Source organism: Eretmochelys imbricata, chromosome 24 (assembly GCF_965152235.1).
Source record: "Eretmochelys imbricata isolate rEreImb1 chromosome 24, rEreImb1.hap1, whole genome shotgun sequence".
NCBI classification, from domain to species: Eukaryota; Metazoa; Chordata; order Testudines; family Cheloniidae; genus Eretmochelys; species Eretmochelys imbricata.
The window spans coordinates 9,366,086-9,504,361 of NC_135595.1; the positions used below are offsets into that span (position 1 = coordinate 9,366,086).

The 138,276-nt window shown below is 56.2% G+C and overlaps 5 protein-coding genes across 8 annotated transcripts; 3 read left to right on the forward strand and 2 right to left on the reverse strand.

Annotated features, from left to right (window-relative positions):
• Positions 1 to 7,213: 7,213 nt before the first annotated feature.
• VPS72 (vacuolar protein sorting 72 homolog) lies at positions 7,214 to 12,649 on the forward strand. Its single transcript, XM_077841455.1, has 6 exons — positions 7,214 to 7,432; positions 8,010 to 8,162; positions 9,062 to 9,173; positions 9,445 to 9,624; positions 10,450 to 10,594; positions 11,360 to 12,649. The coding sequence occupies exons 1-6, from the start codon at positions 7,319 to 7,321 to the stop codon at positions 11,748 to 11,750; spliced, it is 1,095 nt and encodes a 364-aa protein (XP_077697581.1). The 5' UTR covers positions 7,214 to 7,318; the 3' UTR covers positions 11,751 to 12,649.
• Positions 12,650 to 12,788: 139 nt separating this feature from the next.
• TMOD4 (tropomodulin 4) lies at positions 12,789 to 31,563 on the forward strand. Of its 2 annotated transcripts, none has more exons than XM_077841457.1 (10): positions 12,789 to 12,948; positions 18,385 to 18,559; positions 18,999 to 19,155; positions 23,085 to 23,207; positions 25,318 to 25,407; positions 25,855 to 25,985; positions 26,997 to 27,104; positions 28,270 to 28,413; positions 30,383 to 30,527; positions 31,256 to 31,563. In XM_077841457.1, the coding sequence occupies exons 2-10, from the start codon at positions 18,437 to 18,439 to the stop codon at positions 31,276 to 31,278; spliced, it is 1,044 nt and encodes a 347-aa protein (XP_077697583.1). In that variant the 5' UTR covers positions 12,789 to 12,948; positions 18,385 to 18,436; the 3' UTR covers positions 31,279 to 31,563. The 2 variants fall into 2 exon arrangements, with proteins under 2 accessions (XP_077697583.1, XP_077697582.1); XM_077841456.1 differs by lacking the exon at positions 12,789 to 12,948 and adding an exon at positions 14,285 to 14,408.
• A 5,980-nt stretch (positions 31,564 to 37,543) lies between these two features.
• SCNM1 (sodium channel modifier 1) lies at positions 37,544 to 43,875 on the reverse strand. 3 transcript variants are annotated; one of them, XM_077841325.1, is made up of 8 exons: positions 43,744 to 43,875; positions 42,642 to 42,712; positions 41,334 to 41,422; positions 40,880 to 40,977; positions 40,698 to 40,798; positions 39,618 to 39,793; positions 38,901 to 39,027; positions 37,544 to 38,432 (listed from the first exon to the last, which is right to left on the reverse strand). In XM_077841325.1, exons 1-8 carry the CDS (start codon positions 43,792 to 43,794, stop codon positions 38,333 to 38,335), a joined length of 813 nt encoding a protein of 270 aa, XP_077697451.1. In that variant the 5' UTR covers positions 43,795 to 43,875; the 3' UTR covers positions 37,544 to 38,332. The 3 variants fall into 3 exon arrangements, with proteins under 3 accessions (XP_077697451.1, XP_077697452.1, XP_077697450.1); XM_077841326.1 differs by having other exon boundaries at positions 37,544 to 38,427; positions 39,618 to 39,805; XM_077841324.1 differs by having other exon boundaries at positions 39,618 to 39,805.
• A 428-nt stretch (positions 43,876 to 44,303) lies between these two features.
• On the forward strand, positions 44,304 to 52,499 carry LYSMD1 (LysM domain containing 1). Its single transcript, XM_077841096.1, has 3 exons — positions 44,304 to 44,868; positions 48,462 to 48,775; positions 50,652 to 52,499. Exons 1-3 carry the CDS (start codon positions 44,689 to 44,691, stop codon positions 50,809 to 50,811), a joined length of 654 nt encoding a protein of 217 aa, XP_077697222.1. The 5' UTR covers positions 44,304 to 44,688; the 3' UTR covers positions 50,812 to 52,499.
• Positions 52,500 to 56,295: 3,796 nt separating this feature from the next.
• TNFAIP8L2 (TNF alpha induced protein 8 like 2) lies at positions 56,296 to 70,278 on the reverse strand. Its single transcript, XM_077841164.1, has 2 exons — positions 70,152 to 70,278; positions 56,296 to 56,861 (listed from the first exon to the last, which is right to left on the reverse strand). Exon 2 carries the CDS (start codon positions 56,854 to 56,856, stop codon positions 56,296 to 56,298), a length of 561 nt encoding a protein of 186 aa, XP_077697290.1. The 5' UTR covers positions 56,857 to 56,861; positions 70,152 to 70,278.
• Between the last annotated feature and the right edge of the window lie 67,998 nt (positions 70,279 to 138,276).

The following is a 138,276-nucleotide window of genomic DNA, read 5'->3' on the forward strand; positions in this document are numbered from 1 at the left end:
ACTGTTGAGAACCTGAACTTGGCAGCAGGGGTACATTGCGAGCAGTGGGCAGGGGTCCTTCTTACTTCTTCAGGGGTCCTTTTTACTGCCCCGCTTTGACCTCTGATCAGAACTGGATTGCATAAAGTCAGAACCCCTTCCCTTGGCCCAGCCATCCCATCCGCATGACGGAGGGGTGGCTGGGCCAAATGTGAGTGGCATTGAGACTCTGTGCCCCAGGTTTCAAAACCACTCACTCATATTTGGCTGTCCCTCCCTTCAACTTCTGCTGTCCTTCTGGCACCATTGCTCTCCTCAGACCTATACCTCGAGTCTCCCATGCAGATATGCACTCATGGATTCAGTGACTGAAATTTCAGATACAAATAACACAGATTAAAAAATCCAGGCAGAAACCATGCAACCACCAGGACTGGTGCTAAACATTTCATTCCATAGGAACGTAGGGAAATGTCTCATTGGATCAGACTTGAAGTCCACCTGTCCAGTAATGCCCAGCATCAGCTACTTCAGAGGAAGATGTAAGAATCCCACAGCAGCAGATGTGGGATAATGTGCCCCTCACAGTAGATCTCATCCTGGTCTCTGTGGGTATGTCTACACTCCAAAAAACAAAACAAAACCAGCAAGTGGGTTTCAAATCCCAAGCAGGAACATCTCCACACAGCTGTTTTGAGCCCTGTAGACCAGGGCTCTGAGACTTGCTGCTGTGGGTTTTTTTTCCCCCAGTGTATATGTACCCTATTAGTCAGAGATCAGTTTAAACACTGAAGCATAAGCCATAATATCCCTTCCAGAATTGTTGTTATCAGTAACTATGCTAATTCTAGATATTCTGGTTATTCATAGAAATATCCAATCCCTCTTTGAATCTTGCTAAGTTCTTGGCCTTAATGATTCCATGTAGCAGTGGGTTCCACAGTCTGTCTACGCACTGTGTGAAGAAGTATCTCCTTTGATCAGGTTTTAACTTGTCACCTTTTCATTTCATTGACTATTCATTCCAGATCACGCTGCTTTTCATTATGTGGTTTCCTCTATTCTCCATTTGTACGTTGTGTATTTAGATAGCAAGCTCTTCAGGGCAAGGACCGAGTCTTCTTACAAGTTTTCATGGCTAGCACACTGTTGGCTTTGAATACGACAGTGGTGAGTGCTCCAGAATACAAGTAAACTCTGATGATCCCAACTCCAATTATCTGAAATGTGGATGATCTCACACCTTGTCTATACTGCCGCTTACCGTGCTGAAACTTTCTTTGCTCAGGGGTGTGAAAAAACACCCCCCTGAGCGATGCAAGTTTCAGTGCTGTAAAGTGGCCGTGTAGACAGTGCTACCGTGCTGATAGCTACTCCCCTCATGGGGGTGGTTTTGTTACAGCACTGGGAGAGCTCTCTCCCAGCTCTGGAGACACGCGCGACTACACAGCCATGTTAAAGCGCTTTAATGTCGGCTGTGTAGACATACTGAAATTTAGAAACGTTTTCCAAGCCAGAATTTTATTTTTTGAAAAGTGTGATTGAAATTGATTTGCTGACATTACAGTTTCCGTTTGGCTAGCCCAGGTTTCCCTGTAAATGATAGATAGTTAATGATCTTAGTTTTCTATAGTTTTGTTCATTCAGAAGAGTCCCAAAGCTCTTTACAAATTACAGAAAGACTGGGCATACAGAAGTCGCTTCTTCCACCATTCATATGCAGCCACCTCTGGCGTGGAACACAGCAGTTGTTTAACAGCACACAGCAACACTGTGCACCAATTTAGAACAGGAAGCAAAGATGTTATGTCTTAAATTGGAATTTGGCCAGGACACTTGGATTATTATCCCTGCTACTGTAGTGGGAGCATCAATGCCCATAGAGTGTGCTGTACCTGTTCTGGAGATAGACAGGCGGTTTACAAACATTACAAACATCAATAACTTCTTGGATTGCATGGGGGACTTTTAAAACTAGATGAGACAAAGCATTAGAAAATGTACCATAGAGAACAAATCTTCCCTGGTCTCAGGGAGACGGACTGGATAATCTAATAGGTCTTTTCCACCTCTTCTTTCGATGATTCAGATTCCCATTGACTTAAGTGGGTTTTGGATTAAGCTCCTAGAGGCAAGGGAGAAGAGACAGTTCCAGAGAGGGCTTTGTTTTTTGCAAACCACATTGTGTTCAAAAAACCTTATCTGGTAACAGTCCAGAATTATGGCTAATCCATCACTGAGCACCCAGCGCGTACCGAAAAGATTACTGCTTAAGCCCTTAATGTATTAGGACACTTTGTAAGTGTTGTTACTGGACTGAGTCGCAATGCTAGAACATAATTTGGACTTGCTGTAAATCAGCGGAGCTCCAGCGTGTTGTTTCATAAGAAGAGGGCCATACGTCCCGGTTGGGGCAAGCTGGTGATTTGAACAGTGTAGAACAAGTCATTACCCTGCTCAGACTGTCCTGCTAATTTCAACAAGCCAGATCCTGAGAAGTGCTGCACCTCCCACGAAACTAACATGAATTCTAGGGGCACAGCAGGATGTGGCCCATTCCTCAGGCGCCCAGATACCATGGTGATGGGCACCAATATAAGACCCTACATGGACAGATATGTATGTATGGAGATAGCTAGATCATTCTTGTGATTTATTTATTTCACATTCATCATCATCTACGTTGGGAATCCCTTGAAGTTGAGGATGATTGTCTTTCATGGATTGTCTATTTCAAAATATCTGTAGGTCCGCTGATGGCTGATAAGGCCTATTCTGGAGCTGCACTCTCTGCCACATAGCAGACATGTTTCCGAGCAGGGCAGGTGACCCTGGGCTATTGGTTAGGGCCATAGCATGCTCTTTCTGTCACTTCTGTTTTTCCGTTACATGTAATCATATCTGATTCTCAAAGTGCTGAATTCCTTGCCTCAAGCAGTTCCTCCATTGTTGTCACTCCTGGGTTATACATTGCCACGAATGCAACCAACCAAACACATGCACGCTCTGGACTCCCCATTGTCTTGAGTGTTGTGTTGTCATTTACATCAGTGCAAAGCAGGTTTAAAATGATACCGTTCCAATGCAGGGTAACCATCAACAAACCTGAGAGAGAGAGAGAGATGAAATTTAAAAAGGGCAGCGAGGAGTAGATTGGATGTGAGATCAGATAGGTAGGATGGAACGAGTGTATCATACAATCTCCAAATGTTATTTCTTGCAACTTACACTAGGAGGAGCTACTGGCTCCAGCAAACTTGAAACTAGCTGAAACCCTGGTAAGTCAGGTTAGATTTAGTCCTGGTCTACACTACATGGTTAGGTCGACGTAAGCTGCCTTGTGTCGACCTAGCTGTGGAAGTGTCTTCACTTAAATTCGTGCTCGCTATGCCGATTTAGTTAAACCACCTCCCTAAGCAACATAGAGTCACGGTCAATGTAATTAGGTCAATGCAGTGTTAGACACTGCGATACTTATGACAGGTTTCAGAATAACAGCCGTGTTAGTCTGTATTCGCAAAAAGAAAAGGAGGACTTGTGGCACCTTAGAGACTAACCAATTTATTTGAGCATAAGCTTTTGTGAGCTACAGCTCACTTCATCGGATGCATACTGTGGAAAATACAGAAGATGTTTTTATACACACAAACCTGAAAAAATGGGTGTTTATCACTACAAAAGGTTTTCTCTCTGGAAATGGCCCACCTTGATTATCATACACATTGTAAGGAGAGTGATCACTTTAGATAAGTTATTACCAGCAGGAGAGTGGGGTGGGGGAAGAGAAAACCTTTTGTAGTGATAAACACCCATTTTTTCATGGTTTGTGTGTATAAAAACATCTTCCGTATTTTCCACAGTATGCATCCGATGAAGTGAGCTGTAGCTTACGAAAGCTTATGCTCAGATAAATTGGTTAGTCTCTAAGGTGCCACAAGTACTCCTTTTCTTTTTGTGATACTTATGTCAACTGTTACTGGCTTTCAGGAGCTGTCTCACAATGCCCCACACTGGCAATACAATTGATACAAGCGCTCCTGGTGACAACGCACACCACCAAAACAAGGAGCCAAGTGTGTGCACACAAGTGCTTCAACAACTGCGGTGGATGTATGCCCTCATTAGGTCATCATAATTGTGTAGTGTAGACATGGCCTCAGATGCCAACGTTTTCTCTACTTAACAGACCTTTAAAATGACCTTTCAGAAAAATGCCATGGAACTTCCTATGGTGTGAAAAACCCTGTAGGTTCCAAATTAAACTAAGCAGCAGTTAGATTCTCAGTACATATTTTAGCAACAAAGCAGATTAGCTGATAATTCATTAATCATGCATTTTCAGCTCAGTATTGTCAGTTTCTTCCAGGTATATTATAAATCTAGATTTATAACAAAGATGAGTTAATCATGTCAGGAGATCAGAAATGAATGCACCATGATAAAGTCATGCCTTGTGGAAAATGTTGAAAAACTTCCTCAGCAGAGACAATTCTGCTGAGATCTGAGATTTGGTTTATTTTTCCTTGTGGACCAAATTCATCTCTTGTGTTAGTGGATGCAACTGCTATTGACTTCAATGGGATTGAGTATATTTACACTCAGGGTGCGTTTGGCCAGTGGGTCTTTGTTCCTTAAATTGGGGTACATCTGCCCATTGGTCTTATTTCCCACTAGCAGTCAGAAATCTGTTTGTGCCATCACAGTTGGGCTGCGGGGGAATTTTAATATCAGAAGGGGAAGATGGGTTTTGACACCACTCAAAATGTACCAAGGGTCATAGTGGATTCCCCATCACTGGCAACTTTTTAATCAAGATTGGATGTTTTTCTAAAAGATCTGCTCTAGGAATTATTTTGGGGAAGTTCTCTGGCTGTGTAATCCAGGAGGTCAGACTAGATGATCACAAAGGTCCCCCCTGGCCTTGAAATATGAAGATGTGAAACCTGGTTTTGTGCCAAACTTCAGACTCAAATCAGCTTCCTTGAAAGTTTCCCACAACTTCTTAGCAAGACTGAACTCACATTAAAACACCACCAACAACAAAAACAGAGGCTGATTCATGGTCTTGCATTCAAACTTAGTGATTTGGGCTGAGGTTTGCTTTATTGGTTAGGTCCCCACAGCTGAGTTACCTCCTGGCAGGATGACCATCCCTCCCATTTTTAAAGGGACAGTCCAGTTTTTGGGGACTTTTTCTTATATCGGCGCCTATTACCCTCTACCCCCGTCCCATTTTTTCACAATTGCTATCTGGTTACCCTACCTCCTGGGAGTGGGGTGCTGAGATAATTAATTAATGTTTGTACAGTGTTTTGAGATTTTTGGATGGAAGGCACCATGGCAGGGCATAGAATTCTTGTGAATGATCCTGTTTAAATGCAAACAGCTTTAGCAACAATAAAACAAGGAAAAGGGAAAATGGGAGATATCAATCAGTGGAGCTGGTTCTAAAGAGCTCCTGTTTTGATTCAGTCTTTATCCCCAAGATACAGTTTCAAAGCAAAAACCAAGAGCACATCAGGGAAATCAAGTGAGCCAGGTATAAACAATCAGTAACACTAGGAGGTATCAGGTCACAACTGCTCTCAGAATAATTAGGCAATTTGCCAGCTTGCTTCAACAGACCGTCTGAGATTATATTTCCTCTTGACCAAGGTCTGAAGCTGAAGGCCAGGTTTGGTCAGTGGAGTTACATCTGCTCATTCCAGCTATGTGATTCTCTCAGGCTTTGCACCACACATCACCATTGACACCTGTGCCAAGCGAGTGTGAAGTGCAATCAAATTGGGACAGTAGTGTTTTACGCTTACGTTGTACAGGTGTAACCAGTGAGGCACAGTATGAGATGGGGAGTTTTTGCTGTGTCTCTTTGTGCTCTGTTGATGATTTGTTGGGTCATGAGTGGTCCCCATTTTGTATCCTTCCACCAGCAGTGTTTCCAACTCTTGCCTTTATCTTTCTTGCTGCTGCACGGATCTCAGTGGTATTTTACGTCAAGCCTTGCAGCTCTTAAAGCCCCAGTTTCTGGAGTTATGTGATTACATAACAGAGAATCTCTTTGCTTTCATTTTTTTAAAAAGGTCCCCACAGCTGTTGCCCCTTTTGACCAAACTTGCTAGTCACTGCTTAGGGCCCTGTGGGTGTTCCAGTGGAGAGTAGAAATTGGAGCTAGGTATTTCTGTGATGCAGTTTTGCTTATTTACAAGGAATATACCAAGTCCTATGCTTCTGAATGCAGAGGGAGTCAAATAGCAAGAAACAGCTTCTGTTGCTCATAGCACCAAGCACGAGCTTTTCAGCCTGCACTTCTGACCCAAAAAACCTCTCCCCAGGTTTCTTCTGGGGTCAGCCACATGCTTTCAGCTGTTCATTCCTCCAGGTTAGCTTCTAGTTCTCTCCTCTGTCTGGTCTCAGTTTCTGTGTGTTCTCTTCCCCCCAATACCCAGGTGAACTCAGTAGGTGCTGCTAGTCTCTAGGTAGACTTCATTAGGGTTTGTTTTAAGTATGGCCCCCACTCTCTCTTAGCTTAAATGGGCAATTTATTCACACTTTTGACTCATCCCATAACAAAGTTTCACCTGCCCCAGCTCATAATAAGAGTAGGTTTCTAGTCCTCGTGGCTGCAGAGAAAAGCTGGAAATCACAATGTCTTAAGTCTCAAAAACCAGATGGCCAATCATTGATTATTTTTTATATTATCATGATTTTATATCAAACTGGTCTTGTGGGTTTTTTTGCGGGGTGGAGCTGACTATGACTGTCGGGTGCTGGGGGCTGGCAATAGTGTCCCAGGGCTCCAGTGGCTGTCATTGTGGCTGCAGGAAGTCACTTGTCTCTGTGGTGAGAACTGCCAGTGGCAGGGGGCTGGTTTCCAGTGGAGTGGATGGGATTTCTCACAGGGGCAAAAGATGTTGTGCCCCCAGGGACCTTGGGTTGGGTGCCTCTCACAAGCTACGTAGGGCTAATCTGGGTCAGCATGTGGAGGGGAGACCCCATATTAGGCTGACTAGATGTCCTGATTTTATAGGAACCATCCTGACTTTTGGGTCTTTTTCTTATATAGGCTCCTATTACCCCCCACCCCCATCCCGATTTTTCACATTTGCTGTCTGGTCACCCTACCCCCTATAGAACCCTGACCTAAGCAGGTGTGCAGATCCCCACAAGCCCCGCCCAGCTTCCATCGATCTCTCAGTGCTCGATCGTTCTCCCCTGGCCTCTCCTCCCACCTCGATCTCTCGGCGCTCCGCTCCGCGCCGGGACGGGCTGATTTCTCTCGGCTTGCGCTCGCTCTCCCCTGGGCCAGGCCGGAGCAGTCGCTCGGCGGCGGCGGAGCGGGATGAGCCTGGCGGGGGGTAGGGCGCCGCGCCGCACGGCGGGAAACCGGCTGGCGGGGCTGCTGAATGCCGAGGAGGATGAGTTCTACCAGACCACCTACGGGGGCTTCACGGAGGTGGGGCGAGCAGGAGGGTGGTCTTGGAGAGGGAGCCGAGGCCCGGGGGAGGGGGCTGTGAGGGGGCCCGGAAGGGCGGGGGGGGGACAGAGGCCCGGGGGAGGGGCACCGGGAGGGGCAGAGGCCCGGGGGAGGGGCACCGGGAGGGCGCGGGGGGAGGGGCAGAGGGCGGGGCACCGGGAGGGCGCGGGGGGAGGGGCAGAGGCCCGGGGGAGGGGCACCGGGAGGGCGCGGGGGGAGGGGCAGAGGCCCGGGGGCGGGGCACCGGGAGGGCGCGGGGGGAGGGGCCGAGGCTCGGGGGAGGGGCACCGGGAGGGCACGGGGGGAGGGGCCGAGGTCCGGGGGAGGGGGCTGTGAGGGGCCCCGGGAGGGCAGCGTGGGGGGAATCGCTCCCTTGGGGAGCAGAGTTGGGGGGTGGGGGAGTGCAGCAAGGCCCTGTGGAGGCTGAGTTGGGGGGCTGTGGGCTACTTGGAGGACAGCTGTGATTTGGGTGGGGGCACGAGGCAGAGCGGGACTCCCAAAGGGGCAGTGGGATCTGGTCAGCCGTGACTGTCGTTTGCCCCCCTCTCCTTGGCAGGAGTCGGGAGATGACGAGTACAAAGGCGACCAGTCGGACAGTGACGACGAAGTGGACTCTGACTTTGACATTGATGAGGGCGACGAGCCGGCCAGTGACCAGGACGATGACGAGCCCAAGAGGAAACGCAGGGTGGTCACCAAGGCTTACAAGGTAAGGATGGAGCAGCTGGTTGTGGTGCTGGGAGACCCAGCCTCTGGTTCTGTATTGGGGTAGTACCTAAGAACACCCACTAGTTGTAGACCAGGACCCCAGTGTGCTGGGTGCTGTATGGACAGTGAAGAAAATGGTGGTCTCTGCCCCAAAGAACTTCCAATTGAAGTACAAGACAGGAGACACTAGGTGGATACAGACAGGGGCGCACAAGGAAACAACAAAACAACCGCAGTCAGCATGACGTGCCGTGGTCTCAACGCACCAGTTGTCTAATTGCTGTTTCTGATATAGCCCTGTTGGGCTGGGGGAGGGACCCACATGAAAGCTGCTGCCAAAACTCTTAGTACAACCAGATTGTAATCTAGTGTAGGGGGTAGCCGGGGAGTTCACAGCAATTCCATGTATAGGCTGTTTCATTTATGATCTTGGCAGCAGCAGAACCCTGAAAGCATTTTCAATTAGTGTGTTTCAGGAGTGGGAGTGCAGGCTCATGGGCAGGACTCCTGGGTTCTATTTCCAGCTCTGGGATGGAGTGTGGCCTCATGTTTATCCAGGAGATGGGCAGTCAGGACTCATGGGTTCTATTGCTGGCTCTTGGAGGGAGTGATGTCTAGCGATTAGAAACTGATCATAATAAACAGACTGCAGCAATGGTCAAAGTAAATCAAAGATTGAAAATGTTCTTTCTGTAATCAAAGGTGTAACTAGTAATACAGGCAAAGCACTTTTCTTTTTAAAGGCGTTTATGTTGGCAGGGGCCCTCTTGCAAAAACAAGCTGCAAAATCCCTTGTGGCTCTTTATTTAAATGGGGTTGAACTCTCCAAAGCAGCATTAAATAGCAAACCCCCAGGAGGTTCTTTTTTTCCTCACATCAGCTCTTATCTGAACCTACTAGGAGCCCATCAAAAGCCTGAGACCCAAGAAGCCCGATACGGCTTCCAGCAGCTCCCAGAAGGCGCGAGAGGAGAAGTCTGCGCCCCTGGAACTCCAGGATGAAGTGGGAGACAGTAAGTGTGGCTGATGCTCATTAGGATCAAATGTGTTGCCTTTAGGTGAGACGAAAAACTGGTTTCTGAAGGTTTTCTCGAAGCTTCTGCATCGATTTGCAGGGCAGAGGTTTGATTCAAAGTTATTCAACTACAACTGCTGGGCTGAGCTATGATCCACAAACAGGGAGGAATCATCGTGGGGCTGCTATGCTGGTTTCTTGGTAGCTACACTGTCTCTGCCCGCCGTACCCAGTGTCCTGACTTTCCCTCCCACTCCTTGGGCTTACAGGCCGCAAGTACATGCGCCAGTCGACTACGGAGCACACACGCCAGACCTTCCTGCGTGTCCAGGAGCGTCAGGTGCAGTCGAAGCGCAAGAAGGGGGGGCAGAACTATGACAGGCCGCTGACGCAGGAGGAGCTGCTGGAGGAGGCCAAGATCACAGAGGAGATTAACCTGCGGTCTCTGGGTGAGTGACATGGGTAGGAGGCCCTGGGAAACACACAGGCTCTTCACTCAGGTTGGCAGCAGGAGCCTGGCGCACCAGTCAGGGCTGTACTGCTCTACTGGAGACAACATGATCTGATGGGTGTTACGATTCCCAACCTTGTCCTCTGCCTAAGTTCTAGTGCCAGCTCCGGAAGGGTGTATTATCTCCCAGCTAGAACAGGGGACCTGGAGCCAGGACTCCGGGGTTCTGTTCCCAGGTCTTGAATGAGAGTGGAGTCTAGTGGTTAGAGCAGTGTGGGGGTGGAATCTGGACTCCTGGATTTTATTTCCAGCTCTACCAAGGGCCATTCATTTCAGCTCTGTGTGCCTTGGTTTCCCCAACTGTAAGCATGGATAATGCTACCCAAGCATTAGTTCTGTGGATGATATATAGACGTGCCTAGGCACCTCTGCTCACCATCATGAATGGTTCAGAATTATAGGCATAACACAGGAGGTCTCTGGCTCATTCAGTTACTAGTCACCCCTTATGGGAGCCTGTGTGCCCCTCCTTGGTTCTCCGAGCACCAGGAAGGAGTTTACAGACCATTGGTGACCTGTGACCTGTACTCTGAGAGCTTCTGGTGTGGCACAAATCTCTCTGTCGAAATGCTGGAGTCACAGTCACAGTTAATGGCTCTTGCAGTGGTTCCATGTGGTACCTCCCAGTGTGAGGTAAAGAGCTCAGAGCTCTGAAGGCAGTAGAGCGGGCTCAGTAGCCGGACAATTGACTGGTGGTCTTCTCTGAGCTGCCCCATCGTTCCAAGCCCTGCTCTGTTCACCCTCGGTTCAATCGCCCTTGCAGAAACCTACGAGCGGCTGGAAGCTGACAAGAGGAAGCATGTGCAGAAGAAGCGGAAGTGCGTGGGGCCGGTGATCCGCTACTACTCGGGGACCATGCCGCTGATCACTGACCTCGGGGTGAAGGAGGAGAACGTGGATGTGGAAGGGTAGGTGTTGGGGATTGTATTTATTCCTCCCATCTCCCTAGCCTGAACTCTGGCCCCTCGGGATGGGCTACCAACTCCCTCCTAGGTCTCACTGTCCCTGCTGACTCCTGCACTCTGGCTGGCAGGTGTCAACCCCACTTCCTAGGGGATTCCCCTGAGCCAGCTCGTGGGAGACGTCAGCCCCATCTTGCAGACCCGAGCCACTCAGTCAGTCCTCTTCGGCGTCCCAGCCTTCAGCTGCTTCTCTGAACTGGATCCTGAGTCCCAACAGCCACCAATTTCTTCTTCGTCAGCAGCACGAGTGTGATCTGGATCCCTCGAGGTGGCAGGTGTTTGGGCCCTGGTTAGTCTCCGGCTGAGGACATGGGGCCAGTTGTGGAATTCCCACCTGGACCTAGCTTGAGTTTCAAACACAGCTCAGGCCCATGCTGATCCCTTGCTCCTCCGGTACTCCAAGGGTATCCCAGGTGGGGCTGGTAGGATTAGAACTCGGGCTTGGACAAAGCAGGGCCATGCCTCCTTTTGCTAGAACCAGCTGCCCCAAGATGGGATTTGTGTGGGGTTTGCACCCTGACTTATGTGGAGGTTGCCTGGAGATCTTTACTGAGCACAAGTGCCTGGTACATGCTTTGTCTCCCCTCCCCCGCACCTCCCAAAAGCCCCGTGCGTCCTTGTGCCCCCTCATCCCCAGAGCCCAGGATGTTCTTATTCCCGCTGTTGCATTTGAAGCTTGAGCTGATTCCTGTGTTTTCTCCCCACCCCCAGGTTGGATCAAGACACGCAGCAAACAGCAGAGGCTCCCCAGGCTTCTGCCTCCCAGGCTGGCAAATGCTCTCGCACCTTCATCACCTTCAGCGACGACGAGACCTTTGAGCGCTTCTTCCCTAAGGCCAAGCAGCCCAAGCTGCCTGTGAAGGAGATCTGCCCCGTCACGCACAAGCCGGCTGTCTACCGGGACCCCATCACCGACATTCCCTACTCCAACATCCGGGCCTTCAAAATCATCCGTGAGGCCTACAAGAAATACATCACTGCCCATGGGCTGCCCAACGCGGCAGCTTCCGCGGCCCTGGGGGCAGGGCCGCCCGCAACGGACCCAAATGTCCGGGCGACCAGGCAGAAAATCATCATCAAACAAACCGTCCCGGCCACATAAAGCCCAGGAGCGGTTGTTCCCTTTCCAGGAGGGAACTTCTTAAAGGGACACAGGCACATTTGGGTGGCTCAGTATTGACCCGCCCCTTCTTCTACGTCCCTGTGTATCTTTCTTTTAAACTCAAACAGGTGGTGGTTCATTGCTCTTTATTTATTATTTTATTTTTTAATAAAAAAAGCAATGCCTGCAGCAGTCCCACCAGAACAAACCAGCGCGCAGAGCCCAACCCTCGCAGGAGACCTTACAACAACCAAACCAGCGCGCAGAGCCCAACCCTCGCAGGAGACCTTACAACAACCAAACCAGCGCGCACAGCCCCGCCCTCGCAGGAGACCCTACAACAACCAAACCAGCGCGCACAGCCCCGCCCTCGCAGGAGACCCTACAACAACCAAACCAGCGCGCACAGCCCCGCCCTCGCAGGAGACCCTACAACAACCAAACCAGCGCGCACAGCCCCGCCCTCGCAGGAGACCCTACAACAAGCAAACCAGCGCGCACAGCCCCGCCCTCGCAGGAGACCCTACAACAACCAAACCAGCCCGCACAGCCCAACCCTCGCAGGAGACCCTACAACAACCAAACCAGCGCGCAGAGCCCCGCCCTCGCAGGAGACCCTACAACAACCAAACCAGCCCGCACAGCCCCGCCCTCGCAGGAGACCCTACAACAAGCAAACCAGCCCGCACAGCCCAACCCTCGCAGGAGACCCTACAACAAGCAAACCAGCGCGCACAGCCCCGCCCTCGCAGGAGACCCTACAACAACCAAACCAGCGCGCACTAGTGGAGCTATGCAGTGGGTGGGATCACTTATGCTGGAAGGAGGCAGGATGGATTTTAAGCTCGGAAATGGTGCCTGTTTAACAATTTAGAAAGATAATAAAGTGACAGGACGGACGCTGTCTGCACTGTGCGGCTCACTGTGGGGAGGGGAGGAGCTGGTGAAAGAGGCTGGATTCTGCGGCAGCCTGACGTCCTGTCTCGCTGATCACCGCAGGGGCAGTGCACGAGTGCCCTGGAGAGCGTCAGGCCCCGGGTGACGTTCAGTTGGTTCTAGCTGAGACTGCAGGCAGGGTAAAGCTCCCGTTGCAGCAGCCAGAGGCATGAGGAGCGGTTTGCGCTGAAACCCTGACTCGTGGCACCGACTGGAGCCTTGGCAGGGCTGTAAAGTGCAGGCGGTTCCGTGACTCAGACAGGTTAGTTGGTGTCTGCCTCCTGCTAGTGCTCCCGTGAGGCTTCGCCAGCCTGCAGGGCTCTGATAAGCGTTGTCAGTAACACCCCTGGGAGGGAGGTCCAGAGCAGCGTTTTATTCCTCGGGATTGTCAGGCATCCTTGCCAGCCCGGCTGCTTCAATGAGGAGAGAAGGGAAATAAAAGAACCCACCGTTCCAGGGGTGATTTCCTCAGTTGCCCTCCCTGCCCATCCGATTCCCTAATTATGCCCGTGGCCAGCTTGATCCCTGCCCCCTCTCTACTCATCTGGTTTTAAATGTCTCAGGCACTGGGGCTTCCGCACCTTGGGGGATGAGGCTGCAGCTCCAGAGAGCTTGTTAACAAGCCATTCCTGAGTTTCAGCTTAAATTTCTCTCTCGCTCCTTGTTATCCCCCAAGCAATTCTTCCTCCTTGCAGCTGGCTAGCATCGTACCCCCATCCCCTGCCAAAGGGTACAGCTTAGTTCTGCCTGTCTAGTGTCTTATCCAGTCCCGTCCCCAAAGTATCTGAATGCTTTGCCTACAGTCATGTATTGATCCTCCCAGGGATTTAACATTATCCTCATATTCCCCAGATGGGGAAACTGAGGCACGAGGTCTCATGCTACCCCAAGGAATCAGAGCTGGGAATTGAATCCAGATCTCAAGTCCCAGTCAAGTGCCTTAACTGCAAGCTCATCCTTCTTTCCTTACCCCACATCTCCATTAAGCTGTCTTCATAAATTAGCCCCCCACCCCCTTTCTCTAATTCAGTTTAATAGATTACAGGCCAGAAGGGACCTTTATTAGTGGTATTACGGTAACAGATGGGCGGCGTAGTCATGGACCAGGCCCCCATCGTGCTGGGTGCTGCATGTTCTTTGTTAGGTGTATTATGGTAGCAGCTGGGACCCCCCCAGTCACGCACCGGCTGTCCACTGTGCTAGGCGGGGTACAGGCACATGGAAGAGATGATCCCTGCCTCACAGAGCTCTCAGTCTGATCCAGGCTGCAGAATTTCTCTTGCATGTCTGATCCTGAGCTAAAGCTAGGATTCCCAGTGCGGTTGCATGGGATCTGGAGTGAGAGGGGTCCTCTCTTCTCAGCTCTGCCAGGATGCCTGTGTGGCTGGCTCTCATTCCTGCTGCTAAGGCCTCCTCTATGCCCTCGCCACCTGCAAAGCAAATCAGGGGCAACCGAGAGCTGCCCCCCTTCATGTGTCAATTCTGGCATTTGACCACTGGGGGTCTGCAGGGCTCTGGGAAAACCGGCTGGGCAGTTGGAGTGATTGATAACCAGCCTGTCTATGTGATCTCGCCCTCCCACCCTCCCCTTTGCCCAGCTGGAGCTAAAATAATAATATGCTGATCTCACACACTTCGCTGGCGGTATCCCTTGCCTCAGCACTGCGCTGCGGCTACTTTCACCCAGCCTGGAAAGGCAGCGTCCTGGACTGCCAGGGGAAGGTAAGCTGGAAGCCTTGCTCCCGGGCGGTAGGTTTCTCCTTGGGGCGCGAGGCTGGTCTAATCACAAAACTAATATTCTAAGCGGCTTGCCAAAGGGGCGCGGGGCTGGCTTGCCCTTTTCGGCCATTGCTCATTGGGCTGTGGATTCTCACCTCAGGCTTGCATTGAAGGGGACAGGCTGCCCATGTGGGATCAGTGCCTGCTTTTCTGTGGGCTGTAGGGCACGTGTTCCTCTTGCAGGTAGGTGAAGGCACCCTTCCCTGGTGCACTGAGAGACCTTCTCTGCCTGGGATATCCACTGTTTGTACTTGACCCTCCGGGTAAACAGCTTTGTCTCCTATTATGGCTCCGTGCACGATCCTCATGCTTTTGGCTACTAGGCCTGCTTTTCCCCCACCAAAAGAATATAAAAAGCATGACAGGGCTACGATGTGGATCCTCCTACGCAGCCCAGAATATTGTATAAATGGTACAGACTCATACGGGTCGGTTTGACTAGCGCTGAAATGTGGCCACCTCTGGGGAGGGCTGCAGCAGCTGATATAATCGTCTAGGCCAGGGCCCGCGTACCCTGGTAGGAATATTAGGTAGGCAACATCGCAATTCCCAGGCTGGGACTCCGGGGCTAACATCCGCTGAAGCACTAGGGGATCTTTAGTGATGGGGGCTTGTGTGTGTTACACCTGCCACACAGCCCTCCCTAGTGCCCCGTGCTGACCCAATACGAGCGCGCCACCTAGCGAATCCTCCAGCACTGCTTCCGGCAGATCTGGGTGGGGGGCGCTCGGAGGTCTCCTATCCAGCTTACCCACCCAGCCTGCCCCTACTCGCCTCTGAAACCTAGTTTGATCCCAGCACCAGGTAGCACAACTGCAGACCGAGTTGCTTGGAATAAAACAAGAGGACCGTCAGGTTTTGCCCTGGGGAAAGGCCAAAGGGCTATTGCCAGATTCCCAGAGCCCTCCAGGACATTGTGCCCTTGCTTTGTAGTCAGAAGCCAGCTTAGCCCCGGTAAGGCTGCAGCTACATGTGAGCACCTGGCCGCTGTGATCTCAGCAGAGCAAGGTCAGGCAGAGTCGGGCCCAGCAGGGAGCACGTGGCCGCAGGGGCTGTTAGAAAGGCTTTTTTGACCGGAGCTGGTGTCTGCCTGCTGCTTTAACATGATAATGGGTAATAATATAAATAATTCCCTCTGTGGCAGGTCCCCCGGGTGGCTGTCTCTGACCTGTGTTAGACAGGAGGTTAGACTAACCGATCAGAGCGACTCCGTCAGGCCTTAGCGGCAGTGGGCTTGATTCTGATCGCACATATGCTGGTAAATCGAGAGTAACTGCACTGAAGACTGGTGTGAGATCAGAATCCCTCCTGGTGGCTCTGTGGCAATGTTATGCCTGTGCCCTGGCCAGCCCTGTCTGCTTATGTAGTTAGCTCATGACTCCCAGAGTGCCCATCACCGTGGGGGCTTGGCCCTGCACCAATGAGCTGACAAGCAACAGACGGCAGGGCGCAGGGCTTGAGCGGGTGAACGGTCTGTAAACGCTCCCCTTAACACTGCCAGAGCTGGGTACAAGGGCCTGAGGACAGAGGTGTCGACTTCCCCAGTTCCCAGAGAGTGCTCGACCCCCACTCTGCCCCGGGCCCTGCCCCCACTCCACACCCCTTCCCCAAATCCCCCACCTCTTCCCGTCCCAGCCCTTCCCCCAACCCCCCCCCCCCACCTCCTGAACACTGCTGAACAGCTGATCACGGTGGGTGGCAGGCACTGGGAGGGAGGGGGAGGAGCTGATTGGCGGGCCGCTGGCAGGTGGGAGGGGGAGGAGCTGATCCATGGGGCTGCCGGTGGGTGCTGAACACCGACTATTTTTTCCCCATGGGTGCTCCAGCCCCAGAGCACTCAGGGAGTCGGCGCCGATGCCTGAGGGTGAATGCGACTCAGGCCCATTCTTGAAGATGCTTCCCAGCTGAGCATCTCAAAGCACCTCTCATTGTACTGATGGAGGAAACCATGGGGCTGTCTACCCTCGGAGTTCATAGATTCATAGATGCCAAGGCCAGAAGGGATCATGGGGATCATCTAGTGAGACCACCTCTGTAACACGGGCCAGAGACCTGCCCCAAAGGAATTCCTAGCGCAGAGCTGTTAGAAAAACATCCAGTCTTGTTTGAAGCATGGTCAGTGACGGAGAATCCACCATGACCCTTGGGAAATTGTTCCAGCGGCTAATTACTCTCCAGGTTAAAACATGCACCTTATTTCCAGTCTGAATGTGTCTAGCTTCAATTTCCAGCCATTGGATCGTGTTTGGCTTTTCTCTGCTCCTGTAAAGAGTCTATTATTCAATACTTGTTCCCCATGTAGGTATTCCCAGAGTGGGATCAAGTCCCACCTTAGTCTTCTCTTGGTTAAGCTAAATGGACTGAGCTCCTGGAGTCTCTTGCTGTAAAGCAGGCTTTCGAATCCTTTAATCCTCCTCGCAGCTCTTCTCTGACCCCTCTCCGACTGGTCAGCCCTGTGGGAGCCCCGAGATAGCCCCGGAAAACCCACCGCACCGTGTAGCACTTTGCTCAGTGACTATTTAAGGCCCGTTTCTCTGCCCTGTTTCAGACCCCGCTCCAGCAGGGATGGGACGGGGCGGCCGTCCCACCTGTTCTACAGCTGCCAGCTGCCACCGCTCTCCGAACAAGCATCAGGGACATGGCACTGGGCGCCAGGCTGACCCGTGTCAAGCCAGGTTGGCAGATTCCTGGAGCAGCTGCCTCAGCAGTTTTGATCAGTTGAAGGGCGGATGGTGCTGGCTGTGTCACTCCTTCATCTGCCCTTTAGCTTTAGCCCCCAGCGCCCCTTCTGTGCCCAGCAACCCCCTTCAATCCCTGGCCTACCCCCCTCATGCCTGGAGCCTCCTCCACCCCCAGCATGACACCCGTCCGTCCCCAGGGCGTCCATTCCCTCCCCAGCTCCATCTTTATCTCAGTGCAGCTGCCCTCCCCCTGCCACCCTTAGCCCAGCCCCACCACCATCCCTGTCCCGCTCTTGGCTGCGTTCCCCTTCCAGCATGGACCTGTGGCCCCCAATGGACACTCTGGTCCCCTCCAGGGGCACCCTCTGCATCCTCCCACCCTGCTCAGCGCGTCTGCGTCAGACTTGCTCCCTTATCGGCCAGTGCCGATGGCTGTGGGGCTGGGACGAGCCCTGGGTGGGGCTGTGGGGTCTCTGATAAGGACATTGAGCTACTGCACTGTTTGGAGACAGGGAGGGGCAGCTCCATGGAGGGTGGGGGGAGGAATAGGGGCTGATTTAACCATTTGTGCCATGGGCCCTTGTGCTGAAGCTTTGGGGACGGCGTGGGGGACGAGGGCAGTTAATGCACCATCCCCTTGGGAGGGGCGGGAGGTTGGCTGGGCCTGGCTGCTGGATTCCTGCCCGCTGCTACTCTGGACCCTACAGTGTCTTCTGACAGCAGGGATGCCAGGAAATTCAATAATATCCACTGGCAGTGAGTTCCACAGGCTAACCTCACTAATATCTAGTGGCAAGGAGTCCCACAGGTTGACTATACAGTGGCCGGGAGTTCCATGGAATAATCTCACTAATACCCAGTGGCAGGCAGTTCTGCGGCCTAACCTGATTAATAGCCAATGACAGAGAGTTGCACTGTCTAGTCTCACTAATATTCAGTGGCAGGGAGTCCCATGGGCTAATCTCTCTAATATCGAGTGGCAGGGAAATACACAGACTAACCTCGCTAATAGCCAGTAGCAGGGAGTTCCATGAGCTAACCTTGCTAATATCCCACATCAGGGAGTCCCACTGGCTAATCTCACTGATATCTTGTAGCAGGGAGTTACAAAGGTCAACATCAGTCCTGTCCCTCTGCAGTGACCCAGAGGTCTTGTGTGGCAGCAGGGAGTCCCATGGGTGAACCTCATGAATGCCCCGCTGTAGGGAGAGCCCACATCTGTTTGTGTCCCCACCCAGGCTAAGTCTCTGCTCGGTTGCTGAGGGGGTTTGCCTCCGACGCTGCTGAACCATGACGTCCTACCGGATGGAGCTGGAGAAGTACCGGGACATTGATGAGGAGAAGCTTCTGAAGGAACTTTCCCCCGAGGAGCTGGACCAGCTGGACCTAGAACTGCAGGATATGGATCCCGAGGTAAGGCCACTCACAGGGCTGGCAGGGGAAGGGGGTGATGCTGCGGCTTGGGGGGAGTTGCTGACCTCCAGGCTTCGAAGCCTCACTCCAATCCCCACCCCACCCCTGACCCTGGCTTTCCCTGGGCCTTTGTGGTGCAGCCATGACGGTCATAATACTCTTTGATACTCAGACCAGTGGGGGTGGGGGAGAGTGCAGTTCAGTTCAGTGGTTAGAGCAGGGGGCTGGGTTCTATTCCCAGCTCTGGTACTAACTCCCTGAGTAAACCACTCCCCTGCTGTGTGCCTCAGTTTCCCCACTGTAACATGGGGCATTGGCGCCAGGCTTCATTCATTGCCATTTGCAAAGGGCTTTGTGCCCCTCCTCAGGGGCAAGGGGGCTGTGATCTCTATGGGGGGGCTTGTCCCGCCAGTGACCCCTTCCCACCTCCCTCTTCCAGAACATGATGCTCCCAGCCGGGCTGCGCCAGCGAGACCAGACCAAGAAGAGCCCGACGGGGCCACTGGACCGGGACGCCCTCATGCATCACCTGGAGAAGCAGGCGCTGGAGGCGAAGGAGCGTGAGGACCTGGTGCCATTCACTGGCGAGAAGAGAGGTACCAGGGCAGTGTGTGTGAGGGGGGGGTGTGCTCGGGGGCTTGGCTCAGCCTGACCTGGCATTGGCACAAATGGCACAGACTCTGGCATTCGCCTGATCACCCCCCTGATTGTGGGAGAGTGGCTCATGGCCCAATCTGCTAGGAGGTCCCTGGCCATGCCATGGGGCCTGTGCCAGAGGATACGTGTCCCCCACCTCCGGGGCAGAGCTAGGCCAAAGGGTACGTGCCCCCCACCCACCAGGGCAGGGTTAGGCTGGTGGGTGGGTATGTGCCCTTGGCAGCTGTGGGGGTTCATTCCCCATGGGGGCGGTGCTAGAGGGTTCCAAGCCCCCATGCAGGGACAGTGCCGGGGGGGCAGGTGTCCCACACCAGAGGAGGGGCAGCACCTGGGGGCACACCCCTGCCTGTGTCTCTGGGTGGCCAAGCAGTGCTGGGTCAGGTGGACCAGGCCAGTGAGAATGGCCCTATGGGGGGCCCCGCCTTGGCCTTTGTGGGGTGGGCAGGGCTGTCCCTGGGTGCTGCTGGCCGAGCGTCTGCCCAGGTGCTGGGCTGCAGGGCTGGGACGGAAGGGATTATACGTAGCTCAGCCCAGGAGCTGAGGCCGCTCCAAAGTATCTTGGTGAGTGGCTCGGCTGCCCTGTCCGCTCCAAGCTGGGGCCCCATCAGCCCAGACACAGCAGCTCCTGGCCCTGGAGCCCACCCCTTGTCCTGGCCACTCCCCATAACCCTGAGCAGCCGGCAGGGGCCAGCTCCTTGGGGCAGGGCGAGGGCAGAGCTGCTGAAGTTTTGGGGAGGCAGCAAGGTCTAGTGGGCATGGCACCAGGTTGGGCCTCAGGATACCTGGGTTCTATTCCCACTGGCCTACGGGGGGATCTTGGGCAAGTCCCTTCCCTTCTTGGTGCCTCAGTTTCTCCGGTCTCCCAAGTCTGTCTGATCTATTGAGACTGAGCTCTTCAGGGCAGGGAGCGCCTCCCACTCTGGGTCTGTGCAGTGCCCAGCGCAGCAGGGCCCCAGTCTCAGCTCTGGATGCCACCCTAAAGGGCCAATTCTCTGATTGGGGACCCCTCCTGTGAGGCTCCTCCCCCTGAGCTGCTGGCCACAGTGCTGTGCACTTCAGGGTCCATTCCCCGGCGTCACCATGGCCCCAGGCCAACAGCCTCCTGTGGCTTCCATTTCGGCTGAAAGGGTGGCTGGGGCCAGAAGTGACTCCCCTGCCCCATCCGTGGGGCCTGGAGTCAACCTGGTGACCCTAACTCACCGGGGAGACTCACCAGGGAGGCCCAGGAGGGAATGGGCCATGGAGGCTGAGCTGCTTTCTGGCCCCAGAGGGGTCCCCAGGCGGGGTCAGCATAGGAGAACGCTGAGCCCAGGCTCTGCCCATCCTGTGAATGCCCGGGGCTGCCAATCAGGGGACGTCTTCTGCCACACTGGACAAATTATAACAAACATCCTCCCGACCCCACGGAGATCGTGGCGCTAAAAGATCCACCCGGGGCCCTGGGAGTGCGGGGCCCTCGAACATCAAGGCGGGGCCCTGGGGCAGAGACAGAGTCCTTGGGAGATGCCGGGTCACCTGCCTGGCTCCTGAGCACCGCTGAGCTCTAAATCTGCCTCTGGCTGCTAGGGCGCTGGACTCACCGGGAGCGCCAGGCTGAGCTGGGGGGTGGCTGAGAAGCAGGGCTCTCCGACGGCAGCCTGCAGGGGCGGGGATCCTCCCGCCTCACTCAGCTGGCCGGACAGGACCTGCTGACAGTGGAACCCCCATTACGCAGGTGGAGACAGCAGGCCTGGTGCTGCTCTGGCCTGGGTGTGGTTGGAAACGGTTCCCCATAAAATCCTCCCTGTGCAGGGGCCTCCCCATCCAGTGGGCAGCTGGCATGAGGGTCCCGTCCCCACCCTGCTCCCACCCCCGCTGCAGGGGGTGGAGCGGGGGTGTGGCTGCGGCACCCTGTGCTGTGGCTATTCTTGGCTCCCCAGGGTCCGTACAGGGTGGGGCGGGTCTGGGGCCGTGGTGCACTGCGCTGTGCCTATTCTTTTCTCCCCAGGGCCCACTGGGACCCCGAGGCTGCCCCAACTTCCCCTGGGTGCCAGGCAGGGCCCTGCACCAACCCAGAATCCAGGGAGAGCAAAGGCGACTTAGCCAGCCCGCACCCCAATCCTGCTCCCAGCGCAGGACCAGAGTGACTGGGATCGGGCCCAGTGCATGGGCTCCACATGTCCTGTCCATAGCCCCTGGCCACCCGATGGCCCATTAACTCCCCACCTCCCCTCCGGAGCATGATCACAAGCAGGCACTGCTAGGCTGCGAGTCCATGGAGCCAGGCCAGCTACACAATGTCTCTTGTGGTGGGCTCTGTGCTGCCCGGGAGGGACGTGCGGCATCAGAATGTCATGCTCCGGGAGATGAGCCCGACGTGATGCGCCGGTGAAATGACACCCAGGCCAGGGTGACGCTGCCCCCGGTGCCCCAGCTGGGCAGGAGGTGCCCAGAGCGGTTGCTGCTGCAGCATCCTGAAAATCGGGTGTCTGACAGCGGCTTTCCCCTGAAGCTAAGAGCCCCGAGGCGCTTCCAGGCTGGTTGGTCACATCCGAAAAGGTCACTCTCCTCTGCTCCATCTCCCCCAGCCTTCCTTCGGCCCCTGCCCAGCGCAGGACCTCCTAGTTTATGCAGTTTCCTGTCCCACCCTGTGACCGTGGCCTGCGGGCACCCTCCAGGCATGCATGAAGCCACGTGACTGACTCCTGCCATGTGTGGCTTGTTCTCTCGCCCAGGGAGGATTGTGCGGGTTGGGGGGGTGTTGGTGTTGGAGGAGGGCCGGGTGGAGAAGCAGACAGAGGAGCAGGGGGAAGGCTGGGACGGTCCAGTCCTGGGGGAGTTCGTGCCCCAGTCTGGGACCAGCCCGCCGAGGAAGGCCTACCTGCTGCACAGTTGGTAGAAAGTTCCCCTGGACCTGGACACATGTCCTCGGATTTAGGGTCTTCTAGAGGTGCTGGGCCACTGAGCTCTTTGTGGGTGAGGCCCGAGGCTATTCCACGGGAAGACAGCATCGAGAGCAGAGTATTGGGCCGTCCCTGATCTAACTGATGTGGGATCTCACGCCACTGCCAGAACCCATCCCAGCCATCCCAGGTTCAATCCCGGGTGCTACATTCTCTCCATCTCTGCACCGATCAGGTCCATCTGTCCCTCAGTGCTCCCCTGTCTGTTGGTCTGCACCTGTTGTCTCTCGACTTACACTGTCAGCTCCTCGGGGCAGGGGCCTGCACCTTGCGGTGTGGGTGTGTGTAGTGGGGCTGGGGCTCTGCAATCCACACCCTGATAACCTCTAGCCCTGGGGGCTGGCACGTGCTCCCCGCCGTGAAGGGGCTGGAGTGAATGAGCCACAGGAATTTTACAGAGCTGAGGCCAGAACTCCCTGCGAGGCTGTCAAAGGGGTCGGCCGCACTCTTACATTCTGTCACTCAGCGCTGCCCCGGCCTTTCAGTTGGAGTCTCCTTTGCTTCCTGTCCTGACCTTGTGTGGCTGCTAAACAGCTACAACACTCTGCCCCAGAGGTGACTGCATTTGTGCAGATCTGGGACGGCAATTCCCTCTGTCGCTGGGGGAAGTAGGGATTCCAGGGCAGAAGGCACTGAGGGAATCGAAGATGTTGTCACCAGTCGATGGCTACCTGGCATCAATAGGCTGCTACTTATAACCTCGTGACGGCCGGGGGAATAGAAGCCACATCTTCCTACTCTAAAAGTCCAGGCTTTCGCCACGTGAGCTGCTTGAGAATCTCCACTGTCTGCTGGCAGTATAGGTCCTATGACACACACCTGATTCCATGCAGCAGAGCACAATGGAGCACATATGCTGCTATGTTACAGTTCTAAGCTTTGCTGCTCTTCAGCCCAGACGCTAACCCCAGTCTGTCTCTCTGCAGGAAAACCCTTTATCCCAAAGAACCCCCAGCGGGAGATCCCCAAGGAGGAGCAGATCACTCTGGAACCTGAGCTGGAGGAAGCCCTGGCCAACGCCACTGAGGCAGAGATGTGCGACATTGCAGGTGAAGAGCCTTGGGCCCTTGGAGGCAGCAAACCCAGTCTGCTTTGGGGCCACAGCAGCATGGAAGGCAGCAGTGCCCTACCTGCGTGCTGGCGGTGAATGCCCGGGGCCCAGGCTCTGGCTTGACGTTGCTGTGGCTGCCATTTCTGGGGTGGGTGTGTTGTGACTGGGGGCTGAGTGAAGGTTGGCCGGGTCCTGGCACTGGCAGGGATTCAGATGGAGCTAGTGAGATGCTGAGCCCCCCAGGTTGGGTCATAGGTTCAATCCCCACTCCCAGAGACCTCTGGAGCATGAAGCACCAGCTCTGCTGCAGGAACTGAAAGGTGAGGCTGTTGGCTAGGGCTGTAGCAGGCTCATCATCTGCCATGTGTGACCACTCTAGGGGGTGGGAGATGCTGAGAGCAGGGACCAGGTCCCGCCTACCCCACAGGGGGCGTGGGCATCATCCTGGGGAGCCGGGGTGGGTACCAGGAACAACCTTGGGCTTTAAAGCTAGGGGGCTCTGGGGACAGCTGCCCTAAAACATCCCTGAGGGGATGCAGGGTGTGGGATAGGTCGGGGGAGGAAATGACAGGCCTGTGGGCACAGGCACCACTGAAATCGACGGGCATTTTGCCACCTATGCCAGGGCTGGATTTGACCTCTCAGAGCTCCTGTAATTAACGAGTGTGTCTTGCAAACTGCAGTGGGGCTAATGGCAGGGGAATGTGTTGAGGTTTGGGGGTCTGCTGTGTGTGAAAACGCCTGGCCAGACGGGGGAGCTGTGGAGTCTTGTGCAGACTGAGCATGCCCGGGGAGCTTGGCGTCTCTGGACGAACCACGCGTGTGAGAGGCTGCCGTGGGCGTGCGGGCAGAGGCGGGTTTGTGCGTGTTGTATGCACGTCCCTGTGTGAAGGCACGTGTGTGAGCGTATACATGCGACCGGGTGTGTGTACGTATATGGGCCCCTGTGTTTACCCACGCCTGTGTTTGGATGCCCCTATGTGAGTCCATGTGCGGACGTATACCTGTGGGTCTGTGTGGTTGTGTGCACCTGTGCGAACACACGCACCTATGTGAATCCACGTAGGCGTGAGCACATGGGCACGCATGGCCTGGCGTGCGCATATACTCACGAGCGTTTGTGCCCTCGCCTTGCTTCAGGGGCTAGTACATTCAGGCTGGCTCGTTGCCTGGCCCAGATACATAGCAGACCTCTTAGCTCCCCGGGTGGGGGTGGGAGGGCGTAGAGGGACAAGGCGGTAAAGCGAGACCTAGGCTCACCCCATCCCTAGTTCAGCAGCACAAAGCTTGACCTGCTTGAGCTCCGGGACCCAGCTTTGGTGCCCTGCCCCCATGCCGCCTCAGGGATGTTACTGCTCCTGCCCATACAAGCCATGATGAGCTCCGATTCCCAGAGCTCAGCAGCGAGCGAGCTGGCCGGGAGCCAGCGGGTGGCTAAAATGAGAAAGGCAGGCTCTAGGGCTATCCGCTTACACCCGCCGGGGAGATGCTAGGCCAATAAAAATACATGGGGCATGTGGTGAGAGATTACATTTAGGGGCTTTTCCTATGGCCTCCCGCAGCCAGCCGCGGTCGGGTTGTGAGCGTGGCCGCAGGGCTGCCCTGTGGCCTGCCACAGTAATAGAGAAGTGCCATCAACCTCCAGGTCATGGGGCACTTTGTGAGCCTTGTATGTATAGGAATTGCTTGCCCACCCACTAACATGCAGCCACCTCTGGGGTGGAACACGGCAGCTATTTATAAAAGGCATTGTCACCCACTATGTGCATACTGCCATCTCTGGGGTGGAAGATTTTAGACAGGGAGCACTCTCTCAGTGGTGAGACACAGCAGCTTCTGGCAGGGAATGTGGAAGCTGCTTGTACAGGGATCCCTTCCTCTGTGCTGAGATGCAGCCAACTCTGGGGTGCAAGGTGGTAGCTGTTTAACAGCAAACAGCAACATCCCGACTGTCACTTAGCGCAGTTTAGTGAAATTGGCCAGGAGGGTGCAGGGTGAGCCCAGGAAAGCAGAGAGCTGCAGCGACCCCCATCCCCTACCTCTGCCGCTTAGGCTCTCGGCCTTTGTTATTCAACCCAGCGGCCTGTTTGCTGTTCCCTCCCCAACAGCCATTCTGGGGATGTACACCCTGATGAGCAACAAGCAGTACTACGAAGCCATTTGCAGCGGCAACATCACCAGCACTGAAGGCATCAATAGTGAGTGAGCTCCACTGGCCCGCGGGGCGGCAGGGCGGGGTTTGCGCTCATCCCACGCGCCAGCTGACTCCGGTGGGGTTGCTCAGTCAGTCGCAGAGCACAAGGCCTGGGTCCCTAGGTCTGGATTGTTCCCCCTGCGGGACTGTGAACCTGCTCTCAGGAAACGCGGGATGTGAAACCAGCAGATCTGGGATGAGCATGAAATGGGGTTTATCAATTCCTCTCTGTTTGGATCGTTATGAGTAACGCAGTGCAGGAGATGTCAGGAAACAGAGGGGGCCAAATTCTCTCAGCATGTACCCTGGCATAAATCAGGAGTAGCCACAGTGGAGCACCTTCAGCGGCTCAGCGGCGTTCCCCTGGCTCCAAGGCCGGGTGGAGCGTGAGAGAATCGGGTCAGTGAATCTCCCCCTGCTGACCTGGTGGTGCATGCGTGTTTCCCACCAGGTGTGGTAAAGCCGGATAGGTACAAACCAGTCCCAGACGAGCCGCCGAACCCCACCAACGTGGAGGAGACCCTGAAAAAAATCCAGAGCAACGACAAGGACCTGGAGGAGGTCAACCTGAACAATATCAAGGTCAGCTTCTCCCAGGGCAGCAAGGGGCATGGGAGAGGGTGGGAGCCCCGAGCCGTGGGGACATCTGACTGGGAAAAGCGCTGGGGTGAAATCCTGGTCCTGCTGGGGTCAAGCATAGTGGGGCTATTGATTCACTGGGGCCAGGACCTCAGCCCCTCGGGGAACAGATATCCACCTCCCTCCATCTATCTACCCCTTGGATCCACCCACCCGATATCCACCTCCCCCATTTATGTACCCCTTCAGTCCACCCGCCCGATATCCACCTCCCTCCATCTATCTACCCCTTGGATCCACCCGCCCGATATCCACCTCTCTCCATCTATCTACCCCTTTGATCCATCCACCTGATATCCACCTCCCTCCATCTATCTACCCCTTCAATCCACCTGCCCGATATCCACCTCTCTCCATCTATCTACCCCTTTGATCCATCCACCTGATATCCATTTACCTCCATCTGTCTAGCCCTTCCTTGCATCCATTCCTCGAGCCATCTCCCTGCATCTGTATACTACTTTGATCCATCCATCTACTCCATCCATATGTACCCCTTTGTGACTGAGGGTGTCTGGGGCCGCCCTCACTGGAAATGCCAAGGTCAGGGCAGGCTGCGAAAGGGAGAGCAGATACTCCCAACATTTTCCTGATACCTGACATGGCATATCTGGCATAACTCTTTACAATTTTACAATATTGATATTCGTAATATCCTCAAGTGACCCCAGATTCCATACAGCATCACACGCGTGGATCCATCCATCTACTTCATCATCTATCTACCTCTTTGATCCACCCATCCATCTATTCCTCCATCCCCTTATCCATCTACCCCATTGATCCATCCCTTTACCTTATCCACCCCACTGTATCCCTCCCTCCCTCCATCCACCCATCTATCTCATCCTCCTCATCCCCCATCCCATCGACCCACTCATCTACCTCATCCCTCTGTCCATCCCTCCATTGTGAGGCGAGACAAACCCGTTTTCTCACTCTCTCCTCCTGCAGGACATTCCCATCCCGAAGCTGAAGGAAATCTGCGAAGCCATGAAAACCAACACTCACGTGAAGAAGCTGAGCCTGGTGGCGACTCGGAGCAACGACCCTGTGGCCAAGGTAAGTCCTCCCACTCCTGACAGACGGAGCCGCTCGGAGCATCTCCGGTTGCCGTTCCCCCCGAAGCTTTGACAAGCCGTATCTGGCCCCAGAATCCCCGGGGAGTCTGACTCTTCCAGAGGTAAACAGCTTCCCCAATGGAAACGAGGGAAGAATTTTCCCTGGCTGGAGACTTAAGCCCCGGCTGGATTCAGCCAAGCCCTTAAGCAGTGCTTAACTTCACGCACTGGTGTAGGTCCCGTTGACCTCAGTGGGTACGTCTGTACTGCAGTCGGGAGGCATGACTGCAGCGTGTGCAGACGTGCCCCAGCCGGTTGATCTAGTGAGCTCGGGTAACATAACGGTGTGTGGCAGGGGCTAGCTGCTCGTGCACATCCCCAGGGGCCTGGGCAGGCAGGTCTTGCCCATGCAGCTTCCCTGCTGTTTTGACTTGCGCTGGCTTTGCTCTAGCGAGATCCCAGCTAGCTCAGATACGTCGCCTCCCCGTCGCAGCGTAGACGCAGTCAGAGGGACTTACGCTTGGGCTTCGGTGCTCTGCTGAATGGGGTCTTCAGTCTCAGCCCCATAGCTCGTCAAGCAAAGAACCACCCGGGACAGATGTGAGTCACGAGGCTTAACGCACTGTCTGGAGGGAGCCCAGCTACTGGGATGATTTCCTGAGGGTCTCGGTGGATTTCAATGCAGACGGGACGTTTCTCTCACAGATCTCTCCAGGCCTTGTTTCAGGGAGGTTCTGTGGGCTGTGTGAGGCTGGTCAGGCCAGATGGTCACAGTGGCGGCTGTGTTGACAGGTCCTGAGTAGACTTTTCAGCTCAGAACTGAACCCCCGTTCCGCAACCTCAGCCTGGGGCTCCAGGACCATGCCGCAAACCTGGCTTGGCTGGAGCTGCGTGTACTGGTGCTGTCCCTTAGCCAGCAAGAGCTGGGAGGGCGAATGTGTCTCATGTCACTCAACAGCATCCCCGATAACTACCAGCCTTGACTTCCATCCAGACCAGGTCTTGAGGGTGGTGTCTAACTTGGAGGCCCTTATGTGGGGGGCCAGCGACATTTTAGCTTTGTGTTCTGTACGGGGGCGCTGCGTGGGGAGGATGTCACCACAGCAAACCCTGCTTGCAGGCTGTGAAAGGTCGATGCGACTGACTCTGGTCTGGGACTCCCACAGGCCGTGGCCGAGATGCTGAAGGAGAACAAGACTCTTCAGAGCCTCAACATTGAATCCAATTTCATCACCAGTGCCGGGATGATGGCCGTCATCAAGGCCGTGCAGCAGAACACCATGCTGGCCGAGCTCAAGGTGGACAACCAGGTATGGCCGTGCCCAGCCGCTAGGGAACACCGGGACGGGGTGCGACACACGGCTTGGTGGGGGCGTGGCACTGGAAGGGCAAGCGAGTCCAAGCGTCATCTGACGGGTGGGCAGGAAGCGAAAGGTGGGGTTAACGGACGTTGGACATCGTCGGTGGCTGGGATACAGACCTGTGCGCTGGGAACCCCTCAGTATCAATCCCACTCAGCTTCTGTGGGCATATGGGGTTTCAAATGCTGGCCCTATTGATGTCAGTGGGAATTTGGCAATTGATTCTAATAGGAGTGTGACAGAGAGAGTGCCTCTCAGTGCCCCCTTGTGGCGTGGGATGGCTCTGCAGCATCCCTGCCTCAGTTTCCCCTCACCCAGGTTTTTACAAGGTCCAGGTGTTTATCAGTTAGTCCTGCCCCCTCAGGCTAGGAGGCTGCTAATTATGACACAGGCAGGGCTGGCCCCATTTCTCCTTAAAGGATCCAGTCATCCTGTAACCAGGAAGCTGGCCATTCTGTGCCTCAGTTTCCCCCAGGTAAAACAGGGATAATGCTACCCGGGTTCGTAAGGGGCATTGTCCACCTTCCCTAGCCAAGGGACAGGTATTGTAATAACACTCCCTTATCTTTCTGGGGGTTAGGAGGGTTCACCTTTGTAGACAGAGGCTAATTATTAATGATCATCTCTGCTGGCTGCACATTGCTAATTGAGAGCCTGATCCGGGGAGGGGCTGAGTTCGCTTTGCACCCAGTGGCAGTAGTTCTCAAACTTTTGTACTTGTGACCCCTTTCACATAGCAAACCTCTGAGTGCGATCCCCCCTGATAAATCAAAATCACTTTTTAATATACTTAACACCATTGTAAATGCTGGAGGCAAAGTGAGGTTTGGGGTGGAGGCTGACAGCTCGCGACACCCTGAGGGGTCCCAACCCCCAGTCTGAGAACCCCGTGGGTCCATGGAGCAGAGGGGCTCAGCGCCTTGCAGCCATGGGCTGTGGGTCTGGTAAGGAGAGGCCCCATGAAGTGAATGGAAAGGCTCTGGTTGACTCCAGTAGGCCCCGGTTACTCAGGACAGCCAGATGATTGGGCCGCTTGTCTGGGTCCAGAGCGAGGGCCCGGTGGAGGGTGCAATTGGGAACAACCAGCCATCTGCCCAGAGCTGTTGGGCCTGGGGTGGGCCCCATGCTGGGCCACAGGCCCTGGAGAACCCCGACTGCTCCTGCTTAGGGGGGTCAGAGCCCGTTAGATTCCAGCAGCCGGCTGTGAAGGCAGGGAGCTTGGCAGGATGGACTGAGGACCTGACCCAGCGTCGTGCCACCATGCGAGTGCTGCCCTGCCCATAGCTGCTCCTGGCTCTGAACCCCACGGGCAGGGGACCCGGCCTGACGACCGCTCGGCCTTCCCTGCACAGAGAGAGAGAGAGAGAGAAACAATGGCTTGACCCTTTTGCTCCAGGCTACCACCCTCGGGCCCCCTCTGCGAGAGATCAGGGAGGCAATCCAGGCCTGGGTCCCGGGCTAGCACAGGTGCCAAGGCTGGGCCATGCCTTGGAGGCCGGGGCGGCCGGCGGGACCCTAAGCACCTGAAATGCAGCCTCCACTTTACTGACAAGGTCTCCCGGAGGCCGGTGTCCATCCACAACAATCCCCGGTTTCCCGGGGGTGAGTAACAGGAGACAAGGCCTCTCGCCCTAGGGGCCGGCTCTGAGCTGGGCTCTGCTTTGTAGTCACCTCCCAGCAGCTGGTGTGCGATGAGTCTGGCGGCTGTCAGGCCAGCTCCCAGCCGCCTGGCAGTCTCTGCAGAGAGACCAAGGGGGGCTGGGCCCTGGAGGGTCTGTGTGTGGCAGGCCAGTTGGGCTGGGCTGGAGGGGAGGCTGGTGGGCAGCCTGGGGGAAGGTGGGAGCAGAGCTCCTCACCCCTGGGGCTAAGCTCAGCCGGGCGCTGGTACCCACCGAGGCTGCCGTTCCTGCCCCCGCAGTCTCAGCGGCTGGGGGACTCGGTGGAGATGGAGATGGCCGCCATGCTGGAGAAGTGCCCCTCCATCATCCGCTTCGGGTACCACTTCACGCAGCAGGGACCAAGGGCCAGAGCCTCCATTGCCATCAGCAAGAACAATGAGCTCCGTAAGTAGCAGGCTGGGGAAGGGTGGGGAGGGGACTGACCGACGGCTCGCCCATTTCCCCGGCCCCACTGCAGCAGCTCTGTGAGCCAGAGCTCCCTTGGCTTTACAATAGGCCCTGGCCCCAGATTTACCCGCATTGATGTGGCTCTGCTGACGACCTGAGGTCTGGTGCGCTCTGCTCTGGGGTGCAGCGCCTGGTTGACGGTACATTGCTGCTCCCCTCTAGCGGCTAGACCAGACAGAGCCGGTCCGAGGATGGCGCTAATCGTGCTGGTTCTTTAGCTTAAGCAGCCAAGACCTGTGCATTTGGATGTGGAGGTTCAGGGTTCAATTCCCTGCCCCCGGTGTCATTCCATGTGCTGCTCATTAGGACAGGAAGTGAAGGCTCCCCCAGCTGGCTGAAACTGCAGCGGGGGTGTGAGAGGTTAGAATGGGAGAGCAGGCCCTGGACTTCACCCAGGACGGGGATTAAGACCCCGGCAGAGGTAACACCCCCACGGACCATCCCACTGGGCCGCCCATTGCTGATGGATGTCAGCCTCTTCACTTCCTGTCCTAAACCGCCCAGCGGCATTTCCTTCTTGCCTATCTCCTGGATGGGCTGGAGCTAGATCTGGGGAGGGGGAGAAGGTTTAGGGAGGTCGGTACTGGTCGATTTATAGAGGGTGGGGTGGGGGCCTCTGGGCTCAGCTCTGCGCCAGCGACCCCCTTGCTGTGTCTGCCCCACAGGTCGCAAGCAGAGGAAGACATAATGCCCGGCACCCGGCCCGTGTCTCTAACGCCTCTCCGTGCCTCGAAGCCATCAGCCCCGGCCGGCTGGTGCCCCGCGGCCAGGGCTCTGCCTCCAGCTCAAAGCAAAGGGGAGCTTTTTGTTCTTTTTGTAGATTTCCTGGAGCCGGCCCTCAGCTGTCGGCCCCCCGCCCCCCCTCCTGCCCCATCTAGTACTTGGAGTCCCCAGCTCAGGTTACTTGTTCTTAGGAAGAGAATTGAAGCGAGTGTTTTGGTTCTCACTGTAAATAAAGAGATCACTATGCGGACAGAGGGCCCAGGCTCCAGCACTGGGGTGGGGAGTGGGGACCAACACTCTGTAGGGCCGGGAGCCTCCTCCTCCTCCCAGGGGCCAGTCCCAGCTGCTTCAGAGAAAGGACAGTTCTTTCCCTTTGCACCCTAGGCTGCAGCAGGGCCAGCCCCTGCCCTGGCCAGCAGAGCTGGGCTCACTGAGCCACAGATCAGTCCATTTGCCCACTTGTCCCCGAGCTCCCCACTCCGGAAAGTGGCACCCTGCTCCTGGATTCACCCCCACCACCTGCACCTCCCTCCTTTGCCCCTGGATCCCCTCCCCGCCTTTAACCATGGAACCCCCCTGTGCCTCCCCATCTTTAATACTGGATCCCTGGCTCTCCCCTCCTTTAACCCGGATTCTTCCCCTGCCTGCATCTCCTTCCTTTGCCCCTCGACCCCCCTGCACCCCTCCCCTCTCTCCCCCACAGCCTCCAACTGTCACATTCCTGACAGTGGTGCCTAGAGGCTGCCCTAGAGCTCGGGACCTCGCCCTAAGTTGCTCACCCTGTAACTAGCCAAGCGGTGGGAGGGGAAACTGAGGTGCAGTGCAGGGAAGTGACTTACCCAAGCTCACCCCCAACTGGAACAGGGCCTAGACCCTGTGGTGCTGGTGGTGGGGCCCTACCCCCTAGAGCGCTGTGCCTCGAGTGTACCGCTAATCTGACTCCCCCTCCCTTTTCCTGCCAGGCTCCCGTGTGCTGCTTGTCCACGGCCCAGTCTGGAAGGTCATTTCAAGGATGCCACTTCCCCCCTGCCCCTTCCTGCCGGCCGGTGCACGCACCTTCTTCATCCTCCCCCCAGGCCCACAGCCCCCTCGCACACCTGCCGCCCAGGGCAGCTCCTGGGGCAATGGAGAGGCTGAGAATCAAGGGGCACCGTGTTGGATGGGGGGGTCCCCCATGGGCACTTAGCCCTGCAGCCTCACTCCTGATCACCCCTGAGCTGGTTGTGCCCCTCAGGTCCAGGTTTCCCAACCAGCCTACCTCCTTACGGCCCCCTCCCTGCTGCCCAACAGGGGCTTCCCCCGCCATGATGGGGGGATGGGCATGGCCCTACACAGCCATTGTCACTCTGACTCCAGACCTGGGAATCCCTGGGAACAGACACCCCTGGGGCAAAGGAGTTCGGATTCAAGCTCCACAGAGGGGCCATCGTGGGGAGGACCGATGTGGCTGGCCTCCCATGCCCGGCCTGGCAGAAGGGAAGGCCCCCAAGCCGGGCGCCGACTGATGGGCTTATATGGTAAGGTGGCGTGCTGGCTCCCTCGCTGTCCCCGCAGCCGTCACACCCACGGGCTGATGGGGGCAGGTGGCATTAGTCAGCAAGCGCGTTCGGGGCCGTGCTAAGCCCTGCCCGGCCTGGGGCTGCCAGCCTCGTAAACAAGCGGCATGGGTCCCACTTGTGCGTCTTACTCAGCATCAAAGGGCTGCGGCCCCAGGCTGCGAGGAGCAGGGATGAGTGATAGGGATGGGTGGGAGGCGAGGGGAGGGAGCTGGGGCTGGGCAGCTGGCAGGGCTCGAGTCACTCGGCTTGGGTCCCTGCACAGGTGACTACAGGCAATTCCCGGCCAGCACCACCAGGGGGCAGCACGGCAGGGGGCTATGGAGCTGGGCTGGCTCCTGATCCCTTTCCGGGTGGTGGCCACACCTGCCTGCTGCAGAGCCCCAATGGGAGGAGGGGGTATAGTTTCAGCACAGGACACCTGGGTTCCATTGTTGGGTCCGAGGAGTCCTGCCCCATGTAAGGGGCAAATCAGGGTGGAGGCTCAAAAGAGCTTTATAAAGGGGAGGCAGCATGGTCCAGCGGTTAGCGTGGAGGTGGGGGAGGAGTCAGGACGCCTGGGTGCTAGTCCCCGCTTTGCCACTGACTCCTTGTGTGACCCTGGGGCAAGGCCCCTCTGTGCCTCAGTTTCCCCCTCTGTAGTATGGGGCCGCTGATTCTGCTCTGCCTCTATAACTTGCTTTGAGATGCGCAGAGGCAGGTACTCTGAGAGCAAAGTGTCCCGTGGGCCGCTGGGGGCCAACCGTGGGAGAGGGCCCCGCCTGTCGAGGGGATCCAGCCCCACCCGGCCCTCTGGAGCAGTGACCCTGATGTAGCTGGCCCCTGGGGCTGGATAAGTGGGGGTAGGTGGAGCAGGGGCCGCTGCGTCACAGCAGAGAGGAGGCGAGACACCATCAGCTTTGGCTTATGCCCATGATCCGGTGGATACTGGAGGCAGAAGTGGGGGGACTTCGCGACTGAACTCCGGCTGTCTCCAACGGCACTGGGCACCCAGCACGGGGGCAGGGACAGGAGCCTGCAGCATCCAGGGCTGGCACAGCTGCAAAATGGCACTGCCCCATGGCGCCACCCTCCCCACTGACCCCACCGCTGCATGGACCCAGGCTGGCGCCTGCCAGGGACTCAGCGGCTAAGCTCTGGCACGATAGGCTCCCGGAGCTGCCACTGGGGGAATGGCCGCAGGCAGGCAGCGCCGCAGCCAAGTGCCCCCTGCCCTGGTGTATTTATACCCCTGGGATCAGCCCGTGAAACGGAGCGAGGGTGATCGGGTTACGGCCCAGCGCGGACGTCACCCTCAAGGAGAGGAAGGAGGCCAAGGGTTTCCCAGCCAGCACTGTCCCCCATACCCAGTAACCGGGGTTGGACCCTATCTCCACCAATGGCACCCCACCACACACCGCCTTCTCCTCTTCCTCAGCTAGATGAAGGCCCCTGCGATCCTTCCCACAATGCTCCCTTCCCCTCCAGGTGGCCTCTTGGCTGCCATCAGTCAAGTGTGTCGCACTACCCCTCCCCCCAAGCCGGAAAGGTTTATAAGCCCTAAAATTTACACGTCTAGCAGCTGGAAACAACCTATTAAAGCAGGCGGCTCAGCTGTCCTGCGGGACGCTGAGCAGGGTGTACGCGGCTGGTGGGGGAGCGTCTCACGTGGCATGAGCCAGATCAGGCCAGCCTCGCGCGGGGAGCGCCCACTTCCATAGCCGGGACGGTGCCCGCCTGCTCCCTCTGGGCGGTGACTCCCCCCGCCCGCAGTCAGCTCGACTGAGCCCAACAGGCCCCACGCTCCTGAGGGAACTCCAGCTCCGGCCGCACCCAGGGCCGGCCCCTCTGCCTGCAGCCTGGGCCCCTTTCACGCCCCGTTGGCACCAGCACCCGGCCCCGTGATCCTCCCCTGCAGCGCTTTGCTGCCAGAGCCCTTCGGCGCGATTCAGCCCGGGAGCACAGCCTCCCCCCGCAGGGACCCAGCGGGCACAGCCACCCAACACCCGCTGCCTATTTATAGGCAGGAGCCTGACCTAGAGGCCAGACTGGCCTGGCTCAGCCCAGGCTCCCAGGGCCTTGTTCACAACCTGAACCCGGGAAACGTGGCAGAGCAGTGCCCACAAAGTGCCTGCAGGGGCAGAGCTGCTCCTGAACTGCCTGCAGGAAGACGAGAGGCACCACCCCCCACTCCCTGCAGCTCTTGCATCATGCCAAGCATCCCCCCTCCCCTCCCAAGGGGCTCAGGGGCCACAGCCCCTTTGGCCTCGCAGCTGAGGTTCACAGCATGAGGTTCTCCTCTGTGCCTATTCCTCCCCCAAAGCCAAGGGCCACAGGGTGTGCGGATTCCCCTCCGTGACCTTGGCCATGGGTTAAGGGGAGCTGATCACTCCCCAGGGCAGCCCCTGCTCTGCCTGTATTCTGGGGGGGTGCATGTGGCCCATTCGTTCTCAGCAGGGCCCTTTGGGGCTCAGATCAGCTGCTCCAAACTTGGGGCCTGCTGATCAGGAGGAGGATCCAGCCAGTCCGCTCACTGCGCTGGAGGCAGAGCACCCGGGGTAGCAGCACAGAAGCCTCACGTGCGGTGGAGCGGACGCTGCCAGGGAGGAAACTTTACCCCAGTATTTAGATTTATCGCTGTCCGACAGTGGTGGCTAGACAGGGGCCCCTCGCACCAGGCACTGCAGCCCCAGCGTGAGAGACAGCCCCTACCTTAAAGAGCTCAAAGTCTGAATAGAGCAGACACACACAAGGAAACTGAGGCACAGGGAGGGCAAGGGACTCGCTCATGGTCATGGAGCATATCAGTAGCAGAGTCAGGAAGGGAGCCCGGCTGTCCTGTGGCCCAGGCCTGCCTCACCAGACCTCACGAGGAGTAGAAGTGGAGGGGGGAGCCGGCAGGCCTCCAGGCTGCCATTGTGTCTCCCAATAACTAAGCTTACGGCGCCCTCTGGGAGGCTCCGAGGGCTGCATGGAAGAACACCAGGGCCAGTAGCTTCACAATCCTTTTTCCAAGCCAGGGCCCTCCGGTGCTGATCCAGAGGCCCCACACCTGATGCCAATCCGCACCCCCTTCCCTCAGCTGCCGTCCTCCTTAGCTCCTCGAAGCAGGACGTGAACCAGCTAGGGGTGCTTGAGGGGCTGGTGAAAAGGCCTCACATGCAGCCTCCATCCTTGTTGAACTGAACAGGAGATGCAACCCGGTCGCTTTCACAAGCGGCTCAGCAGGTGGGTCGAGGCCCTGGGCTCCCACCCTTGCTGAGGTCGCTTTAACGACCTGAGCTGACCCTCCACCTGCAAGTTCTGGGCCCCGAGCAGAAAGGCGGCTGGCCAGTTAGCCCCCCTGTGCTCATGCCTGGCAGAGTTCAAGCTGTATTAACAAACGCTGGAAACTCAGTGCAAGCACAGTAGCTGGGAACGTTCAGGATTCGAACGTTGAAGGCCCACAAGGCTCTGAGGTCTGCCAGCATGCACAGCAGCTAGAAAACTGACCAGGAGCCAGGACATCTGGAGGGGCCAACCCCAAGGCCTTGCTGTGGCCTGAGCAGGGAGGATACTGGGTCAGGGAGGCGGGAAATGGGGATAGGAACGGGCCAGGGTGCAAATCGAGGGCTGACGAAACCTGGAAAGCTCAGCTGGGTCAGTGGGAACCAAGAGTTGCTCGCCTCTCACTCTCCTGGTGCAAATCAGGCATGATGCCTGATCAGTGGAGTTACACCAGTCTGACCAAGGACTAGGAAGGAAGATGATCTGGCCTCTGCGTTTCTATGACTGGGTCTAAGGACCCACAAGGGCTACAGGGAAAAAACAACTGGGAGACTGGGAGCTCTGGGGGGCAGGGACATTGGTCTGGTGTGTGTTTGTGCAGTGCCTAGCACCACGGGGTCCTAGCCCATAGCTGGGGGGGGGGGGGGCTGGAGTGCTACCGTAATACACCTAATATGGGCTCCTGGCTAGGGCTCCTGAGCGCTACTGTAATACACCTACTATATAACGTACAACACCTAATGCCATGGGGTCCTGGTTCATGGCTAGGATGCCTGAGCGCAAGCATAATACACTTAATAGGGGCTCCTGGTTCATGGCTAGGGCTCCTGAGCAGTATCGTAATACACCTAATGCATAACATACAGCACCTAGCACAAGAGGGTCCAGGTCCATGACCAAGGCTTTAAGGTGCTACCATAATACACCTAATATGGGTACCTCGTACATGGCTAGGGCTTGGAGCACTACCGTAGTACATGTAATATATAACTAATAGATAACTCCAACACCTAGTGCCATTGGTTCCTGGTTCATGGCTAGGGTGCCTGAGCATTACCGTAATACACTTAATACATAACATACAGCGCCTAGCACAACAGGGTCCTGCTCCATGACCGAGGCTTTAGGGTGTTACCATAATACATCTAATAAATAACAATAATTTTAGCCCTCTGATCCAGCAAAGCACTTAAGCCTGTGCTCAACTGTAAGCCCTGATTTCAAATGGGACTGCTCCCATAGTTACAATTGAGCACGTGCTCAGGCCCTGGAATGCCTCACAGGGACCACCACCCTTTTCCTTGTTACTGTGTGTGGTCGCTAACATACGTATATTTGAAATGAAGCGTCAAATGTAATGCAAATAGGAAGGTGCCACCTCACCCTGGGCTGCTGCAGAATAGGCCCCAGGAAGTAGGAGAACAGAAGACGTCTGTATTGCTTTTTAATGTACCAAGCCACCCCCGCAGCACAGGGAGAAGCCAATTCGATTTGAGGATCGACTTTTTAAAAACAAACTTAAACCACCGGGGGAAAAAAGGCCAGAGAATTGCCTGTTAGGAGAGAGCATTGTCCCATGAGCTCTGGGGGGCAGAGAGCGTCTCCTTTGTTCTGTATCTGTGCAGTGCCCAGCACAATGGGGTCCTGATCAGCAGCTGGGATGCCTAAGTGCTACCGTAATACACCTAATAAAAGTGATCAGAACATAAGTGGGAGTCAGGACTCCTGAGTTCCATTCCTTGTTGCCAGTCTGTGCCTCAGTTTCCCCACATGAAAGGGGCATGATACTTTCCTCCCTCTGGGAGAAGCTTTAAGATCCTGGGTTGAAAGATGCTAGATGAGCCCGAAGCACTGACTTCCTCCGACACTCTCCACTTTCCCGTGTCCCGCCGAGAGCTGTGTCTCACCCTTGTGCTCATCCCCAGAGACAGAGCAGACCTCGTGCTGGGAACCTTTGGCAGTGGCAACATGACAGCTCCCACTGTGAGTGACCCCAGCAGTGTCTGTGGATACAATGAAGCGGTGATGGAGGTTTCTAGGAATTGTTTGGAAACATCCTTCTTCCCTGGTGATTTATATCCCAAGTCAAAGCCATGAGAAGATGCAGACAGGCCGTTCCTGCCCCCGCTGCCAGCCTCATCCCAAGAGATCGGTCAGCGTTGCTCGGTACCGGGCCCGGTTCCTGGGGGTATCCCACTTGTTGGAGAGGCTGAGAAGTCAGCATGGAGGCAGAGACGGTGGCTCGTCCTCGTCAGAGTCAAACTCCACGTTCTCGTCTTTCACCCACCTGCCTGAAGTGTCCTGGATCCAGCCTGAGCTGAGGGAAGGACAGACAGTCAGAGAGTTACAAACACTAGGACAGGTGGATGCCAACTGAAGAAGACTGAAGGATGGTGTTAAGGAGATGGTTTCTCTGCTGACATGGCACAGGACTCCTAGGTTCTATACCCAGTTCTGTCAGTGCCAGTCTCTCCATCCCACTCCCTGTGCCTCAGTTTCCCTTCACCTGTGAAGCCATCCCTTTGTAAAGCATTTGGAGATGGATGGATGAGGAGCGCTGTGCGGGACTGCATGCATGAGAGCCCAAGAACTAGATGGGCAGAGCCATGGAGGACAGATGGTAGATTATATCCCCGGGCTGGCCCCCAGCAATGGGCTGGAGAGGACTTTGGGGGCTTTTCCCTTTGCTGAGTGTTGAGATGAGCTCCTACCACTCAGCCCCAGGGATCGGACCCCTGCCGATGCACCCTGCTGCTATGCGGGGAACAAGCAGAAGCCAGCTCACCTCCTGAGCAGGAGATAGTGCTCCAGAGCTTGGCGCTTCTCAGGGCTGATGGCTTCAGGCTGGGGAGACAAGGAGGATTTTCCTTTGCTGCTTCTCTTGATCCTCGCAGCAGGTTCCTTCTGCAAATCTAGAATGAGAAGAAAGGGGGACGCGATGAGGCCGTGAGGCCTTGGAAGGTCGGGATGGAACATCGCTGCCCACCGCCCGGCACCTCTGCAGAGAGCTCATCACCTCTGTGGACGCACTTAGTTTCGAGCCAAATCGGCGGCTCATGGGAGGCTGAGATCAGGGAGCTCATGTGACAGGGATAATGGCACTTTGCATTTCTACAGTGATCTGTAGTGCCGCTCACAACCCTGAGTGACAATGACGAATGCACCCCCCAAGGAAAACCAAAGCTTGGGGATTTGCCCCAACGCAACATAGCAAATAAATGGTGGGCAGAGTAAGAGAACCCAGGAGTGTGGAATTCCAGCCCCACCCCACCGCCCACTCTAACCACTAGACCCTACTCCCCTCCCAGAGCTGGAGATAGAACCCAGGAGTCCTGACTCCCAGCCCTGCCCCACACTCTACCAGGCAAACAACAGCAGTGGAATTTCCCGAGGATTGCAGAAACATATGAGCCACTACAGTGAGACAGGTGAATGGTCGATTTAACTGTCCCCAGGCGCCTCAGTGGAAGGGGCAAGACCCCGGAGCCTGTCAGGCTCGTACCTGCTCGAGGGCTGGCGTGTCCAGGAAGCCGCATGGAGTGGGGGGCGTCCGCAGCGGCACATCCCTCTTCACCTCTCGCCACGGAGCTTCCCGGCTCTGCCGGCTGCTTCCCAACAGCACTCCCGAAGGCAGTGGGGGCAGCAGGCTCCCTCCCAGAAGAACTAACGCTTGAGCTGCTGCCATCGGACCTAAAACAGACAGCAGGTCCCCTGTGACTAGTGTTGACCAGCTGCCCATTGTGCACAGCCACAGTGACAACCAAGGATGGTATCTTGCTGTCTAGAGCCCCATCCGTCAGAGGACCCCAAAGTGATTTCTGGACAGGGAGTAACCCGCACAACTCCCCACGTAAGGAAAATAAATATTATCCCGGTGTTACAGAAGGGGAAACTGAGGCACGGAGGGGACATGACCAAGTCAGTGGCACAGCTGGACACAGAACCCAGGAGTCCTGATCCCCAGTTCCCTGTTCTAACCACCAGACCCGCTCCCCTCCCAGATCTGGGAACAGAACCCAGGAGTCCTGACTTCCAATCCCCCTGCTCTAGCCACCAGGCTTCACTCCCTTTCCAGAGCTGGGAAGAGAACCCACGCATCATCTCTTCTAGTCCTCCGCCCTAACCACCTAAGGCTGGGAACAGAACGCAGGTCCCCTGCTCTGACCATTAGACCACACTCTCTTCTCAAAGCTGTGCCTTTACATGATACGCGTTCCACTGCTGAAATATAAAGCAGACATGGAAGAGACTTGCAATCCCCCGCTCTGAAATCATTCCCACTACACCCGGAGCCTGGCCTACCAAGAAAACGACCAGCTTAAGGATTCAGGGCCAGATCCCCAGCTGGTGTAAGTCAGCACCATGCCACGGACATCCATAGAGCTATGCTAACTGACACCCACTGGGCGAATGGCCCTTAGAGAGGAACAGAGCAGAAAAGCCTGCTGTGGGCAGATGTCCAGCAGATGGTGGTGCCACCCAGCAGCAAAGACCTTGCCAAGGTTGTGCCAGGCTCTCGTACCAGCCCCCGATGCCATGGCGAACCCTCAACCCGAGCTGGCAGGGAACGGATAGGTATTACCTGTTCCTTCGGCAGCAGCTGTTATAGGGAGAGGCTTTCAGCAAAGCGTTCTGGGCAATCTTCCTGGTCTGAGCCAGCAAGGGTGCAGGGAACGCAAGATCCTAAGGAAAACACAGACAAGCTCAGGACAGCCAGCCGGGTAAAGGTCGTGGGAGGGGTTCCCATAGGGCACACATGCCAACCTGCGTGCCCGCCTCCTCTGCCCGCAGGAACTCCTGCTGCCGCCGCTTCTGCACCTCATTCTCATTTGACCGCTTCTTTCCGTAGAACGTCTGCAGGCCTGGGACACAGAGAGAGACAGACACAGGTAATCCAGGCGCGAGACTCTCGCCAGGCAGTCTGCCACCCAGCCAGAGTTACACTGCCAAAGGGCTGCCCAAGTGGCTGTCGGTTTGGGGTGGCACGGACTGCCCCCTCCTGCTGTGTCTCAGGGGGATGGATGGATGGCTTTGAGCAATCCAAGCACTATAAAGGTCCAAACCTCGCTGGGACATCTCAATCTGTCTTCTACCTACCAGCACCACTGACTGCTCCTGAGCTTTGGGAGTGAAGCTGGACTGTTCCTTCCTCCTGCACCATCCCCACTACCCAGGGTCTGCAGCTCCCTGAGGAACTGAGCCCTTAGGGCTGACTTACTAGCTACGTGTTTCTTGCCGGCCCTATGGACCGTCAGCATGTCAAGTGTGTCAAAGACTGGACGGTGGAAACACACTGTGCAGGCGTATCTGAGAGAGAGAGGAAAAACAGTCACATCAAGCCGGGAGCATCCCCCGTCACGCACACCTATTAGGACAGATGCCCCCCAGCCCTTATCAGTGTTAAGAGACACAGCGCAGTTGGTAACACTGAGCTGGAAGAGACACTAGTTACATCCACTAGAATAAATTACCATGATTCTCAGATTCACCCAGCGCAGTGGGACCTCAACGAATGTAACTGGCTGAGGCTCTCAAAGCACAGGCAGCCAGGTTAAGTGTTACTATTCCCATCTCACCCACGGGGAAACTGAGTGATTTGCCCAATGAGTCAATGACAGAGCTGGGAAGAGAACCCAGGTATCTCGACTCCCTCTCCAATGCTCTGGATGCTGGACCACACACCCTCTGTTTTGTTATCCCCAGTTTGCAGTTGAGGAAACAGGTCAGGACAACGTAAGTGACAACCAAGGAGAGTCAAGAACTGAACCCAAAATTCCTGGCTCTGTGGCCACTGGACCGTGCTCATTCTCTGACAGACATCCAAAAGTCTGAATGCCGAGCCAACCGGTCTGAGTGTGTAATATTAGCCAGAGGCTCTCTGGGGGACGTATGGCTCTTTTACATCTGAAGAGAAGTGGGAACTGCAAAGCCAAAATGAAAACTAAAATTAAAAAAAACCCAGATCAGCTTCAATATACAGCCCAGACCCCAGCACCCCAGATTTTGGTGGTGTTTGAAATCCAGATCTGGGTCTAACTTTTACAGATTGTCCCTATTTTTATAATGGGCCTGAGCAAAACATTCCTGAATGCTGGGGCCTTGGAAATCCAGATCTGAATTTAATAACAAATAACAACCCCTAGCTAGCTCTTATCTAGTGCTTTTCATGAGTAGAGCTTGATAAAGGAAGAGCAGTCTTGTTATCCCCATTTTACAGATCGGAAAACTGAGGCACAGAGCGATGAAGGGATTTGCCCAAGGACACCTAGCAGGCTGTAGCAGATCAGGGAAGAGAACCCAGGTGTCCTGATTCCAACTCCAGTACTCTGTGCATTCGGCCACACTGCCAATTTTGCAGCTTCAGTCCTCAGAATGAATAAATACACTAATTAATGAATTGAACCAATTCAAAGGATCATGTTTCAATGTGGGCTTTAGGCTGAGGTTGGATTTTATCTGACCCGATCCTTATGGCATACGGTCTTCTCAGAACCATATTGCTTGCTGTTGAATGGGTCTAACGCACCTGCCGTTCCTTAGCAACAGCGCCTCGTCCTCTGGGATGTAGTTTGCCAGCAGATCTGCAACTCTTCTTTTCTGAATAAACGAACAGGCCACGTTACTGAGGAATCAATCTCTCTGGTGTAGGCAGCAGAGCAACTGGCATCAGTGTGGCCATAGATCAATAAGAATAACAATCTCTAGCTCTTATCTAGTGCTTTTCATCCGTGGGTCTCAGAGCGCTTTACAAAGGAGGCTGGTAGCATTATCACCATTTTACAGATGGGGAAACTGAGGCATGGAGCAGGGCAGTGACTTGCCCAAGGTAATCCAGCAGGCCAGTGGCAATGCTGTGAATAGAGCCCAGAGCAGCAGGGATGGGGGGGGGGGGAAGAGGAGCCAGAGGCCGAGAGGTTTTGGGGTGGTTGGAGAGGGCCAAGAGGTGTTAGGGGATCACCCTGGGGATGGGAGAGTGGGGGGGGGAAGCATTGGGGTGACTCGGGGGTTGAGAGGGAAGCTTGGGGACTGCTCTGGGGCTGCAGGGCAGTGGGAGGGCTGGAGGGAGCCAGGGGGCGGGGAGTTGAGGGGCTTGCTCTGGGGATGGGGAGAGCTGGGGAGGGGTCGCGGGAGCTGGGAGGATGGGGGGGGTCACTCTGAGGAGGGATTGAGGGGGAGCCAGGGGGGTTCCTCTTGGAATGGGGGGAGCTCGGGGTAGCGGGGAATTGACGGGAGCTGGGGGATCGCTTTGGGGATGTGGGGAGCCAGGGGGATGTGGGGGGACTGAGGAGTCGGGGGGGTCACTCTGGGGATGGGGGGCTAGGGAGAGTCGGGCGGGATCGCTCTGGGGCTGCGGGGAGCCGGGGGACTCTGGGGGGACTGAGGAGGAGCCGGGGGGGTCACTCTGGGGCTGTGGGGAGCCGGAGGAATGGGGGGCTCTGGGGGGACTGAGGCGGAGCCGGGAGGGATGGGGGGGCTCTGTGGGGACTAAGGCGGAGCCGGGGGGGTCACTCTGGGGCTGCGGGGAGCCGAGGCGGGGTCGCTCTGGGCACCTGACGCGCCCCGGCCCAGGACAGCTCTGCGGAGCCGGGGTGTCCGACCCCACTGCCCAGCCCGACCCGGCCGCTCACCTGCAGCACATTCAGCTGGCCCGAGTCATCCCCCTCCCGCTTGAAGGACATGGCGGCGCTCCGCGACCCCCGGCCGCGGTAACCATGGGAACTGCGGCCACCCAGCACTTCCGGTTTGGTTCACTTCCCGGCCTACCCTTCCCAGCATGCCTCTTGGCGCTCCGCGCGGATAGGCCCCTTGGCCTAAACCTCCCATGAAGCATTGAGAGGGGCCGAGGAGGCGGGGCATGCTGGGAAATGTAGTCCCGGACCCTGGCCCCTCTCCCCTTCGGCGTGGCTTGTGGTTGGGCTGGGGGGAATGTTCCCCATTGTGCCACCTCTTTGGCCCAACACGGTTATGGGGTGGGAGGAGCTGCCAGGGATCCTGGGGGGGCAGGCAACTAACCACGGAGAGACCACATGTCCCAGAGGTCTTTGCGTGGGGTAGGAGGGGGACGGGGCTGGCCCCGCCCCGCTCAGCTGTTGGGGACCCGCTGAGCGACACGGGAGGCTGCGGGCCCTGGCTGCTCTGCAGGGGAGGGGCCGCTGGGGGGTGGCTGGGTCCGGGGGAGCGGCTGGGTTCCGGGGGGGGGGGGTTGCCCCTTCCCCCGAATAAAGAAGGAGCTGGGGAGGGGACAGAGAAGATTGAGGAGACCCCCCCCATCCCTCTCTGGTGTAAGGGGTGGGCAGGAAATTGGGGGACCTCCCTTCCATCCCCTCCCCCACCTGTTCAGCGTGGGTGCGGAAATTGCCCCCCCCCCCGCCTGTGCCCTGGAGTAAAGGCTGAGGGGCGAACAAGCAGGAAAGCAGAGAGCGTTGTGGGGGGGCTCAGAGTGGGGGAGCCCTGGCCTGGCTGTTTACTCTGCTCGAGGGGGGTCCTGCCATGAGCACCCCTCAGGAAAGCCCCTCCAGAGCCTGGGCACCTCTGCTGCCCGCACTGGCGCCCCACTGACTGGAGGGGGAGGGATGGCCTCCCCCTCCAGGCAGGGGTCCCCTGGAGGGGCTCGGCTGCTCTGCGGCAGCAAGACCCGGTCCTACGGCAGCCTTGTCCAGTCCATGTGCTCCCCGGTGAGGGAGAGGAGGGTGGAACATCGCCTGGAGCCGGGGGACACCTTGCAGGGGCTGGCACTCAAGTATGGGGTTACGGTAGGTCAGCGCGGCAGCTTTTTATTGCAATCAGGGGGGTGCAGGTGACCTGGCAGGAGGGCCCCAGTGAGGTCCCACGGTTAGAGTGGGGGACAGAGTGCCAGACTCCTGGCTTCTCTTCCTCGCTCTGGGAGGGGACTGGGGTCTTGTGGATGGAGCAGGGAACTGGAAGCCAGGTCTCCTGGGTTCAGGGTGGATTTAATTTACATCAAATTGACTTAAATCATTATTTAAATCACTAATTAGGAAGACTTGATTTAATAATGGATTTCTGCATAAAAGTGCATTCTTGTTGGTTGTTATAACCTTAATACATAACTTCACAACTCAGAGATAGATGTAGGTTTCATTTTTAGAAGGTATGCACCATACATTTTTAAAGTGATTTATTTTGAAAACTTTTCAGATTAGTTTTACAGCTATATCAGAAAATGAATGTTTGGTTATTTCATTTACCAAAGGTAATTGAAGCAGATATTTATGAAGTCATTGGGAGGTGAACTATCTCCAATTCAAGAGATTATTAATTAATATTTGGAGGATTTTCTTGCCATGCTGTATTAGGAGGAGAACTTCACCAGACAGACATTTAAATTGTTTTATTTAACTAAAACAACAACGTTAAGTATTCTGGATTTTTTTCTTCAACAGCAAACATATAATATTTTACCAAAACAAGCATATGAATTTTTGAATTTAGTTAAACATTCAAGTTTTTTAAAATCAGGTTTGTTTTGGTTAAAAATTGTTTTTAGCTAAAATAAATAAATGAATGTTAACCCCCCCCCGCCAAAAAAAAAATCGACCATGTCAGCCAGGTCAACATGAGAAACTTAAAATATTGGTTTCTGCAGATAACTCAGTTGTCTTCACCTTCATTTTCCTGTTTGTTCATAATCTGGAAAAGAAAAACAGGCTTTCCTGCTTTTTCAGGTACCAAACAATTTCTCAATTTGGAATAAGAAAAGGAGTACTTGTGGCACCTTAGAGACTAACCAATTTATTTGAGCATAAGCTTTCGTGAGCTACAGCTCACTTCATCACTACAGCTCACGAAAGATTATGCTCAAATAAATTGGTTAGTCTCTAAGGTGCCACAAGTACTCCTTTTCTTTTTGCAAATACAGACTAACACGGCTGTTACTCTGAAACCTGTCAATTTGGAATTTGCATCTGATGAAGTGAGTTGTAGCTCACGAAAGCTTATGCTCAAATAAATTTGTTAGTCTCTAAGGTTCCACAAGTGCTCTTTTCAATTTGGAATGAATTAGTCCAAAGGAAGAAAATATTTTTTCTACACCGGCAGAAGAAGCTACTGCTGTTAAAAGTGAGATTATCACTTCAGCAGTCTCTGAATCCAAGTGCTTAAGTGACTTCCACCAGTTCACTGGTTTCAGAGTAACAGCCGTGTTAGTCTGTATTCGCAAAAAGAAAAGGAGTCACTGGTGTGACTTTCTTTAAAACATCATCAGCAAACATATTTCTTGAATGGTTCTTATTCCCAAACTGGGTCTCTTTTATGGGTAGATTGTTTAGGTTAATCTTTCTATCTATACAAAATTGGGTCCCTAATCCATGAACTATTAGAACTCATTACAAAACTTTTCTTGAACATTACTTGAATATATATTCTCATACTATAGAATTAGAATTTATAATCCCTAATCCATGATGAGATATCTGAGCTATAATGTGTCTTAATTAAAACTATCTTTAGATAGGTTTTTTCCTCAAAAGGAATTTTAATACAAAAAAATCATTGATTTTTATCCACCCTGCCTGGGTTCTACTCCCCACTCTGGGCCTCAGTTTTTCTATTACAAAAACCAAGTTATTGCTATTGACCTATCTTTGGTAAAGCGCTAGCTATCTGATTTCAAATTGCCACAGCACTGGTGAATGCTCCTCAAGCTGCCAGCTCTCCATTTCCAGGCCCTCCTGAGGACGCTCTTAAGGGATCCCCTCAAGAAATGTGCGAAACAAGCAATTATATCTGTAGAGTGAATCCTTCCCCTGGGTTTCCTAATGCGTCCTGACTTTCATTCTTCCCCTTGTAGGCCCTGATTCTGCAGCTTGGCTCCAGATTGATTTCCCCCCCCACACACCCCCATTTTGTACAGTGCTTGGTGTGTCTTGGACAAGGAGCTCTGCCGAAGCATTTAGCGTTACCCCTTTTCAGTTTTGTTTGCCGAGTGTCTGGGGTGAAGCAGGGAGGGTCCTGTCATGAGCACCCCTAAGAAAAGGGGCACTGGGAGGAGTCACCTCTCCAGAGTCCAGGCACCTCTGATCCCCCTACAGTGAGGACTCCTGGCTCTTGTTTGAGGCTACTTCAATACACATAATGAACCCTAATAATTGATACTGCTCCAGAGCAGTGCCAGGGGACTGGCTGCGAGATCAGAGACTGAGTCCCCACCCCTAGGACTCTACAATCCAGCACCCTGATTGTGGAACTCTGAGCGGGCACCCCTCTGGAGTCCCTGGGGTGTGGCGGTAAGGGGGGGTGCACGGGGGGCTGAATGTCTGGAGTCTCATGCAGGATCAGGGCTCCGACCCTGCACTCGCTGTCTCCTCTTGATCCCCTGTGCGTGCGCGCGCACACACACGCACACACACGCACACACACGCACACACACACACGCTCTCACATCTTTCTCATTTCCTGTTTTTGCAACTTTCTGTTCCTTTGGCCTCATGTGGCTCTCGGGGAGGGAGGCGGGGGGCAGAGATCAGTTTCTGCTGCAGAAAAAGCTTGCCCCGGTATCACCTCCAGCCTGCCCGGGCCCTGCATGTGTGATCAGGCAGCAGATGGCTGTTGAGTGACTCTGGGAGTGTAGCAGTTTGAATCTTGACAGGCCCTGCAGCCTGACAGCACCAGTTCAGTCTTCCCCATGACACATGCATGCTGCCCCCTGCTGGTGTGCTCCTGCCCTGCAGCTGGAGGGGCTGGGAAAGCGGGGAGCTGTCTCTGGGGCTGCCAGCCAGGGTGGCCAGCTGCGTTTGTGTGACAGATGCTGAGAACCTGCCAGCTCATTTTGCAGGAGCCCAACAAGCCACCAGTCAGGCGGAAGGGAGGGTCTTTCGGTCTCTGGGCTGGAGTCGCGGCACGTGCCGTGGTGGTGGACTCCCAGCCCGTCTCCCTCATCCACCCCTGGCTGAGCGTAGGAGGCAAGTGTGCTAGGGGATCCTCCCTGCCTAACAATGGCACGCCTCTCTTCTAGCCACTGGGACAGCACAGTACTTGCCTGGCTGCATTGAACACCATCCTCCAGGGGCTTGGTCAGTTTCCCTCCCCCTCCTACCGTGGCATTCAAGTTCCAGCAACCCCCTAACCCGTCTCCCTGCCAGCATGAGCCCGGCACCCGCAGCCCAGATCACATCATGCGCATGCCTGCCCTCATTGTTCTGTTTGCTTACTGGTGCCCTCCACCCCATTTCGGTGGTGCCATGATATTAGGTGTCCAGCCTGCAAAGGAGCTTTAGGGAACAAGCCCTGGATCAGAGGCCGTTGTTCTCCTGGTGTATAGAGAAGGGGGTTGGTGACGTGTGTCCCAGGCCTGGAGGGGTCACAGGTGCTTATGGTCTCTTCCCAGATGGAGCAGATTAAGCGGGCAAACCGGCTGTACACCAGTGACTCCATCTTCCTCAAGACGACACTGCACATCCCCATCCTGGTGGAGCCCAAGCAGATGGCGAACGGCTTAAACCTGGAGGAAGAGGCGGAGGAAGAAGCCAGGCGGCCTGCCACAGGGGAGGAGAAGCCGGTGCTAAAAAATGGCCCTGTGACTAGCACAGGTGCCACCCCCTGCCACGACCTCTCGGCCGCGGATTTCTTAAGGAGGCTCGACTTGGAGATCAGCCTGTCCAAGAAGGCTGCAGTGAAGAAGCTGCGGGAGGGGGAGATCGCGTAAGTGCCACCTTGAGGTTACTGTCGCGCCAAGCCACTAATGCAGTGCCCGGGCTGTAGGGGTAGAGGATCAATCCCCAGACCTGCTCGTAGGCCCCTGCCAGCTGCGCTAAAGGAGAATCTCCACTGGCTGCCCTTGGGTTAGCGCTTATATCCTCTGTGGGGCTGCTACAGGGCGAAGTGACCCCACAAGTGCCAGCTGCCTCCTGCAGGGGACGCAGTGATGCCTGAGTACCCCCTGCTCAGGTTTTACATGCCCCTTGGCGGGGAGGGAGAAATTAAAGCCCCAGCGAATCAGGCGCCATGCTTGTCAAAGTAAAAGAGCCCAGCGCCGAAGCCTGTGAGATCCTCCATGTCCTGCCCCATAGTTTGCTCCTCCCCAGCCCCCCAAGAAACCCACCTACCCAGGGGTCCCCAAGCCTGAGGGGCGGTGCCCTGGCAGGGGCTGTAGTGAATGGAGGTCGGAGAGTGAGGGGTCGTTCCTTGCTGATGGGGGGGAGGTGACGTAGCCTCAAGCTTTGCCCGGCCCCCACCCCCCCCGGCGCCATCGGCGACTACGTGCCATGCTCATGGCAGCTAGGATGGGGGAGTAGAGACGTGCACGGTGGGGAGTTCTCTGAAGGTGACAAACAGCAACCCAGGCACACACAGACATGTTTGCTTTGATGCTGTTTGTTCCCAGGGCCCCTCCCTCCCCCAACTTCATCTCCCACTGGCGCTGTGCGGGCAAGAGATAAGAGCCAGGAACTCGTGTCCTGCCGGGCATGTGCCGCTCGCTGCAGGGCGTCGGGGTGGGAAGGAATTCATGGGGGGCACTGGGATGTTTCCTGGGTTACTCCAGGGAAACGGCCGTCGGTCGCTGCTGGAGGAGGGGGAGATGCTGGGTTGGATGAGGCCTGGGTCTGATCCAGGCTGTCAGCACCTACCTCCCTGTGGGTCGTGGGGCAGACCTCCCTGTGCTGCTGGAAACGGGGATTGACAGAAGCTGTTCAGTTATTTTCCTCCCTTCTGTGCAGTGCTGCAGGGGGGTTAAACAGCCAGTGCATTAGCTCAGGGCACAGCCAGAGGAGCCACCGTCTCCCCTCAGTCGGCTGCTGTAGAGGGAATGCCCTTCTCCTGGCCTGGGAGTCTGGCACAGCTGGGCCTCTGAGGACTGTGTTAGGGGAGCTGGCTGGGCTAAGGAGCCGGCCGCTGCTTGCCATTGACTAGCCTCTGTGACCACTAGAGGGCGCCATTGCCTGCGTTGAAGATCTCTGCAGTTCCTATCCCAGGCCTGGCCCCCCAGCTCGGGCAGTGTCCCTCAATCCTGACCTGCAGCCCCCTCCTACCCCAGCCCTGGGCCCCAACCCTCCAGCTTGGGCATTGCCCCTCAATCCTGACCTGCAGCCCCCTCCTACCCCAGCCCTGGGCCCCAACCGTCCAGCTTGGGCATTGCCCCTCAATCCTGACCCACAGCCCCCTCCTACCCCAGCCCTGTGCTCATCCCCCAACCCCAGTTGTGCCAGTGTCCCTCAATCCCAGCCCCAGAAGTCCCATCCCATGGCATCCTCCCCACAGCTCTGCTGATTCACTCCAGCCCTAGGTTACTTTGTAGCTTTGAACAAAGATCCCACAGGGATTATACAGGCCTCCCTACACCCTCCCCATCTGTACTCTGTCATCTCTGGTCCGTTGCACCCCTAGGTACCCCACTCCCCGCGCTGGCCCAATGTGTCTAAAGGGGGCTCTTCCCTGGATCCTTCCCAGCCCCAGCACAGGGTAGTGTGTCAGTTCACCCCCCCCCCAAGGAGGGCATGGCTGGGGGGATCCCTGAGCAGGGCCCGTCTGCGGTGGTCATTCCCCGTCCAAGATGTAACTCCCTTCTCTCTCCCCGCAGAATCGCCAGGGCTGAGCCAGGAGCCAGCAGGACCTGCTCCTATCAGAGCGAGCCCTCGCCTCACGCTCAGCAGCGCTCCCTGCTGGGCCCCGTGCCGCTCACCAAAACCACCCGGGCTGCCACGCTGCGGGACCAGGAGGATGAGATCTTCAAGCTCTGATGGGCAGAGCCTCCTTTTCCTCATGGACTCGCCTCTCCCGTCCTAGCTGGCGTGTCCAGCCACGGGGAGAAGTGGGGGCAGCGCAGGGTTTGTGACGGCCCTGCCAGGGCTACGGCCCTGATCCCGGCAAGAGCCTGCATGAGCCCTCCCGCTGCCCCCGCCTTTGCGCCAATCTGCAGAGGGATGGGCTGGCTGCAGAGGGATCGGTGTATGGGGGATGTTCTCTGGCGGGGGGGGGCATGCATTGAGGTGTGTTATGGGGGTGACTGGCAGAGCACCCCCTTGGGGCGGAGGTGTCTTGGCGGCATGCTCTAATGTCCGGCTTTTTCTGCACTGCTCTGCTCCTTGCTGGCCTTTCCCACTGCCGGGCTCTCAGTCCTGGCTAGAGCAGCCAGAGCTCCCCATCCCAGCATGCCAGCCTCTCCCTGTCCCGTCCTGTCAGGTCACCTGCAACCCCCTTGGGTCTCCTTGGCTCCCCCGCTCAGACTTTAGGGAAAGGCCTCGGGATCAGGTCCTCCGCCCTGCCCCACCCCCCATCATCTACTGATGCCCCTCAAACCCGACCTGCAGCCCTCCCTGCTCTTCCTGTTGTGGGACCTTGGCCTTAAATGAAACAGGCACCTTCACAAGCCTGACGTCCTGTGGGATGGCAGGACTCCCTGGCAGCTGATCCCGTAGGATGCCTGGCAGGCAAGAGTCAGCATCACCGCCAGCGAGCCCACAGGGGGTCGGGCTGATAATGCTCAACTCCCCCATGGGAAGGGCTCAGCATCTGCTGTGTTGAAACCCAGCCCCTTGGGCCTGAGCTGAAATCCGCCCAAGTCTTTCCATTGGGACCTGGCTTGGGGGCCGAGGGGGCGAATTCCATATGCTGCTTGGCTTCCTCACCCCGAAAGCGATGGGTACAACCCCTCCCACCCCCACTCCCCATGGATCTGTCCCCTGAGTCTGCCAGAGGTACTCAATGACCTCTCACTGCTTAGGATTCCTCTTAGCCCAGCTGTGGGGGAGGGAGCTGGCATCTGGCCCTAAGCCCAGCAGTGCCAGTCCAGCTGTGGGGGAGGGAGCCGGGGTCTGTCCCTCCTTGTGTGCCATTAATCCAAGGGCTGACCAATCCTTTCCGCCCATCTGGCCCCACTGGGGCTGTATGGGGCCCCTGAGAGACTAGTGCTGCTGATCACCTGTTAATTTGTCTCTTTGTTACTGGGTGTGAGAGGGAAAACACCCAGACTGACTCTCAGCTCCCAAGCTGGTGTTTCAGGTCGGGGGTAGGGCAGGGACAGCTAGTGGCTTGTAACTGGCGTTTGTGGGCCAGGGGTGAATGGAGGACTCCCAGAACAGCCCCTCTTTGGAAGGCGTTAGCTGCTTGAGCTGAGCCAGTAGCCCCAGACTCTGTGTGGGGCAGGTAAGCTGGACTCCGATTTCCCCGCTCGTCTGTTTAATTCAGCCGTACTGATTTGGAACTCTTCGCTGTCCAGTACGGCCCAGCTCTGGAGAGGGAATCGGAGTTAAAAATAAAACCCTCCCTTGGGTTCCTCTTTAAAGCCGCCTCACAGCTGAGAGGCCCAAATCCTCTTTAAATAACTCTGCCAGGTACTTTTCAGGCTCAAGATTGAGATCGGCTGGCTGCTAAGGGACCTGCAAATAAAAGTGTTCCATCCTGATTGCTCTTTGAACAAAACACGCAACACGGCTCCGTGGTAAATCATTTCTGTTCCTCCCCTTTATTTCCCTGGTGAGGCACAAAGCAGGGTTGGGTCGGCCTTTGTACAGCAGTGGCAGTCAGCGGGGAGTGCTCCAAAAATGGGTCAGATCCTGTTCCCATAGAAGTCGCTAGATGTTTTGCCCTCCGTTGCAGTGTGCGGCCCGTATTGGCGGATATGTCGTTTGTCTTAGGCTCTCGATTGCAATGCGTACGGCCCACATGACACCTGTGTTACAGGGAAAGCTGTGTAGCCCAGGGCAGGGGCCGCGGCAGAGCTGTCTAGGGGCAGCTCAGGGCTGGGAGAGCAGCGGAGTGGTGGGCTCTGTGTTGGGATTAAGGAGCTGCAGCAGAGTCTGAGCAGGGCACAAGGCTGGGATAGTGGGCGCTGGGGTACGGCAGAGCAATGGGGGGCAGAGCTGGTGCAGGGTAAGGGGGGCTCCTGGGTCAGGGTGGGGTGTGTCAGGGGCCTGCTGATGCAGTGAGGGTGGGAGATTGATCTGTCGGGCTTGCAGTGATGGGAAAGCAGGACCAGCGCCTCCCCCTGGCTGAATCCTGAGCGGCTCTGGGCCTGTCCCTGTGGTGGCTGCCTCTGCCCTGCCCGCTGTGCCAGTGTGTCCCATTGCTGCGCCGTTCGCCTTCGCTGCAGTGACCTGCCCGCGATGCCCCAGGCTGGCCTTGCCTGCAGTCAGCCTCTCCCTTGGAACTGTCCAAGTCCTGTGGGCAGTGGTGCCAGCAGAGCTGCTCTCCGTCCCTGGCCTCTGCCCAGTGCACCTGGCTTCCGCTAACCGGTGACGTTGCATCCCTGCGTGCGACAGGGAACTGCGGATTCCTCTGTCTACTTCCTCCTTGCCTAGGTGGAGTGGTGGTTGGATGCCCAGACCGGGTCTGGCCTGAGAGCCCGGGCGATCTCCGTGTCCCTTTGGTGTGTGAGCAAACAGCCTGTTCTGAAGAGCCCCCCCACTTTTGTGCCATGGACACCTGTATGCTGCCAACCTGGCTGTGACCCGTCAAACTCATTTCACACAGGCCGCGGTACAGTAAAACCTTTAATTGTGAAGCTTATAGGGCCCTAGGCTCTTTAATGGCTGCAAGGAGCCGCCTTGAGAAAACCGGCACCTTTAGCAGCTCCCCACACAGCACTGGGTTCAGGGCTGAGGTGGCTGGAAGAGCGCCTCCTACTGACTCACCAGTGCAAGCTGCGGGAGCACCTGGGAGCTCCTCTTCCAAATGCTGACCAGGTTGGGGCAGTTCCTAAGGCTAATCACATTCCTCCTCTGATTAATTACCTGCCTGGCTGTAGAGGGACCAGCACAGATGCTCATCTGCAGGGAAAGTTTTACTTTTGGGGTCTAATATCTTCTGTAGAAGGCAGCTCCTGGAATGTGGAGAAGCCAGCAGCTCCCCCAGCTCTGGATTTACCACGCCCTTGTGGGTCAGGCAGCGGTGGGAATCGAACCTGTGACCCCTCCATCTGCAAATGCACCAGCCAAATTAAAACTGACAGCCAGGGGTTTCTGTAGTGAGGGTTTGGACTGTTTTAATTTCCGGGGGCCAGAAAGCACTGGGCATGTGTCCCCCCAGATCCAGGTTTCTTAAGGGGGGGGCTGTGAGGGCTAAATGGAATGGGCACAAGGCAGTGTAGCACAGGGCAGGGGTGCATTCTAGTCCCTGCAAGGCAGGGACCCAGTTCCACTCTGTTTGTGTCCCCCTTCGTCCCACAGGGACCCGGATCCTATCGCTCATTGATCTCTTTTCTCTTACCCACGCAGTGCGGGAGCCGGTGTTGCCCAGGGGCAGGTTTCAGCAGACTCCCCCGTGCTCTGCCATCCAGGGAGAGCCTCCCCGTGCCTCAGGTTGCAGTCCCCTTTGCCCCGGCTACCCGGAGGAGCAGCCGGAGCTGTGCTCTGGATCGCGGTGGGAGCAGCCACGCTGAGTCAGTCCATCAGCGCTGCTTAAAAGTGGTCGGGCCCTGGGCGCCCCCCCACATGCCCCCTCCCAGCTCTGTGGCCTGTGGAACTTTGAGCAAGCGCAAAAACTTTGCAGAAGGGGGGGCATTTGTTCCCCGCAACCCCCACTAATTGATGCCACCTGGGCACTAATCAGCCTCTTACCCCAACCACGAGGGGGAGACAGAGCCATATGCTGGGTTAGCGCCAGGCCAGCATCTGAGTGCTGGAGAGGGGTTGGGGGGGAACCCCTGGGGTGTGTGGAGATGAGGCCAGGCTAGCAGAGCGGGGAGGCAGGCAACCGCTGGCCTCGTGCCCCCCTTGGCTGAAAGCACCTGTCTCCCAAGGTGGCTCATGCCTCGTGTTCACAAGCCCGCTGAGGGGCTGTTTTCCCAGGGAGCTCCTGCTTTGGTCTCCCCGGCCTCCCCCTTCCTTCGCCGAGTGCTGTTTGACATCGCAGGCCTGGGATGTGCCCAGTCCAGCTGTGTTCTCGGTGAGCTGGCAGCAAACCGGGCAGGGGATGGTGGCTCTGAGGGCTGCATGCCCACCCTTTAACTATGCCCATGCCAGCCAAGGTAGCCTTGTCTGCTGATCTGTTCCCCACACGCCCGCTCCGAGGAAGCTGCTGGTATCTTTGCTTGACCTCGGCAGCCCCTGGGTTCGCGCAGGCCCCAGCTGTGGAGGGAGCCCAGCTGCTACGGGGCCTTCTGGAGTCATGAGTTGTCTGGGAGGAAATCGCCTGACCTTCCAGCCCCTGTAGGCTGCCATGCCTTTGGCCATAAACTGTGAGCCAAGGGATCACGGTGCTGGCGGGGCTGGGACAGGAGGACAGAGTGGCCAGGGAAGGCATGGGGGGGACCCTACCATTTGCCTACGGGACCTTTGACTGACATGGAGTTTGTGACCTGCATGGGGTTCCCCCATTTCTCACCCTGCTCGTGGCCTCACCCATGTCTTTGGCTGCGTCAGCGGCTGGGCTCGGGGAGGGAAAGTCCTAAACTCTGCATTGCTGAAGCTAAGCTTCTAAACTTGAGCTCGATGGTGGGGCAGAGCTCCGCTGAGTGCAGCCCTGGGGACTAGACCTGACTGCTGGGGAACCATGCGGCAAGGACAGGGACTGACGCTGGTGGCTGGTCCCTTCCCCTGGGCGTTGTGTTTCTGTGCAATTGACGTATAAGCTCAGAATCTGCCACCCCCGCCCCTTCTGTTTTGCTGGCTCGGTGGAGCCTCGACGGATCCCTTCAGCCTTGGGCAACCCTGCAGTGGGGAGTGTTTCTGGGCGGACTTGATCTATTGCCTTCGTCGGCCCAGCCCCATAATGCCCTGCAGCGGGAGCTGAACCCAGCCCCACTTCCGCCGGCCTCACAAACAGAAGCATCAAGGGGTAACTGCCCAGGCCGGCCCCGGCTCCCCCAGGCAGCAGATTCCCCACGCAACACAGCGATGCGGGTGCGGCTTCTCCCCCCTTAAAGTGTTAGTAACGACAAGACAAATGTGTACAAAAATAACCACTCCGCAAGAGTCATTGATGGGGAGAAAGAGTCGGGGACTGGGGCGCTGATCCATGAGGGCGTGGAGAGATCTGGGGCGCATGTGGAGAGCACGGATGGTCCTGAGCGCAACCAGGACACGCCTGAGTCTTGATTGTCCTGTTGGATCATCCAGTTTTCCATCCCCTATAAACCTGAACGTCCTTGCTCCTTGGCTAGGATTTCCATAGGTGCCTAAGGGAGTGAGGTTCTTCTAGGCCCCCATTGGATACAAGCCCCCAACTCCCATAATCTTTTGCTGGCTGAGAAGGAGGAGAAAGGCAAGGCCCCCTCCCACCCCCCCTCACAGCTTCCCCTCCTCTATCAGCTTGTTCAAGCCCTGGCAGATCTTCTGCAGGTGGGGCCGGTAGGGCTCCCCGGGGCTGTAGAGGTGGCTGAGCAGATCGTCGTTGGCGAAGTGGTCAAAGACGTGGCGGATGCGGCTGTGGGACTTGGCCGTCAGGTGCTTCTCCACCAGCTGCAGCAGCATATCCCGGCAGTCCTGCAGCAGCTGGGTCAGCACGCCCGGCTCGAAGGTGAACTCCACCTCGTAGAAGCTGACGGCCGTCATGGCGCCCTGGTGCAGCTTGTGTTTGAACTCCTCCGCCAGGCCCAGCTCGCCGGCGCTGAAACGATTGTTGCGGTACAGCACGCTGATCTTGACGGCCACCTTGATGAGGTTCTTGATGACCTTCTGGGCCTCGGCCCGGTTCTGGGTGTACAGCTTGGAGACCCGGTACAGCTCGTCCAGGATCTCGCTGCTTGTGTCATCCAGGAAGACATTCGCCACCGACTTGCTGGCCATGTGGCTCAGGATCTTCTTCTCTGCCTGCAGGGCCAGGTTCCTGGAGCTGAACGTCTCCATTGTGGCTGCAGGGAGAGTAAAGAGATGCTGCTGTTACGGGGTGTGGGGATGACAGAGGGCATTGTGGTGAAGGCTCTGTGCTGAGACTCAGCAGAGCTAGCGTTGAGTCCTAGCTCTGCCCAGGCATCTTCCTGTATTTATATGAGGAGCTACAGAGGGGATGTGGACAAATTGGAGAAAGTCCAGCGGAGGGCAACGAAAATGAACAGGGGGCTGGGGCACATGAGTTATGAGGAGAGGCTAAGGGAACTGGGCTTGTTTAGTCTACAGAAGAGAAGAGTGAGGGGGGATTTGATAGCAGCCTTCAACTACCTGAAGGGGGGTTCCAAAGGGGATGGAGCTCGGCTGTTCTCAGTGGTAGCAGATGACAGAAAGAGGAGTAATGGTCTCAAGTTGCAGTGGGGGAGGTCTAGGTTGGATATTAGGAAACACTATTTCAGGGGAGGGTGGTGAAGCACTGGAATGGGCTCCCTAGGGAGGTGGTGGAATCTCCTTCCTTAGAGGTTTTTAAGGTCAGACTTGACAAAGCCCTGGCTGGGATGATTTAGCTGGGGTTGGTCCTGCTTTCAGCAGGGGGTGGGACTAGATGACCTCCTGAGGTCTCTTCCAACCCTGATCTTCTCTAATTCGATGAGTGTATCGTGCTGTAGTGCTGATCTAGGGGTGTGACACCCTTTCTTTCCACCGACCTGAGCGACTCCTTGAGGGGCCGGCTTCTCTGACCCAACTGCTCTGGAGGTCTCCCCTCCATGGCCTCACCTGGCTTGCTGAGCGTCAGAGTGCTGACTGCATGACGCCAAGGGAGTATCTGCACTAACTTCGTTCACCTTCCTGTGGGTTAGGGGCTAATGACTGGAATGCAGGAGCCCTGAGTTCTATCCTATGCCCTATCCTGATTAGTGGGTAATTCTCTCCTTTCTCTGTGCCTCAGTTTCCCCATCTGTAAGATGGGGCTGCTGCTGCTGCTGTCCTCTTTTAAGGGCTAGGGAATTTTTGTTACCATCATTCCTTCTCCAATGACTCCCCCCCATCACTCAGCAAACATCCGCTCTCTGTGTGTCTCGTGAACCCCTTTACAGACTGTGATTTGGGTCACGGCAGACAGCCCCTCTCCTCTAGTGCCCTCTGCATCCCACCCCCTTGCGGTTAGCAGCCCCGTGTTCTTTTTATGCCATTGCTCCAGGGCCGGACGTGTTGCATTGGGTCAGATGGCAGGGGCTGGAAGGGGGAGGTGATGTGGATCAAACCATCCCAGTGCAGCCCTAGCGGAAGGTACGTCTCACCTGGGGCTCGCGGACGTCTCTGACTCTTAGCAAAGCGCTGATGAGACACAGCCACCCCAACGCAAAACTGTGCACAGATGTTCTGCCTGAGTTCCATTTGCAACAAATTTATTCCTGGTGAAACCAGAGGCCAGCGAGTGTTAATTGCCCTCCGTGCCAATTTATACCTGCTGAGGATCTGGCTGAAAGACAGACCAGGGCACAGCTCTGGCGGACACAGGGCATGGTTCCCAGCCATGCTGCCTCTGCTCAAATCCTGCTGCTGCCTTGTCTTGGAGGGGATGCCCTTGGAGCGTGAGTGTTCAGTGCCTGGCTCGACCGGAGCGGGAGCAGTTCGGTGGGATCGTCGAGGCTCAGCGCTGCTAACCGGAGTTTTGCCCACTTCTCATTTTGGGGTTGATGGCATTTACCCACGTCTCGTCTCAGGACTGAAGAGCTGACTCGCTCCTCCGAGAAGGCCAGCTCGGCTGCATCTCCCCCCACAGCTGACGTGCGTCTCTACCAGCTGGTCGTGCTCAGCAACAGACGAGGCACAGAAATCGTAGCTTGTCAAAGTCTGAAGTGAGCCCGCCAGTGCTCGGCACGCGCGGATCGTCTGGAGACATCTGCTGACCGTCACACCCTATGATTCCTACAACTTGACGTAATTGGCTAGACTAAACCCATTCAAAATCAGGGCATCTCTGTACCCCTTTGTGCCACTGATGCCCCTGTGTGGCCTGGAACACCTAAAAGGTTAGTTTACCCGCTTCTTTTTTTTACTGCTGGGGCAGTGAATGAATGACAGAGGCTTCTGAGGTGAGGATTTGCCAGGAACGGGGCTGAGACCCCCAGCTCGTGACACAGATGCCTTCTTTTGCGCTGTCACATCTCCTTTGCAGCAGTGCCAATCGAGTCACGAGAGTGGCCCTGGATGTATAGGCCTTTGGGGGAGTCAGAGTCCTGGTGTTAAATCTGGATTGCCCACTCTGTGTGATGCAAACCGCTAACCCCACACCGTGCCCCAGATTTGCCTCGGCACTCTGTTATCAAAGCGCTCTACAAAGGAAGGGCAGTGTGGTTATCCCTGTTTTAGAGAGGGGAAAACTGAGGCAGATTGGGAAACTGAGGCAGATTGACTTGCTTGTGGAGCAAGCTGGCATGGTGGAAGGGCACTGGGCTCATAACCCAGAGATGAATGGAGCAAACCATTCTCTGCTAGCCCCCGCCTCCTTCTGAGGTGAAGGACGGTCCAGTGGTTAGGGTACTAGCTTAGCAGACCTAGGTTCAAGTCCCTCCTTTCCCACAAACTTCCAGGGTGACCTTGGGCAAGTCACCTAACAGCTCAGAGCCTCAGTTTCCCCATCAGCCCAATGGGGATAGTTACCCTGCGTCACAGGGGTGTGGTGGGGAAAAATACATTACAGATGGTGAGTGGTTCAGCTAATAAGGTAAGGGGGCTAGCTAAGTCCATAGAAGACAGACAGACAACGCCTTGCCTCAGGAAAGAATCAACTGTTTACATGGATAACAAAGAACGTCTGCAAATGCACCTGTCAAATTAAAACTAACAGCTAGGATTTTCTGTCTTGAAGATTTAGAGTTCTTTAATTCCTGGGGGGGCCTGATTCTGAGAGAACACTGAGCATGCGTCCCCTGCCAAATCCCGGTTCCTTAAGGGGTGACTTGAGCACAAGTGTCGTGATTTTGGGTATTTTTCTTCAAGTCCCAGCTCTTGGAATCCTGTGATTATACAAGAATCCCAGCTTTCATTTAAAAACAAAGTGGGTTTCTAGCCCTTGTGGCTGCAGAGAAAAGCTGGATCCCCACCTCCAATGGCTGAAAACCCTGAGGATGAATAAAAAAGCTTCTTCCCCCACATGTATTCTTTGTTTTTAAAAATCTCATGAGTTTTAAGCCAATCTTGTGATTTGGGGTGGGGTGGGGTGGGGGGCCTGTTTCATGACTTTTCAACTGCTCAGCTGGGCACCCCAAAATCACTAGTCACCCTTCCAAGTCTTGGCCCCTGATATTTGCTTTCTGGTGCTTCCCCTCCCCCCCCCAAAAAAAATAAAATAAAGATTGCAGGCTGAAATGCAGCCACCTCTGGTTCTCAGCACACAGCAACACTAAGCAACTTTAGGGCAGGAAGCACCAAAGATTACATGTAGAATGTGGCTGAAATCACAGGGGGGAGAGTGTCCCCTATTGAGGCCAAAGAGCCTGGAGAAGGACATGCTATGTGGAGGGAGTGTGGTCTAGTGGTTGGAGCAGGTAGCCTCAGTTCTAGTCCCAGCTCTGGGAAGGGAGTGGGGTCTAATGGTTAGAGTGGGGAGGGGGACTGGGAGTCAGGATTCCTGGGTTCTATTCCTGCTCCCTGCAGCACAGCGCCCCCTAGCCCTGCATTGGGGTCACCTGGGGACATCTCAGCCCCACAGCAGTGGCTCTAGTGCTGCTCTGCCTCGATTGTGACACGGCTGAATCAATCGGGCCGAAAGGAGGAAGAGGAGTGTGGATCAGCGTGGAAGAAGAAGGCTCCCGGTTAGTCTGCCTGAGGGGCCCTGCTGGGGAAGGGATGGGGGACAGTGCCCCTGCCAGTTTAATGGGGCCCCGGTGGCTGGTATTGTTTGGATAATTGCAGATTCCTCTTCAAGGGAATTTCCGCTCAGTATGAGGTCCCAGGCTGAGTCTGGCTGTCTCCAGCTGGAGAGGGGTCTGGGCAGCCAGGGTTCCCAGCAGCGCTGCTGGCTTTGTGTGTGCTGGGAAGGGGAGGAAAGACCAGCTGCTGGACCGAGGGGACACATCCTATGATAAGCTGTGAGCAGGGCTGAAGCCAGAAAGGGCTGGAGACAAAAGCCCTGATTGGCAGAGGAAGGGTGGGCTCGGCCTCTGCAGATCTTGGTTCTATTTCTGGGTCAGCCCCACTCTGCCTGGGTGAGCAAATTAGAGCATCTCTCTGTGCCTCAGTGCCCCGGCTGCAAAACGGGGCTCAGCTCCAGGTCTCATTTTGAAAGAGACTAGCTCCCCCTAGTGCCACACTGGGGTCCCCACCAACTAGGAAGGGAGAGCACCCCCTACTGAGCCCCCAGCCTACTCCCTGCAGCATAGCGCCCCCTAGTGCTGCACTGGGGTCATCACTGCCTGCAAAGGGACAACCCCCCCATTAGCACCCCCCATGCTCCCTGCAGCACAGCGCCCCCTAGTGCCGCATTGGGATCAGCACCTACTACCAAAGGACAGCGCCCCCATTGGTCCCCCTGCAGCACAGCATCTCCTAGTGCCGCACTGGGGTCAGCAGTGACCCAGGAGGGAGAGTGCCCCCTACTGAGCCCTCCCACTCCCTGCAGCACAGCGCCCCCTAGTGCCGTGCTGGGGTCATCACTGCCTGCAAAGGGACAGCCCCCCCATTAGCGCCCCCCATGCTCCCTGCAGCACAGCGCCCCCTAGTGCCGTGCTGGGGTCATCACTGCCTGCAAAGGGACAGGCCCCCCATTAGCGCCCCCCATGCTCCCTGCAGCACAGCACCCCCTAGTGCCGCGCTGGGGTCATCACTGCCTGCAAAGGGACAGCCCCCCCATTAGCGCCCCCCATGCTCCCTGCAGCACAGCGCCCCCTAGTGCCTTGCTGGGGTCATCACTGCCTGCAAAGGGACAGCCCCCCCCATTAGCGCCCCCCATGCTCCCTGCAGCACAGCGCCCCCTAGCGCCACACTGGGGTCAGCGACAGCAACTGGACAGCGCCCCCTATTGGGTTCCCCCCCTCTCTGCAGCACAGCGCCCCCTAGCACCGCACTGGGGTCAGCGGTGACCCAGGAGGGAGCACACCCCCTACTGAGCCCCCCCTGCTCTCTGAAGCACAGCTCCCCCTAGTGCTCGGGAGGATAAATGCAGCAATGTCAGTGGTGCTGGGGGCAGGACAGGCACCTCCTTGCTTTAGGACCTGTGAGGAGGAGCGGGTGAAGGGAGCCTGAGGAAAGCAAACGCCCCAGCTCTGCAAACTCCAGCACATGTCGAATCCCACCTGTCCCCTTCTCCCCCCCATGTGGGGGAACCACAGTCGCAGCCCCCTGCCCCATACAACTCACCATGAAGCAGCCCCTCTCCCGTTTGGAGCCCTGATTCTCAGAGCTTCATGGGTCACTGGGCACCTCTCTCCTGTAGGTTCCTTGGGAGTTCGGTGCCTAAATATCTTTGAGAAGCTGGGCCTTGATTCCTGCACTTGGGGCAGGGAGGCCTTTAATCCGCCTTTATGTTCCCCCAGGTCCAGGGCTGCCCAAGGCCCTTGTAAAGCAGGGCAGCCCGGGGGAGCCCTGTCCTAATGCAAGGGGAGGGGGGAGCGACTGCTGGGGTGATGCAGAGTTGGGAGGCTTTGCAAAGGGAGTGGTGCAGCGATGCAGGGGTGGGCAGGGCTAATGCAGGGGGTTGGGGGCAAGGGCGCTGCAGGGCTGGAGCGTCAGCATGGTTGGCACTGCAGGGGGATGGTGCAGTGTTATGGGGGGAGGGGGTGGTGCAGAATCAGGGGGCATTGCAGGGGGATGGTGCAGTGTTATGGGGGGAAGGGGTGGTGCAGAATCAGGGGGCATTGCAGGGGGATGGTGCAGTATCCCAGGGCACTGCAGGGAGATGGTGCAGTGTTGCGGGGGGAGGGAGTGGTGCAGAATCAGAGGACTGGCGTTGCAGGGGGTGGTGCAGGAGGACGGTGCAGTGTTGCAGGGGGAGGGGGTGGTTCAGTATCCCAGGGCATTGCAGGGGGATGGTGCAGTGTTCCGGGGGGAGGGGGTGGTGCAGTATCCCAGGGCATTGCAGGGGGATGGTGCAGTGTTCCGGGGGGAGGGGGTGGTGCAGTATCCCAGGGCATTGCAGGGGGATGGTGCAGTATCCCAGGGCATTGCAGGAGGATGGTGCAGTGTTACGGGGGGAGGGGGTGGTGCAGAATCAGGGGGCGTTGCAGGGGGATGGTGCAGTATCCCAGGGCATTGCAGGGGGATGGTGCAGTGTTGCGGGGGGAGGGGTGGTGCAGTATCCCAGGACACTGCAGGGGGATGGTGCAGTGTTGCGGGTGGAGGGGGTGGTGCAGAATCAGGGGGCATCGCAGGGGGATGGTGCAGTATCCCAGGGCATTGCAGGGGGATGGTGCAGTGTTGCGGGGGGAGGGGTGGTGCAGTATCCCAGGGCACTGCAGGGGGATGGTGCAGTGTTGCGGGGGGAGGGGGTGGTGCAGAATCAGGGGACTGGCGTTGCAGGGGGTGGTGCGGGAGGACGGTGCAGTGTTGCAGGGGATGGGTGATGCAGTATTGGGGTGGGGGGAGGGGGGACGGCACACCAGCGCAGGTGGGGGAGGAGCCAGGGGGCAGGTTCTGCGTGCGTCTCAAGAGGCTGTTTTGGCAGCGCTGCCCACGCAACCCGTGTCTTTAGGGCTCTGGCTCTCCTGGCTTTGGCAAGGAGGGAAATTCCCAGCATGTGGCAGAGCTTGCAGGGAGGGAGCCGAGATTGCCACCCCATTTGTGTCACCAGTGGCTATGCTGGATCGATACCCTCCCTCGTGCATCCGGGCCAGCCGGACAGAGGCTGCCCGCCCTACCTCTCTTACTGCAAAGCTGCCAGGAAGTGCCTCTTACCGCAAGAGAGTTGCAAAAATGAGCTTGAAACAAACACTTTCTCTTCCCCTATGTCTGAGCCTGGTCACCTCGCGAGGAACTGGGCAATCAGACTCTAGATTTCTAAGACAGCAACACGGGAAGGCTCCAACCATCCTCCAGGTTCCATCGTGCTTCGTGCTACACAGACACAGAGCAAGGGACACTCCCTGCCCTGAACGGCTGGCAATTGAAATAGATCAGACTTCCATATTAGCCAAGTGGGGAAACCGAGGCACAGAGCAATCCTGTGACAGGTCCAAGGGCAGAGCGAGGCATTGAACCCTCTCGAGTGCTACCCAGCGCGCTGCTGACACCGAGGCCAGCCTTCTGGTTGGGCTGGGGAGCTTAATTAATGTTGGCAAAGCTCTTTGAGATCCTTGGTTAGAGATCGTTAGAGCAGAAAGTTTCTCTCTCTCTCCGTCTCATGCACACACAGCTTTACTTCCTGTTTTTCTCCTTGCCTCTTAGCATAACAACTGTGTCTCTTCCTGAGCCCGGGTCTGGTGCTTTCCAAAGAGGTCAGATTTGTCCAACCCCTGTTCCACCTTCCCCATTGTCTGTTTGATTAAGACGATGTCATGGGAGTGTAAAGGGGGAGGATGAACATCTTGGCACAGATGAGACCAGGAAATGGGAATTCTGGTAATAGGGGCCTTCCCTGGCTCATGGCCAGGGTGGGAGGGGGCGTGGGCCTTTAAGTTCAAATGGCTTTTTGCTAATTTAGGGTCAGTATTTTTAGTTTTATTATATTATTAGCCCAATAGAAAATGCTCAAAAGATTTCAGAGCAGTCATCAGATTGGGGGTGAGGAGAAGATAGTGATGAGATGCAACTCAGGCTCCGCCCATCAACCCCCAAGCTCCTCCCACAATCCTATGATCAGCAGTGAAATAGTTAATATTATACACCACCATCATCAGGATGCAGTTAGCAAGCCAGTGAGATAATGGAAGTAGCTCAGACACCACTGACCAACCCCAAGCTCCTACCACAGTTGCAAGGCAGCTGGATAATTTGGCTAAAAATGTGACCACCAGTGAAATAATTAACCACATTGACATTTATATGATAACATTAGGATCCAGAGTTAACAAACCTATTGACATAAACAGAGTGGTTCAGACTCCACTCACTGGCCCCAGGGCAACTGGATGCTTCCATTAAAAGGTGCTCAGCAGTGAAATAGTTACCCACTGTGACACTGACCCTCTCATCATCATTATGGTTCAGAGTTAACAAAGGAATTTTCATGAATGGGGGTAGCTCAGGCCAGCTCCACCCACCAGCCGCAAGCTCCTCCTGCAACCCCAAGCTTAGCCCACAGAAAGCAACTGGATTTTTGTTGGCTAAAAAAGCAGTTAACAACCTTAGCATTTGCACCAGCATCATTAGGGTTCAGAGTTAACAGCCTGCCAAGCTAAAGGGCATCGCCCGTGCCCTCGCTCTGTGCTATCAATTCAGGCTGCCGCCCCTGCAGACTCAGGAAGGCAGCACTGCCTAGGGTCACCCTGGGGATGAGATGTGATGAAATGGATGTGCAGCCATTACGCTGCCGGTGCAGAGATCTCCACAGCTGCTTGGCTGTGCTTTGGCAGCAGCAGGATCCTCTGCATGCTGAGTCAACCCTCTGCCCTGGGGCCTGGATAACAGCATTCTGCTGGCTGAATGCCTGCATCTCATTCGGGGAGACTGGCAGCCCTGCTGAGCCGATGAGGTGGAGCGGTGCAGTCAGCCGTCCTGGCAAATCACAGGGGAAGGACAGACACTTGCTGCGTGTCGCTCACCAGTGTAGCTGCCGGCGGCTGATCCGGTGAACATGCTCGTTGGAGACAACTAGCTGCGTGCACCGTGATTCCTGCTGCCTGATTCCCTCTGGTACTGGAGTCCTGCATCCCATCTCCCACTCCGGCCCGGGCAAGGGATGGGGCCTCCCAGCTCTCGGCCAAAGAGCCTGGAGAAGGACATGCTATGTGGAGGGAGTGTGGTCTAGTGGTTGGAGCAGGATGCCTGGGTTCTAGTCCCAGCTCTGGGATGGGAGTGGGGTCTAATGGGGGAGGGGGCTGGGAGTCAGGATTCCTGGGTTCTATTCCTGGCTCTGGGAAGGGAGTTGGGGGTCTCCTGGTTAGTGAAGGGGGCCTTAGGGATCAGGACTCCTGGGTTGCATCCCTGGTTTGAGGAGGGGAATGGCGTCTACTGGGGAGTCAGGACATCTGAGTTCTGTTCCTGGCTCTGCCGCGGAGGCTGTGTGACCGTACACAGGTCACTGCTTTTCTGCTTGCCCTGGTTAAACTCTTGCCCAGCAGTGCAGCTTGCTCCCCTGGGCTGCCCAGTGATGCCTTCAGCAGATGCATCCTCTTTCCCCAGCCTCCAGAACCCCCTTCTGCTCCTGGAAGGATACAGCCATTTGGGAGGAAGCTGGGGTGGCCAGACCAGGGGGCCTGGAGAAGTCGTTTGTTCCGGTGGAGGGGAATGCTAGCCCTGCAAGCTGGCTTGAGCTGAGGTGTGGGAGGGAATGGGGGACAGATGGCGGGCTCTGCGGGGCTGTAAGCGGGTTGTCCCTGCTTGGGGCTTTTAACCTGGACGGTGGCAGTGGTGCCTAGTGATTACAGCAAGGGACTTGGGAGTCAGGATTCCTGGGTTCTCCGTTCCCACATCTGCCACTGAGTTGCAGTGTGATCCCTGCCCTTTCTACCTGCATCCCCGCAGGCTACCTGCACCCGTGCAGGGCTCTGTGGGAGGAAGCTTGCCCGGAAGCTGCCTGGGCTGCACCTGTTCTGTGGCTAGTGGATGCTGTGGTCCAGCTGTACGCTGCCCTGGAGCTGACCCAGATGCCCCTTTGGAGGCGCCCCCTCTCACCACTGCGGGTGGCTCTGTCTCTGAGCTGTCCCTCCACCCTTTAGTGCCAGGTCACAGCTTCAGGACCCACTGTCCATGCCCACCGTCATGAGGCATTACAGTCAAAGCCCCTCCAAGCCTGGCTGCGCTTCACAGTGACCCTTGACAGGCCAGTTTCTCGCTCTGTTGCTAATCAGTTTCACCCTCGCTGGGTTTCCAAGGCTGCCGGGGAATGTAACCTCAGGGAGAGAGGCCCCCAAGCCAGAATCGGAACCATCACGCCGAGCCAGCCGCCAGCCCTGCAGACTCCGCCCGCTCAGCTAAAACGGGAAGCAGCCCCGAGCCTCCGGGGTTGCAGAACCAAGCCAGCAAGGATTTGCAAAAGCAGTTCTTGAGCCAGCTGCCTGGCTTGGCCAGCATCCTCGTGGCTCGCTGAGGCCAGTCTTTGCTGCTTGACATCCCCTCTCCACCCATTACAGGAGCTGGGCTGATTATTTCGTCTGGGCTTTGCCCTCTTTCTGTCCCATCTCTGTCCTAAGACCATGATGTTACTGAGCCCCTGGAGGGCAGTTAATGAGATGAGTCAATCGGGTGGAGAGATTAGCATAAAGCCCAATTAATCAGCTGGGCAGCAGCGCATGGGTCCTGACTGACTTGATAGGCCCCACTAATGGGATAATGTGCCCTCCTTAGACATCATGCAGTATTGGATTTGAGTTGGAATCCCTATGGACTGGGGTGCTAATCTTGCCTAGTGGTTAGAGAAAGGGGAGTGGGTGCCAGGACTCCTGGGTTCTGGAGGAGAGTGTTTCTAGTAGTTAGAGCAGGGGCGATTTGACATCAGGACTCCGGCTTGCCCTGGGACCTTTGCACATCACTGTGCCTCTGGGCCTCAGTTTCCCCATTTGTACAGTGATGATAATCCTGACCCACAGGGCCTTTGCAAAGCTCCTAAGTGCCAGTGCAGACCTGGAAGCCACAACAATCCTCCTGAGCACTTTGCAAACACAAACTCAGCCTGCTGCCAACCCTGGGGAGAAAGCCCAATTATCTCTGCATTACACCCAGGAAGCCTGAGCCATCCAGGTGAAGTGACTTGCTCCCCGCCCCATGGTGAGTCAGTGCCGGAACTGGAATGAGATTCGCAGCCTCCCGCTGCCCCTCTCCCAAACTTCTGTAGGGTCCAAGACTTCCTCCCGGGGCGAAGCCAGGCAGGATCTCAGCCAGCGGGGCTGGAGGTGCCAGCCCGTGGTACAGTCAGTCACCCCCACTGGGGTCTGATAGCTGGGGGCCAAGACTATCCCCTGCATGTGCCATTGCGGGGTAGGGCTGGGAATGGTGGTCCCTGTCTCTGTGCGAACAGCACCATGTTCCTCACTGGGCTCCCACCGAAGCCAGATGGGTCTGCAAGGAAGTGACTCTCCTTAAGTATACAGATGGGGTGTTCCTGGGCCTCCGCCAGCCTGACTTGCTGCCACGCAGGCCTGAACGTGGGCACGGGGCGGTGACCTGCAGCCTCAGCGGCCTGGAGGCAAACGCTCAGCGGAAGGAGAGTTCAGGCAAGGGAACAGCTGGGAAATGTCACTGGCATGCCGACCCCACCGCCAGCAAACCCAGAGCAGGTTTTCTCTCCCCCTGGATTTGTGCTGGAAATGGCCAAACTTGATTATCATACTCATTGTAAGGAGAGTGATCACTTTAGATAAGCTATTACCAGCAGGAGAGTGGGGTGGGGGGAGGTATTTTTTCATGCTTTGTGTGTATAAAAAGATCTTCTACACTTTCCACAGTATGCATCCGATGAAGTGAGCTGTAGCTTACGAAAGCTTATGTTCAAATAAATTGGTTAGTCTCTAAGGTGCCACAAGTACTCCTTTTCTTTTTGCAAATACAAACTAACACGGCTGTTACTCTGAAACTTCTCAGGATGTTTTCATTTAGTTGCCTGCCTATTAATATCCCTGACAAGCATCCAGCACAGCGATCGGACATCAGAAAGCTACTGGGCTTTCCCACGGGGATACCCCACAGAGGCAGAGTGCAAAAGCTCAGTAATAATCAGACCAACCTTTTGCCATCAAAGTACTTCCCCAGGGAGGTCAGAATCGTCACCCCTATTTCACAGATGGGGAAACTGAGGCATGGAGGCACCCTCGCCCGCCCAGCAGGCCCAGGAATAGAACACAGGTCCCAGGCCAGTGCGCTAAGCACTAGGCCTCACCGCCTCCCTGGGATGGGGAACAGGACAGCTGCCATTTTGGCTGCCATGCTGGGAATTGAAGCAGGGATCTCAAAGCTGGGGGCTGTAACTCCACTGACCGGTGGGCTACCAGCATCTTAGCTAGGGCGATGTCCTCTTAACCCCTCCTCCCCCACCCACGGGGAGAGCAATGCATCCAGGCTCCTCTCTCTACTCTGCCAGCAACTGCCCCCCTGCACCCCACCACCGACGGCTCGTGCCTCGGCCGCCGGTCTGGGGTGCCAGGTGGCTTTAATGCCACCACCGACCCAGCTACCTGCGCCATTACTGGGCTCTGCCTCAGCCAAGCGATGCGGCGTCTCGGCAAGCCCGAAGCCCCGCTATGCTTGGGGTTTACTGCCCCCTATGGACCAGCAAATGCCTGAGCCTCCCCAGCCCTGCTAGCCTTTCACGGCTCCCTGTGCCCCTGCTTGGGGGTGTTTGTGTGTCTCCAATGCACCTTGTGATGCAGGGGACGGGGGTGCTGTGGTGCATTTATCCTGGGTCAGTGGGTTTGCTGAGATCTCCCTTCCCTCCTGCCTCAGCTGCTCCTGCCTTAGGCACATTGACCCATTCACAGCTGTCCACCAGGGACACATATCCATCGCCTGGGGATGTAGTGTCCTTCGCACTCAGAGGATCTGGGGTGTCCAGGGCGGGCAGCCTCCATTCTCCCAGTACTTCAGCTCTAGGGCAGCAGGGAGAGCCTTTGGCTCCCTCCGCGCGCCCCCCGGCACAGGCCTGCTTCGCTGAGAGAAAGGCAGAGGAGAGGAGCGAGACGCACGTGTCTGCTCAGAAGTCTCCCGGCCTCCCCCTGCCCCCGCTTCTGGTATCAAACCCAGCTTCCCCTGTGGGCAATGCAGCCTGGTTAAACCCTTCCCAGCTGGGGGCTTCCCACCCAGGAGTCCTGACTTCTTGCCCCCTCCCTGTACCACCCTTAGTAGGGCACAGACCTCCCCCAGCCAGCATCCTCCCCCCTCCCCATCCTTCCCTCCATCTCCGGTGCTCTGAGGTGCATTTGGAGAGGACTCAGGGCAGGAGTATCTGGGCGAGGAAGGAAGCGAACGAGACTCCTGGCCCTGTTGCAGGGCTAACCTGTGCCAGGATCCAGCCCCGTGTCCCAGCCTGATCTCCAACCGCCCCCCATTCCATCCTCGGTGACTCAGAGCCGCTGCCTGTCGCAACTCGTTACGGCAGAAACTGAACTGAAAACGACACCCCCCCATTCCCTGCAAACAGCCCTCGTTCGTTCCCGACGCACTTGGTTCCCGACGGGACGGGATGCCCAATGCGCCCCCTCGCCAGTGCAGAAGACACTCACCGCGTCCCTGGCTGTCGCCCGCCGGCTCCCCCTGCTCATACAGGCTCCCCCGGAGCAGGCTTTGGCATGGAGGAGGGCAAAAACCCCAATCGGCAGCACACTGACGAGATAACCTTAGTGAAACTTCCTTGAGGAACCGTCGCTGGGGCCCGCCCTCGTCAGCTGACGGAGCTGACTTATTTCGGGGCTTGAACTGCTCCCTGCAGACACAAATAACAGCCGGCTGGCAGGCAGAGTGGGTCAGATACGGGGGAGATTTTTGTTTCCTCTTTAAACTTCCTGAGATCTTTATCTTGAGGCGCTTTGGCCTTGGTTTGGCTTTGGTTCAGCCTGATCGCGCTAAGACAAGGGGCCTTCACCCATCTGCCTGATGATCACAACGGGGCTGCAAGTATCAGCCCCTTCCCACCATGGTGGCACTTTTAATCTCCCTTCAGCAGAGGGGGAAACTGAGGCACAGAGAGGAGAAAGTGACTTGCTTTAGGCCATGCGATGAGTCACAGAGCTGGGAACACAACCTGGGTGTCCTGACTCCCAGTCCAGTGCCTTACCCATGGCTGGCCTTAATCTTGTTAGTCTCATTATATAGCTTGGGAAACTGAGGCACACAGAGGGGAAAGTCATCGTGCAAGGCCATATAGCAAGTCAGTGGCAGAGTCCTGAATTCCAGTCCCTCTTCCTAAGGACCAGGCCCTATGCTCCCTCCAAGAACTGCGTCTAGAACGTTGGAGTCTTGACTCCCAGCCCCCCGATCTAACCACTAGACCCCACTCCCCTCCCAGAGCCAGGGATAGAACCCAGGAGTCCTGGCGCCAAGCCCTCCCTGTTCTAATCATGAGACCCCACACCCTTCCCAGAGCTGGGACTAGAACCCAGGAGTCCTGGCGCCTAGCCCCACTGCTCTAACCACAAGACAAGTTCCTTGCCTTTGCTGAGCAGCGCTGGGCTTTGGAGCTAGCCCATCCAAGCTGAGGTAGCATGGCTAACACCAATGGTACCTTGTGCAGGGGTCGGATTCCCAGGGTGGGGTTGGAGTCAGAGAAAACCCCGCTGGATTTGCAGGGGCGGGGCACCGACTGTTCCGAAATCCCAGCATTGAGTCTGTAAACTGGGCACAATGGACCTACTCCGGGAGTGGGAGGTTGTGGCAGGTAAAGATCTCAAGGCATCATGCTGGAGGAGCCGCTGGCCACACGGAGCCTGGCAGAGCCCTGAGCCAGCACACCTGATCCCATGCTGCTTTCTGCCAGGCCGGACCCCTCCTGCCTCTTGCCTCGCCAGGTCACACCATTGCTTCAAGCCCAGCCCCCCCGTCTGCCCTGACCCCCGGATCAGCCAGCCACAGTCCCCGGAATCCTGTTTCCTGTAACTTCTTGTCTGGCCCTTGACAATACATGCTGCTGTGGAGGGCAGCCCCCATCTCCCCTAAGCGCATGGGGCAGATTTCTGCTTGGCCTCAGCTTGCATGCCCTGAATTAGAGGGGCTGCTTCCCAGCTGCTTGCTTCTTGCTGGCCTGGCTATTCCGGACAGGGAAGGGAGCTCAGACACATGCTGCATCCGGCTGCCTGGGATCCATGCGGCCGCGTCCCTCTGCAAACGTGGGCAGCAGGCCATGGCGGCGAGCTCCGGTGCCCGGAAGACTGAGCGCCATCAAGCCAAATGGCCATCCTGTGGAGTAATCCAGGGGGTAACGAGAAGGGGCTGGAGCAGTGACCAGGCAATCGGGCCCTCAGGCACGGGGAGCTGCTCCTGAGTCCTGCCAGCCCCGATTACGACCCGCTGCCCGAGGCCCAGTAATTGACTGTCTGGAAAGGGTTGATCTCCATCACGGGCAGTTTTCAGAGCTCTGCTCTAGCTCCAGCTCCACAGAAGGCAGTTCTCTGTTCTGTGCCAGCCAGGACGATCACCGCGGTCCCGTCTGGCCCTTCCACTCCAGGGCTCCAAGGCCCACCGGAGACAATGGGAGTTTGCCTGTTGATCTCGGGGGGCCCTGCACCAGGCCCTAAACAGAGCGGGGCTGAAATACATTCTGCTGGCTGAACCGCAGAGGCTGGGCGAGTGGGTAGAGCGCTGGGCTGGGGTTCTGGTCAGTTCACTCTGGGAGCTCTTCGGGGCCAGGGTTCTCTTGCCCTTGTGCGTGTGTGCAGCACCTAGCACCCCGGGCCCCTCCCATAATAACTGCAATCTACAAACTCTTTCATCCTCCCCCCCACCCAATTGACTTCCCCATGAAAATAAAAGTGGTGCTGGGGAAACAATTGCTCATCGAGGTAGGCAGGGTGGTTTGAGCACTGGGCTGGGATTGCAGAGACCCTGGCTTCTATTCCTGGCTTTGCCACTGGGTGGCTGAAGCAGGTCACTTTGCCTCTCCGTGCCTCAGTTTCCCCATCTGTAAAACATCTGTAAAACAGCCCTGTTTGAGCCTACCCTGCCTTGAAAAGTGCTTTGGGATCCATGGATGCTAAGGGGATGTGATTATTCCTTTGCAAGGAGCAGGATTCAGAGTGGCAGGGGCCCAGTCCTGTCCCACGCAGGCACCTGGGGAGGCCGGAGGACAAGTGGGGTGGAGGAGTGGGGTGGCACCGTGCTATTTAGAGCCCCAGCCCTTGATCTGCAAGTCAGCAAGAAAAAAACCCCAAAGCAACACTTTCTGCCTAACTTGTACATTTGAAGCCTCTTCCTTTATCTGCCATCTGTCCCCCTACCTCCCCTACTTCCTCTTCGGAGCGCTCATGCCGTGAAAGGCCAGCCCCGCTCTTCCTCTTGCACTTCCTCCCGGGTTAGGTGTGGTTCTGGGGCTGCTCCGCCTGCCAGCTCCCCGGGGCAGCACCTCGACACTGGGGTCTGTGAAGGAGTCTGACTGAGCTAGATGACCCCAGCTCCCATTGAGGTTTGGCAGCTCGGCTCTCCCACCCTTAACCCTCCGGGCCTCAGTTTCTCCCATCTGTAAAATGGGGAAAATAATCATTCTGCCTTTCTCCCACTCTGTGTCTGCCTCGAGTGGGAGCTCTTCTGGCCAGGGGCTGGCTCTTACTCTGAGTCTCAGCAGTGCCCAGAAAATAGTCACTGATCTCGGTCGGGGTCTGTGCAGCGCCCGGCACCACGGGGCCCTGATCTCGTTCAGGGTCTGTGCAGCGCCCGGCACAATGGGGCCCTGATCTCGGTCGGGGTCTGTGCAGCGCCCGGCACCACGGGGCCCTGATCTCGTTCAGGGTCTGTGCAGCGCCCGGCACAATGGGGCCCTGCTCTTGGTCGGGGTCTGTGTAGTGCCCAGCACCACGGGGCCCTGATCTCGGTCGGGGTCTGTGCAGCGCCTGGCACATCGGGGCCCTGATCTCGGTCGGGGTCTGTGCAGCGCCTGGCACCATGGGGCCCTGATCTCTGTTGTGGTCTGGCAGCACCTGGCATCTGGGTCAGGATCTGTGCCGTGGCTGGCACAATGGGGGTCCTCACCTTGGTTGGTGTCTCAAGATGCGACTGTCCTACAGATAATAATAGATACTTTCGATGGGGCCTAATGGGGTGTCTCCAACTTTAGGGAGATCCAGAAGCGCCCAGAGCTGTGCAGGGGCTGAGGGGTTGTCCCATCTGGATGGAGAATGTAGCCGGTTTCAGTTGGGCAGTGAGATCCAGCCATACTCTGTGCACTAACCCCTCCCGCCCCCCCAAGGCTCCTCCTTCCTCAGCATCTTCTCATTCATTAAGAAAAACAGAGCTTGGCCTGAGTAAAGGATGAATGGTTCCCCAGGCAACAGTGCGGTTTCCTGCCAGCTTCCTGTCTCATGTGATGGCGTCTCACAAGGAAGGATCTGCTGAGTGCTTTGGCCCCCGCATCCTGAGCCAGGGGATTTGGCTGCAGCTGGGGCAATCCCAGGGGGATGCCGTGCTGTCTGTCGCCGTCTCCCGCCCGCCCCTCTCAGCCTGGGGGTCACGACCCACCACGGCCATCCAAACAGGGTGGCGAGCGCCCTCCCTTGTGTCCCTACCCTCAACGGTTGTGAGCTAACCCCGAAAATGCCAAACCAGGCCTGCCTGAGTCTGCAGACAGCCTGGCACTGGAGCGCTAAGGCAGAGCTGCTTGCCAGGGGGCAGGGGTTGCCACCTCTCAGCAGGCTTCGGGGAGCCATAACCCGCTGCTGAATAGACGGGGGGTGGGGTGGCGGCGGGGTGGTGGTCAGGAAAAGAGCATTCCAGTGTGGAAAAAATTGAGACCCAAGGCCTTCAAGAAGGGCCATTGGAAGAGGCCTCAGCGGGTCCTGCTTTGGTGGCATGTGGTGCATATCTGCCAACCAGGATGGCATCTACCCATCCCTGTGCTACCCCACTGGCTGAGGGTCAAGGACTAGCTAGAATTGGTGCATCACCAGCTGATTGGGATGAAACCTGAGGCCAGCCTGCTTTCTGCTCTTGCTGCCAGGTTTCCATGCCACCCTCACCCCAAGGCTGAAAATGCCAGCCTGTCTGGACCATGTCGAGCGACACCTTGGCACCAGGACTAGCACAAAGGAGCAGCTAAAAGGCTTAAGCCCCAGGGAAGTTATATCTGTGCAGGTTCAAGGCATTTGTCTGGGCCTTGTCATTAAGGCACAACCCTGGGCTTCAGGACGCCTGGGTTCCAGCCCTGGCTCTGGGAGGGGAGTGTGGTTTAGTGGTTAGAGCAGGTGGGTCAAGACTCAAGGCTCCTAGGTTCTATCCCCAGCTCTGGAAAGGGAGTGGGGTCTAGTGGTTAGATCAGACAGGCCAGCGAATCAGGACTCCTGGGTTCTATCACTAGCTCTCGGAGGAGAGTAGGGGGCTAGTAGTCAGCATTCCTGGGTTTTATTCTCTGCTCCGGCAGCAGAGAGGAGCCTGGTGGGGAGAGGAGGGAGGCTGGGAAGCAGGACTCCTGGGTTCTCCTCCCAGTGCTCAGACGGAGTGGGGCTAATGGTGGAGTCAGGACTCCTGGTCCAATTCTCAGTTCATTCATGGTGTGACCTTAGGGGAGCCATTTCCTGCTGTTTGTTGTGCCTCAGTTTCCCCCTCTGTACAATGTGCTAACCCCCTGCTGCCAGGGGAATTGTGAGGCTGAACTGAACTCTCTGATATGCTTTGTGATCCTGAGTGTGCTAGAGACAGGCAACGGGGCAGTCACCATGACTACCCCGTTCATGTTTGCTGCGGGAATGAATTTCCTGTCAGGGGGAGAGGGGGCATGGGCTGAATCTGCCCCAATCTGGCACCATGCGGCTTCCTCTGCCCCCTGCACTGATCCAACTCATCGTTAATACCAGCCCTCTGGCTGAGGTGCCGGGGCAAGTCGCAGGTGATGGCTGGTGGCCACTGGTTGCCTACAGCCCAAGCCCAGTAGCCAATGGGGTATCACTGGCCAGTTGTTTCAGCACCAAGGACAGGGGCTGCTGAGCACCTTGAGCTACCCACCCCCCTGCCCCACCCAGGTCCCATCCTGGGGTTTTTGGGTCTCCATGTCCCGCTATGGGAGGGGCCGGAAGGACAGGCCCAGGTGCTCCCCAGAGAGCAGGTGGAGCCTGGGCAGAGGCAAGGCCAGCTGCCCCCACCATGCACACACCGCCCCCTGCAGGGCGAGAGGGGATCTGAGCCTCCACCAGGCTTTGACCTCTCTGCCAAGAGGCCGTCTGCAGCCAGGTGTTTGGCACATGGGCCAGTGCTGGGTCGCTCGGGGTCAGTCGTCCAGGCTGCAGGCCGGCCAGGTGTTGGTTATTTTTTCCTCCCTCCGCTGGGATGCTCGTTCCCCTCGGGATGGGCAGAAGTCAGGGGTATGCAGGAAAAAACAATCTGCGTCTTCACTGCACTGAGCCCAGCGGGGCCAGGGAGCCAGACAAAGCCCAGGGAGCTGAAGCCAGACACCGGGGGGCCTCACTTGCGCCCCTGCAGGACGGGACTCGCAGCCCAGCCTGGAGCAGCCTCCCGCTCTGATGGCAAACGGCGAGAGAGAGACGGGAAGGAGGCAAGGCAAAGGAGTGCACATGTTCACACTCGACCTTGCACGTACACACTCAACCCCCATGTGCATATGCAAACACCCTGTGGGGCATCCGCACTCACCCTTCACATGTACCTAGGCACACCCCCCCATATGCATTACCCCCCCACGTGCATATCCACACCCCCATGTGAATACACAATCACCTCCACATGTGTACATATGCACACGCATCCCCACACACCGACACACATGTGCATATGCCCACCTCTGCATACACATGTGAACCTTCACAATCACTCCCAACACACGTATTCTAACCCCCCCCATTTGTACATGCACACCCCCACGAGACCCTTAAACTCAGATGGATTCACCCCAAAGCACAAGCACACATGAACACACCAATAACAAACCCCCAAACACATGTGAACTCACCCATCCCACGTGTACACACGCATACAACCCCCCACGCATGTACCCACTCACCCACACCCATCTCAATGTACACATGACACATGTGAACTCACCCATCCCACGTGTACACACGCATACAACCCCCCACGCATGTACCCACTCACCCACACCCATCTCAATGTACACATGACACATGCGCACGCACACGTGTCTACCCTCACTCACACACCGAAGGGGCCAAAGCTCCAGCGGGTGTAGATCGTCTCAGCTCCACTGACATCAGTGAGCCTGGCCTACACTGTCACATGCGTGCACACGTGAACATACACGCACGCCTGCGCAGTCACACAAACAGACCCAGAGCCGCAGCCCCAAACACACACGCACACACATACCCACACTGTACAGTGTAAGCTCATGAAATTCGCCCCCTCCCTCAATGTGGAGAGGAAATATACAACCGCTTTTTACCCCAAGTTATAACTGGTTTGTGATAAAGCAAAAACAAAATTATGAACTACAAAAGACAGATTTTAAATGATTATAAGGGACAGCAAACCATCAAAGCAGGTTACCTAGCAAATAAACAAAAAAGCAATCTAAGCTCAATGGACTAAAGAGATTGGATATGAGTAGCAAATTCTCACCCTAAATGATGATTTAAACCAGCTGCAGGCTCTTAAAGGGCAAGCTGCACTTGCTTGTAGCTTAAAACCCCAGGTATTCCTTTCACAGGCTAGAAATCCCTCTAACCTGGATCCAGCCCTTCCTGCCAGTTCAGTCCTTGTTCCTTAGGTGTTTCCAAGCATCTCCTTTTCAGTGATATCTTTACATGCCTTATCTTGCACAAAACACACCATAATTATGCCATACTCATATCACAGTAACATTACTATGAAGAATATGGGGCATAGCGTCACAGGATCATCTGAGAGGTGCTTGTTCTTTACAACAGAGCCAGCCTGCTGCATCCGCCAGGTGTCTTCTGCTTGGAAGCTGGGTGAACGGAGAGCTTCTCCAGCCACCCAGAATGGTTGATGGGACTCCAGGTGGGTGAAGAAGGTTGCCATGGAGCAGGTTAGCGGGAGCTTTCTTGTGCTCACACACCAGTGCCATCTCTGGCCAGAGGAGGGATGTTTGTGAGGAGTGGAAGACAAGGCAATGAATCATAGAATATCAGAGTTGGAAGGGACCTCAGGAGGTCATCTAGTCCAACCCCCTGCTCAAAGCAGGACCAGTCCCCGATGTTTGCCCCAGATCCCTAAATGGCCCCCTCAAGGATTGAACTCACAACCCTGGGTTTAGCAGGCCAATGCTCAAACCACTGAGCTATCCCTCCCCCCCAAATGGAACAGAGGCAGGCCATGGAGTCACTCTGTGTCTCAGTTTCCCCATCTGTCCATGGCAGTGTTTTGAGGCTACATACATACAAGAGTGGGAAGCGCTTTGAGATCTACTAGGGAACTGTGCTATCTAGGAGCTATGGATTGTTACATCCGCATCATCATGTGCATAAGCACCCATGCCCCCACTTCCGCACATACTCCCATCCACGCAGACTCGGTTTCACACACTCAGCCAGGGAGGGCCATCGACAGTCTGGGCCGTGGTCGCTGTGGCTACATCTGAAGGCATCTGGGGAAGGGGGAAAGAGTTTTCTAATCTCTGCCGGGCCAGCGCCCTCCACAGCTGAGGGAAGAGCCCTGCCCCTGGCACTGCCAGGGGACCATGCTGTGCAAAGGCAGCCCAAAGGGCGTTCAGGCTATCCTGGGGGGATGCTGTGGGTCAGTGCCCCAGTCAGTGGCCTGAGGAGGCGATTGGCTGGAGAGGTTTAACCGTTTCTTTGCCTTGTTCAGCTCGCTGGCTGCCCACCCCTGCTGGCAGGGAGCAGGCAACTGCCTTTGAGCCTCAAAGCAGGAAGAGAAACTTGTGGTTCCTCTGGAGATGGGCAAGAGGCTAAGAACAGAACTCAGCACTTCTGCATCTCATGTGGAGGGACCTCAGAGCCCTCGGCCCCCCTTCGCCACTGGGCCATGGGGCAGGGCTATGAACTAGTCACAGAGAGGGGTCAGGGATGATTCAGGAGTCTTGACTGCCCGGTCTCTGCTCTGTTTATTATTCACTTCTATGACAGTGGGATCTGGAGGCCCCAACTGAAATCGGGGCCCCATCACGCCAGGGTGCTGCTCAGACACTGCATGAGAGACAGGCCCTGCCCTAGAGAACTGACCGTCTAGACAGACCAGACAGACAAAAATGCCACCATGGCTAAACAGCAGAGGAAATGAGCTGGTTGGAGGCATAAAGGCACCCTTTAAAAATGGAAGTCAGATCCTAGTGAGGAAACTAGAAAGCAGCCAAAACTCTGGCAAGTCAAGTGCGACAGTCCAATAAGGCAGGCCAAGAAAGACTCTGAAGACCTTCTAGCTGAGGACACAAACACTAACATCAATTTTTGTTTAAGTATCTCAGAAGCAGGAAGCTGGCCAACCAAGCAGTGGGGCCACTGGACGATCGAGCTGCCAAAGGAGCACTCAAGGAAGAAAAGGCCAGTGCAGAGAAGCGAAATTAATTCTTTGCATCAGTCTTCACGGCAGAGGATGTGAGGGAGATTCCCTCACCTGAGCCATTCTTCTTAGATGAGAGATCTGTCCCAGATTGAGGTGTCAGTAGAGGAGGTTTTGGAACGAATCGATAAATTGAACAGTAATAAGTCACCAGGACCAGATGGTAACACCCAAGAGTTCTGAAGGAACTCATGTCTGACATTGCAGAATTCCTAACTGTGGTATGTACCCTATCGCTTAAATCAGCCTCTGTGCCAGATGGCTGGAGGATCATTAATGTGATGCCGATTTTTAAAAAGGGCTCCAGAGGTGATCCTGGCAAATACAGGATGGTAAACCTAACTTCAGTACTGGGCAAATTGGTTGAAACTGTAATAAAGAACAGACCGATCAGACACATTGATAAGATAGGTTGGGGAAGAGTCAACACGGCTTTTGTAAAGGGAAATCATGCTCACCAATCTATTAGAATTTTTTGATGGTGTCAGCGAACATGTGGACAATGGTGATCCAGTGGAGATAGTGTACCTGGACTTTCGGAAAGCTTTTGACAAGCTCCCTCACCAAAGGCTCTTAAGCAAAGTAAGCAGCCATGGGATAAGAGGGAAGGTCCTCTCATGGATCAGTAACAGCCTACAGGTTAAAAGATAGGAAACAAAGGGTAGGAATAAATGGTCAGTTTTCAGAATGCAGAGAGGTAAATAGTGGTGTCCTCCAGGGATCTGTACTGGGACCAGTCTTATTCAATATCTTCATAAATTATCTGGAAAAAGGGGTAACCAGTGAGGTGGCAAAATTTACAGATGATATAAAATTACTCAAGATAGTAACGTCCATAGCTGACTGTGAAGACTTACAAAGGGATCTCAGAAAACTGGACAAAAAAATGGCAGATGAAATTCCATATTGATAATTGCAAAGTAATGCACATTGGAAAACAGAATCCCAACTCGACATACAAACTGATGGTGCCTAAGTTAGCTGTTACCACGCAAGAAAGAGATCTTGGATAGTTCCCTGAAAATATCCGCTCAATGTGCAGTGGCAGTCCGAAAAGCGAACTGAATGTTAGGAACCATTAGGAAAGGGATAGATAATAGGACAGATAATATCATAATGCCACTCTATAAATCCAGGCTACGCTCACACCGTGAATGCTGTGTGCTGTTCCAGTCACCCCATTGCAGAAAAGATATATTAGAATTGGAAAAATTGCAGAGAAGGGCAACAAAAATGATTAGGGAGATGGAACAGCTTCTGTATGAAGGGAGATTAAAAAGACAGGGATTGTTCATCTTAGAAAAGAGACGACTATGGGGGGATGTGAGCTAGGTCTATAAAATCATGACCGGTGCGGAGAAAGTGACTAGGGACGTGTTATTTATCCCTTCACATAATACACGAACCAAGGCTCACCCAATGAAATTAACAGGCAGCAGGTTGAAAACAAACATAAGGAAGTATTTCTTCACACAATGCACAGTCAACTTGGAGATCTCCTTGCCAGGGGATGTTGTGAAGGCCAAAAGTATAACCGGGTTCAAAAAAGAATTAGATAAGTTCATGGAGTTGTGATTTAGTTGGGGATTGGTCCTGCTTTGAGCAGGGGGTTGGACTAGATGACCTCCTGAGGTCCCTTCCAACCCTGATATTCTATGATTCTATTGAGTATAGGTCTATTAGCCAAGATGGTCAGGGACGCAACCCGAGGCTCTGAGTGTCCCTAAGCCTCTGACAGAAGCTTGGACAGGACAACAGGGGATGGATCACTCAATAATTGTGCTGTTCTGTTCATTCCCTGGGAAGCATCTGGCATTTGGCCAGCATCAGAGACAGGATCCCAGGCTAGGTGGGCCATAGGGCTGACCCAGTGTTGGCCGTTCTTACATTCTCTCTAACCCTAGCCCATGTGCGAGAGGCGGGCATCACTTCAGCCTGCCATAGGATTGCAGCAGAGGCTGGTGTTACTGCAGGCTGAAGGGAAGCAAAGCCTTCTTAGAGGAGATTGCTCAGCTTTGCCGAGCAGCGAGGGGCCTGGACCAGCCCCCCAGGGGGAAGGTTAGGGAATTGTTCACTGCTTGAGGCTGGACAAAGCTCTAGAAGACACATGGTAGAGAACAATCGAACCCAGGGCTCTGGGTAACTGACGAAGCAGGACATACACACGGGCCAGATCCGCAGTGCCATATGCCCCATGTAGCCCAATCAGTGGGAGAGCTAATGAGGGTCATTTAGCCACTGATCCAATAGGAACCTGTCATTACTTGACGGTCACCTTTACCAGGAACTGCTGAGGCGTTAGAGAGGCTGTCACTTGTTCTTTCCAGCTGTCCAGGTTAGCCAATGTCTGTCTATTCTGGTTATCCGCCAGGGGAAGTGTTTTGCAAGAGGGGACTTCTCCTTTTCAGCTGGGTTACAGGAGCGACTCCGACAGTCCTCCCCATCCCCGACTGCCCATGGAACCCTGGAGTCCTGCCTCCCAGCCCCCTGCTCTAAGCACCAGGTCCTCTTCCCCTCCCAGAATCTGGGACTAGCACCTTGGAGTCCTAGTTTGCAAGACCCTGCTCTAACCATTAGACACCACTCCCCCGCTAGATGCCCATGTTGTCTCCATGCTCCTCCCTGATTCGCTCATTGTTCCTGTTTTACTGGGGCTCTGTGACACCCAGGGCAGTGTCTCTCTGGGCTAGTGTTGCATTGCTCCATCATACCCGCCCTGCAGACGGCTGTGGTTATGCTGCCTTCCAGGCAACACCTGACTCCAATTAACCTGCAAAGAGTCAGGTGAGGCCATTAAGGTAATGTGAACACCTGACTCTAATTATGACCCTTCTGATACTATAAAAGGGCTCACTCCAGTCAGGCTGAGGAGAGCCAGTGGGGGAGGAAGTGCAGCTGAAGGGCTGGTTAATGAAGACACCCTCAAGCCATTACCCGTGCAGAGAGCTGCTGTGGCTCCGTGTGGCCAGCAGGTGTCAGAGTAGCACCAGGTTAGCCCTGGCCCCATGGGCTGCTACGGGAGGCCAAATGCGGATAACCCATCCCTGCCCTGCCCCAAGCTCAGGGCAGCCCTGCGAGACATGCCCACGTCCCTGGGGGTAGCTGGGCTCCTGGCTAAGGGCTCAGATCTCAGCAGCGACCAGGGCTGGCTGTGCAGTCACAGCACGAGAGCCATGCAGCCGTAGGTCGCAAGAGAACCGCTCAGAGCAACGGCCCACCCAGCCCTGCATCCCCCCAAACCCAGCCCTAGTGGGGCAGACCACTGGCCAATCTAGTGCAGTCGCCCACCTCGCTGCAGGCCTGGCCTTGCCCGCATGGAGAGCTGCCACACGCCCGCCGTGGTCAATGAACAGGTGGATGGCCGCACACCCGGCCGCATAAGTGGCAAGATGATCTGGGAGCCAAAGTCCAGGCCACCCTCTTGAACAGCCCCTGGGAAGAAAGGGTTAAGCTGGGTCTGAGCAGGGCTGGTCTAAGCCTAAGTTCCCTCCAAGCTGCATGGCTGCACAGCTGTCTGTTAAGACTCACACAGGGGCTCAGGGCTGCGGTGGGGAGAGAAGCCTCTCTACCGGCCCCAGCACGGACCTGCCCCAGACTTGCCACGGCCGGGGGAGAGGAGCCCCCGCCCTCGGCCCTGCCCCGCCGGAGCTGGGGAAAAGCGCCTCTCCCCTCTGCCCCAAGCTGCTGTGGTGAGAGAGGGCTGGGGGAGTCCTCTCTTCCCACTGCAGCTTCTGGGAAGCCTGCACCCCCAAAACCCTCATACCCTAACCCTCTGCCCCAGCCCTGAGTCCCCCCTGCATCCCGAACCCCTCAACCCTAGCCCCACCCCAGAGCCTGCACCCCCAGCCAGAGCCCTGATCCCCCAAAACCCCAACCCTCTGCCCCAGCCCTGAGCCCCCTCCCGAACCCCTCATCCCTAGCCCCACCCCAGAGCCTGCACCCCCAGCCAGAGCCCTGATCCCCCAAAACCCCAACCCTCTGCCCCAGCCCTGAGCCCCCTCCCGAACCCCTCATCCCTAGCCCCACCCCAGAGCCTGCACCCCCAGCCAGAGCCCTTACCCCCGCACCTAACCCTCCTCCCCAGCCCTGAGCCCCCTCCTGACTCCCTCATCCCTAGCCCCACCCCAGAGCCTGCACCCCCAGCCAGAGCCCTTACCCCCGCACCTAACCCTCCTCCCCAGCCCTGAGCCCCCCTCCCAAACCCCTCATCCCTAGTCCCACCCCAGAGCCTGCATCCCCAGCCAGAGCCCTGATCCCCCAAAACCCCAACCCTCTGCCCCAGCCCTGAGCCCCCTCCCGAACCCCTTGGCCCCACCCCATCCCATGAATTTTGCTATGTCGCCTCCATATTGGGTCACGTTAACAAAATTCATTCCACACACGGACATACAAAATTAGAGGGAACCCTGGCAGAGCCCCGTGCATTTGGGATGGAGAAACTGGCCCGCTGCAGCGCTGCGCTCTGGCCAGCCACATCTGCCCACCCCGGCTACCCCATGGCATTCGCCCAGCTGAAGCCATAACAGTAGCCAGCGGGGAGAGAGGCGTGAGCTTCGAACTCCCCCTGAACATCACAGGCCCCTGGGTTCCCCGTCATTGACGGAGCCCTCCCCGAGCTGCAGGTGACTGTGGGTGCTTGCGGGCTCTGCCGGCCCAACCGGTGGCAGAAGCGGGGGAATCGGAGACAGGCCGCTGAGCCCAAAGCTCCCAAATACGGCACAGCCGGGAGCAGCAGCCTTCGGGCCAGAGCTGAGATGGAGGATCAGACACAGTCACCACGGTTGGGGTGGGGGTGGGGGTGGGGGTGGGGGGGCCCTGCTCTGAGCTGCCTTTGACCCAAACTTTGGCTCTGATCAGGGATGGGCAAAGCCCCGGCTACAGCACCCCCCGGCACGTAGGATGGGAAGCGTCTCCTGGCGGGCGAGGGCTTGGGGGGTGGGGCTGTCGTGGGCTCCCCCCCACTGCGTCAGGGGCTGAGGGCGTGTTGCCATGGGCTGGGGCTGAGTTATGGGGCGACCCCATGTCAGGACACCATGTCCTGATCTCCCACGGGGCTTTGTTTCGGGTCACAGTCCTCTCTCAGGATGGGTCCTCCCCTCCCCCACTCCCCCAGCAATGGGCCGGGGGCGGGGGAGGGTCTCTCGAGAGACCCTGTCCTGTTGCAGAGAGCTGACCCTGGGGTGGATCTGGCCTCGTGGCGGGGGAGTGGACTGAGGTGGTGCCCGCTCTCCCTTGCAGGAGTGGTGGTGGCAGGGGGACTGACCAGCAGGGAGAAGGTGGGGTTCCCCAGAAAGGGGGGCTGGCTGGAGCCGGGCTTCCCACTCGCGGTGGGCAGAGTGGCTGGGTTGGGTGCAGCGTGAGTCTGGGGTGTGTATGTGGGGGAAGAGGATGCCCACTGGGGGTCCGGCAAAGGGCATGGTCCAGGCAGGTAGAGGGTGGTGGCTCTGCATGGCTCCCACCAGTTGGGGAAGATCTTCTGGCTCCTACTGACCCAGGCAGGGGGCTCGGCTCCCGGCAGAGATGGGCCCAGCCGGGGGAGGTGACTCTATCTTCCAGCTGGGACCAGCCTCCCGCAGGGGAATTGGCTCCCAGCTGGGCCAAAGCAGGATTGTGTGTTAGCTGCACCGGTCCCAGCTGTTCAGCCAGGGATAGGGGTGGGCTCCCCATCCCATCCCTCAGCACTCCCAGCAGATCAGCCCCACCAGGACCACGTGCAGGGGGGCAAAGGCTCCAGCAAGGGGCCGGCGACCCTCTCGCTGGCCAGTCTGTTAACCTGCTCACAGGCTGAGGGCTCCAGCTGGAGTTGCCCTCGTCACTTTAATGCAAGGGGAGGGAGGGGATGGGATAAAGCAGGGGATGGAGGGTACTTGGGTCTCAGGAGCCAGTCGAGTGGGCTCGGCCACGCCGCTAACCCCTCTGCTGATTGGCCAGTGAGCAGGGGGGGGGAGCATAACGATCACAGAGGCAACCCTGCCACTGCCTTGGGCACATGCCCCAGCAGGGTTGTCGTCCTCCCCTGGGCAGCGTGGGAAACTGAGGCATGGGGAGGGGAAAGGACGTGTCCCAAAGTCTCATAGAACCTGGGAGCCTAGGCTCCAGGTCTCACCCTGCTCTATCCCCTAGCCCCCGCTCCCCTCCCAGAGCTGAGGATAGAACCCAGGAGTCCTGATGCCCAGCCCTCGCCTCCATTCTAACCATTTGACTCCACTTTCCTCCCAGAGAGGGAAATAGAACCCAGGAGTCCTGAAACCCAGGGCCCCACCCACCTCCGCTCTAACCATTAGACCATCCTATCAGTCCATGCCAAGTGCCCTGTTAATGAGGCAGGGCAGGTAGCTGGGCATGGGCCCATCCATATACCCCAGGCACCAGACTGACCCAACCCCAGGGAATCAGCTGGCTGCTTCTAGTTCCAACCACAGCTCTCCTGGCACCAGTACACAGGTGGCCGCTAGGTGTCCCCCCTCACCTTTCCCTGCCCGATTCACACCCCTTCCCCAGGGGAAGTGATGGGAGCAGGTGGCTGGCTCAGAAGGTGGGTGTGTGCAGTGGGATCATGCCCTCAACTCCCCTTTCCCCAGGCCTGGGGGAAAGGTTAATGGCTGCCCCCTACCCGCTGCCCCGGGCAGGCTAAATCCTGCCCCAGGAGACCTTTTAATGGGGGCTTTGACAGCAGTGAGCACATCTTCTCTCCACCGCGGATCGAAGAGCCAAGACGCACGCAGGGAGACATTAAAGCACTGAACGGGGGCTGGCTGCGGCTGAGAGCGACTCTGCCTGGCTGCTTGGTGTCTCTCCCTGTGTGTGTAACGTTCCCCAGAAGCCAGCAGGCCCCGGATGAGCTGCGCCCCGCAGCAGGCCTGTTGCCTGGAGTGTAGCTCGGGGGATCAGGGGCAGGACCCTGGAGCTCCAGGAGGGAGATCGGGGAGTCAGGGTGCTGGGGTTTTCTGGGGCTCACCTCAGGAAGCTCTCTGGGTGTCTTTTCCCTGAAGGGTGAAATGAGGGGCACAGCCCCCCCTGCTCTGGGGTGGGGAGTGGGCGAGGCAGTGTTTGTACAGTGCTCTGCCGTCCCTGGCAGGAGGGGCAGAGGGCTGGGCTGTTTCCAGAGACAGGGATTCCAGGGTTTCATGGTGCCAAGGTTCCTGCTTCCGGGCAGCGCCCAGGGAGATGCCACCGATTTACCTTGAAAGGGACCTGGAGCCTTCACTGCCACAGCTTCCCCCTCGCTGGCCCCGTGCGGTGACTAGCCGTGGACCCCGCGGCGGCGGGGTCGGGGGGGGGGCCTTGGGACCCTCCCGCCCAGGGCCTGGCGCTGCCATGCTGAAGTTGCAGGTTCTGACGGTTCGAGTGCTGTACGGGGGGCAGGCCGAGCCCGGTGTTGGCTAGGTTACAGTGGGAGGTGGCCTCGAGAGCAGGGGGCACGGGGTGTCGGGGCACCTGGGTTCCGTTCCCAGCTGCGGGAGGGGAGTGGGGTCTAATGGCTGGAGCGGGGTGGGGTGCTGAGTATCAGGACTCCTGGGTTCTGCTGCCAGATGCACCCCTACCCTGAGCAAGCCCCTCAGGCTGTATAACATGCAAGCGCCCCTGTGGGTTGGGGGTGGGGGGCTCATTAACTCTTTGCTAAGTACTTGGAGATGGGTGGGTGGACGGTGCTGGGACTGACCTGCTGGGCATCAGCAGTGTCTTCCTGTGGGGTGAATGGGGGTCGGCTCCCCACAGCGCTGGGTAACTGGGCACAGTGATCAGCTCCCCATGGCGCTGGGTGACCGTCTGGGCACAGCGATCGGCTCCCCGCGACGCTGGGTGACTGTCCGGGCACAGCGATCAGCTCCCCATGGTGCTAGGTTACTGTCTGGGCACAGCGATTGGCTCCTGGCGACGCTGGGTGACCATCCGGGCACAGCAATCGGCTACCCACAATGCTGGGTGACTGTCTGGGCACAGCGATCGGCTTCCCGCAGCGCTGGGTAACTGGGCACAGCGATCAGCTCCTCGCGGCGCTGGGTGACCGTCCAGGCACAGCGATCGGCTCCCCACAATGCTGGGTGACTGTCTGGGCACAGCGATTGGCTCCCCATGGTGCTGGGTGACTGTCTGGGCACAGTGATCGGCTCCTCGCGACCCGGGGTATCTGGGCACAGCGATCGGCTCCCCGCGGCGCTGGGTGACTGTCTGGGCACAGTGATAAGCTCCCCTCGGTGCTGGGTAACAGCTGGGCTCTGTGCCTCTTGCTGCCTCCTACCCCCTGCTCCCAAACTGTCTCTTTAAGTGTCTCCTTCCCTTCCAGCTTTTTTATCCTATTAGGTGACAAACTGCTGCTAATCCCCATAACCCTGTCCTGAGGGCTGAGGTCATGACTGATGGGGCCTCATCATGTCCCACTGCAGGGGGCTCAACATTGGGGCAGCTTCTGGCAAGCTGAAAAGCAGGGCACTTAGCAGGCAGGCTGCCCCCTTGTCTTCTTGTCACCCGCAATTGTGTTAGTAGAAGCCAGTGGGTCTGTCTGGTCACTTACCTCCCTGTCATCCTCCCTGCGGCCAGTCAGAGGAAGGGTGGCCATGTGGTTGGGGTGTTAGTGGGCAATCTGGGTCCCAGTCCTTCCTCTGCCACAGCCACCCTGCGTGACCTTGGGCATGTCTGATAGCTGCTCCGTGCCTCAGTTTCCCTGCCTGCACCACAGGGATAACAGCCCTGCTCCCAGTGAAGCCACATCAGTGATGCTCAGACTGAGGCTTGGGAGCCGCAAGTGGCTCGTTAATTCGGCTCTTTGCAGCACGTGATGTTAAAATGCCGGGTGAGTTAACGATTAACCGGTCTAAGTTATTAACCAATCAGGGCGTGTTTACTATGCTAGCAACCAACTGGAGAACACTTGCTCAGCCATTTTGCTGTGAGAATAATCTCTCTATATAAATAGCAAAGGAAACCAGGAATGCCCACTCCTGTGGCTCTGTGGGGTAATGCCGATCACGAATCTGGCTCCCGAATCACCGAGGACTGAGTATCATGGAGCTAAATCCATTGACGGGCTCAGATGCCCCAGGACTGGGCGCTGCATCCACAGGAGACTCTGCCCTTGATGATGTCCCGCTTACTCTGGTTTCCTCCAGGCAGTTCCTAGCTGTAGTGTTTTCCCCCTATGGGTCCTGCATCCGCCTCTCCTCTCCCCCAGGCTGGGGCAATCAGGAGTAGGGCTCTCTGCCCAAGTCCGTAGGGTGAAACTAGCGAGATGGGAACCTGTGCCGGTGATGGTAGGCGGGAGGGGCTCTGCCCAGTCACCAGGAGTAGCCGCAGCCCCTCTGCTGAGTGGCAAATGTTGTCCCAGGCGTGTAGGACCAGGACCCCAAATGCCCAGCACGCACAATGGGACCCCATTACGGGCCAGATTTCCCAGAGAGCCCGGCGCCCGGCAGTGGGAAACGAAGCGCCAGGTTTTCCAAAGAATCCAACCTCTTTAGACAATCTGCCCCCACCTCCAATCTTCATGAGAAGACCCTCTCCGTTCTCCACCCTGGGCTTGTGGGACAGCCGTCCACTGAATCACGCTTCCCTAGGGGAGAGCGAAGCGGCTAGTTCTCAGGGGGGGTGCTGATGCCAGGTTCCCGGTTGTGGGTGATTTGTGCAGGAACGTAAAATCACAGAGATGTCAGGCTGGAAGGGCCCTTGGGAGGTCACCACGTCCAGCCCCTGGCACTGAGACAGGACCAAATACACCTAGACTGTCCCTGCCAGATCCTATGAATTAGGAACATCCATCAATGCCGGGGCTTAACACTGCGGCTGCGACGGGCCGGCAGCGAAAGGAAGCACCTGCCTTGGCAACAGCTTCTGTAATAGCTGGAAAGAGGCACGAGCAGCCTCTCCCGAGAGCAAACCCAGGGTGGGACCGTGAGTCGATGAAAACACTAGTGCAACGAGTGTGCGAAGCACCAGCCGACCAGCATGGCAGCATTGCACGCTTGCTTTGCACGAGTGTAAGTGACAGCAGGAGGGGGCAGGGAGAAAACAGAATCAGGCCTGGTATTTAGAGACAGTTTAATTTTGTGCGTCAGCCCAGCTTGTGTGTGTTGTGTGTGGGGGGGTGTAACTCAGCGGGGGCAATGCACGCGATGTGGGGGGGGGGTGAAGCCAAGCAGGGGCAATGCATGGTGTGTGTGTGTGTGGGGTGGGGGTGTACAGTATAGCCAAGTGGTGGCAATGCATGTGGGGGTGGGGGTGGGGGTGGGGGGTGTAGCTGAGAGAGGGCAATGCATGGGGTGAGTGTGGGTGTGTGTGGGGGGTGAGTGTAGCTGAGTGGTAGCAATACATGGGTGTGTGTGTGGGAGGGTATAGCTGAGAGGGGGCAAAGCATGGGGTACAGGAGTGTGGGGCTGCATGGGGCCTGGCCACAGGTTTGCTCCTCCCTGTATCCACCTCCCCACCTCATTCCCAAGGACCCGAAACACTCGGGCCCCTGCAAGGGACAGGAGAGGAGGGCGAGCGGTGGGGGCAGCGGAGCAGGGCGGGGGGTGGGGCAGTGGAACAGGGTGGGGGGGGGGGCAGTAGAGCTGGGGGGGGGCATGCAGAGATAAAATCGCACCAGCGATTTAAGGCCCAATTCTCATTCAGCCGAGCCACGGGGGCTGTTTCTGCTCGGGGAGCCAGTGGCTCTGAGGTGCTGCTAAACTGGCTCTTTGCTCGGGCCTGGGCCTGCACGAATCCCCCAGCTCCGTGGTCTGCACAATCCAGATGATCGGGGTGGGTGGGGGATGTGGGGGTTAGACTAGATATCTCCTGACATCCCTTTCAACCCTGAGTTTCTATGATATTCTATGATTCCATGTGGTAATGTACAAGCCCCGCTTTACCCTGGGTGGGGGCCGGCTTCTTGCCCAGCCCACATTAGGTGCAGTAAAATCCCCAGGTCTTGCCCCTTTGATCATCGGGGCTGAGGAATCTGGGGAGCAGGAACCGGTTCAGGAAATGCTGTCCCAGGAGAAACCGATGCAGCGTCGCGCTGGGAAGCGGGGAAACGAGCTCTTTGCAGCCCTCGCTGCGCTGGATTCAAGGTGATTTCCTATCTCTGAGTCCACTGGCTCCAGGCAGCTATGCTGGTGCACACCGGGAGGGCAGCAGGCCTGCGAGGGGCTGTGCATGGGGGAGCCCTCCCTCCCTCCAAGGCTGATTCATTGATACCCTGAGGTGTGAGATTTCCATAACCGGTGGGGCAGGGGGAGAGACGGGGGGATCCCAGGGGACAGCGCTATTTCCAGCTGCTTGCCAGCCCGCGTTCTCATTAGCAACCTGGTGGGCTGTGCCCGGGCCTGCACTGGGGAAGAGCGGTATTTTTAGGCTGAGAAAAATCACATACACACAGTGCGTGGAGGGAAAGTGCTGACTCGGGCAAATGCAAAGGCCAAGGATGCTGGGCTTGGGGAGGCTTTCTGTTTGCAATTGGCAGGGGAGCCGGCTTCTTCTCCGTGGGGCAACAGCCGGGCCTGGTGCCTCTGGAGTCAGCTGCTCTCTGCCAGCCCAGCAGAACCCTGGCCAGGTCCCATGGAACGAAATAACAATAAACCAGTGCACTTCTGCAGCAAATCTTGCCCAAGGTTTGCTCAGTCAACCTACCCCCATAAACTCCCCATGTAGCTATCTATCCGAATACAGCCCCATCTCTCTATCCCCATACTCCCCTTCTATCTATCTCCATACACCCCATCTGTCTATCCCCATACCCGCCCCCCCCCATTTATCAGCTTTGAATCTCACAACACTTTGCAAGTATCAATTACCTCCCATCGCCCTTATAACGGGACATAGAGAGATCACGTCACCTACCAGCAAAATGCGACCACTTCTGGGAAGGACTAAGGTAGTAGTCTGGCCGCCCACAGCAATGCTATCTAGTTTGGGCCCGGAAGCCTGAAACCTTGGGGGAGATTCTAGGAGGCAGAACATAACTGTGGGAAGTGGGAGGTGGACAAGGGCCTGTGTCTGATGCCCCTGTTTGTGTGAAGAGTTCCCAAGCACTCAGGAGGGACCTTGGCTGTTGGCAGCTCGCTGTTCATCTGCAGACAGCGTGGCACTTAGCCATGACCCACCAGGATGTCTGGGTGCCCCAGTCGCCTGGCTCTGATTATAACGGGTACGATCTGCAGACAGAGTGAAGGAGGAGGAAAGAGGCCTGGGGAGTTGAGGTCAGTTCTCCAGGGAGCTCAAATCCTCTCCCTCAATTTCTCTGTAGCTCCCTCCCTCCCTCTCTCTCTCAATCTCCCTGCTCAGCTCCCCAGCTCTCCCCCCTCCCCCCACCTTCTAGGGCTCTTGCATTCAGCCAACCTGTGCGATCACTTGGAGGAAATTACCTTCCTTTTTAATAACTCTGTCTCGGGCTTCGTTGCCAGGATCCTCTGTGGGCGGAAGGGGGGACTTTCAGAGTCAAAGCTGCAGGGCTGGGTGGCTCGGAGTAGCTGCCAGGCGTGGGCTGGAGTGGGGGGCAGCCCCTTCTTAGATTAGCCCCAAGAGGCCTCTTGGCTTCTATGAATACCTCGCGCTCTCATAATCATAAAAGCCCCGGCTGTGGTCTTGGCACTTTTGGATCCCACTGAAACCCCCCAGCTGTTTCCCCTTTGCCCTCTCTGGGGCCAGAAACTGCTCAGAGCGGGGCCCCATTTCCCCTCCAGCTGGGGAATCCTCAGACAGGAGCGTGAGACTGACTCACCCAGAGACCACTGGGAATTGCCTGCCCTGTGCAGGACTTACTGGGATCCTGGGCTCCCAGCAGGCTTGGAGCTCGGGCCAGGTTTCTGCACGACTCAGGGAACCAGTAAGCTGGGTTACAAGCCAACCTGGAGAGCTGCAGGGTCACCTCTGGCTGGCTTTCATGCACCTCTGACAGATCTGTGGCCAGCTGGGGCTACTTGCTTGTCATTAGGCTACTGATCATGGTCTCTTGGGTATTAACAGCAGTGTGGCTAGAACTCACATTGCCCTGCTCCAAATGCTCTAACTCCAACACCTGAGCTAAAGGACAGGTTTCAGAGTAGCAGCCGTGTTAGTCTGTATCCGCAAAAAGAATAGGAGTACTTGTGGCACCTTAGAGACTAACAAATTTATTTGAGCATAAGCTTTCGTGAGCTGGCTCACGAAAGCTTATGCTCAAATAAATTTGTTAGTCTCTAAGGTGCCACAAGTCCTCCTTTTCTTTTTGAGCTAAAGGAGAATCCCTACTAACCAGTAGCACTGTAGGGCCTCTGACACAGACTTAAGCTGTTCTGATCCCATCCTGTAGAGGGCAGTAGTCATTGATAAAAATCCCCCATGTCCTTCCCTGTCAGTTGATGACACAACAGCACAGGTCATCCCAAAGCACTTTCCAGACTGCTTTTATCCCACCACTGAAATGCAGCCACCTCTGGGGCAGCACAGGGCAACTGTTTTAATGAAGGCACTGCACAGCCCTTTTACATAGGACATGAAGGAGAATCCTGTATCCCTCCTGCAAGGGGAGTTTATTGATCATCATCATAACATATTAAGAGCCATGTGCTGTACATTTATTAGCTGTATTATGGTAGCACCTAGGAGCCCCAGCCATGAACTAGGACCTCGATTGTGCCAGGTGCTGTACTTTATTTATTAGGTGTATTACGGTAGCACCTAGGGTCCCCAGTCACAGACCAGGACTCCTGGAACTGAGTGGCTAGAGGCGATTTGCCAAGGGCTCAGCTCCAGTTCAGGCAGGTGATCATTTCAACCCAGAGGCAGTGGCTGGGTGTTGAGCACTCGAAACTCTGGCCAGACTCACCCAGCTCCCACAGGACTCCTGGGTTCTATCCCGGGCTCTGCCACCGAACTTGGGTACGTCCCTTCCCCGCTCTATGCCTCAGTTTCCCTCCTCACCCTTTGCCTGTCTTGTCTGCTCAGTTGGTGAGCTCTCCAGGGCAGGGCCTGGCTCTCGCTCTGTGTCCATACAGCGATGGGGCCCGGATCTTGGCTGGGGCCTCTAGGTGCTACTGTCCTACAAACGATTATGAATTAATCAATTATGCAAATTCTGGAAGGGCTATTAAAATCTTGGGCTTCAGGGCTGAAGCTGAAGCTGATCTCTGCCTGTTCGGGCTCAGGATGAGAGCTCCTGTAGGGGGCAATTTATCTCGTGTCTGCTTCTGGGGGGTTCTTATCCCTTCCTCTGGGATGCAGGACACTGTCAGAGCCGGGATACTGGGCTGGATGGGCCTCCGGGCTGATCCAGAGACACTGCAGTTAACACCCCTGCTCTGGCTAATTAGAGCCTGATCTGCATCCTGACCCAGCACAAGCTCCCCGATGCTAATTTGCAGGGGAAAGGATCTGTAGGATTTTCAGGGGAAAGAATTCTCTTCCCACCCCCTGAGCCATGCAGTCTCCTTGGTGCCCGGAGACCTACCTGCTGTGGGGAAAGCCACTTAGTTTCCCTGACACCTCGGTGTCTTTGCAGAATTGTTTGCAAAATATTATTTGGGTTGCTCCAGCCGGCTGTATGATAATAGACTTTCTAATGGGCCAATTTTTCCTACTCAGTTGATTTCTTGCAACCTCAGCCGTCTCTGGAATGGCCACATTTTTCATGCGTTTGCTCTAGCTGGTGCTTTCTCGCCTGGTGCTTGGTAATATTACATCAGCAGCCGGGCTGCCTTCCCCATGAAATGGATTAGGCAATAAAAATATAAATGGGGCAGAAAAATATTTCAGGGAAAGGGGATTTTAATGGGAGGCCTGGAATGAGACTTGGATTGGAGTTTGGTGCCCGCTCGCCCTCTCCCAGTCAATGAGCCATCTACCCTGTTCCAGGGGTGAACTGAGAATTGAAATATGCAAGTGTCCTTGTGGAATGGATGGATTGCGAAGATGGCAAAGGAGTGTGCAGCTGTGTTGCTGGATATCATGCAGTAGAAGGTACCTGCTGGATGTTCTAGGTGCATCCAGGTAGAACCCACCTGCTGTACTGTTGGGTGTTCTAGGTATGTCTAGGTAGACTCCCCTTGCCGTACTGCTCGATATTCTAGGTACATCCAGGTAGAACCTACCTGCCACGCTGCTGGGTGTTGTATGTCCATGTAAAACTCACCTATCGTCTTGCTGGATGTTCTAGGTACATCCACGTAGAACCCATCTGCCGAGTTGCTGGTTGTTCTAGGTATATCAAGCACATCCTAGAGCTCCATTGACTTCAGTGGACCCCAGCAGCACATGGGGACGGAGTCAAGGACCCAGGTCCAAAAGCATTAGGCTGCACCCTCTTTGGAGAGTGTCTGCTGCTCTCACCTCTACAAAGCGAGGAATCCCTGGGCTGGATAGTCTGGTTGTCACCAAAGGACATGGGAACAGCCAGGCCCTGATATCCCAGGTTTGATCCCACACTCTCACGGTGAGGAAGAAGAAAGAGCATTACCACTGAACCTGCCAGCTCCTGAGAGTCTTAACAAGCACCAGACCCTCTCCAGCCCATTTGCAGCCTGGCAGGAGGAGACCAGAAGCCAGACAAGTACGTGGTGGAGTCCAGTGACCATCTCAGAGGCAGAGCGAGCTGTCTAGCAGGGGGCACGGCAGCTGGGCTCTGACACCTGCCAAGGCTGGAAAACCAGAGGGGCACGAGGGCGCGATGCCGGCGCGTCTCGCCAGCCTGATGGAGAATTGGGGACAGAGGGAGCTGAGGAAAAAGCAAAGGTCCCCGACCTGGGCTGCTAGAGATGAAACTGAACAAAAACAAGTGTGAAACTGCCCAGTCTCCATTCACGGTGGGATCCAAGGAAAGAACCTCCGTGGGTCTGAGAGTGGAGGCTGGATCATCTCCAGCCCCATCATTCCCACAAGGAAGGGCCCTTGTTTTTCCTGCAGACACGTGGGGCTGGATCCTTGGGTGTGCCAGGGTTGGTTTGCGGGGGCGTGGAGGTCAGAGGTCACATTATGGCCCACACTGGTCCTAGGACCAGCCAGGGAGTGAGTTGGGCCCTGGCTCAGATAATGGTAGCCCTGTACGCCCGTCATGTTCCCAGATGGGCCCTTCCGCATTGCTGGGGAATCCCCCTGTGACAGGGGCATCCCGCAGCTGTTTGAGGGACTCAAAGAGAGGCACTGCTAATGGAGAGGCTGATCTGATCATGTCGGGGAAGGATGTGGCCAGGACTCTGTGCACGGGGCGCAGGCAGCAACGGGAAGCACCGAGCGAGGGAACTAGGCCAGGCACAGACCGGGAGGATTTTCATTAATTGATTTAGGTCGTTAATTGCTCCAGGCAGGCGCAGTCAATGGAGCTGTTAAAGCAGGTGAAATTGGGTTGTTTTGCTCCGCAAGCAGCATGTGTGTGTGTGTGTGTGTGTGTGTGAGGCGGGGGGTGGGGTTGGTGGTGGTGTGTGGAGTGTGTAGGTGTGGGGGGGGGGCAGGGAGCGGGAGAGGATGTGTGTGTGAAGGAGAATAAGTGTGTGCAGGTGTGTATATGTGCAGCTGTGGGTGTGTATGTGTTTGGGTGTGTGTGCACACAGGTGTGTATATGTGTGTGCATTCTGGTATGTGTACGTGTGTGTATATCTGTGTGCAGGGTGAGTGTGTGTGTGTATACAGGGGTGTGTTTATATGTGTTTGTGTGCAGGTGTGTGTATGTGCAGGCAGGAGTGTGCATACAAGCGTGCGTGTATATCTGTGTGCGTGCATGTACGGGTGTGTATCTGTGTGCAGGGTGTGTGTGTGTATACAGGGGGTGTGTGTATATGTGTTTGTGTGTTTGCAGGTGTGTGTGCGCATGCAGTGTGTGCATACAAGTGTGCGTGCGTGTACAGGTGTGTATCTGTGTGCAGGGTGTGTGTGTGTATACGGGGGGGGTGTATATCTGTGGGTGTTCATGTGCAGGTGTGTGCCGGCGTATATCTGTGTGCAGGGTGTGGGGGCGTGCATGAAGGGCTGGGTGTGTATGCGTGTGTGCGTGCGGGTGTGTGTGTATTTACATGCAGGTGTGTGCATACGGGTGTGTGTATATCTGTGTGTATGTGTTTGCGTGCGCGCAGGTGTGTGGACGTATAGCTGCGTGCGGGGGGGGTGTGCAGGGCTGCGGGTGTGCGTGCGGGTGTGTGCATACGGGTGTGTGTATATCTGTGTGTATGTGTTTGCGTGCGCGCAGGTGTGTGGACGTATAGCTGCGTGCGGGGGGGCGGTGTGCAGGGCTGCGGGTGTGCGTGCGGGTGTGTGCATACGGGTGTGTGTATATCTGTGTGTATGTGTTTGCGTGCGCGCAGGTGTGTGGACGTATAGCTGCGTGCGGGGGGTGTGTGCAGGGCTGCGGGTGTGCGTGCGGGTGTGTGCATACAGGTGTGTGTATATCTGTGTGTATGTGTTTGCGTGCGCGCAGGTGTGTGGACGTATAGCTGCGTGCGGCGGGGGGTGCAGGGCTGCGGGTGTGCGTGCGGGTGTGTGCATACGGGTGTGTGTATATCTGTGTGTATGTGTTTGCGTGCGCGCAGGTGTGTGGACGTATAGCTGCGTGCGGGGGGTGTGTGTGCAGGGCTGCGGGTGTGCGTGCGGGTGTGTGCATACGGGTGTGTGTATATCTGTGTGTATGTGTTTGCGTGCGCGCAGGTGTGTGGACGTATAGCTGCGTGCGGGGGGGGGTGTGTGCAGGGCTGCGGGTGTGCATACGGGTGTGTGCATACGGGTGTGTGTATATCTGTGTGTATGTGTTTGCGTGCGCGCAGGTGTGTGGACGTATAGCTGCGTGCGGGGGGGGTGTGTGCAGGGCTGCGGGTGTGCGTGCGGGTGTGTGCATACGGGTGTGTGTATATCTGTGTGTATGTGTTTGCGTGCGCGCAGGTGTGTGGACGTATAGCTGCGTGCGGGGGGGGTGTGCAGGGCTGCGGGTGTGCGTGCGGGTGTGTGCATACGGGTGTGTGTATATCTGTGTGTATGTGTTTGCGTGCGCGCAGGTGTGTGGACGTATAGCTGCGTGCGGGGGGGGGTGCAGGGCTGCGGGTGTGCGTGCGGGTGTGTGCATACGGGTGTGTGTATATCTGTGTGTATGTGTTTGCGTGCGCGCAGGTGTGTGGACGTATAGCTGCGTGCGGGGCGGTGTGCAGGGCTGCGGGTGTGCGTGCGGGTGTGTGCATACGGGTGTGTGTATATCTGTGTGTATGTGTTTGCGTGCGCGCAGGTGTGTGGACGTATAGCTGCGTGCGGGGGTGTGTGTGCAGGGCTGCGGGTGTGCGTGCGGGTGTGTGCATACGGGTGTGTGTATATCTGTGTGTATGTGTTTGCGTGCGCGCAGGTGTGTGGACGTATAGCTGCGTGCGGGGGGTGTGTGCAGGGCTGCGGGTGTGCGTGCGGGTGTGTGCATACGGGTGTGTGTATATCTGTGTGTATGGGTTTGCGTGCGCGCAGGTGTGTGGACGTATAGCTGCGTGCGGGGGTGTGTGTGCAGGGCTGCGGGTGTGCGTGCGGGTGTGTGCATACGGGTGTGTGTATATCTGTGTGTATGTGTTTGCGTGCGCGCAGGTGTGTGGACGTATAGCTGCGTGCGGGGGGGTGTGCAGGGCTGCGGGTGTGCGTGCGGGTGTGTGCATACGGGTGTGTGTATATCTGTGTGTATGTGTTTGCGTGCGCGCAGGTGTGTGGACGTATAGCTGCGTGCGGGGGGGGGTGCAGGGCTGCGGGTGTGCGTGCGGGTGTGTGCATACGGGTGTGTGTATATCTGTGTGTATGTGTTTGTGTGCGCGCAGGTGTGTGGACGTATAGCTGCGTGCGGGGGGGGCGGTGTGCAGGGCTGCGGGTGTGCGTGCGGGTGTGTGCATACGGGTGTGTGTATATCTGTGTGTATGTGTTTGCGTGCGCGCAGGTGTGTGGACGTATAGCTGCGTGCGGGGGGTGTGTGCAGGGCTGCGGGTGTGCGTGCGGGTGTGTGCATACGGGTGTGTGTATATCTGTGTGTATGTGTTTGCGTGCGCGCAGGTGTGTGGACGTATAGCTGCGTGCGGCGGGGGGTGTGCAGGGCTGCGGGTGTGCGTGCGGGTGTGTGCATACGGGTGTGTGTATATCTGTGTGTATGTGTTTGCGTGCGCGCAGGTGTGTGGACGTATAGCTGCGTGCGGGGGGGGTGTGTGCAGGGCTGCGGGTGTGTGCATACGGGTGTGTGCATACGGGTGTGTGTATATCTGTGTGTATGTGTTTGCGTGCGCGCAGGTGTGTGGACGTATAGCTGCGTGCGGGGGTGTGTGTGCAGGGCTGCGGGTGTGCGTGCGGGTGTGTGCATACGGGTGTGTGTATATCTGTGTGTATGTGTTTGCGTGCGCGCAGGTGTGTGGACGTATAGCTGCGTGCGGGGGGGGTGTGCAGGGCTGCGGGTGTGCGTGCGGGTGTGTGCATACGGGTGTGTGTATATCTGTGTGTATGGGTTTGCGTGCGCGCAGGTGTGTGGACGTATAGCTGCGTGCGGGGGGTGTGTGTGCAGGGCTGCGGGTGTGCATACGGGTGTGTGCATACGGGTGTGTGTATATCTGTGTGTATGTGTTTGCGTGCGCGCAGGTGTGTGGACGTATAGCTGCGTGCGGGGGGGGTGTGTGCAGGGCTGCGGGTGTGCGTGCAGGTGTGTGCATACGGGTGTGTGTATATCTGTGTGTATGTGTTTGCGTGCGCGCAGGTGTGTGGACGTATAGCTGCGTGCGGGGGGGGGGTGCAGGGCTGCGGGTGTGCGTGCGGGTGTGTGCATACGGGTGTGTGTATATCTGTGTGTATGTGTTTGCGTGCGCGCAGGTGTGTGGACGTATAGCTGCGTGCGGGGGGGGGTGCAGGGCTGCGGGTGTGCGTGCGGGTGTGTGCATACGGGTGTGTGTATATCTGTGTGTATGTGTTTGCGTGCGCGCAGGTGTGTGGACGTATAGCTGCGTGCGGGGGGGGTGTGTGCAGGGCTGCGGGTGTGCGTGCGGGTGTGTGCATACGGGTGTGTGTATATCTGTGTGTATGGGTTTGCGTGCGCGCAGGTGTGTGGACGTATAGCTGCGTGCGGGGGTGTGTGTGCAGGGCTGCGGGTGTGCGTGCGGGTGTGTGCATACGGGTGTGTGTATATCTGTGTGTATGTGTTTGCGTGCGCGCAGGTGTGTGGACGTATAGCTGCGTGCGGGGGGGGTGTGCAGGGCTGCGGGTGTGCGTGCGGGTGTGTGCATACGGGTGTGTGTATATCTGTGTGTATGTGTTTGCGTGCGCGCAGGTGTGTGGACGTATAGCTGCGTGCGGGGGGTGTGTGTGCAGGGCTGCGGGTGTGCGTGCGGGTGTGTGCATACGGGTGTGTGTATATCTGTGTGTATGGGTTTGCGTGCGCGCAGGTGTGTGGACGTATAGCTGCGTGCGGGGGTGTGTGTGCAGGGCTGCGGGTGTGCGTGCGGGTGTGTGCATACGGGTGTGTGTATATCTGTGTGTATGTGTTTGCGTGCGCGCAGGTGTGTGGACGTATAGCTGCGTGCGGGGGGGGGTGTGCAGGGCTGCGGGTGTGCGTGCGGGTGTGTGCATACGGGTGTGTGTATATCTGTGTGTATGTGTTTGTGTGCGCGCAGGTGTGTGGACGTATAGCTGCGTGCGGGGGGGGGTGTGCAGGGCTGCGGGTGTGCGTGCGGGTGTGTGCATACGGGTGTGTGTATATCTGTGTGTATGTGTTTGCGTGCGCGCAGGTGTGTGGACGTATAGCTGCGTGCGGCGGGGGTGTGCAGGGCTGCGGGTGTGCGTGCGGGTGTGTGCATACGGGTGTGTGTATATCTGTGTGTATGTGTTTGCGTGCGCGCAGGTGTGTGGACGTATAGCTGCGTGCGGGGGGGGTGTGCAGGGCTGCGGGTGTGCGTGCGGGTGTGTGCATACGGGTGTGTGTATATCTGTGTGTATGTGTTTGCGTGCGCGCAGGTGTGTGGACGTATAGCTGCGTGCGGGGGGGGGGTGCAGGGCTGCGGGTGTGCGTGCGGGTGTGTGCATACGGGTGTGTGTATATCTGTGTGTATGGGTTTGCGTGCGCGCAGGTGTGTGGACGTATAGCTGCGTGCGGGGGGTGTGTGTGCAGGGCTGCGGGTGTGCATACGGGTGTGTGCATACGGGTGTGTGTATATCTGTGTGTATGGGTTTGCGTGCGCGCAGGTGTGTGGACGTATAGCTGCGTGCGGGGGGGGGGTGCAGGGCTGCGGGTGTGCGTGCGGGTGTGTGCATACGGGTGTGTGTATATCTGTGTGTATGTGTTTGCGTGCGCGCAGGTGTGTGGACGTATAGCTGCGTGCGGGGGGGGTGTGCAGGGCTGCGGGTGTGCGTGCGGGTGTGTGCATACGGGTGTGTGTATATCTGTGTGTATGTGTTTGCGTGCGCGCAGGTGTGTGGACGTATAGCTGCGTGCGGGGGGTGTGTGTGCAGGGCTGCGGGTGTGCGTGCGGGTGTGTGCATACGGGTGTGTGTATATCTGTGTGTATGGGTTTGCGTGCGCGCAGGTGTGTGGACGTATAGCTGCGTGCGGGGGTGTGTGTGCAGGGCTGCGGGTGTGCGTGCGGGTGTGTGCATACGGGTGTGTGTATATCTGTGTGTATGTGTTTGCGTGCGCGCAGGTGTGTGGACGTATAGCTGCGTGCGGGGGGGGGTGTGCAGGGCTGCGGGTGTGCGTGCGGGTGTGTGCATACGGGTGTGTGTATATCTGTGTGTATGTGTTTGTGTGCGCGCAGGTGTGTGGACGTATAGCTGCGTGCGGGGGGGGGTGTGCAGGGCTGCGGGTGTGCGTGCGGGTGTGTGCATACGGGTGTGTGTATATCTGTGTGTATGTGTTTGCGTGCGCGCAGGTGTGTGGACGTATAGCTGCGTGCGGCGGGGGTGTGCAGGGCTGCGGGTGTGCGTGCGGGTGTGTGCATACGGGTGTGTGTATATCTGTGTGTATGTGTTTGCGTGCGCGCAGGTGTGTGGACGTATAGCTGCGTGCGGGGGGGGTGTGCAGGGCTGCGGGTGTGCGTGCGGGTGTGTGCATACGGGTGTGTGTATATCTGTGTGTATGTGTTTGCGTGCGCGCAGGTGTGTGGACGTATAGCTGCGTGCGGGGGGGGGTGCAGGGCTGCGGGTGTGCGTGCGGGTGTGTGCATACGGGTGTGTGTATATCTGTGTGTATGGGTTTGCGTGCGCGCAGGTGTGTGGACGTATAGCTGCGTGCGGGGGGTGTGTGTGCAGGGCTGCGGGTGTGCATACGGGTGTGTGCATACGGGTGTGTGTATATCTGTGTGTATGGGTTTGCGTGCGCGCAGGTGTGTGGACGTATAGCTGCGTGCGGGGGGGCGGTGTGCAGGGCTGCGGGTGTGCGTGCGGGTGTGTGCATACGGGTGTGTGTATATCTGTGTGTATGTGTTTGCGTGCGCGCAGGTGTGTGGACGTATAGCTGCGTGCGGGGGGGGGGTGCAGGGCTGCGGGTGTGCGTGCGGGTGTGTGCATACGGGTGTGTGTATATCTGTGTGTATGTGTTTGCGTGCGCGCAGGTGTGTGGACGTATAGCTGCGTGCGGGGGGGGTGTGCAGGGCTGCGGGTGTGCGTGCAGGTGTGTGCATACGGGTGTGTGTATATCTGTGTGTATGTGTTTGCGTGCGCGCAGGTGTGTGGACGTATAGCTGCGTGCGGGGGGGGGGTGCAGGGCTGCGGGTGTGCGTGCGGGTGTGTGCATACGGGTGTGTGTATATCTGTGTGTATGTGTTTGCGTGCGCGCAGGTGTGTGGACGTATAGCTGCGTGCGGGGGGGGGTGCAGGGCTGCGGGTGTGCGTGCGGGTGTGTGCATACGGGTGTGTGTATATCTGTGTGTATGTGTTTGCGTGCGCGCAGGTGTGTGGACGTATAGCTGCGTGCGGGGGGTGTGCAGGGCTGCGGGTGTGCGTGCGGGTGTGTGCATACGGGTGTGTGTATATCTGTGTGTATGTGTTTGCGTGCGCGCAGGTGTGTGGACGTATAGCTGCGTGCGGGGGGGGTGTGTGCAGGGCTGCGGGTGTGCGTGCGGGTGTGTGCATACGGGTGTGTGTATATCTGTGTGTATGTGTTTGCGTGCGCGCAGGTGTGTGGACGTATAGCTGCATGCGGGGGGGGGGTGCAGGGCTGCGGGTGTGCGTGCGGGTGTGTGCATACGGGTGTGTGTATATCTGTGTGTATGTGTTTGCGTGCGCGCAGGTGTGTGGACGTATAGCTGCGTGCGGCGGGGGTGTGCAGGGCTGCGGGTGTGCGTGCGGGTGTGTGCATACGGGTGTGTGTATATCTGTGTGTATGTGTTTGCGTGCGCGCAGGTGTGTGGACGTATAGCTGCGTGCGGCGGGGGTGTGCAGGGCTGCGGGTGTGCGTGCGGGTGTGTGCATACGGGTGTGTGTATATCTGTGTGTATGTGTTTGCGTGCGCGCAGGTGTGTGGACGTATAGCTGCGTGCGGGGGGGTGTGTGCAGGGCTGCGGGTGTGCGTGCGGGTGTGTGCATACGGGTGTGTGTATATCTGTGTGTATGTGTTTGCGTGCGCGCAGGTGTGTGGACGTATAGCTGCGTGCGGGGGGGGTGTGCAGGGCTGCGGGTGTGCGTGCGGGTGTGTGCATACGGGTGTGTGTATATCTGTGTGTATGTGTTTGCGTGCGCGCAGGTGTGTGGACGTATAGCTGCGTGCGGCGGGGGTGTGCAGGGCTGCGGGTGTGCGTGCGGGTGTGTGCATACGGGTGTGTGTATATCTGTGTGTATGTGTTTGCGTGCGCGCAGGTGTGTGGACGTATAGCTGCGTGCGGGGGGGGTGTGCAGGGCTGCGGGTGTGCGTGCGGGTGTGTGCATACGGGTGTGTGTATATCTGTGTGTATGTGTTTGCGTGCGCGCAGGTGTGTGGACGTATAGCTGCGTGCGGGGGGGGGTGCAGGGCTGCGGGTGTGCGTGCGGGTGTGTGCATACGAGCGGGGGCGTGTATAGCTGCGTGAAGGGGTGTGGATATGCAGGGGTGTGCAGGGCTGCGGGTATGTATGTGCATTCCCAGCAAGCACGGGGAGATGAGGAACGCGGGGGCCTGCAGCCCTCACCCTCTCTGATCGCTATCTGTTCCCTACAGCAGCCGGACCTGGCCACATACTGAGTGCCACGGTTAGCCCTGGCGAGAGGCGCCGGACCGAGAGCCCGGCAGCCCCGTGCAATCTGTGCCCTACGCCTGGGCAGCCTTCCCTGCCACGCTGGCCCTGCCCCCCAGCAGACCCCCCCACTGGAGGCCCATCTCTGTGGCCCAGTCAGTCCCTGGACCCTCTCCATGGGCTGCCACGGTGCGGGATGGTTAGTGCCAGCCGTGGGGGTGGTTTTGTACCACGGATGCTGGGAATCAGACTAAGACCAAGCCTGGTTCCGACAGCTGCAGGATGCCAATAGGTTTCAGCTCCCACCAGCCAGAGCTAAATTCATGCTGGTGAGCTAGAGGCGAAAGGTGCAGGGGCCTGACGGGTGGATCTCTGTGCCTCCCTTCACACTCCTCTGGCATTGAAATGCCAGGCTGCCATTGCTGCTAGCCCATTACGGAGTGGCTGGGCCATTACGGATCTCACTCCTGGCTCGCAGGACAGGGATAGGGGCCCAGGTCCTCTCTAGCATCCAACAAAGCCCGGAAGGGTGGCATAGCGTATCGGACTTGGGTACGGTCCCCAGAGCAGCAACATGTCTGTGGAGCTCGGTCTGTCTGTTTCTATATAGTTAGTAAACACAGAGAGTTGGAACCCAACCCGAGCCATGTGGTTATCTCATATTCTTCCCGGCGCGTCCCGAAAGCAGAGCCACAACAGATGGCCCAGCGATTAAGGCACTGGGCTGGGAGCCTTGGCTTCACTTCCTAGCTCTGCCATCGACTCCACGTGTGACCCAGCATGAGTCACAATGTCTTTCCGTGCCTCAGTGTCCCCCCAAGGAAGGATAATGATCCTTCCTTTGTCTCTTGAGTCCACGAGCAGCAGCTGTCTCGTTATGTTAGCCTTGCTCAAAAGGGCCCCGATCTGTAATATACTGATGATGGCGGTTTGGTGGCCTGGGTGAAATGAGTTTGTTAGGTCTCTGCTCCTAATAAATAGGTTTGTGTGTTACGACGTTTACCTCTGGAACTCCTCATTCTCCTTAGCAGCAGTCCTGAGCAGTCAGGTCAGGGGTGAAGCCCACTGGCAAGGCAGCTGCAGGCCTGGGTGCCTCTCGCCAGTGCTGAAATAAATCAAGAAATGGCAGATTTTATCACAGGTTCGTTGCATCCTGGCAGGAATCCCCACTGGCTGCTTTCAGGAGGGCTGTTGTATCTCTGGATCCCAGTCCAGAAGCAGGGAGCATGGCCTGTAAATCCAGCACACTGTCAGTGAACAATAATTCAGGCCTCAGTTGCTCTGTTCCAGGGGAAATGAATAGCTTGGAATTCTCTGCAGTGAGATTTGGCCGGCTCTGAAGCTGCTACAGAGCACGCTCAGGCATAAACTTTCCAATTAATATTTGGCATAACCCTGCCTTCTCCCTGCAGTTAATACAGTGTGGCCAACTCTCGTGATAGTTGGTGTTTCCCTTCACTCCCCAGCTCCTGGAGTCCTGTGATTACACAAGACTCTCAGCTGGCTTTTAAAAAAAAGTCACTTTCTAAACCCTTGTGGCTGCAGAGAAAAGCTTGAAAATGTGCCCCTAAAGGATCAGAAGCCAGAAAGCAAAGAAAAAGAGCCCCAAATAGAGTGTTGTTTTTAACCTTGTGATTCTTAAGCCAGTCGCAGGACTTTCTGTGGCCAGACGTGTAAATTTTGAAATTTGAGGTTGGTGATATTATAGAATCCAAGTGAGTTCAGGGCTCCAGCATGCTGGGTGCTGCATGACACACAGCGAGAGACAGGCCCTGCCCCCAAGTGCTCCCAGGCTAGACAAAGGGTGGGAGGGGAAACTGAGGCATGGAGACGGGAAGTGACTTGCCCAGTGTCAGAGGCGGAGCCGGCGAAGGAATGCGGGGGCCCCAGTCTAGAGCCCAGGCAGGGTGGCTGGGTTGCCCCTGTGTGCCCTGCACATGGATATTCCTGCGTGAGAATTTACAGTGCTCTGAGGTATTGGAGTTACTCCCCAACTAGCCACTAGGGGGTTCTTGCACCTGCCCCTGGTGCCCGCTGCCGCAGGGTTGATGAGCCACGGCGCCAATCCTTCCTGCTGCCCTTTCCCCATGGTTACCTTTATCCATGGTGTGGTCTCTGCGACATCACAGTGAATCGTCACGGAAGCCATTCTGATGTCACGGACGCAGGCCTGTGAGGTCATCGCTGAATGGGGCAGGCTACGAAACAGGTGTCCCCCCATCATACTCTCCCCCACCTTGAGGGGACCCCATTTCGGACTCCGCCTCTGTCCTGGGCCTCACGTCCGAGGCCGCCAGTGAATGCAGCATCTGCCAGCTGCACGGGGTGAGAGCTGGGCGCCCGTTTGCCGAGGGAAAACAGCCAGTTGACGAAATCGCAACATTTCGTTGGAACGTGTCAATTTCATGAAATATTTTGGTGGGAAAGCAGGAGCACCTTTCATTTTGACGTTCTCGTTTCTAGTCTGTTACAGTCAAAATGTAAGGCTCTTAGATGTATAGATCCCAAGGTGTGGTCATCTAGTCTGACCTCCTGTAGGATGCAGGCCCGAGGACATCCCTGAATGAATTCCTGTCTGAACCAGAGCAGATCTTTTAGGAAAACATCCCACGTGATTTAAAAATTCCGCATGGTGGAGAATCCACCCGAGCCCTTGGGAAGTTAGTTCATTCCCCTCACTGTTGAAAATGTGTGCCTTATTTCCAGTCTGAATTTGTCCAGCTTTGATACTCAACAATATTTTGTTTCACGAAAAAACTCAGAGATTTTTGATTTCAGGATGAAGTCCATTTTTGGAATTTCCCGCAGGATGGAAATTCTGGTTTTTGGCCAGCTTGTTAGGGTCTGGGTGTAGGCACTCTGGCCTCTAGTGGTCGCGGCTGATCATATCCACAAGTCAAGGGCGGCCAGGAGGTGGTAATCAGTGAGCTGGGATCAGAACAAGCGTTACTGGCAGCCAGGATCAATAGGCCAGAATCAGGCTGGGATCTGAGATCGGAAAGCGAGGTGAGGTGTGAAGTCACAGCCAGCCAGAAAGCTGTGTGGTTGCCCGAACAACTTGCGGGAGCACTCTTTGGGTTAAATAGTTAGCACGGGCCAATCAGAAGGCTGCAGGGTGCTGTCACTCTGGACCCTTTGGGCAGCTGTTCCTGCGGTGCCTAGTCCCCACAGTGCTCCTTGGATGGAGCTCTGCATGGCCTCCTGGTGGCGATGTCGGCTATCCCCAGGCTCTGTGACCCGGGTTCTAGTCCCACAGAGCCTTACGTGGCTCTAGCTGGAGTTGTTTACAAAGGGGCAACTTCAGAACTTCAGAACTCAGCAAACTCGTCTCATGCAACAGCCCTCAGGTGATGATCAATTTCCGAGCCTTAACTTGGATTGGAATCTTTGAAGCTAGGGCCTCTTTTTCTCTGCCCTACCACCCCCAGCTGGCTCTCCGCACTGGGGCAGGGAGGACAGGACACGAGCGTGTGTGTGTGTGTGTTTGTCTGTGTGTGTGTGTGTGAAAGATGCTTCGCAATCGGCAGAGATGGGGGAGGAGACGTGGTGGAAACATCCGACGGTTTAATGGGGATTTGGACGCGGGCTCTTCGTTGGCAGGCGCTGCCTGGTAGTGTCTAGACAGAGCAATATGTCACTGTCTTTCCCTTCACTCTGAGCAGTCATTTTCCTCTGTCCCCTCAGGCAGATATTGGGCAAGGGGTGGCAGGGGCCGCCGAGGGCGGGGATGGGGCGGGGGGAGGGGGAATTGCTGACCCTCACTGCAAACTCTGCAGTGCCAGGTTCTGAGCTAGCCGTGGCCGGTGGGTGAAATTCACCAGTGCTGCCTGGGCCTCCTGTTAGCTCTCTGCTCCGGGGTGAATTTCATGCAGAGGCATCCCTGGGCAGTTGCATCGTTGTGACCACGAGGGCAGATGCGGGACCCAGGAGGAGAGATTCTCCACAGGACGTCAGACTGGAATCTATGATCAGAACGGTGCCCGCCTGGCGCTGAAATCTACGAGATTCCCCCTCCCCGCCACACCCACCGGTGTGTCCCAGCCCTGCCCTGTCTAGGAGCAAGAGGGGAGATCTGCCCCTTTGCTGGGGCTGCCGATGACAGGGCTCGGTTGTGCCAAAGTTGGACTCTGGGTGCCTGGGTGGACACGTAACCAGCCCTCAGGAAGGGCGGGAGATGGAGGTCTCTGAACTGGCTATTAGAGACGCAAGCCGGGCGGGCAGCAGATTTGAGTATGCCTCCACATGAGCAAGTGATCCCTGCTCCCTGGGCTACCGTTTATCACGGTGCCGCCAACCCACCCCGCTGCTTAGAAATAGTGTGAGCTACACGGGCTGCAGTCGGTCAAAGCAAGACAGGGCTGGTAGCCAGGGCTGGCCTGCTGCTGAGGCAGACACAAGGGGCATGTGCTGGAAACGCTGTCCCCAGGGGTGTGGGCCGTGGGGCTTTAATGTATGCAGATTATTAAGGGTAATATTACAGTAACGCCTGGAGGTCACAGCTGAAATCGGGTCCCCATTGGTACCAGGCGCTGCACAGACCCAGAGTAACCGAGATCATGGCCCTGTTGTGCCAGGCGCTGCACAGATGCAGAGTCAGAGACAGTCCCTGTCCTGAAAGCTCACAGTCTGAATAGAGACAGAGTTGCCAACTCTTACAATTTTATTGAGAGATTCATTATATTGGGTGTGTTTCTTAAAGCCCCAGCTCTGGGAGTCACGTGATTTCCTGAGACTCTCAGCTTTACTTAAAAGAAGTGGGATGTTTCTAGCCCTTGTGACTGGGAGGGAAAGCTTGGCATGTCCTGCAACCTCCAAAACCAGGCAGAACCAATCAGAACCTGATGTTTATTGTGGTTCTTAGAAGAGTCTCTTGATTTTGAAGCTGAGCTTGTGATCGTGGGGCTGGCAACAAAGGGGGGATCGTGCCCCCCTTTCACAGATGGAGCAGCTATGTCCGGTATTGGTCTGCTCCCCATCACCACAGTAACTGAGCACCTCACAAGCGTTAATGTATTTAACCTCACAACCCGCAGTGGGGCACAGGCGTTATCACCATTGCAAAGGTGGGGAAACTGAGGCACGGAGCGGCCAAGTGACTCGAACAAAGTCACACAGGGAATTTGTGGCAGAGCAGGGCCTTGACCCCAGGTCTCCTAAGCCCTTAGCACATGCCCAGACTGCTCACACGGAGGCCAGAGCAAATCCCCAGCTGCTCACTGCCTTTACCAGAAGGGGTGTTATTTCAGAAAATTTTTTTTTGCAAAGTTGTGCCAGCGTATAGATCAGTATATGTGATTATATTCTACCCTGCAAAGTAAGGAGGGAGCAAAATGTGGAGCACACAGAAAAGTCAGGGGGCAGGGGCAACTTAGCAAGTGGTGCCCCTGTTTGCCAGTTCTGAGTGTTTGCTCTCAGGTCTCAGGGGATGCTGGGCCCAGGCCGCAAGGCCTGGGAGTGAAGGCGCCCGGGTAAACGCCCACACCGGGCTGTGTGTCTGCAGCTGTGCCAGGTCTGCCCCCCAGACACCCTTGCCATGGGGGCTGCGGGAATCAGTGCTACCTTGGGGCCCTTGGGGCACACTGACCAATGGGTGCGGGGGTTGGGGAGGAAACTGTGGACCCAGGGCAGAGCTGCCTCTGGTTTTGGGGCAGTTTGGGCCTCTCTCTGCTCATGAGGCACGATGCAGGTTGTAACTCCCAGTGGTCAACCTACTGGGGGTCAGTGAGTTGCTAGGGCTGGCTTGTCTCTCATTTACCCCTCACTGGGTAACCTGCCTGCTGCAAGCGAGAGGCAGGACTGCACTGTGGTTTGGCTGCTAGCCATGGACTATCGCTGCTCTGCCACAGACTTCCTGTGTGACCCTTGGCCTGCCACGTGGCCTCTCTGTGCCTCAGTTTCCCTTCTGGCTGGACTACATCTACCACAGTGCATCATGGTCTCCCTTCCAGTGCATCATGGGAGTTGTAGTTCTGGGGGCCTCATGCCCCCATTTGCCTCAATGGACCAGACTCTCTGACTGAACTACATCTCCCATGATGCACCTCAATCTCCCTTGAACAAATGCAATTGTGATGCAGCAGGGAGTGGGGCGGATTTGACCTGGGGACGTTGCAGGGGAGTTTCACTGGGGATGGGAGACTTCCCTTGAGGGAAGATATCTGAGCCTGTAACCTGAGCCAGGAGGGCCTGACTAAAGGATCCTGTTTATGCCTGCAAGCTCTGGTTTGAACTGTGTTCCTGTCATCTCTAATGAACCTTCTGTTCTACTGGTCGGCTGAGAATCACGGTGAATCGCAGGAAGTGAGGGGGAGTCAGGATTTATTAGAGATGTCTGGTTGCTTGGCCAGTCCGCCAGGTCACCCCCCATTAACACCTGAGTGGGCAAATGGTGGTGCACCCCCACGTCCTTAGGGCCCTCCTTGGCCTCCCATTTCAAATGTACCCTCACCATGGGCACCTTGAATGGGGTCCTGCCCACCCCCATCAGGGTCACAGGGTCACAGGGTTGGGCACCACCCGATCTGGGGCCACCACCTCGGGCCGGGCCAGCGTCACCTCAGCGTTCATGTCCCAGTATCCATTGACCTTCCTCCCATCCACCTCCAGGGGAACAAGGCACTCGCTCCGCAGGGACAGCCCCGCGCCCACCCTGTAAACTGAGAACCTTGAGTCCGGAGCATCCAGCCCTCCAGAGACGTTGGTCTGGGGCACTCCCCCATCCTGAGCAGTTGGAAAGCTGTCAACCCCCCTGTCCTGGGAAGCCTGCCCCTCCTCCGGCTGGGTCCCTACCCAGTTAACCTGTGTGGATTCGGTCTGCTCAGTCTGTCCTTGAGCTTGGGGCACTGGGTCCATATGTGGCCTCTCTAGCCACAGTGATAGCAGCTCATGTTCCGTTGGTCCCCTCGAGCCGGTTGGTTGGTCCTGATGCCAGATGTTCCCCTTGGGAGGGGGTTCTCCATATTCCCCCTTTGGGAGGTCCCAAGATGACTCTCTCTCTGCATCAGGGCGGGCCTGTTCCTTTGGGACTCCTCCCTGCAACCCCCTGACCGGCTGTTCACAAACTCATCAGACAGCCGCCCTGTGTGTCGCTGGTTCTCTGGCTTTTTGTCCTCCAACCAGAGCCTCAGGTCAGATGGGCACTGCTCACACAGTTGCTCCAGTACCACCTGTTTAACCAGGTCCTCCTTCGTCTGGGCCCCATCTGCCCACTTGAGGGCATATTCCTCCATGCGAGTGCCCAGTTGCAGATATGTGACCTCCGGGGTTTTATACTGACTCCGGAAGCTTTCCCGGTACATCTCGGGAGTCAGCCCAAACTCATGTAGCAGGGCATTTTTGAATAGTTTGTAGTCCCTTTTCTCCACCCCTTCCATTCGGCTGTACATTGCCATGGCTTTGGGGTCCAGTAAGGGGGTGAGAAACTGGAGCCTGTTTGCATGGGCAACCTGGTGCAGCTCGCAGGCCGTCTCAAAGGCAATCAGGAATTCATCTATGTCCTTCCCTTCCTTACGCCGGGCCAGGATGCACTTATCAAAGTTCCATGCCATCCTGGGTCCCCCCTCACTCACCACAGCTGGGGCCTTGCTGCTCCTCAGCCTGGCCAACTCCAGCTCATGCTGCCGCTGCTTTTCCCTCTCCTCCAGCTCATGCTGATGCTGCCTTTCACGGTCCTCTCACTCTTTTTCATGATCCTCTCGCTCCTTCTCTCAATCTTCCAGCTCTCTCAGTCTTATCTCCCTCTCCTATTCCAGCCGCCTCAGCTCCAGGGATGGGGAGCTCCGCCAGGAGGATCCCCTGCTGGCTGCAGGGGTCAGGGTGCCCTCGGTATTTGCTGGGCTCCCTCCAGCCCCTCCCCTAGACATAGGTAGGAGGGGTCTCGGGCAATGTTCCCTCTAATTTTTGACAGGCCGTGTGCACAAAAAATTTCTTCTGTGCAAATTTTTGGCAGGCCGTGTGTGCAAAAAATTTCTTCTGTGCAAATTGTTGTGCTTCTGTGCAAATTTTTGTGTGTGCAGTGTTTCGCCGTGAGCGCGGGGTTTAGGATCTGTGTGTGTGCGCACATGCACACAGCTTAGAGGGAACGGTGGTCTCGGGATGCCCTTAGTAGCAGTCTGACCCCTCCCAGCTGGGTCAGGCACCTGGGCCCGCCTTGCATCTGCCAGGCTGCTTCCCTCAGAGACAGGGATCGGTTCCTCCAAGCGATCCTCCTCCTCCAGCTGGGCAATCAGCTGTTCTTTGGTGAGCCTCCCAATGCACAGCCCCCTCTGCCTGCACAGCTTGACCAGGTCGCTCTTAAGGTGCTTATTATACATCCTTCTGCGGGCCACTCCCAGGCCTGTGTGCTCGCAGCTCCCCACGGTTTCCAGGAGGAACCCCTCCTGTGCCAGCCCTTCTCCAGGTCACAACCTCTCTCCCAGAGTCAAGCCGCAGCCTCCGCCACTGAGACTGCTCGCCGCAGTCCCCAGGGGGACCCTGCTATTGCAACAGTCCTTCTCGCTGGTCACACACTCCCAGGGGTTAAGCGTAGCTCCTCTGCCCCCCAAAACCTCTTCTCTCTGAATCTTCAGCATGCCTGGTCCTTGTCAATTCCCCTTCGTTTATTGTTTCCCAGTCACTTACTGCAGGAAGTGCTGTCCACGGGGTGTAGTAGATCCCACTGCTTCCACCAGTTGTCACGGTATGAGTGGGAGTCAGGGCCCTGCACCCCCACTTCCTGTGATTCACGTGACTCTCAGCCAGCCAGTAGAACAAAGGTTTATTAGAGATGACAGGAACACAGTTCAAACCAGAGCTTATAGGCATAAACAGGATCCCTTAGTCAGGCCCTTCTGGGGGGCAGGGAGATTAGACCCCAGCCTTGGGGCTCTCTCCTCTTCCCCAGGCAACTCCCAAAACTGGAAACCCCTCCAGCCATCTCACCCAGCCTCCCCCCAGCTTCTCCTCCAGCCTTTGTCCAGTTTCCGGGGCAGAAGGTGTCACCTTGCCCCAACCCCCCTCCTGGCTCAGGTTGCAGGCTCAGGTATCTTCCCTCTAGGGAAGTCTCCCATCCCCAGTGAAACTCCCCTGCCACATGCCCAGGTCAAATCCGCCCCACTCCCTGCTGCGTCACAGGATTGCATCATGGGAGATGTAGTTCTGGCCTGGAGAGGAGCATGGGGCCCTGAATGACCATTCCCAGGAGGCACCACTGAAGCTTAGGAAGACACAGATTCATGTCGAGGTGGATGGAAATTCCAGTTAGAATCATAGAATCATAGACTATCAGGGTTGGAAGGGACCCCTGAAGGTCATCTAGTCCAACCCCCTGCTCGAAGCAGGACCAATTCCCAGTTAAATCATCCCAGCCAGGGCTTTGTCAAGCCTGACCTTAAAAACCTCTAAGGAAGGAGATTCTACCTTCCAGTGTTTCACCACCCTCTTAGTAAAAAAGTTTTTCCTAATATCCAATCTAAACCTCCCCCACTGCAACTTGAGACCATTACTCCTCGTTCTGTCATCTGCTACCATTGAGAACAGTCTAGAGCCATCCTCTTTGGAACCCCAGTTCTAACGACTCTTCCCACTGAGGGCAGTGAGGCTGCTGCCATGGCTAGTGATACACACAGGCTCGTAGATCGCAAGGCCAGGAGGGGCTGCTGGGGCTTCTAGCCTGACCTGTACAACAAGTGCTTGTGTCTACTTGGCCTTGGGCTTGAGTCTGTTGCTCACAGCATTGGAGACAAGGGGCCGGGTCTGAGCCAACTTGTGTGGTGTAAAGCTGGAGCAATTTGGATCCAGGTCCGTGGGATTGTTACTGCTGGGCCTGAGATCCGGATCTGGCCCCGGATGCAAACGGCTGCTTTAATCTCCCAGGGATGTTCAGCTCTCTGTTCCACGCTGTTAAGGAGAAATGCACGGTGCTTGCACTTAATAATCAACACTTTGCAAATCGGTAACGACTCCCAGCCAAGGATTGCACCGCGCTCCACAAACATTAATTAATTTAAACTCCTGTGGGGGAAGGAAGGCTCCTTATCACCATTTTGCAGTTGGGGAAACTGAGGCAGTTGGAGCGGGACTGGGAATAGAACCCAGGAGTCCGTGCATTCCCGCTCCCTGCTGCAAGCCACAAGACTCTCTTCTGGCATTGGAATTATTTCAAGTTTCTCTCCAAATAGGATGGCTGAGCGTGGAGCCAATGTCTCCACGAGAGCTGAAGCCACAGGTGCTGGAGATGGTGGGGGAGGGGGTAGGTTCATTGCCTGCCCCCGCCCTTTTAAAACCTGGCTGGCAGGGAGTGTGCCCTGAGCTGGCCCAGTTGGCCGGCACCTGGGTCCTGCTCTGCTCTTAGCCACATGCTGGTGGGCAGGCCCTCATCTGTTGGCTACCAAAACTGCAGTGGAGGGTCCTCTTGGTGCCAGGGACCCAGTGGGTCTGGGAAGTGGGACGGACCTGTCACCCAAGGGCTTTGGGCTGGTCATCAGGGAGAGTAAGGTGAGGGGGACAAGGGCTCTGGGAGGAGTGGGGAGCAGGGTCTCCAGGAGGGGGTGCTGGTGGGGGCGGTAGGGACTCTGGGAGAGTCAGGGTGATGGGGGATTGGGTCCCCAGAAGGGTGGGGCTCGTGGGAAGGGTAGAGGCTCTGGGAGGGAGCGTTGGGGGCGGCAGGGGCTCTGGGAGGGTGAGGCTGGTGGGGGAGCAGGGGTTCTGGGGGCAGCAGGGGGAAGGGGGAGCTGGTGGGAGGGGGCAAGAGCTCTGGAGGGTGCTGGCGGCAGGGGCTGGGGGCTGTGGGAGACTCAGGCTGATGAGGGGTGGATCCCCAGAAGGGAGGAGCTGGTGGAGAGGGAGGGGGTCCGGGAGGGTTGGGCTGTTGCAGGGGTGGGGGTTCTGGGAGAGTGGGGTTGGTGGGAGGGGCAGAGGCTTGGGGAGGGTGTGCTGGTGGTAAGGGGGCAGAGGCTCTGGAGGGTGCTGGTAGGAGGGGCGAGGGCTCTGGGAGAGTCAGGCTGATGGGGGTGGGTGGGTCCCCAGAAGGGTGGGGCTGATGGGGAGGGAGGGGACTCGGGAGGGTTGGGCCGTTTTGGGTGGGACTGGGCCCTCCACTCTTGCAGTTCTTCCAGCGCCTGTGGTTGGAGGCTGCACTGTGGGGGGCTGGGTTCTGGTTATTTTTTCCCCATGGAGGCCGAAGTGATTCATGGCTGGGCGGGTGAAAAACACCCTCCCGGGTTGAACAGCTGCCATGTTCATCACCCGCCCCACCCTGCACCCCCGCCCCGGCCCTAGGAACCATGAGCTCCCTGGTGCTGGGCTCTGTCTCCCCCTTCTTGGCGGGCACTGTGATGCTGGTGCCCCGCCAGGCTGAATGCCCGTTTAGCCATGGCTTGATCCCTCCCGTGGATGGGAGCGGACTCATTCTCAGCTCCTTGATCCCTGGATGGCGGCGGGTGGGGGTGGTGGTGGTTTAAAGTGGCTCTGAGACCCCTTTGTGCTGCCTGTTTTCTGGGGCTTGTTTGGTTCCCAGGGCAAGTTAGAGCAGCCTCAGGGTTGCTCTACCTTGCACCCTGCTCCCCATCACTGCTATGGGAGCTGGGAGAGAGCAGAGGATAGCTAAAATGCTCTGTGCTTTGACTCCCCTCGCTCCGATTTACCCCATAAGTGGGGGCTGGAAGCAGGGCGGGTGCCAACCCCACACCAGCTGGGGAGGCCCCTGTCCGGGAGAGATACTTGGCGGGGGGAGGGAGCTGTGTGTGTGTACATGCAAATCAGAGTCTGCGGAGTTGTGTATAGGTAATGGTGTGCATATGTACAGGTGCATGTGTACATACACGTGTATGCATGGGCATTGCCTGTGTATATGTCAGCACGTGTGTTTGCACGTGTTCACGAGTGTGTGTGTGTACAGGTGCGTGTGTGGGTGCGCTTAGGCATTTGCAGGTGTTCATGTGTGTCCGCGCGTGTCTCTATATGGATTTGTATGTGTGCAGAGGTGCATGTCTGCGTGTACCTTTGCGTGTGTTCCCAGATGCCTGCATGTGTACACATGCCTTTGCGTGCGTGTGTACGCGTGTGCATTTCCCGCGTGCCTAACCTGGGTGCGTGTGCACTCACGTGTGCGTGCTTGCGAAAGCCCAGGGAGGCTGTTTGCCATGTGGCTTGTGCCTGATTGAACATCGGGGTGGATAAAACACCCCCCCTTCCCGCCCCACGCAGCTGAGCATTTCGCAGTAATGGAATTTATCAACCTGGCGAGATGCGACTGGCCTTAAAAATGTTTCGATGAACCTGGCGCCGCCCTGGAGATTGATGGTCCCTGGGCACACGGGTGACGATGCCGTGGGAAGAGCGTTTGCACGTCTGCTGGGTTTTTTTCAAGAAATTTCATTATGGAAACCGTTTGGGATCCATCAGATATTTCTCCTCTCTGAATGAGAATAACATTGGGGGAGGGGGAGAGATCCTGGAGCTGCTGCATTTTTCATTCCAGAGTCTGTTTATTATTTGCAGGTAAGAATCCTCTTGGCGCATCTTTTCTCCACGGGTGTCCAAGGGCCGAGACTCAATGGTTGCAGCCTCAGGAGGGAGTTAGCCATTCTAGGATGGGGAAACCGAGGCAGCGAGAGATTAGGGGAATGTCTTGTCCATAATCACATGAAGAATCATTGGCAGAGCTGGGAGTGGAACCCAGGAGTCCTGGTGCCCAGCTGTAGCCACTAGACCACACTCCCTCCTAGAACTAGGGATGGAACCCAGGAGTCCTGACACTCAGATGTAGCCACTAGACCACACTCCCTCCTAGAACTGGGGATGGAACCCAGGAGTCCTGGCGCTCGGGCCTTTTCTCTAAACACATCTTCCCTTAGATGAGCTGAGACAGGTGTGTCCCAATATCTTGCTTCGGGGGGCGCTCTGCCTGTGAGCTGGGTCCGGACGGAATCATCCCTCCACCCCTGCCCCAGACTCAAGCAGTCTTCCCTGGCTGGCCAGCTGCAGGCCGAGGGAGCTGTGAGCCCCGACGCGCAGGTGTCCCCACCCCAGCTGGTGGCAGGATACAGGCCTCGGGCCGGAGAAGCAACCTGGCGCCGTTGCTCTGACCTTGGGAAACCTGCTTCCTGTTTATGGCGCCTGTTGCCAAGTGAGGGGCCTGAGCCGGCCCCACTGAAATCCACCAGGAGTTTGGCCATTGACACCCGGGGCAGCAGGATGAGGCAGGAAGGACACAATCCAGCTGGGTGCCTGGCGCAAGCTTGCCAGGTCTCAGGGGGTACGTCTACACTGCGATAACAGACCTGCGGCACGGCTGGCTCAGACTCACGGGGCTCAGGCTGTGGGGCTAAAAAGGGCAGCGTAGGCGTTTGGCCTCGGGCTGGTGCCCGGGCTCTGAAACCCAGCGAAGAGGGAGAGTCCCAGAGCCCAGGCTCCAGCCTGAGCCTGAACGTCTACACTGCTCCTTTTAGCCCCACGAGCCGCAGCTGACTCAGGCCCTGAGGCTCGGTGCTGCGGGTTGTTGATTGTAGTGTCCACGTTCCTGGGGTGGCTGATCCGAGCGGGTGCCGGGCTGCGTTTCCCTCGCAGTGAGGCTGAAGGTGAGAGTCAATCCACGAGGCAGACACTGCATTGTCTATCGTTCTTTGGGTGTTTATCTGGTTTTGCCTTCTAGGGAATGGGAGCGGACTTTCCCTGTATCTCTAATGAAAGGATGCTGAGTGCTGTGTTTGCCATGCTGTGAAACTGGCTGATCTCTCTAAACCAAGCCCCCAATCTTGTTTAAACCGTTTAATGTCTGGTGACCTGGTTATCTTAACACTGTGGACGGTTTAAATCCCTTTATTCCATGTAAATTAATACACCCTCTCCCGTCCCTGCTCTGGTGCTGCCCCTCAATCCTGACCCGCAGCTCCCTGCTAGCCCAGCCACGGGATCCCTGCCACCAGCTCTGCTGTTGCCCCTCAATCCAGACCCGCAGCCCCCTGCTAGCCCAGCCCATAGACAGGTCTGCTAATCATAGAATCATAGACTATCAGGGTTGGAAGGGACCTCAGGAGGTCATCTAGTCCAACCCCCTGCTCAAAGCAGGACCAATCCCCAATTTTTGCCCCAGATCCCTAAATGGCCCCCTCAAGGATTGAACTCACAACCCTGGGTTTAGCAGGCCAATGCTCAAACCACTGAGCCATCCCTCCGCCTCCCTCAATCCTGACCCAGAGCTCCTCCTGAAATGCCAGTCCTGGGCTTCCCACACACACAGCTATTTTGACCGAGGCCCCTCAAGCTGTGTGATCTTTTACAAAGATTGTATTTTTCCTGAAAATATCATCAGCAATAAAAACCAAAGGAGGAATATATATATATATACATCAGCTCCCTCCGTCTCTAAAGAGCCGCTTTTCGGAGCCATAATGTGGCATTTTTGAAGAGCTATTTCATGACTCACAATATTGAGTAAGTCCAGAAATTTCCAGTTATTTGTGGTTATTGGGTGAGTTTCCTAAATGAAAAAAGAAAATCTAGTTATTCAGCCCTCTTTTCCCAGACACAGCTGCCACCTGGCCACTCCAGGGGCCAGCGTGACCCCTAGGAAGACAGTCGGGTTATAACAGGTGACAGTGAATCAACATGGTTAAAATCCTAGTGTAGACAAGGCAGGTTGTCGTTCGGCTTGCCCCACAGCTAAAACTCCAGTCCAGGGTATCCTCCTCTCACGGCTCCAGGAAAGCAGCATCCTTCTGCTTGGCCTTGACAAATGCAAGTTTACCTCACTCGCCTCCATTCAGCAGGCTTCTAACAAGACCATCGGCTTTGCCCATGTCACCACTTTTGCCGCACCCCTCTGCGGGTTCCACCTTGCATATCTCATCAAATGAGAGCTGATTGTCTTCTCTTCCAAGGCCTTTCACAGCCTGTCCCTGCCCAACCCAGTGTCTCCCGCCTCGGAGCCTCCTCCAGCACTCACTCGTTGAGTTTTCAAACAATCCCCCGTCCGTGCTTCCCGCCCCCCATGCTGCCCTTCACTCTGGCTCCCTGGAAATATCCACCAAGTTATCTCCTTGTCCTCCTTAACTCTCCCCTCTGCTGTGAGGCCTAGGCCAGGAAAAACACACCCCTGTTCATAGGGCGGAGCTGTGGGGAAGTGAATCCCGCCGCAGACAGGTTGTGAATTGCAAGAACAGTGGCCCCCAAACTTTTCAGGGTCAGGCCCCAACCTTACCACTGTCCGTGCTCCCCCCTTCCCTTCCCAGCCCTGGAGCCGGGACTGGGGCTTCAGCTCCTGGGAGTGCGGGGGACAGACAGGGGTAACAGGACCAAGGCTGGGCCAGCAGCTGGGGGCAGGTCTGGGGCCAAGGCGGGGAACAGAGGTCCGAGGCTGGAGTGGGGCTGGGTCTAGGACTAGGGGCCAAGGCTTGGGGCAGGACCGGGTGCGGAGCCAGGAGCTGGGCCTGCAGCTGTGGGCAGGGCCAGAGCAGAGCTGGGAGTGGAGTGGGGCTGGGTGGTGCTCCTTTCCTGTCCCCCATGAGGGCTGGCCTGGGCTCCCCTGCACCCTCCAAAAGTTCATCTGCACCCCACTAGGGGGGCACGCCCCAAAGTTTGGGGACCTCTGCACTAGAACAAGGGCATCCATATGGGGAGCTATTCTAGAGGATTCTGGTCAGTTTCCCCCTTGAGACATGCAAAGCCAAACTGATCCACAGTCAGGGGTCAGGTCCCATCAGAATCATGAAATCGGCTTAAAACCAGGGGATTTTCAAAACCAGTCCCCTGTGGGATCTGCAGCTTGGCCATGTGGGTCGGAGTCTCATTTTCCAGTTTTTCTCCACAGTCTGGGGGTGTCTGAGCTCCTGAGGAGGGCACAGAAATAAGACCATAGAATCATAGAATCATAGAATATCAGGGTTGGAAGGGACCTCAGGAGGTCATCTAGTCCAATCCCCTGCTCAAAAGTAGGACCCATCCCCAATTAAATCATCCCAGCCAGGGCTTTGTCAAGCCTGACCTTAAAAACTTCTAAGGAAGGAGATTCCACCACCTCCCTAGGTAACACATTCCAGTGTTTCACCACCCTCCTAGTGAAAAAGTTTTTCCTAATATCCAACCTAAACCTCCCCCACTGCAACTTGAGACCATTACTCTTTGTCCTGTCCTCTTCCACCACTGAGAATAGTCTAGAACCATCCTCTCTGGAACCACCTCTCAGGTAGAAAGCAGCTATCAAATCCACCCTCATTCTTCTCTTCCGCAGACTAAACAATCCCAGCTCCCTCAGCCTCTCCTCATAAGTCATGTGTTCCAGACCCCTAATCATTTTTGTTGCCCTTCGCTGGACTCTCTCCAATTTATCCACATCCTTCTTGTAGTGTGGGGCCCAAAACTGGACACAGTACTCCAGATGAGGCCTCACCAATGTCGAATAGAGGGGAACGATCACGTCCCTCGATCTGCTCGCTATGCCCCTACTTATACATCCCAAAATGCCATTGGCCTTCTTGGCAACAAGGGCACACTGCTGACTCATATCCAGCTTCTCGTCCACTGTCACCCCTAGGTCCTTTTCCACAGAACTGCTGCCTAGCCATTCGGTCCCTAGTCTGTAGCTGTAGGTGAATCCTGCGGGTACCCAGCTGAGATCAGGACCACCCTGCACCAGGTGCTGCAGACACACAGGGGAGAGATAGTCCCTGCCCCAATAAGCTCACGGTCTGGATGCACAAGGGGTGGGAAGGGAAATTGAGGCACAGACACTTGCCCAGGGTCACATAACCGGTCAGTGGCAGAGCCAGGAATAGGAGCCCAGGTGTCCTGATGGCCAGCTGAGTGCACTAGCCACCAGACCCTGTTGCCTCTTCTTACAGGGCTGTTGCCCATGTCAGCAGCACCCCTGGTCTTTACGCTCTGCTCAGGAGTGGGGAACCCATTCTCTGCATGGAGGCCATGGACAGAACGGGCCACAGAGACGGAGCTCCTTTCTCGGCCACGGGGGTTGCGCCGGGTCATAGCTAAGGATCATTAGAGCTCACCCTGAACCACATCTAATCCAGGCTCCTTCCAAAAGGTGCAGGGCTCCTGTGATGCATCTCAGAGAGTCAGGGGCCCCCAGCCTCCAAGCCACCTGGCCAAGTCATGCCACTGCTCCCTGCCTCAGTTTCCCCATCCATAAAGCAGGGCTATTGGGAGACTCATTAGTGGTGGAGGGCTCAGGCCTCTTGCATGGTGCCCCACCGGAGAGTCAGGTTTGCCCAACACCTGCACAAGGACACCCAGCTGCTCGCTTAGCGCCATCCAGGAGCAGCGCGCAAATGTCTCCTGCAGGAAACAGCCATGGGCACGTCCACAGTCAACCACTCAGAACCTGCCTCCTGCTGTTTCTTTTTTCCACTGGAGCCTTTTAGCAGGGGAAGAAAGAGCGCGAGAAAAAAGGTAAAATGCATCCAGATGGGAAAACGATTAAAAAACCAGATCTCTTTATTTTTAGCCTGTTTTTTCTCCCCGTCTGGCATTTTCTGGGCTGTGTTGCTAGCTGGGAGATGGGCAAAAACAGCCTTAGAGGAGACGGGCATGAAAAGCCAAATGCTTTTTTGCTTGAAGCCCTCGAGGAAAGAGAAACATAAACAACACGGAGAGAGAACGGCTCCATCGGCCTCCTCCTGGATCGGCCTCTTCGATCCCAAGCAGCTGGGCCGAGATGTGGTGAGAGTATTCAGGGTACTTCCCTGGAGCCCCCTCTTCCCCCACAGAGACAGAGCAGGGAGTGAGGTGGGGGCTGCCTTTTAAGCTGGGGGGGAGGGGGCGGAGCTTGCAGATGGGTGAGTGGAAACAGCCCGGCTGGGAATTTGGGAGCAACCTGTCAGGAGACTCGATTTTTGGAGCGTGGGAGGGGGAACTGGTTTGAAAGAATTAAAATGGGCCAGATCCCAGCTGGTGTCAATTGGCCATAGCTCCATTGGAGTCAATGGGGCCAGCTCCCCGGCTGCTGCGAATGGGCCATAGCTCCATTGACTTCCATTCAATCCATTTACACCAGTGTGGGTTCTGGCCCCCTGGATTCAGTGCTAGGGAGGGTGATGGCTCGGTGTCCCCACTGCCCCGACTCGTCAGCAGGCACTTGGCTGCAAGCTGGGAACGTCAATGGGGCTGCTGGCATGTGCTACGGTTACCCACAAACCCCAACCCCTCACTGAGTGGGGCCTTCCCCCGGCACAGGCTCCCCAGCACGGGGGGCTCTGAATACTCCCCCACACACAGGGTCAGGTCATCACGCCCATTGGGCAGATGGGGAAACTGAGATGCCAAGAGGCCATGTGACTCAGAGGAGGGACTGGCAAAGCACAGGCTACAGAATTCAGGAAATCTGGCTCCCAGCCACCACCCTTCCCCGTGCTTGTTCTAACCACTAGATCCCACACCCCTCCCTGGGGATAGAACCCGGGCATCCTGGCTCCCAGCGCCAGCCCACTAGGCCCCATTCCCCTCCTGGCTGCCTCTAATACAAGCCTGTAAAGTTTCCAGATGAAATGTAGCTGGTTGGACGACCCTGATTTAGACACCAGGACTGCAGTGCCTCTATCCTCCCCCACACTCTACCCTGCCCACTGTGGTTCTCACCCCCACCCCCCTGAGCTGGCTGGCTTTGCAGTGCCATAGTGGGGAGGTCTCTCTGGTCCCCATTTATCCCTCCCTGACTTGCCACGTGGGCCCTGCTCTCTGGACTTGCTGGCCCTGCGGCAGGGCTGCAACTCAATCAGGTTTGCTTTATGTTACACTCCCAGGGGTGGATCGGAACCTGCTGCCCCCCTTCCCCCCGGAGCAGCCATTTGGGTGCCAGAGCTTGGTGCTCACTTGCGCTGCGGAGTGAACAGCTGGTCTCCTGCCCTCTGAGACAGGCCCCTGCAAAAGCTGGCCAGGCCTCAATCAAGGCTGTATATTGATGCTGACAAGGCCTGATGTGCTCATTACACCTAACACGCTGTTGAAGTGGACCCAAAAGGCACCATGTAATATAGTGTCAGCACGCTAATAACTCACTGATTGTTAATAGTCTTGAGTGATGTCCGTATGGGGTGTGTCCAAAGGGTTACGGACCGGCGCTAGAATGAGGTTCTTGAAATGCATTTGGTGAGCTATGCCTTGGCCCAGCCTGCCCCAGACAAAGGACAGGGTACTCGTTTGTCTGATCAGTCTAGTCATAGGGCGGAGATAACAAAGGGAAACAAAGCCACCACCCTAGTGAGGCGGGAGAGCATCTCTCGCGGGGATCTGACCCTCAAATAATAAGTAATTGAATCAGCTGCTTGTAGACACTATGGCTGTATTGGAAAAGCATAACAAGGAAGGTCCTTTATGACTGCTCATGACCCACGGGTGATTAATAGCCTTGTAACGTGTCTGCACTCACACTACCTGAGGAATCATGGATACTCACTGACATTAGGCTTTAAAGTCTGTGACCAAACAAAAGGAGAAACAGGTTTTCTCCCAGACAGGAGGAAAGGCAGCTGCTACCTGCCTCCTGTGAACCATAGGCCAAGTCTACACTACACACTTACTGCAGTATCACTATGTTGCGCCGTGGTGTGATAAATCCACCCCCCTGAGTGACGTAGTTACACCGACTTACCCCCCTTGCAGACAGCGCTATAGGAGAGCATCTCCTACAGACATAGCTACTGCCTCTCGCAGGGGCAGAGTTATTAAGCTGACGGGAAAGGTCTATATTACACACACCAAGGCAAATTTGTAGTGTAGACCTGCCGTAAGCGAGGTGTGACCAAACCCAATGGGAGCCCCATTTATATACAAATCATCAGGAGGTGGGGAGTCCCCAGGCAGGGGAGAACAGCAGGGCTCAGCCTGAGTCTGGGCACAAAACAGTGAATTTAGGAAGATATATGAAGCTATCTGGGACAGACACAAGGGGCCAGAGATCTTGCAAGCTGTGACAGATGGATCCTTCAAGCAAAGGGGTCTGAAGTCCCTAGGGACTGAATATCATAGGTGCTGACTCCATGGGTGCTCCGGGGCAAAAAAATAGTGGATGCCCAGCACCCACCAGCCGATCAGCTGTTTGGTGGTCCCTGCCAATCAGCTTTTTGGCAGTGGGCAGGAGGCGTTGGCAGGAGGGTGAGGAGCAGGGGCAGGAAGAGGCGGAGCGAGGGTGGGGCCTTGGGGGGGGCAGAGCAGGGGGTGGATCAGACCCGGAAAGGAGAAAAGTCGGCCCCTGTGCTGACTCTTGGTGTGAAAACTGCTTCGGCAAAGATCCTTCACCGAGGAAGATAAGGGAAACCAGCCCCTTGTGCTGGTGCAGAAAGGCCGGACTGAAAGTCAGCTGCGGGTGGGAAGGGAAAGATTGGTTCAAAATATACCTTGACGCATTCAAGAGGATGGTGGTGGTGGGGAGGAAGGATCGGACGCAGCAAAGCGGGAATGGGGCTCGTGTCCCTGCATCCGCTGCAATTCCACTTCGTCCCCCGGAACAGACGCCCCCTGCTTCCTTGCCAGTCATGCTGGCTCTGGGGAGAGGGCAGATGGCTGGGGTGGCATTGCACGGGGTGGGCGCTTTGCCTTTATTCCAGTTCTGGGAGGGGAGGGAAGGGGGCAAAGGGTTTCAAGCTGAATTTCAGGTTGATTTGCATTTTAATAAGTGAGTCCCCCTCCTTCTTCTTCCCCCCCTCCCCCCTCCCTGAGGGGCTCAGTGTGGAAAATGAAAGCGGGGCCTGACACAGGAATTTATCAAATGTTGCCTGATGAGAAATTATAGCTACTGGGGCTTTAATAAAGCAGCATGCGGCCTCCCCCGGGACTGAGTGCTTCGGGGCGGGGAAGGGGGGAATTAATGTGGGAGCTGAGGAAAGGGGGGGGTGAGGGTGATACTCGGCAGGATCGATTCTCCTCTCCCGTGGGGTTTGCAGCTGGGCTGATAGTGGAATCATCCCCGACTGACTCCCGTGTAAGGGAAGGGGCGGTGAGGCCCCAAAGGGACGGGGAGGGATCTTGACTAGGAGATGGCTCCCCTGGGGTCCCTTCGGCTCCCATCAGCTGCAGTGTCTCGGGGCACTTCCCGAATTCGGGGGTTTCTAGACGAGAAAAGCGACACACAGGGCAGGCCGGGCCGGAGCTGGGAGGAGATTCCAATTCCGGCCACACATGGGGGTTCTCCTGACACACCAGGTCTCGGAGTCATGGGGTGGATCTCGGCTTCCATTCAAAGGAGACCACGTTCCTAGCCCTGGCATCGGGAAGAAAAGCTGGAGGAAGTGGTCCCTAAAGGCTCCGAACGCAGAAGGCGAATAGACAGAACACAGCATTGATTATCCAGTAAAATCTTGGGATTTTTGAAGAGTTGGGGTTGGCGATACCGCAAGAACCCAGGAGTCCTGACATCGAGTTCCACCTCATGCTAACCACTAGGCAACACTGCTCTCCCAGAGGTAGGAATAGAAGCCAGGAGTCCTGACTCACCAGTCCCCTTGCTCTAACCACTAGACACCACTGCCCTCCCACTGCCTAGTTTAGAACTCAGGAGTCCTGACACGCAGCTCCCATCCCCATTCAAACTGCTGTCAGCCAGATTTTCTGAAGTGACCACCCCAATTAAAAAACAGCCATGCCTCAGTTTCCACAATGATGCAAAGGGGATGATGCTATTTCCCTGGTTCCTACAGAGGCTGCGAGGATAGAGGCATTACGATTGGTGGGGGGCCTTGGCGACTTCAGTGTGTGGACCGGTAGAGGTGATGGTCTCTGGGAAACCCCCAAAGGGACAAGGGTAGTGAAGACCCACCAGACTCATTTCACTTGTGGGCATAGGCACTGCGCTTGTGCAGGCTGGTTTGTTAAAGACCAGGAATACCCAGCGCCACCTTGTTACATCACTAAAAACCAAACAAACCTCCCCTCTCTCAGTACTCTCCCCACTCAAAGAGTTCACAATCTAAACAGACAAAGGCCTGGGAGGGGAAACTGAGGCACAGCACCTGGCCAAGGGGCAGAGTATCAGGGAAACAGAGGCACAGCATCTTGCTCAAGGGCAGAACAGCAGAACTGAGACGCGAACACAAGGCTGCTGACCCCAAATCTAGTGCCCTCCCCACAGAACCATGGAGCACTGTTATTGAATTTCCCTGCCTCATTGGGGCACCCTAGGTCCCCCCGTCCCCTGTCCCCACCATTTCCCAGGCCACGTGGATTGGGTATATGCTTCTGCCATAGAACTGAATTACAGTCCTGGAGGATGCCTCCAGAGACCATCCAGTTCCCCCCTCACGCTGCCGCAGGATTAAGTATATCTAAGAATACCAGGCAGGCTAGTGGTGTCTCTTCCTGCCCTGATCTTACTTGAGTGCCGTAGGGCTTTGGCAAAACTGGCCAAATGGACAGAGTCAATAATGCAGCAGCCCTGGCCTTGCAGCCACCCAGGCCCTAATCACCATTCTCCCCTCTCCTGCTTTTGATGAACTCCTTTCACAGCATCTCCAGGCGTCTGATCTAATCTCTTGTAATTTCCCTACTGATCTCCTGGCTGCTCCCTCTTTCATGCAGCTGATCAGATGCTATAAGAAACCTCTTTCATTCCCATCCCTTCTTCCTTGGCAGATAAGGAAGCGCATTGGCATTTAGTGCAAAGAGAGAATAAACAAGTCCTGGCCTGGAACTTGCAATGGTGCTGCGTCATTTGGTAACTTACGTGTCTCGGGCCCTGGGAGCTGAGAAATCTATTTTTTATTTCCCATCTTCACTGAGAAATGAACAGCTCCAGGGTTTGCTTGGTCTAATATGTTAACTCTAAGAGGGAGCTCCCCCGGGGTTCTGGTTACACTGGCCAGATAATAATAATAATTAATAATAATACATAGCACCTGCTTTATAAAATGGGGAAACTGAGGCACAAGGAGGGAAAGCAACTTATCCAAGGCCAGAAGGGACCATTGTGATCATCTAGTCTGACCTCCTGTATAACACAGGCTGGAGAACTGCCCCAAAATAATTCCTAGGGCAGATCTTTTAGGAAATCGTCCAATCTTGATTTAAAAGTTGTCAGTGACGGAGAATCCACTTGCCCAAGGTCACCCAGCCAGTCGCAAAGCCAGGAATGGAACCCTGGTGTCGCATGCTCTATCCACTAGACCACACTGCCCCCACCATGCAGAAGATTCAGAGGGTTCAAAGGGAGAAGGCCCATTCTCAAAGCCCAGAACACCTCCCCTGAGAGAGTCCTGTTGCTGCAGTTGAACTCATAGCATCACCTTTTAGAGAAGAGACATCCGAGCTGCACTGTTAAAGTCTCCCAGTAAAGTAGGCTCCACCACATCTCATTTTACCAACCCCCAAATGCTCCAAAATTGTGAGGCAGATCCCCCCCAAATCCTGCTTAGAAATCATGAGATTTTAAAACCCTGATCTATCACAGGGCCCTTTTAAATTCACCTTCTGGCTTTTGAGCCTTTTTAGCATCACATTCTCAAACTCTTCTATGCAACAAGGTCTGGAAACATAATTAGGTTTTTTCCCCCAGGAAAGCTGTGATTCACACAACTCCAGGAGCTGGGGCTTTAAACAAAATCATTCTGGATATCCCTTGGGAAGTTCAAAAGGTTAGTTCCCTTTGTCTGGTGGAAAGTGCCACGTATGCTCAAAAGGGAGTGACCCACTTAGGTGACTGGTAAGGGGGCTCTGGAACCTTTCCTTTCTAGTTGACCAGTTCCATGCAGGGGGTTGGGCAGTTCCCCACACTTGTGTCTTTGGTCTACAGGCAGTCAAGCCATCCCCTGGAAGCTACTGGGTGTGATGATCAATTTCTATTCAGGCTAAGGGAGGGGGGCAGTTAAATACTCCTTTGTTTAGTGATAGCTGAAACAATGGAAAGCCACCACCCATGTACTAGAGCGCATGCAAGCCTGGACAGTGGCTGGGACATGTGGTCCAAGGAGTTCCCCTGGGGCCTGGTAAGAAATGCAGGGGAGAGGGATTGATTTGATGGCAGCTGTGCATGGTAGAAGGAAATAGTGACAGAAGGCAGTGGAAAGCCAACGAGACAGCTGGACCAAGCATGGCCCTGAGAAAAAGCTGAAAGAAAGAGGGCGAGCTTTTTGGGCAGAATGCTGGCTGAACAAAGACTAGGAATTGTGAGCAAGGAAATAATCTCCTATTTGAGTCTTCCTGTGTCCAGGGAACAAGGACTTTATGTACATTCCTTGTACATAAAGAGGATGGCTTCAAAAAAATTCCTGCCTCCGTCATCAATTTCCCCTCCTAACAGAAAGGACCTGCAGGACCCTGAGAAAGGGCTCACCTCCCAGGCCGAAAGGGACAACACGGTCCGATTCAGGCTGTAAGTCAGGCCCATGTGTATTTATGGGTGGGTCTCAGTCCCGTTCCCAAAGGGACAGGTGCCTTCAACACAACCCACGCTAACTGCACTCCCTGCTTGAGAACTGACCAAGGACTGGCTGGACCGCGGACACTGGAGTCGGTGCGCTGAGGGGATTGTGTATTTGTGGGATGCTCCCCAGTGTTCTACCTGTTCTCGGGGGATGAACCGAGGAGCCCGGTCTCAGGGTGGGGTGGGAGGTTTCTATCCGGCCTCTTTCACCAGCACTAAATTCCCAAGTCGCCCAAACTCAGCAGCGGCAGTGCGGCAAGCGGGGTCATGGCCAGGACCAGCGTCTCAGCCCGCCTGCTGCCACTTTGCAAGGCGGGGAGGCGCTCCAGGTCTTTGCACGAAGGGAGATGATTAGAGGCAGAGTCGAGTGCTTGCCTGAAGCCCCGTGAATTATTCAGTTATTCAAATTGGAGGGTTATTAAAACTCTTCCGTGTGTGGCTTTTGTTTTATTATTTGGGAGAAGGGGAGTTCGCAGTGGAAGGGAAGAGGCCGGGGTTTGGTTCAGAGCAGCTTTCCCTGCGCGGGGTCGCTTGCAAGGCCTGCGGCAGAGCTGAGTGAGGAACCCAGGAGTCCTGGTGGTTCAGAGCCAGGACTTCACAGCTTGAAAGATCCCAAAGTGCTTAATAAACTAAGATCAAAGGTTGGCACCTAAACCAGAGGGCAAGCCTCATAGCTGCCATTGGGCAACACTCCCTTCCCAGAGCTGGGAATAGAACCCAAGAGTCCTGAATCCCAGCCTCTACCCCTGCTCTAACTACTAGAGCCTACTCCCTTCCCAGAACGAGGACTAAAGCCCAGGAGTACTGACTCCCAGCCCCCCTGCTGTAACCACTTAGACCCCACTGCCCTCCCATAGAAGGGAGGAGAACCCAGGAGTCCTGTCTACCAGCCTACCCTGTTCTAACCACTAGACCCCACTCTCCTCCCAGAGCTGGGACTAGAGCACAGGAGTCTTGACTCCCAGCCCCCCTGCTTTAACCACTACACCCCACTCCCTCCCATAGCAGGGAGGAGAACCCAGGAGTCCTGTCTACCAGCCTACTCTGCTCTAACCACTAGTCCCCACTCCCTTCCCAGAGCTGGGACTAGAGCCCAGGAGACCTGACTCCCAGCTCCCCAGCTCTAACCACTAGTCCCCACTTTTCCTCACTCGTCTGTGTTGCAGCACATAGGAACCTGGTCCCCGTGTTGCAAAGCTGGGCCATCCACAACAGAACTGGCTGGTCCTTGCTGGAGCTGGGCAGGCAGGTTCCCTCCAATCTCTCCCACGAGGCCTGTTTGAAACATGCCTCGAAGGTGCTTGGCCCTTTCTAAGCTCCCGTAGGCTCAGGACTGAAACCCAGGGAGCAGCCCAGACCAGCACCAGCACCAGGACTCACCCGGGGAAAGTGGGGTTAGGCGAGCCCTGAGTGCAGAGATCTCGCGTGCTGCGCCCGGGGGGGCTGCAGAGCCGCCCTCTGGATAGCAGAACCTTTCCCTGGCCCAGGTGCAAACAACATTGGTGGAGAGCTGGGTTTTATTGCTGGCCCTGCTCGGTGACCTTGGGCAAGTCACGGCGCCACTCTCTGCCTCAGTTTCCCCATCTGTACAATGGGGAGAATGATGCTTAGGAGGTCGGTGAGTGCGGTCCTAGTTTTAACCTTCCACTTATGACCCCAGGGAGTGGGGGGGGGTCCAGCAGTGCCTGAGGTACGAGTCACCTTCACATCCAGCTTCCCCTCCCTCGCTTTAAAACCCTTTGCTCTTCTCCTGCAAGGTGGAGAGGGAGCCTATAGGGGGCGCTAGTGTCAGGGCTGACATGTGCCATGGGCTGTAGCCTAGAGGAAAAGTCTGACATGGGTATCATTACCTGTATCTAGGGGCCTCACCTGAGAACCCGCCATGGTGCCCGGTGCTGTACAGACACACACAGGCCCTGCCTCTGAAGAGCTTGTGGTTTAAATAAACCAGTGTGGGAGGGGAAACTGAGGCACGGAGAAGGGGACAGGACTCGCCAAAGCTCAGTGGCAGAACTCGGAAAAAACCCAGCACTGCCTTCCAGTCCAGTGCTCTACCCATTACACGACACAGCCTCCCATGGGAACTGGCTGCTCATGGTGGTGGGGGAGGGGGGCATTGGAGCATTTCCCTCCCGAATTTCCCACACCCCAGTACGGGGGGGGGCATTGGAGACGGATCATGCTGGGATGGTGAACAGGACCTGGGCAGTCGGTGTAGGGCAGGGGCGGTGGGACAGGGTATGAGCGGAGGGGCAGGTACTGGGAGACGGTGATGCCGAGCCCTGAGGGACGTTGGCGTGGTTCGCTGCCGGGTGGTAAGCGGCCTGGCCCAGGCCCAGCGCCTCCTGGAAGCCGTGGCTGCTATTGAGCGGGGAAGAGTAAGGAAATCTGACCTTTCCCCCACTGTAATTACATCTCGGAAGGAGCTCGGGGAGGAGGAAGGAGATCAAAGCCCCACCCCCATCGCAGCAGTTTGGCATTACATCACAGGAGGCAGATGCTAGCAACAAGCCCCCCCTGCCACAAACAACGGTGGGCTGGACCCTCTCCTGGACCCGCTGTACAAATCAAAACCACCCCAGGGGTTATGAACTGGGGAGGAGGGGGGTGTAACGCTGGAGCAAACCACGGTGAGCCAGACTCCTGGGTTCTCTTCCTAGCTCCAGGAGGGGAATGGCATCCAGTGGGTAGAGCAGGAGGGGAGACAGAATCAGGACTCCTGGGTTCTATTCCCAAGTCTGGGAGGGGAGTGGGGTCTAGTGGGTCAGAGATGGGCAGAGGGGTGATCTGGGAGTCAGGACTCCTGGCTGCATTTCCTTACTTGGTGTGGAAGTGTGGCCTGCTGGGAGGGTGTCTCTTGGGTCCTCTTCTTCCTGCTTCTCCCTTTAGCCTATCTGTGCCTCGGTTTTCCCAGCTCCACAATGATGATGATGCACCTGCCTGAGATTTAACTCCTGCAAAGCAGTTCAGTTGTTGTGACTCCCAGGGACAGGGGTGTGTGTGTGTGTGTGTATCCTGGACCAGGCTGGGCATGTGTGTCTGTCTCCTTTCTAGGGCCAGAGTCTGTGTTTCTCCCAGAGCCAGGTTGTGTGTGTGTATACAGGTATTGTGTGTGTCCATCCATGTTCCCAGGGCCAGGCCAGGCTGTGTGTGTGTCTGTGTGTGAGTGTCTGTGTATATACTCATGGTGATGGCGAGGTGCCTCTACAATCTACCTCCAGCCGCAGGAGGCAGGATGGAGCCCAAATGCGGCGCTGGTTCATTTTGAGTCACCGTCTTCAGTCAGAAACTTTGGGGCCATTTCTCTTTCAGCCCATCCTGAAGGAGCTGCCTTAAGTGTAACCAGTACAGCAATGCCTGCCTGAGTCTGCAGCGAGCCTGAGCCCATTGCTGTGAGTGGGGGGAGCTGACCTGAGTGTAACCAACACAGTGACACCTGCCTGAGTCTGCAGAAGGCCTGAGCCCATCGCTGTGAGTGGGGGGAGCTGACCTGAGTGTAACCAACACAGTGACACCCGTCTGAGTCTGCAGAAAGCCTGAGCCCATCGCTGTGAGTGGGGGGAGCTGACCTGAGTGTAACCGACACACTGACAACCGTCTGAGTCTGCAAAGAGCCTCTTGGGGGATTGGCATGGCCAGTCCCTTGGCAGAGGGATTCCCCTGCCCACTTGGTTTGCCTGACACATGATCGCCTGTGTCTCTCCCCCTACCGCTGCTCAGGATGTGTTTAAGGCCATGTCTGCTTTCTGTAAGCACCAGAGGAGCCCTGCAGGGTTGGTGTGAAATTAACAAAAGGAAGAGAGGAGGGGAGGAAAAAACCCTTCCTTGGACCAGATGGTTCCCAACCAAAATAGCCCAGCAATTAAAGCTTTAAATACCCTGGAACAGCAAATTAAGGTGCTCAGAATAAAGATGTACTTTCTGTGTGCCGAGTCTGACAAACAGCAGGCGAGGGGCCGAGGGCGCCCCGTCACCCTTCACCTTCCAGGCGCTCGGCCTGATCCCCAGCTCAGGGCCGGCAGGAGGCGCTGCAATGGGAACAGTGGACAGAGAGATGGGGTGCCAGCCCTGGGAGGGGAGTGGGGTCTAATCCTCGGAGGAAGGGACTGGTAGGCAGGACTCTTGGGTTCTCAACTGCAGAAGGAGAGTGGGGTTGGGTGGTTAGACTGCTGAGTGGGGGATGGGATCGAGAGTCAGTTCACAGAGTCCAAGCTAAAACAGGACCATTGTGATCATCTAGACTGATCTCCTGGCTAGCACAGGCCAGAGACCTGCCCTTGAAATCATTCCTAGAGCGGAGTTATTAGAAAAACATCCTGTCTTGAGCTAAACGTTGTCAGTGATGGAGAATCCACCACGACCCTTTTTAAGTTGTTCCAAGGGTTGATTGCTAAAATTTACACCTTATTTCCAGTCTGAATTGGTGCAGCTTCAACTTCCAGCCATTGGATCCTGTTCGACTTTTCTCCGCTAGATTCACAAGCCCATTATCAAATATTTGTTCCCCGTGTAGGTACTTTTAGACTTCGTTCAACTAATTAGATTGAGCTCCTTGAGTCTCTCACTATACATCATGTCTTCTAATTCTTTAATCATTCTTGTGGCTCTTCTCTGACCTGTCTCCAATTTATCAACATCCTTGCTGAAATGGACACACCAGATCTGCACACAGGATTCCAGCAATGGTTGCACCACTGCCAAATACAGAGGTCAAATCAGTGATGATTTTGTGTTTTCTTCCGGGTCATTAATAAAAATGTTAAATAGTAGAGAGCCAAGAACCGACCATTGCAGGATGCCACTCGAACCACACTCGCTTGATGTTTATAATGACATTTTGTGACTTATCAGTTAGCCAGCTTTAAATCTATTTAACCTGTGTCATGTTAATTTTACAGCTTTCCATTTTTTTAATGAAAATGTACTGAGGTACTGAAATTAAGTGCCTTACGGAAATCCAAGTGTATTATATCAACACGATTTCCTTTATCAACCAAACTTGTAATCTCATCTAAAAAGATATCAAATTAGTTTGACAGGATCTATTTTCGATAAACTCATGTTGATTGGCATTAATTATATTACCTTTCTTTAATTATTTATTAATCAAGTCCCATATCAGCAACTCCATTATCTTGCCTGGGTTCAACGTCAGACTGACAGGTCTATAATTATCTGGGTCATCCTGTTTACCCTTGCTAAATACTGGCACAATAGTTTTCTTCCAGTCTTCTGGAACTTTTCCAGTGTTCCAAGGCTTATGGAAAATAAAAATGTATGGCCCAGTGAGCTCATCAGCCAGCTCTTTTAAAACTCTTGGAGGCAAGTTATCCAGACCTGCTGATTTAAAAATGTCTAACTTTGGTAGCTGCTGTTTATCCTCCTGAAATACAAGTGAAATGGACAGAGTATCATATGAAATAACTGCATAATCTGCTTTTCTCCCAAATATAGAATGGTAATATTTATTGAACACTTCTGCCTTTTCTGTGTTATTATTGATAATTCAACCGTTTCTATCTAATAATTAACCACTACATTGCAAGAATTATTTTTGTTCTTCATACACTTAAATAACTCCTTCTTATGGTCCTGAACTCCGCTTGCCTTTGATTTCTTTCTGTGCCCCTTTGCTTCCCTTCTCAGTTTTCTACAATTCCCAGTTTCTGGTTTATATTCTGATCAATTTCCCCTTTCTGCCATTTGTTGTATATATATTTTTATTCTGAGAATGGAGTGGAATCTAATGGTGAGAATAAGGGACAGGGAATCAGAACTCCTGGGTTCTATTTCTAGCTGCAGAAATATGATGAGATCTAGTGGTTAGAGTGCTGGTGTGTGTGTGTGTGTGTGTGTGTGTGTGTGTGTGGAGAAATAGGAGTCAGGACTCCTGGGTTCTATTCTGAGCTGCAGAAGGAGAGTGGGGTAATGGTTAGAGTATAAGGGAATGGGAGTCAGGATTCTTGGATTCTACTCCCAGCTCTGGGAGGGAAGTGGGCTCTAGTGATTAGAGTAAAGGAGTGGTAGTTAGGACTCATGGCTTTTATTCTTGGCTGTGGAACAAGAAAGTAGGGTCTTGTAGTTAGAGCACAGGGTCGGGGGAGGCTGGGAGCCAGGATTCCTGTCTCCTGTGTGAGCGTAGCTGTGCCTCAGTTTCCCCTTCAGTAGGAGGGGATAATGCTACCCCTACCTCACAGGGGGTTGGGAGGAACTAATCGGACCCTGTTTGCCGAGCTCCATAGAGATGCCAAGCACAACGGGGTGGGCTCTGTCTGAGCCCATCAGCTCAAAGAGGGCTCCCTTGGGAGTGCCCCTGCTCCAGCCTCTTCCTCCCTCGCCAGCCAGCGCCATGTGACCCATGCATTATTCATCCCCGTGGCTGCTCTCCCTGGCCCCAGGAGCAGGCTAAGCGTGTTACTCTGATTGCCAGTCATCTCCTGCCCTCGTGATGGATGAGTTCATATCCCGGCAATTACCTTGGCGGTGGCTGGCTGGGTCTCCTCGCTGCCTCGGCCCCAGCCCCGCATCACATCCATTTCCCCCTGTACCTCTCCAGCCCAGAGTGGCTGAGATGTGATATCTGGGCACAGGGAAGGGGTGCCCTGCCCTGGCCACCCAGGTAAGCTTCTCACTCCTCTGGTGCCCTCTGTAAAGTCAGTGTTGGGCAGGTGGTCCTTAGGAGGCACTCTCCCCTCCAAACTGGTGCTAGCTCAGCCTTCAGGTGTGGACCATAGGGGGTGCTGTGCTGCTGGAATTTCTACCCCAGAGACCCTGCCTGCCTTGGATCATTACAGACCCCGGTGCACTGCCCATGTGAGTCAGGGTGCTTAATCCTCGTGTTCCAGCCAACTTCCAACCTGGAAGAATCACATTCTGTCTCCACAGGCCATTTCCCTTGCAGACTATATCCTTCACAGTCCAGCTGCTCCGGTCTACCCCAGAGCTGGCTGCATTTCAGTGCTGGGAGAGGAATTTCTGCACAGGGTTGGGTGTGGTTTTTAAATGACACTGGGTTCCACCCCAGAACTGGCTGCATTTTAGTGCTGGGAGAGCAATTCCTGTCCATCATTGTGTGTGGCTGTTAAATGGATGAGGCTGCATCTGGAAATGCACGGGGGAGGAGAATCATAGAGTATCAGGGTTGGAAGGGACCTCAGGAGGTCATTTAGTCCAACCCGCTACTCAAAGCAGGACCAATCCCCAGTTTTTGCCCCAGATCCCTAAATGGCCCTCTCAGGATTAAACTCACAATCCTGGGTTTAGCAGGCCAATAGACAGATAATTTGCTGGGTCTAGAATGCACCTGAAAAAACACATCCTAGATTTAGGCTCCAGAAACAGAGGGGTTCTAGGTTTAGGTGCTAGAAGTGTTTGGATTCTGTAATCAATGGGAGGGTCAAGGCTCGGTTCTAGCTCTGGCATGTATCTAGCTTTGAGTTGTAGAACCACAGGGAAGTTTTGTTGGGGTTCTAGAACCAGCCCCAGCCTGCCTCCCCGCCCCCCCCCCCACCCCACAGCTGCTAGCCCACCATGGGGAACAAATTTCACTCTCGATGTCCTTGCTCTTCAATGGGGGATGGCTCCGGGCAGCCCAGGGGGAACTGGCGAGGGGGGACAGGGGAAGGGAGCTGCAGGGAAAGTGGCCACAGCCATCACAGCCATAGAGAAAGCGAGGCCGGATCTGCCCCCCATGGGCCGGGTGGATCCCTGGGAACCGCTCAGTCTGTCTGGGACAGCAGCGCCCCGCCCCCCCTCCAGGACCCAGCAGCACCTGCCCTCTGCAGCAGCTCTGGCTCTGTGGGTGCTCATGGGGCTCCCTGACCCTCTTCCCCTCCTGGCTAGTGCCTGTCTGTTTTCTTTCCTACTTTCTCTGTGCTCTCGGTGTCCCTCCAGGCCGCCCCTGGGCATGGGATCTTTCAGGGAGAAAAGGCGTCAGTGGTTATTTACGGCTCTCCACGCCATCCAGCTGCTGGCCGGGTAATTAACAATGACTATTAATTACAGACGAGATTAAATGGAGGCCAGGTGGTTATGCCAGGGCAGGGAGAGGCATGTGACTGTCTGTCTGTGCCCCCCAGCCCAGCCCCCACCCTGTCTGTCTCCTGCCTCCTTTGCTCTGTGCCCCCCAGCCCAACCCTTGCCCTTGTCACTCTGCCACCTTGACCCACAGTTCCCAGAATGCCCTGGTGCCTGGCCTGGTGCCCAGCCTGGTGCCACAGGGTTTCCACTGGCAGCCATTCCCTTCAGGGCTGATTTATGGCTCCATTTTCTATTATGGCCCCTGCTTCACAGCCATTGGGAGACGGTGCTGGGTGATGGTGGGGGGCAGGATAGACTCCCCTGGGGCAGGGGCGAAAACACCATTGCTGGTGAGACAGGAGCTGGGACAGAGGGATTGTGGGTAGGACGGGGGGAGGAGACAGTTCATGCTGTCGATGCCCACTGCTTTGACTCCACGGTCCCCCCTTAGCCATAGAAATGTCTATGCTCATGCTCCCAGTGAAATCCTGTGGCAATGAGTTCCACAGGCTAACTGTGCAAGGTGACCCCCAAATCGACGACTCCCCCTTCCGCATAAGGAAAACAGGGGTGGGGCCTAAATAGGTCACAGGACCCCCCGCCCCCCATTGATCATGCTGCACAGCTGGCCAGATGCACTGTGGCCTGTCTAGCACCAGAGGTTGGTCACTGTTGGGCTAGAGGTTCTCTTCCTGGCTCTGTTGCTGTATGAGGGTGGGTGAGTCCTCGCCCAGCTCAGTGCCTCAGTTTCCCCACTTGTAGATGGGGCTAAACTAATGGCATCAGGAGAGATCCCCAGACAGCACCGTGGGGAGCACTGCTGAGAAGCTCGGTTACCTCCCATACCCAGGTTGGCAAATGCTGCCCATGGAGGGGCATCCACTGCTTGCTCTGGCCGCTAGCATCAGACCTGGCATTCCCTGTCTTTTCGGGCAGGACTATTTCCTGTGTGCCCACCCCCAGGTGGAAGGACACCCTGCCTCAGAGTTGCGCTTTGACTCTCGGAATAGTCACAGCTCTCTGGATGGAAGGAAACCCGAGATCTCTCTCCTGGGGGAGCGACACAGAGCAGGGCGGCCCCTGAGGCTGATTAACTGGAGCTGTGAACACATTGGAGAGGAGGCTTTTAATATCCGGGCAGCGCCAGCCAGAGTCGGGGGGAGCGGGACCCACCTGTGCCTAGAGAAACACCCCGGGGTCTCGGAGGGCTGAATAGGGTTAGGGAGAGTGGGGCAGGCATATCCACCTGGAGGGTGGGAGGGATGTGGGCGGTTTGCCTAGTAATCAGATCAAGGGAATGGCCGCCAGGATCCCTGGGTTCTTTTCCTGGCTCTGGAAGAGGATTGAGTCAGCTTTGGTTAGACTGATTAGCTAGTAATTGGAGTGGGAGAGTAGGAATCAGGATCCTGGGTTCTCTTCCCAGCTCTGGGAGAGAATTAGGGTCTAGGGGGTCGTTGGGGGCACTAGATGCCAGGACTCCTGGGTTCTCTTCCCAGCTCTGGGAGAGAATTGGGGTCTAGGGGGTCGTTGGGGGCACTAGATGCCAGGACTCCTGGGTTCTCTTCCCAGCTCTGGCCCTGCCTCTGTTTCTCCCATTGTCAGAAGGGAGAGACCACCGGCTGCCCAGGGCCTCTGTTAATATTTGTCCGGTGCTGCTGATCCTTGGCTAAAGGTGTGGGGGGATGGGTCTGTGCAGCAGCCTCCCGCCAGCGCCGTGCGAATTGGCTGGACGCTCTGGTGGTTGGTGAGTGGGGGCTGAGCTTTGGCACCCTTCCCAGGGGCGCTTTGCCAGGGCCCACGTCTGGCAACCCTAATGCCACTGTTTGAGGTTTTGAGCTAATTGCCATCAAATGCAAGTAGCCTTTGCTAGCACTTGGGGTTGAGGGGTGGGAGCCAGGACTCCTGGGTTCTATTGTCAGCTGTTAAAGTGGAGCGGGGGTGGGGCTAGAAACCAGGACTCCTGGGTTCCATGCCTGACTCTGCCAGACTTCCTTCAATTTTTTTTCTGTGCCTCGGTTTCCCCATCTGCAAAGGGGGCTACACTCCCCCCTCCCCTTACAGGGTGGGGGTCACATTGGTAAAAGGCTCTGTGCTTCAGCCTGGATGGAGCTCCAGAATTCCCCGTTCCAGTCACCTCAGATGTTCTGGCAATGGATGCAGCAGAAATTCTCTGCACACTTTGGCCACGACGGGTTTTGTGTTGTCCTCACGATCCCCCGCAGTGTGTCGTGACAGTTGCATGGTGCAGACACACTCGCCTTGTGGGTGTCCCGGGGAGTGGGTACCAGGCAGACATGTGGTTCAGGGAATTACATGCACGTCCTCAGCAGCAGCTGGCTAATCCCCGCTTCGTTAAACCAAACGGCCCTGTCGGTCTCTCCCCACCTCTGGGACGCTTATGCCTGGGAAGTTCTGCCTCTCCAAGGGCCGGATCTGGACCCATTGACCGAAGTATCCGAGCACCTCACCGCCTCTAATGCATTTAGCCTCACGGCAAGGCCAGGCCATGCCACTGGACCACGTCCTCCAAGGTATTTAGGCTCTTGACTACTGTTATCGCCATGGTACAGATGGGGAACTGAGGCAAAGCGGGTGTCTCCGTAGCCGACTGAGGCTGGGCTCAGGTTCGAGTCCCACTTCTGTCAGTTGCAAGATGGCTGTGTCAGAGCAGGGCCTTGACCCCAGGGCAGCACCCTACCCCCTCCTCTCTGGTGCTTTACTCTTATGGGGCAGCCAAACCTCGGGCAGAGGGGCTGGCATCCCACA

Excerpts from the sequence above, each read along its gene's own strand:
- VPS72 (XM_077841455.1), top strand. The coding sequence starts at position 7,319 with ATGAGCCTGGCGGGGGGTAGGGCGCCGCGCCGCACGGCGGGAAACCGG. Across the intron at positions 8,163-9,061 it reads TGGTCACCAAGGCTTACAAG|GAGCCCATCAAAAGCCTGAG; the intron begins GTAAGGATGGAG and ends TGAACCTACTAG. Across the intron at positions 10,595-11,359 it reads GAGAACGTGGATGTGGAAGG|GTTGGATCAAGACACGCAGC; the intron begins GTAGGTGTTGGG and ends CCCCACCCCCAG.
- TMOD4 (XM_077841457.1), top strand. The coding sequence starts at position 18,437 with ATGACGTCCTACCGGATGGAGCTGGAGAAGTACCGGGACATTGATGAG. Across the intron at positions 18,560-18,998 it reads TGCAGGATATGGATCCCGAG|AACATGATGCTCCCAGCCGG; the intron begins GTAAGGCCACTC and ends TCCCTCTTCCAG. Across the intron at positions 25,986-26,996 it reads TCAACCTGAACAATATCAAG|GACATTCCCATCCCGAAGCT; the intron begins GTCAGCTTCTCC and ends CTCCTCCTGCAG.
- SCNM1 (XM_077841324.1), bottom strand. The coding sequence starts at position 43,794 with ATGTCCTTCAAGCGGGAGGGGGATGACTCGGGCCAGCTGAATGTGCTG. Across the intron at positions 39,806-40,697 it reads AGCTGCTGCCGAAGGAACAG|GTCCGATGGCAGCAGCTCAA; the intron begins GTAATACCTATC and ends TGTCTGTTTTAG. Across the intron at positions 38,433-38,900 it reads CACTATCTCCTGCTCAGGAG|CTCAGGCTGGATCCAGGACA; the intron begins GTGAGCTGGCTT and ends TCCTTCCCTCAG.
- LYSMD1 (XM_077841096.1), top strand. The coding sequence starts at position 44,689 with ATGGCCTCCCCCTCCAGGCAGGGGTCCCCTGGAGGGGCTCGGCTGCTC. Across the intron at positions 44,869-48,461 it reads CACTCAAGTATGGGGTTACG|ATGGAGCAGATTAAGCGGGC; the intron begins GTAGGTCAGCGC and ends GTCTCTTCCCAG. Across the intron at positions 48,776-50,651 it reads CTGCGGGAGGGGGAGATCGC|AATCGCCAGGGCTGAGCCAG; the intron begins GTAAGTGCCACC and ends CTCTCCCCGCAG.
- TNFAIP8L2 (XM_077841164.1), bottom strand. The coding sequence starts at position 56,856 with ATGGAGACGTTCAGCTCCAGGAACCTGGCCCTGCAGGCAGAGAAGAAG.